The sequence below is a fragment of the Lycium ferocissimum genome, chromosome 7 (assembly GCF_029784015.1).
Source record: "Lycium ferocissimum isolate CSIRO_LF1 chromosome 7, AGI_CSIRO_Lferr_CH_V1, whole genome shotgun sequence".
In the NCBI taxonomy this organism is placed as follows: Eukaryota; Viridiplantae; Streptophyta; class Magnoliopsida; order Solanales; family Solanaceae; genus Lycium; species Lycium ferocissimum.
Window position 1 is genome coordinate 22,409,918 of NC_081348.1, and position 104,309 is coordinate 22,514,226.

General features: G+C 34.0%; 9 protein-coding genes and 2 long non-coding RNA genes across 11 annotated transcripts; 4 read left to right on the top strand and 7 right to left on the bottom strand.

Annotated features, from left to right (window-relative positions):
- Positions 1-21,926: 21,926 nt before the first annotated feature.
- Positions 21,927-26,437, top strand: LOC132063821 (GDSL esterase/lipase At4g01130). The gene is made up of 5 exons (XM_059456552.1): positions 21,927-22,568; positions 24,227-24,436; positions 24,520-24,677; positions 25,176-25,446; positions 26,068-26,437. Exons 1-5 carry the CDS (start codon positions 22,325-22,327, stop codon positions 26,334-26,336), a joined length of 1,152 nt encoding a protein of 383 aa, XP_059312535.1. The 5' UTR covers positions 21,927-22,324; the 3' UTR covers positions 26,337-26,437.
- A 1,140-nt stretch (positions 26,438-27,577) lies between these two features.
- Positions 27,578-28,946, bottom strand: LOC132063823 (uncharacterized). Its single transcript, XM_059456554.1, has one exon. The coding sequence runs from the start codon at positions 28,615-28,617 to the stop codon at positions 27,700-27,702; it is 918 nt and encodes a 305-aa protein (XP_059312537.1). The 5' UTR covers positions 28,618-28,946; the 3' UTR covers positions 27,578-27,699.
- A 3,411-nt stretch (positions 28,947-32,357) lies between these two features.
- Positions 32,358-36,257, top strand: LOC132063826 (protein CURVATURE THYLAKOID 1A, chloroplastic). The gene is made up of 5 exons (XM_059456556.1): positions 32,358-32,688; positions 34,793-34,890; positions 35,152-35,259; positions 35,457-35,528; positions 36,027-36,257. Exons 1-5 carry the CDS (start codon positions 32,520-32,522, stop codon positions 36,090-36,092), a joined length of 513 nt encoding a protein of 170 aa, XP_059312539.1. The 5' UTR covers positions 32,358-32,519; the 3' UTR covers positions 36,093-36,257.
- A 7,723-nt stretch (positions 36,258-43,980) lies between these two features.
- Positions 43,981-45,999, top strand: LOC132063827 (uncharacterized). The gene is made up of 3 exons (XM_059456557.1): positions 43,981-44,365; positions 44,497-44,551; positions 45,630-45,999. The coding sequence occupies exons 1-3, from the start codon at positions 44,074-44,076 to the stop codon at positions 45,787-45,789; spliced, it is 507 nt and encodes a 168-aa protein (XP_059312540.1). The 5' UTR covers positions 43,981-44,073; the 3' UTR covers positions 45,790-45,999.
- A 1,626-nt stretch (positions 46,000-47,625) lies between these two features.
- On the bottom strand, positions 47,626-50,890 carry LOC132063829 (uncharacterized). Its single transcript, XR_009416456.1, has 3 exons — positions 48,201-50,890; positions 47,992-48,070; positions 47,626-47,731 (listed from the first exon to the last, which is right to left on the bottom strand). It is a non-coding gene; the product is annotated as an uncharacterized LOC132063829 (long non-coding RNA).
- A 2,481-nt stretch (positions 50,891-53,371) lies between these two features.
- Positions 53,372-54,267, top strand: LOC132063824 (uncharacterized). Its single transcript, XM_059456555.1, has one exon. The coding sequence runs from the start codon at positions 53,510-53,512 to the stop codon at positions 54,224-54,226; it is 717 nt and encodes a 238-aa protein (XP_059312538.1). The 5' UTR covers positions 53,372-53,509; the 3' UTR covers positions 54,227-54,267.
- Positions 54,268-58,054: 3,787 nt separating this feature from the next.
- LOC132063828 (eukaryotic translation initiation factor 1A-like) lies at positions 58,055-60,308 on the bottom strand. Its single transcript, XM_059456558.1, has 2 exons — positions 59,978-60,308; positions 58,055-58,410 (listed from the first exon to the last, which is right to left on the bottom strand). The coding sequence occupies exons 1-2, from the start codon at positions 60,230-60,232 to the stop codon at positions 58,228-58,230; spliced, it is 438 nt and encodes a 145-aa protein (XP_059312541.1). The 5' UTR covers positions 60,233-60,308; the 3' UTR covers positions 58,055-58,227.
- Positions 60,309-62,917: 2,609 nt separating this feature from the next.
- Positions 62,918-69,768, bottom strand: LOC132063822 (BTB/POZ domain-containing protein POB1-like). The gene is made up of 7 exons (XM_059456553.1): positions 69,627-69,768; positions 69,083-69,548; positions 67,293-67,415; positions 65,228-65,352; positions 65,073-65,136; positions 64,512-64,791; positions 62,918-64,104 (listed from the first exon to the last, which is right to left on the bottom strand). Exons 2-7 carry the CDS (start codon positions 69,327-69,329, stop codon positions 63,291-63,293), a joined length of 1,653 nt encoding a protein of 550 aa, XP_059312536.1. The 5' UTR covers positions 69,330-69,548; positions 69,627-69,768; the 3' UTR covers positions 62,918-63,290.
- A 1,761-nt stretch (positions 69,769-71,529) lies between these two features.
- On the bottom strand, positions 71,530-72,471 carry LOC132062598 (uncharacterized). The gene is made up of 5 exons (XR_009416214.1): positions 72,353-72,471; positions 72,165-72,263; positions 71,938-72,036; positions 71,771-71,857; positions 71,530-71,697 (listed from the first exon to the last, which is right to left on the bottom strand). It is a non-coding gene; the product is annotated as an uncharacterized LOC132062598 (long non-coding RNA).
- An 11,805-nt stretch (positions 72,472-84,276) lies between these two features.
- Positions 84,277-88,267, bottom strand: LOC132063830 (uncharacterized protein At5g41620-like). The gene is made up of 3 exons (XM_059456559.1): positions 87,353-88,267; positions 86,662-86,790; positions 84,277-85,967 (listed from the first exon to the last, which is right to left on the bottom strand). Exons 1-3 carry the CDS (start codon positions 87,713-87,715, stop codon positions 84,510-84,512), a joined length of 1,950 nt encoding a protein of 649 aa, XP_059312542.1. The 5' UTR covers positions 87,716-88,267; the 3' UTR covers positions 84,277-84,509.
- Positions 88,268-98,104: 9,837 nt separating this feature from the next.
- LOC132062026 (uncharacterized) lies at positions 98,105-100,954 on the bottom strand. Its single transcript, XM_059454683.1, has 2 exons — positions 100,750-100,954; positions 98,105-99,048 (listed from the first exon to the last, which is right to left on the bottom strand). Exons 1-2 carry the CDS (start codon positions 100,952-100,954, stop codon positions 98,105-98,107), a joined length of 1,149 nt encoding a protein of 382 aa, XP_059310666.1.
- Positions 100,955-104,309: the final 3,355 nt, after the last annotated feature.

Genomic DNA, 104,309 nt, shown 5'->3' on the forward strand with positions numbered 1-104,309 from the left:
AAATTTGATCCCAAACTTTGACGGAGAGGGCAAATTTGATCCCAAACTTTGACGGAGGGCAAATTTAAACTATAAACCATACTTTGAGGGTAAATTTGACCCTTTTTCCCAATTTTAATCTAAAATAACTAACATGTCGATCCTTTGAGTCTCACTGGCTTTTCTACTAGTTAAAACTAGCATAAGAATCTCACATATGACTTTAAAAAATCCTAGCAAACGTGGAATATATAGTAAATGTGCTAACATGATTAAAACGTATTCCAGTCACATATATAATTATTTTTCATTTTTTTGTGCGGATTTCCCTTTAAAGGCACTAGTCTTTATTTTTTGCCCCTCAAATTGGTGGTCTTTGATTTTTGCCCTTCGCCTAATATCCCGAGATTCTGAATTGGGGCGTCGGTTAAAAAAAAAAAAAAAAAAAAAAAAAAAAGCAATTTCGCAAGGCAAAGGTTTGTAGCAAAGTTAGGCCTTAAGGCAAACTTTTACCCAAAATTAGGCCTTAATTAAAATCTCTAGCTGTCACGCCCCGAACCATGGCCTGAGCGTAACACAGCACTTGGTGCCTTGCTACATGTGACCAAGCGAACCACGTGGCTTGCTGAATCAACATGAACATGAACTAATACGGAAGACACTTTAAAACATGAATAATCTGAATAATCATGGAATCTCGTAATGGTAATGAAAATACTTGTTTAAAACATGAAGCGGAAATAGTCTGAATAAACATGATAATACTGAGCCAAAATGGCTATACGACTTTGAATATCTGACATAACATAACTAACTAGTCTGCGAAACCTCACGATGAGTTAAAAGTTATCGGGACAAGGCCCCGGCATACCTTTAAAGCACCGAAATAAGTATAAATAGAGATAACACCCGAATAGAATGGGGCTACCAAAGAGCCGATATGTCCGAGTCCTAAGTCGATATGTCGTCGTAACCGCATCGTGAAATACAGGCGCCCAGGCAAATAAAAGGGGACGTCAGTACATTCGAATTGTACTGGTATGTAAAGCAAATGAATGAAATAAGCATGGCACATAGAAATAATAGAACTGAAACTGTATCTATAAGCTGAACATGAAACATGAGTATCATCTGACACGAGTATATATCTATATATATATATATATATATAGATAGATAACATGAGTAAAGGCATTTTTAGTTGGGAGAGCATTAATATAACCGACAACATGAATCACCACGTGGGTACGTGGAGTATGGTACCTGGTCCGACCAGCAGAGCACTCTCATACCTTGCTAAGGGTATGAGATAATAACATGACATGAAAGGATTCAATCAATAAAACATGAAGGAATCGTTCTAACTGGGCTGAGCGATCCTTATCCTATGGTGGCAAGCGTAGTTTCAGTTTATCTGAGCTTTTTCGGTAATCTGTGCAACTCTAAAAAACATGAACATGAAAATAGGTGGCATCTGAGCCCATGATTTTCTTAAATACGATTTGTAGACATGAATTGTAAGTATAATATAATATGATATATAATTACATATACTTGTATGAAAACATGTAGGATTTTCATGAAAATAAGCATCGTGATTCATATCTTGGATTTAAGAACCCATGGAATTAAAGTATGAATTTTCATGGATTCATCGAAAGGGCAAATTTAAACATTAAACCATATCATCGACATGAGTGTGTATATATATATATATATATATATATATATATATAAAATCTAAAATATTTTTAGTTGGGAGAGCATTAATATGTCGATCCTTTGAGTCTCACTGGCTTTTCTTGCTAAGGGTATGAGATAATAACATGACATGAAAGGATTCAATCTCACATATGATCTTTAAAATCTTTATCCTACGGTGGCAAGCGTTTCGGTTTATATATAGTAAAACATGAACATAATATGATTAAAACGTATTTTCTTAAATACGATTTGTATGAATAAGTATAATTTTTCATGAATATATAATTTTTTGTGAAAACGGATTTCCCTTGAAAATAGGCACTAGTGATTCATATCTTTTTAAGAACCCCTCAAATGTAAAGTATGAATTTTTGCCCTTATTCTCAATAACCAAAATGGAATATTAAGAACACAATAACGAATTATTAATAAAAAATATCAACATATACTTAGGGTTAAACATGTCTAAAATCTTAATTTTTTAAAGCTTTCGTATAACCAAAGAAAAGGAGAAAGAAAGAACGTTAGGCCTATATGGAAACCCTAAATACCTTAATCGCTCCAAAACTTGAGAAGAGTCCTTAAGAAGAATTAAAATCTCTTGAACACGGAGATGGGTTGTTAAGTTACAATTTCACTTAGGATTCATGTATAATCATTAAAATTCACTAGGGAATACATGGAGGGACTTACCTTGATGTATGAGGATGAGGAGAAGAGAGAATGGTGGTTCTAGGGCTTGGGATGTGAAGAATGAAGTGAAAAACCTTTAAAACGAAGTTTGAATCTTTGTCGACTTGTTTTACGCTCACTTTGGCCCATTTTACACTCGTAAATATTTATGGACTATTAATTGAAAATACGTGATTTTTGGCCAAAAATTTACGGCCCATAAAATTATTACGAATAAACATGATAAATCGGCGAGCCGTTTTAGTAAAATAGACATAACTTTTTGTACATATGTTTGACCTCCATAATATACCGTTGGAAAATTATTTCAAATATCTACAACTTTCAAGAAGGAAGTTTTTCCAATGATGGGTCATGGGTAAGAATGCGACTGGACATGACTTGAATACATGAAACTAGACTGATACGACATGGTTTAAAACATAAACGTTGAAACATGAGACATGAATAGAGAGTACATGAACGTGAATGTGAAATGTGAGGTATGAATACATAAGGGACATAACATGAATACTGAATGTATTTACCTTGAACTTTATTGGGTTGCTCTTCAAACAAGTGAGGATATCCGGATCGTGAAATACGGGCTTCTCCTACGTAGCTCTTCGAACTCCTTTATGAGACTCCAGGCTACTTTTAGTTCTCAACTTGCGAACTTGACGATCAAGAATTGCCATAGGGATCTCCTCAGGTTAGGCCATCCTTAAGTAATAATGAATGACAATAACCATGGCACATAGATAATAAACACCGGGTGTACAAATCTTCGTGGCTACTCAAGTTCATAAGCCACTTGACCAACCCTCACGAGATCGTAAAGTCAATCGTATCCGGGACCGAGTATATATCTATATATATATATATATAGGTGAAACTTTAAGATAATCCTCAACTTGAAACTCTAAAGTCCCTTCTCCTCACATTTTTAGTTGGAGAGCTTTGAATTAACTTTACTTTTTCCAACCTTTGATAGACCAAATCGGTTCTAATCACCACTAACTTCGAACCAACCAATGGATGATCTACGTCTTTGCCCATAAAAGCTTCAAACGGTGCATATCTTGAGACTAGCGTGATAATCAAGTATTATAAGAAAATTAAATGACATGAAAGGTTATCCCAATTACTTTTAAAATCTAGGACATATGCTCTCAACATGTCCTCAAGATTCGATCCTTATCCACGGCCATCTATCTCGATGATGAAAAGTCAGATCGAGGTTCGGTTGGTTCCGCAATCCTTTTCGAAAGGATTTTCAAAAGTCTCTATGAAAACACCACATGAAAAATGGACACCGGCCCATGATTAATTCTTAATATACAACTTGGCATTTGTAGATCTATGGTCTTGTAAGTATAATATACCCAAATCGAGTATATAATTACATCCATACTTATCATCTGAAAACATGAATATCAATTTTCATGAAAATAAGCATCGTGATTCATATCAATTCGATTTAGACACAAAAATTCGCTACCATCGCTCCACTAATAAATTAAAGTATGAATTTTCATGGATTGAAACCGATTTAATGGAATACATGAAATTGTGAGCCGGCATAATCCGCTCTTAAAAATACGCGGGACAGTAATCACCTCAAATACCATTATCTCTCCTTGCTCAAATGCCGCCGTCTTATGCTCGTAAATCCCCTCTTTCAGCTGTAACAAGTAAGGATCACTAAACTGTTTCTCTTTAACTGTAACCACTAAGGAGGAATGAGCTCTGTTTTGAACAACAATGCCACGATCTTCGGAGTCCAAGAGTCGAACTCCTAGATTAGCCAAGCGGTGAACTTCCTTTGTAATAACTCTTCTATTTGCTTCAACGTGAGCTAAACTTCCCATGGAACATCGACTAAGAGTCTCGGCTACAATATTCGCCTTCCCCGGATGATAGAGAATATCTACATCATAATCCTTAAGCAATTCAAGCCATCTGCTCTGTCTAAGATTCAGCTCTCTTTGCTTTAATATATACTGCTGGCTTTTATGATCGGTGAAGATATCAACATGCACTCCATACAAATAATGACCCCATATCTTAAGTGCAAAAACCACGGCTGCAAACACTAGATTATGAGTCGGGTAATTCTTTTCATGGGTCTTAAGCTGACGAGATGCATAAGCTACAACCTTACCATGTTGCATTAAGACACATCCGAGACCAATTCCTAAAGCATCACAATAAACTATGAACCCTTCGGTTCCCTCTGACAGCGTCAAAACTATAGCAGAAGTCAACCTCTTTTTCAACTCTTCAAAGCTTTGGTCATATGCATCTGACCACTGAAACATAACCTTTTTGTGAGTCAACTTAGTCAAGGGAGCTGAAATAGAGGAGAATCCCGCCACAAAACGTCTATAATAACCCGCCGGACCCAAGAAACTTCTTATATTGGATGTTGATGTGGGTCTGAGCCAATTCTTTACGGCATCTATCTTCTGAAAATCAACCTTCACACCTTCCCTGAAATTACATGGCCTAGAAATGCCACTGACTTAAGCCAAAATTCATACTTAGAAAATTTAGCATAAAGCTCGCGATTCTCAAGTGTCTGCAACACTATTTTGATATGTCCTGCATGATCAGTCTCACTACGGGAATACACAAAAATATCATCAATAAATACAATGACGAATAAGTCAAGATACGGCTTGAAGACCAAAAAGAATGATACGTTTTTATATTTAGAAATAATTTAGCTTAAAAGTTTTCTTTTTATCCTTAATGAAATTATTTACAGCTAAACAAGTATCTATGACTTATTTTAGACATTTCCTAACTCATAAACAAAAATTTAATTATACTTTTAGTACGTCAAATACTAAAATTCAGTATATTTAAATTATAATAATGATTAAGTCATTATATTTTTAAAAGCATTAGTTCGTAAAATATAAACTTTAGAATGATAACATCGTGACTAAAAATGTCTTTTTCTAATAGGTCTTCAGAATAAGTACGAAATACCGAATGACAAAAAAGACTGTTGATTGAGCCTAGTCACCTGCATAGAACACCAAAAGATATGGGCACGAGAAAGGAAGGATACTGTAAGTGGAGTGAGCTGGCGCATTGATAATCGTGTTTCAAATAATATATTATTTCCGACGTATTGTATTGGCTAATACGTGTCGATGAAACAGAAACAGTCGATTCACGCGTCCCTGACCTGGGGTCTTATTGGCCAACTAATAACACCAGTCATGTGGCTGACGTGGTCCTTTTATCGGCAAATTAATTTAATGGTATATATTTATATAATAATGTAAAAGAAGAAAGATTAACCAGATTGGATGCCGCATTTCAAGTCCGCTATGCCTATAGGCCTAGCTAATATAATCTGGTACCAGATATTTTTTCCCCTTCACTTTTTCACTGTACCCATTTTAAAAGTGAGGGATTCATGCTGCAAAGTCAAACCTGCCTTCCTTTCTTTTTCCACCTCATATTATTAACTTTGTCGTTGGTTAAAAATCAACAATGAAATACACGTATAAATATTCTTCCAAATAACATTTTACTTTTTTTTTCATTTTTAAAAATAAAATTCTAATTAATTCCACGAAGGATGACTGAAAACACAGTTTTAAATCACTTTAGTCAAAGAAAATCAAATCCAATAACATTAAACGCAAATACCCAACTAATAATTATGATAGATGATTCTATTTTTAAAATGAATAGGACCTTCGGTGAGTTTGAATTGCGTCTAAAAAGCACGTAAATAATTTTATTATGATTTAATTCACCGTCTCATGAGTTTGAATTTGATGATCGTTGTATTTAATCAAGCCTTTCTCACACCCTTATGGAATATGTGAAAAAAGAAAGAGAAAATAATTGCGGCAAATTGCATGAGTTGGTTAGGTTATTAGCGACAAAATGTTGGGCTAAGTAAAGGAATTAGTTGGTTGAAAACATGAAATGTACGTTTGAATTTTCCCTACGACGGCCATAAAATGACAAATTACTCTTCAAACTTGATAAGATATTTTTGCCCTTCAGATTAATTGGGGTGTTGTAAGATTTAGACCAACTCATTGCAGCATAAACGAAATCGGAAACACACATTTGACATTTTGTGGAATTTTAAGTGTTCTAAGAACAAAATTTCTGGTAGAGGTATTTAAGTCAAATTGACCGGAGACTTGAGAGACTTTCCACAAAGAAATCACACCTTGCCATTGTCCTCATACAATTTTTTTGTTTTGTTTTTTTTTTTTTTTTTTTTTTTTTTTTTTTTTAAAAAGGTTTCAATTACACCTATTACACCTATTGTGAGAATATTATCATCAGTACTGTTAGATTATAAACAATGATAATACACTTTTCTATTATATATAAGTAGCGAAGGAGGACGAACCCAACATTGACAAACTGTACAAAAATTATTTGAGTTGTATACTAAATTTGAATTTATTTTAATTGTACATGATTTTTTTTTATTTTTTATTTTTTTGCAGTTGTGAGTCCACTTCATTTAACAAGTATTACTACTTGGTTTGCCACCTATTCTCTGTACACATGTATTCCACTTTTACGTTATCATATTTTTTTACTTCTACACTTCATGTTATTACTCTATTATACAAAGCACATGAAATTGTACTCTAAGCAGGGACTAACATGTGTACATTTCAGAAGTTTAACATTAATTCCATCTCTTGTGTGTTTACTTTTCAACTTCTCACGTGTCCACTGTGTCTCAATTGTCCTTTCATTTCCTTCATTTAGGATATAGTTCTTATGTCTCAATTTAAGTGTCTAAGTTTGACTAGACACGGAGTTTAAGAAATAAAGGTAGACTTTTGATCTTGTGGTTCTAAATTAAAAATGTGTATAATATAATAAAATATCATTTGAATCTTGTGATTATAAGCTTGACATGTATGATATTTGAATTGTCAACTTACTAAATATAAAAAGAGGCGGACATATCCAAAATATGATAAATTTTAACAACAATTGAGAAATTAAGGGAGAAAATAAGAGGAAAATAATCAAAATATGGAGACTCACTAAGAAGAATCACGATAGTTTGACTAGACACGGAGTTTAAGAAATAAAGGTATACTTTTGAATCTTGTGGATCTAAATTAAAAATGTGTATAACATAATAAAATATCCTTTGAATCTTGTGATTATAAGCTTGACATGTATGATATTTGAATTGTCAACTTACTAAATATAAAAAGAGGCGGACATATCCAAAATATGGCAAATTTTAACAACAATTGAGAAATTAAGAGGGGAAATAAGAGGAAAAGAATCAAAATATAGGGACTCATTAAGGAGAATCACGGTATTCTTTGCAAAATATACAAACCATAAAGACTAACTAAAGTGAGTAATGCCTTTCTTCTTCGCTATTCCGGTGGTCTCTCAGCATTTTTTCTACTTCTCCGTTCTTCACTCGCTCAATCTGATTTTTGTCTGAGCTGCTTGGTGTTTCATATCGTTGGTACTCTGAATTTGAGATTTTCTTTTAATTTTTCCTGTTTAAATTAGAGCTTTGCTATTAATTTTGGTGAGTTTATTCTACAATTTCTTTATTAATTAGATCTAACGCAGTGTCTTAATTGTCCTTTCATTTGACATATACTCCCTCTGTCTCTATTTTAGTGTCTAAGGTTGACTAAACACGAAGTTTAAGAAATAAAGATAAACTTTTGAATCTTGTGGTTTTAAATTAAACATGTGTATAATCTAATAAAATATCCTTTGAATCTTGTGATTATAAACTTGACATGTACAATATTTGAATTGTCAATTGAGTAAATATAAAAAAAAAAAAAAAAACGGATATAACCAAAATAAGACAAATTTTAAGAACAATTGAGAAATTAAGAGGAAAAGAAACAAAATATGGAGATTCAGTAAGGAGAATTGCGATATTCTTTGCAAAATATATAAATCATAAAAACTAACTAAAGTGAGTAACTAAATTAATCATATTGGACCCATGCATTTACCTCTTAAGTGAGTGATTACTGGGAAAAAAAAATACTTCAAACCGATACATATAAATAATAAAAGTTTTGATATGTACCCATTCAAACATTATAGTTAGATTCAATTAATGGAATTCACCTTTTTTTTTTTCTTGATTGTTCGAGTGTTCGACTCATTGGGTTAAATATTAACCTTTAAAAATACACATTTTAGTTAATTAAATATATTTACTATATATTACTCCTTCCATCCCAATATGTTTGACATTATCTGTTTTTCGAGAGTTAAACGAGTTTTTCTTTGATCATAATTTTTATGTCTTTTAAATATTTTAAATTATTAATTATGGTGACTTTTACTATTTTTTATATAATTTTTAAATATGTAAATTTTATTATAAAAAATTTATATTTAAATACACGGTTATAATTGAAAAATTTAACTCTCAAAATGAGAAAAATATCAAATAAATTGTTACAGAAAAAGTATAAAATAAAATCAAAATTTATTAATAATTAAGAAGTCAACAATACAATTATCCGCAAAGATATAAAGATAAAGATATCAAGATAAAGTGACAGGTTTAACAGAAAAGAAGGAAGTCAACATATGCGGCACCTGATCATAGATGACTCAGTGAGAAGTGGCGCCCCCCTCAAGTGTATGTGGTTATCATAATCAGTTAAAAAGAGGACTCATTTGTGGAATTGGTTACCAAGTAGTTATTCTCTGACTTGATACTTCCTCCTATTACACTATTGAATTTTGTAAGATATTCTTCGTATGGTGTTACACAATTAAGTAGGCGTTTTGACCATAAGAATTATTCACTTTATTCTGATTTTTTTTTTCACTTTTCAACGTTTGGTCATAAGAATTCTAAATACAACTTGAAGTTGTATTGCGGAATACCAACACTCCAAATATTTGTTTTTAAAAAAAATTCATTTTTTTCACTTTTTTATAATTACATTTCACCAAAAATTATAATTTCAAAAATTATGGCCAAACACAACTCCAACTCCAAAATTCCAAATTTTTTTTTTTTTTTTTTTTTGGTTTTTATGAACAAACAGGGCCTAAGAATATGAGACTTTATTTACATACTAAATAATTTCTCTGTCAAACTAAGTTTCACGTGACTAACCAAAGCCTATTAACTTTAATTTGTGCATGCGTGTATAAAACTACCAATAATGATAGTAAATCAAATCTACCGGGACAAAGATATTAAACCGACCTCCACATCAATATTCTTGCCATCTTTTTTATACTCATCTTGCCAAACCTGGGTCTGACAGTGGTTCTAAGATCAAGATTGTATTACTTTTCAATGATAGAAGAAGGCTATATCTAAAGCAGGTAGGGAAAATTTATATTTAAAACAAAATGTAAACGATTTTCAATCCTATAAACATATCAGTAAGAATAAAATGTAACATTTAATATTATATTATACTATTATAAATATAAAATAATATTATCATTTATAAAACAAATTACAAAAAAATAAAATCACATAAAACATCTATTTTTCTTAACAGTAAAACATATGAATATATTATTTCTATATATTGTGAGATACCCTTTTTGGTCCACGAGAGCACTTAAATGCAAAACTAATCGGAACCGTGCACTAAGGCTATGGGATTCTGAACTATGAACATATTTCCTAGTCATATCAAAAAGACGTCCCACGCGTTGGCCCAGGGCTGCTTTGAAAGCTCACCCAAAAAATCACAATGTGGGGTCCACGCTTGAGTTGAAATACTCCCTACCATTCTTTTTTTGCTCCAATTATTCTTCTCTGGGAAAATGAATGTACAACTGACGCTAAGGGTGCTTTGGTGCATGGTATTAGCTGGGATATCCGAGCATTAATTGTGGGATTAATTTTATATCATATTTGATAGAAAGTATAAATTTATTCTGGGATAAATTTATACTTTGTATCAAATAAAGTATAAAGTGCATCCCAAATTTAAAGATGGGATATCCCATCTTATCTCATTAATCGTGGGATTATTTTATCCCATTTCCTAGATAGGGTAAATTAGTCTCAAGAGATGGGATAAATTAGTTCCTGGATTATAATCCTGGGATAATTTTGTCTACGTACCAAACGACCACTGAGATTATTGTGAGGTCGATAGGTACCTTCTTAATAAGGGGTGAACTGTGGGTATTTGGTACGGTTTAAAATTCAAGTTCGGTAATTCGATAATTAATGTAATTGAAAGTAAATATTAAATACTGAATTAAAATAATTCGATTCGGTTTGATAATTCAAACTTGGGTTTGGTAAATCCTAATACTGATTCTCGCCTATAATACATAATTCAGTATTCGGGAAATACTGAATACCGCACGGTACTAATATCTCATACCGAATTCAAATCTGAATACCGTAATTTTGAAATTTTACTCCTAAATACCATACCGATTTACTAAAATTTCCGGTTCAATTTGATAGTTCGGGTTTCAGTGGTTTATGCCCAGCCTTATTCTTAATCATATTTCTTCGTTCTAGTATTGGAATTGAAATCAAATTTGATAAAAAGTACTTTACACGTAAAGTAGTATTTTTGATGCAATTTAATTAGTTAATTCAAAAAGTGGAGCATAGCATTACTTATAGAGTATAAGCGCCCCTCAATTCCATACATACTACCTAGTCAAATCCTTAACTATTTCAATATCTTAGAATAACTCTGCTCTTTGAGACGTTTTATAGTGTTCATATCTAAGAAAGAAGAAGCTAGGAGAGGATTCCAAACAATTTTATCGATCAGATATCCAATTTGAAAAAAGAAAAAGAAAAGTGTTGTGCTCCTTACACATTTTTATTTTAAGTGTGTACTATAAAATTATGAGACACTATAGTATATTTTGTAGTAGTTCTAAATTAAATGCTCCCTACGGAGCGTTCGAAAATCGGAGGTATTTTAACTTGTGTTGTGTTGTCATTGTGAATTGTTGATTGACTTTGATAGCACCTAATTAATTAAGGTTAATTACCTAACTTTTGAATCGGTTCGCTTATTAGTATTTTATTTGATAGAAAAAGCACAATTCATAAGTCAAAGAGCTCAGCAAACTGATGCTTCACCAATTCTGAGCTTGTTTTTGATGTAAATACTATCTCAATGTCAAAATACTGATATTCACTAATCACTATCATCAAATACTTATTTGGTAGTATCAAATTTGATATTTAAAAATTATTAATGAAACTTTAGCATATCAGTTTGGAGGTATAATTCAGGTGAAATGTTTTTTTTCCCTCGAAAACTTCAACTTTCATTAAAAAAAAAAAAAAAAAAAAAAACGAAGTTGGTAATTTAACACAATTTTGACTTCTGCAAAGTACTTCTTATTCCATATTTAAATTAAAATATTCTGTTTTTTTAACTCAAATATTATCGCTAAATTTCATCATTTTGTGTAAGAAGAAACAGGGGATAAATTTACGGACTGGATTGATGAGATCGGACGGCAGAGCATAAGCCACGACAGGGGATTCTGATATGTATCTCTGCCAACGAGGACTGCGAAGCATCTTAACACGTACTTGCAAAGTGGGTCCCGATTTCAAACTTTTGGTGATTGTGTCGGTCTGTATATGTTTAGGTCCACGAAATGACGTGTACCACCCACAAACTGTAGTGAATAAGTGGACCCCACCTCTTTAGGCCAGCTCACGATCACGACCTTCTAGATAGATGTTGTTGTGGCCCACGTGTCATCTCTATGGCTCCACGTATCTATGTGAACGTGGTTCTCCATTATTGGCTTAAGCCGTACGACTTTTATTTTAGCAAATATTTAATGCCTCTTGTGACAGGTGGCTTTAGTTGGATGTGACGTCACGCCTGGCGTTTTTTTTTTCTTCTCTCTTTGCACACATGTGATTGGATTTTTTTCCACTGCATAAAGAAATTGATCTTGAACTACCAATAGATGTTGTCGAATGGGACTGCTTTTTGACTCTCAGGTTCTAATTTTTGCTTTGGTAGTGAGATATATTGGTATTAATAACACATAAATTAGTTATAAGTTAATTTATGTATTATTTTATGCAAGTTATGCGGAGTTTAGTTATTTTACTTTTTGTTCTACATAAAATAATACATAGACTCACTCATAACTTATGTATATATTAGTTATGCGAGTTTCTAAATTGTAAACCAAACACTATACTAATTTTATATAAATAATTCATCTCATAACTAGCTACTAAACACTGGGGGTGTATCCAGCATTATGGATGGAAAATCAACCCCTAACTTTCGATGCGGATTGGAGCATAAATTTATGTGTAAAAAATTATTAAAATTGTAATATATAATAAATATGAACCCGTAAATTTAAAAATATAATAAGTTCAATACTAAAAGCCTTAAGATTGAATACATAAAATTAAAAATTTGAATCTACCTCTGCTTAACACAGGTACATACAGTAAACGCGGGAATGATTCATCACTTTGAAGAGAAACCTGTGCTCATTCATCGTTCCCTCCGTCTCAAACCTTTGTATAAATAACAACATTTTAAGAGTGAGCATATCACTCATGGAATTAGCATAGTTCTATGAAATTTGTTGAGGAAAGATAATATAGTGAAATATTATAAAAAGGTAAATAGTCAAGATGTTATTTTTATTAATGCTTTTTAAGTGACATGTAAATAAAAAACACGATAGTTATTTTGAGAAAAAGAATGTAATATGAATTAAATGCAATATATTACCAAGTGATTAGTTTATCTCAACGTGCCTAGTAGTATCTTCCATACTTTATGGATATAAAGATTACCACATAAATATACGTACTTTGTTAAATCTCATATATTTTCATGAATTCTAAACTTTTTTATATATATGTTCAATAAATTATTTAATTTTAATACTTATGTTGTTCTCTATGACACATTAAAATATACATTAAGATGACATGTTGAACATCAAAACATACTAAAATGTACTTATTGTATGCTTTTATATTTATATATTATATTATGTTTTATATATTACTTTAATCATTGTATTCTTATCCAATCAAATATTGCTATATTAACGAGGATAAATTGATCTGCTTGTACTGCCATAAAACATAATGGCGAGGCAAAAAAAGAAGCCTGCATCATAAGTTTATGCTGGATTTTTCTACAATAACTGTATATAAAATGACCATTATTCACAAATGATGGTGAGTAATATCTATTTTATATTTTACTTTACTTGACATTAACCGTTGTCGTAAATCCTAATCTATTTTATCCTAACATTTAGAGTTTGTGGATTTTCATAATTGCATATGTAATACATGATGTTACTATAGACGTTATATTTTACTTTACTTTGACACTGACCGTTGTCGTAAATTCTAATCTATTTTATCCTAACATAAGTGTTGGTTTGTGTTTTTGAAGTTGAATTTAAAAATCTCCATAAAAAATTCACTTTTTCCCTAAAGAAAAAAAGAAGTCAAACAAACACTTTTACAAGGATTCAAACTCAATTTCTAAAAATTCAAACAAATGGGTCCTGAGATATTCAATTTATTTTTTACGTTAACCGGTCAATATCTCCATCAGATTTTTTTTGATTCATGCTCAATATTTAAACTAAACAAATATTTAATCATACTACGTGTTATGAATTAAAGTATAAAATTATTATTAAACTGGATGCTCATAAAGAATTTCTCATTGGTTGAACAAGTTAATTCGCTGAATTAAAATCCTAGGGTTGTTTGGTTTATGAGAGAATTCGGACAAAATTTATATTTTTTTTAGTTGAAGATATTACAGCAAAATTGATATCTTCAATCAAATAAAATACAAATTTTATCCCAAATTTAATTCTGAAATATCCGATCTTATCTCATGAAATTAAGTTTATTCTATCCCATCTTCTAAACGGAATAACTTAATTAAAAAATTATAATCTCGATATAATTTAGTCCCCGCACGTAAGACGCCTTAATCCATGAGTGACAGTGACATATGATCACGGCCGAGAGAGAGAGACTTGACATAAGGAATCTGACGTGGGAGGCCTTTTGCCGTTAGCCGACATGGTGACGTGTCCAGCAGGCACATGGTTTTACCAATTTCCTAATGGGTCCAGCTGACGTGGTCCATAGCAAAATTTTGAGATCCGATCTCTGGATATATTTTGTTGACGCAGCATATATTTTAGGGAAAGGGGTCAAAAATATTCAGTTACTTTATTTTAATGGTTAAAAATATCATCCAAATTAATTTTGGGTTATTTATGCCTCTGCGATTACAAAAGTTAACAAATATATTCTTCATTTAATGAAAATTTCCAAATTGACTCAAATAACCCGATTTCATAAAAAATAAATCATTCTCCTATTTTACGCGCCTGACCCAGCTCTTAAAATTACACATTCTTCCTTCTCTCTCATATTTTCTCCTTCAGCTATCAAGCCCGTCGATGGAGACTTACTTTCTCTTTAGCCGTTGACCAATTCAAAAGTTAGTGTCATGTTTTAGGAGCTACAATTTTTATGTTTCAATTAAGTTATCTTAGGAGTCCTAATTATGTTGAAATTAGCTAGGTAATGGGGTCGACTCTTTTAGCCATTACTTCAGGTCATTGGTTAGTGATTAGTTAGTGATCTATTTATCTGCTTAGTTGATTGCTCTGCAGTACTAATTATTTAAAGGTATGTACTGGTTGTCTCCAAAATAACTGTCAATTTTTTCCTTCTTTCTTTGCGTTCCTTTTTAAGGGAAGAGCTTGAACAAAATTTCTATTCAAATAATAAATAACAGATTTATAAATTATAGATGTTTGACAAAGATGAAATTTAAAATGTTTTCTAGTTTCAAAAATCACTTCTTAATCTTTCTTCTGGTTATAATTGATGAAATCGACGGCTTGAGAGTTGTAGGAGAAAATATGAGAGAGAAGGAAGAATTAATTATTTTAGGAGGTGTGTAATAAGGCGGTGAAATAGGAGAATGGGTTATTTTTTATGAAATCGGATTATTGGAATCAATTTGGAAATTTTCGTCAAATGAAGGATATATTTGTTAACTTTCATAACGACAGGACTCAAAATTAATTCGAAGGATATTTTTAGCCATTAAAATAAAGTAAAGGGATATTTTGACCCTTTTTCTATATTTTATTCATTACTTGAAAGTTGAAACTAGAGATTTCCTCCGTTTGTTATCTGGCCCCTCAAGAATTAAAAAGCTCAAAAACTTTACGTACCAAGACAAATTTCCTCTGGACATTTTTTAATTAATATTGGATTTTATCGCTTAATTTGTTCGAGAGCAATATTAAACTTTATCTATATCAATTCTCTTCATATATTTTAGGGTCATTTGCACTTTTGTCGCTATTTTGTGCTTGTCTTTTAACTTTTGTCCCTCAAGGCAAATAATTTTTTGTTGGGTATAAATTTATATTTTTGCATCATAATATTCCATAAGTTATGCTTGTTCCCTTAAAAAACTTATGCAGCTATAAGTAAGTTTAATTTTAAAAGACAAAAATTAAAGACCAGCCCATTTAAAGGGCAAATTGCAATTTCTTCTATATTTTATATATTACTATCTAAGAAGAGGGAATAGCAGCCAGCACTCCGTCAACATGCCTGCCTGTTATTCCCAAGGCTATTTTCGTAAATTTAGACTAAATGGAATAATGTGATTGGGTCATATGGAATCGTACTGTAGCTGCCCGACAATTTTTTTATCCCTTTGACCAAATTGCCATTTTATTTGCTTCTCTTATCTTCCATTAGCCACAGCTTTTTTATGTTGTACGTGGCAAGAAGAGAGTGGATCTTCTTTTTACTTTTTATTTTTTCCTTGTCCAATTTTTACACATTCTCTCTCTTTAGCTTTACACACAGAAAACTCTTCCATCCTTCAACTTGGTGCTTTCACTTATTTATTTTTAAACATAATTTTAAGATTAACAATTTACAATTAATAATAATAATGTAACTAATTAATCAACTAACAACAAATAATCTACAAATACACAGCAGTCATCATTTGAAATTGTAAAAGACTAATACGATATATTCGATGTTAATAGCTAGAACCACTATTCTTGCAAATATAATAGTACATTATTAATGCACTAATAAAGCTTATTTTTGACAAAATCTGTGTTTATATCGACGGAGAAACACAGATGAACAGTGGAAAATGAAGATCAAACATCGAGGGAAAAGTCTAAGCTAAGAATACGAAAATGTGGGAATGAAAACTTACCTTCATTCATTGAGTTAACAAGTATATATATAAGTGAAGGAATCTAATTATCATCTAGCTAATGATAGCTAGCAACAGCTAAGCAACTAAGCTAATGACTCCACTAACTCTAACTAACCGACTCCAACATCCTAACTAACTTGTGCTGACTCAGCGTTACAATAGATATACATATACACTGTAGGTATACGGATATACAGTTTTGCAGTGTAGCATAGTAGTTGTAGTGTAGTATTTCTTAATAATTTTATATCTAAAATTCATAAAAACTTATCCACCAATTTCAATATATAAAACAATAGTTCAAAGTTACACTGTAATAAATATTTAGCATAGTACTATTGGGCCCGTGCGCACCACGGGTATCCTTACTAGTAAAGTATATCTCCTCCGTTTGATTTATATTTCGTTTTCATTTAAGTAACGACGTTTAAGAAATAGGAAGACTTTTGAAACTTGTGGTTCAAAATAAGCCTTGAAAATTTGTGTATTTGTAAATCATTCATAAAGTAAATTTGTTTCCAAATTAGGAAAGAGGTCATTCATTTTGACACGGACTAAAAAGGAAATAGGTTCAAACAAATTGAAACAGAGGGAGTATGAGCTTTGTTGTAAGAAACTGGCCTCTATTGTTGACGGAAAAGGAGTATCTATTGTTGACGGAATAGGAGTATGAGCCCATTTAGGAGCCGTTTGGATATGATTTGAAATCATAAGATTATCATGTTTGGATATGTAATTTAGATTTCTTAAGTTGTGTTTTTTTCTTATAGACATAAAAACCCTACAAGTTGTGAAAACTATCAAAACTTTCTCAATTATTATATAATCTTACCAAATGAGCAAGTCATAGTTCATAACAAAATTAATATGCTACTAGAAAGCCTTTCTAAAAAATGCAACATTAATTGATCAAACTTTAGTTCAATAAAAAGAAAAATTTAACACGAATAGTAATGTAACTAGTCTTTAATATAATCCTTTCCATGGTACGAACTTAAATAAACGGTTGGTAGAAGTTAATGAGGTTGATCAATGGTTGGTGGGAGTAATTGTTAAAAATATCTACCAACTTATGGGTCTTTTTTTGCAAAATATAAATTTATGGATCAAGTTTTACATTTAAAATTTTTGAAATCTCAAATCATGCCTTTTTGAATGATTTAAGATTTTATTTCATGAGATGAAATCGCACGTCTAAACGCCTACTAAAAGTTTGACAAACGGCTACTAAAAGTTTGACAAGTAGGTAGAACCGATCTACTAATCTAATAAGCTTAGCCCACTAAAACAGGCTTTGGGTCAGCCCATGGAGGGAAATGTGATCTGGCAATTCGCAGGAATGGGTTTATTTTGGGGTGGTCTTTAATTTTTGTCCCTTAAATTGGTGGTCTTTAATTATTGTCCTTCGTTAGAACCTCTTGGTTCCTAGTTCGAACCCCTGGATCAAAAATTTTAAAAAAATTCGTAAGGCAGAGGTCTGCATGCAAAACTCTGCATTAAGGCAGAATTTTGCATGATTTGGACAGAGTTTCAAGCTCTACTTTAAGGTAGAGTTTTAGGCAAAACTCTGCCTTAAAATTCTACCTCAATGCAGTGTTTTGAAGGCAAAATTCTTCCTTGCGAATCCAAACCTTTGCCTTGCAAAATTCCTTTTTTTTCTTTTAAACTAAATGCAGGTCCACATCTGGCTATTTATGCAAAGAAGCGCCTCAGCCTCAACACGGATGGGGTACTTGGCCATGGATAAAATAGACCTTGTGTGTCATGCTAATTAGAGGGCGGTTTACAAGAATGACCTTGGAGGTGGGTGGTCTTGGACGGTTGACCTTGCTTGTCTCATGGATGAAAACTTCAAGTTTAACAAGTTTTGATTTTTGACTTTGAAGGTTTGCCTACAGGGTGCACCGGGGTCAAAAATTCAAGGCCACTCATTTCTAAGGTCATTGACTACAATATCCTGTGAGTTGAGTGGTTAAGAAGCGGGAAAAAAAATAATGATTATGCTTTTGTCAAACCAACAAATGTATAATAAAATTTTACTAATTGGCTATCTTTAATAAACTAGACGGCCTACGCAGCACGGGCCCAACACTTTAGATTATAGTGTATATATGTGTATGTAGTTATGTTTGGATAGTGATAATATATATATATACACACACACACACACACACATATATACTATGTTAAAAAAACGATTAATATAACATTATAGTTTATGCTCCGTATCTAAAACTTTATTAGATTAGTGTTTGCTACGAAAACAAAATCGGCAAAAATTTATTAATATTTTTTAAAAGAGAAGACTTGTTTAAAAGAAAACTATTTTCCTCTCTTTGAGATAAAACAATAGCAATATTTAAGCATCAGTTGATACTTTCAATTTTAATTCGATTAATTTAAAGGTGTAAAATACTTATTATTTTTTATCAAATTTTGATTTGGATATTTCTAATTCAAATTATTAAATTAATTTTACATGTTTAAAACGAAACAAAGTAGAAATTGATTTTCTATTTAAACGAAGAAATACTATTTTTTAATTTTTGGTAAATATTCTCGGTTTAGCTCATTTTACTTATCATCTTTGTCTTTTGCATGGTTTTTTAAGAAAACGTCGATTAAATTATAATCGACTAATTTACCTTATTCATTATTTGATCTCCATTTGATATATTTTTTTTTACGACATTAATCTCTTTTCACATTTATTAGAGTAAGAATAAAAATAAAAAAAGTAATTAAATTTTATCTTATTTTAAAATATAAATATTGTAAGTATATTTATTTTAGTAAACATAACAAATAAATGACATGGCGGAATAGCAAATACAACAGTTCAATATCTAAATTAGATCTCAGACTAATATAAAATAAAAATAAAAAATTGTATGGTTTGACTACTTAACCTTTTGAAGAAAAGCAATAATATGGGGTTCATGTTTTTTGCTGTACAATAATTTCATTCTTCTCACTAATGGATTGATACGCGTGTAAATGAATCCATCATTATTGATTTAACGGGATACTTTGGAAATTACATCAATATTGTTTGACTTTTTAATATGAGGTGCACTTTTTTTTTTTTTTGGACATTATTAGTTTGCACTGTTTTTATGCATATATATATATACACTATGTTCAAAACACGATTAATATAACATTGTAGTTTGTGCTCCGTATCTAAAACTTTATTATATTAGTGTTTGCTACGAATACAAAGTCTACACCTTTTTTTTTGACATTATTTGTTTTTTTAATATGGGGTTCACTTTTTTTTTTTTTTTTTTTGATATTGCTTGATTTTGTTAATATGGGGTCAACTTTTTTTTTTTTTCGTGAGTTTGGAGATGGTGGGTTCCATTTTTTTTTCTTCTCCTTTTTTTTTTTTTTTTTTAATTACTTGGTGTTGTGTAGTATGGGGCCCACTCTTTTTTTTTTTTCACATAAAATTAAGAATTCTTGTCTTCCCTGATTTGGTGATCACATACACAATTTCACTTAGTTTCAAAATAACTCCCCAGTCTCTATGCGAAAGAGTAAAAGATCATAAAGGGTGGTTCTGAACTTATGGCCTCGCTTTTAATCAGCAATTATTATGAAAAATTAAACAAGTGAATGGAACCACAGTGGGAGGAACAGACTGTGAGAATCAACAAAATTATCTAAGTTTTAATCCTCCTTTTCCACTCCACCACTACTGTGATTTCCAGCCTATTGGTTGACGTTGTTTCTCGTGCGGTAGCAATAATAAACCATCATTGAGTCATAACTAGCAAAAGAATAAAAATTAAAATTTCTTGATGCTTAGATTATTTAATATTTATGTATTTATCAACTAATATGTATCATAGCTATTTCACCGATATTTGCCTCCAACAAGTACAAATATTGAGTAATCTGCCCATTAAATATCATTCTGATGAGAAGAAATACCTTTGCGCCAACTAATATGTATCATAGCTATTTCACAGATACTTGCTACCTCCAACAAGTACAAATATTGAGTAATTTTCTCATCAAATATCAGTCAGATGAGAAGAAATTACCTAAATTTTCTCGTCTCTGCTCATAAGAATTTTTTTGATATCTAATTATTATCGTCAAGTTCATCGATTCAGAACTACAAATCTATTTTGTTTTTTTTAGTGATTTATCATATAATATAGTATAACAGAAGGCTTATACTTAAATGTTTGTATGTGATAGTAAATGGAAAGTTTAAAGAGTTATTTTGATAATTGAAAGATTATTGAAGTGCATCCCATAACAACGAACTTCCATCTATGAGTTGGGATCCACATCCGAATGTGATTTCCTTTTACTTGTTTTTTTGAGTAAAAGTTGATTCTACCTAGTGTAGATATGAATAGAACTCTCATTGAATGGAAAGGCACCTTATTGATAGTTTGTGGGCTTAAGCCCAAAGGCCGTTTATCATCAAGCCCAAAGCCCAGGGTTATTTCGTATCTAGGAAGAATATTCACCATTTTCATCTTTAATTAAGTCATTTGGTTTGGTTTGGTTTGGTTTGGTTTTAAATTTGAAAAACCGATAATATTTGGTTTGGTCATTATAGTAGTAAAAAAACAAACAATTATATACATAAAATTTATAATTATTTCTATTAACTTTTCATAAATAATTAAAGATATTTTATACCTTTTAATTATTAATTTAATTTTTGGTCTACTTATTTTTATTTTTTTAAGTCACGTATACGATATACCCAAGTGTGCATAAGGGTAAAAAGTAAAAACCCTACTATCTCTTTTGCATTTAGAGAGAGATATTTGAATTATGTACGGCTAGTCGCACCCGACAATAACCAAACCGGTGGTTATTAAAGTATAAACCCAAGCTGATCTAGGGAAAACGTTTTAACTATGTAGAAAATGTATTTATGTTAGTTATTTTAGATTAAAATTGGGAAAAAGGGTCAAACCTCAAATATGGTTTATAGTTTCCAAATTAATTTTATATGGATGGAACTAATATTCACCATTTTCGTCTTTAATTAAGTCATGGTTTTTATTACTGTAGTAGAAAAACAAACAATCGTTAATAGTTTGTCTCTTTTCTACACTAAATCCAACGTATACGATATTGTGCATTGCATTTCATTCGCACCCTAAAGTATAAACCCAAGCTGATCTAGGGAAAACGGTGATGTATTTAATTTCCCACCTCAAATGATCTCCAATTAATTTTTTATATTGCGTCAATCAAAAAATGATGATATCTTTCACTTTAGAGTTGCTAATCTTTGGAACTACGAAAAACAAGTCTCTATACAAACAATAACTACTAATATTTTGGGGAGTCAAATAATTACTCCTACATGATTATAAGAGTTTCAATATTGTGTAATAATACCCTTTTTTCATTTCATTATGCTAATATTTTGAGGATTTTATAGAGTTTCTTGATTAAGAAAAGTACATTCCGAAATTTCTAAGTCCCATTTGATAGAATAGTTCAGAAAAAGAAAATAAATGAAGGGGAAAAAAATCCGAGGTTAGTGAATGGAAAGCATTACTAACAACGTTTGTTTTGACACGCACTTGATTGCATCACCAATTGATGTCTACATGCACAGCTTCTCTTCTCTGTCTACAAATAAGGAAAAGCGTTTTCACTCAATACCACTACTGCTCCAATAATATCATATTCTATCCAAAAACCAATTCTTGTTTGACAGAAAAACACACAGAAACATGAAGCCAAATAGATTATGGTCTTACTCAATGGTTCTTTTGGGAGCAACGTTGTTGTTAATGCTGGCTACAACAGAGTCCAAAAAATGTGCATTTAAGGCAATATTTAACTTTGGAGATTCAAATACTGATACTGGTGGATTTTGGGCTGTTTTCCCAGCTCAGAGCCCTCCCCATGGAATGACTTATTTCAAGAAACCTGTTGGAAGGGCAACTGATGGCAGAGTTATCGTTGATTTTCTAGGTGAAATATATGATTCATCACTCTTCATTTTCTTAGATCCATTCTTTAAGTTTTAATTTATCTACAGTAACAGTGTACATAAAAAGACTTTACATTATCAATGCAGTTTAATCGGGTATAATATATCAGACTTGAGCATTTTTAAAATTTAAACTCTATGAATTCAAACTTAAGGTTCTTAGCATTTAACCTATTATATATATAAATTTATACTAAATTCAGATGAATCGAGTACTATAAGACTGCATCCACCTCTGGCTATGAGGAGTAGTTAGTTCTTATTAGTTGTAGGTCAACTTAGTCTGACAGTGCACATAACGTTAGCTCTTTTTTAGTTCATGCTATAAAATGATATGGCTGTTGCTGCTGCAGATTCTTTCATCTTGGAGAACAAGATGCCTTAAATTCTGTTATTTTGTTTGTTCCATGATAGGGCATTAAACACTGTCAAGTTCTTAAATTATCAACAACTTCCCTGCATTAATTGGTTCTTGCTAGTTAGCTAGTTTCTAGCTAAAAGCCATAAAAAATGGTTTGTCTTATATGTTAAATGTACGTTACAGAAAGGGAGTAATGGTCTGTCTTATCAGTTAAATGTTATACGTTACAGTCTTACTGAAATGGGGTTATCTGAATTCTGAAAAAGGCATGTGTATGCAGAGGCGTATCGGATTTAAGTTTCTTAGCATTGAACCTATAGTATTTTAAAGTTATGGGTTTATACCTATTGTTTGTTGCAATTTCAATGAAGTTTATATATATATATAAATATATGCTCCGCGTAAAAAATAATGGGTTCATCTACCGATATGTTGCCTCCGCCTTTGTGTGTATGCGTCAAGAAGAATAATTAGCTATAAAACTGACCTTAAGAAGTTAGAAAGAAGATATCTAAGCGAAAAGTGTGACCATTTCTTTGTTAGGGTCTTGTCTTTAATTAAGGTCCTGTAAACTTTTGGACTGAGGATAGGAGATGGGATTACAGGACTTTGCAAATACAAGAAAACCAAATTGCCTAAGCTGGAAAAAAGAAAAGCAAAGTTGAAATGGTCCATGTATGTTCTTATTATCATTGGAAGGTTTTGTTTGTCCATATAGGTTCTGTCCTAGATCCTTATCCTAACTATTGCATCCTTGACCTCTTCATGTAGCTTAATTTCATTTACATTATTAGCCCCTTTGAGTCTTATGGTTCCTAATTCTTGGCATCATATCATAGCACTGATGAATCACAAAATCTTGAATTAACTAAGTCTCCTTTTTTCAAGAAGTAGAAGATGTAAGTAAATAAGAGCGTACCATCTCTAACAATAATCTTTTAGATGAGGTGGTCATAGAGTTAAGCATTATATATGACGGCAAGTAGATGTCATTTTCAAGTCGCACCGTCACTCATTATAAAATAAATAATTTTCACGTGTTTGACTCGTAAAAATGAATCAGACTCGCTATAGTCTCTCCTACAACTTAAACTTTCAGATTGAGATGGACACACAGTTAAACAAGAAACATATACAAGAATGATTTTTTGGCTAATAATCTGGATACTTCACACAATTATAGATGTACTTAGGAAAATATTAGTCCTTCTTCATCCTGCCTCTCCTCAAATGTAGTTTAACAGTTTTTTCTAAGTTCCGTTGTTCCCTCATGTGCAGCTCAAGCAATTGGCTTGCCATTTTTGAGTCCATATCTGCAATCAATTGGATCTGATTACAGACATGGTGCTAATTTCGCAACATTAGCATCCACAGTTCGCTTGCCACAAACTTCCTTATTTGTAACTGGGGTTAGCCCTTTTTCTCTTGATATTCAGCTTCGACAGATGAAAGAATTTAAAGCTAAAGTCGATGAACTTCCCCATAAAGGTAATAGTACCATTTAATGTTTCATTCCACAATGAATAATACATTGTATTGTAAGCCATAACTGAATATGTCTGAATCTTCAGGGAAAACTAGTCTGCCTTCCCCAGATATATTTGGAAAGTCACTCTATACATTCTACATAGGCCAAAATGACTTTACTGGAAATTTGGCAAGATTAGGAATAAGTGGAGTAAAAGAATTTCTACCTCAAGTGGTTTCCCAAATTGCTAGCACAATCAAGGTAACATCTTTCGCTTTCGATGTCCTAGTTCTCGATGAAAAATTAGTTGCTCATGGACGTTTTTATTTCTTAATTATATTTTCGACATATTTTTTTACGTGTGGCCTAGTTCTTTTTTCTTTAGTCAGATACGTGGTAATTCATAAATGAGTGAATGTGGGATTTGAACTTAGGATTTTTGTCCGTTTTAATATTATGTTGAAGCGTGTGACCATTTAATTAAAAATTTTCAGTTAGCTTTTAGATAAAGCATATATGTATCTACTTAAATATGTCTATTCGTCATGACTTTAGAATATCTTAAAACTATAAATAACTTCTGTTTTCAATTTTAAGAAAGACTTTTAACTCATTTAGAGCATTGAACGGCGAGACAGGGCTATCAAGAAAGATAGTTGTTCAGGAAGCATCTGACTATGAGTCCGTTCTCAAACTAACTGACCGGCTAACAGCTATTTGATGCTAGTTTTTTTTTTTTTCTTTTTCTTTTGTTTGCAGGAGATATATGCATTGGGTGGGAGAACATTTTGGGTGCTAAATTTAGCACCAATTGGATGTTACCCTGCATTTCTGGTGGAACTGCCTCATAACACTTCTGATATAGACCAGTTTGGTTGTTTAATATCATACAATGATGCAGTGGTGGATTATAACAATATGCTAAAAACAACATTGGCAAAAACCAGAAAGGAACTTGCTGATGCAAATGTGGTATATGTGGACACTCATGCTGTGCTCTTGGAGCTATTTCAACACCCCACTTCTCATGGTACTGTTTGTTTTCTTTTCCTTTTAAGATACTGAACAGTCCAAATTTTTTGTTTGAACGTCGCAAAATCTGACATACATCACTTTAACCGCTTTTTTACGGCTAAAAAAGATACTGGTTTTCTGCTCATATTGTTAGGCAAAGCTCCAAGCTTTTTAGGCCCCATTTGGTCATGAATAACAGTATCTTTAACTTTCATTCAAGCAAAATTCATATCCAAACACAATTCAAATGCTCTTTTTCAACTTCAGCTTCAGTTATCATTTTCTCAACTGAAGTTGTGAGATTTTCTAGATCTACTGTCCTGAAAATGCCAAAATACTTCTTGAATTGCACAACAACTGGACCTATGTCACTTTTATAACACATAGCAGCCAACAAAGTAGCTATTTCTTTTCTGCCAAACTAATTATCCAGTGGGAAACAATGTCAAAATGGTTGCTATCTGTCCCATTTTCAAGAGTAAAATGAAAAGTTACCTTTAACTAAAAGATCTAGAGTTACCTTTCACAGTGCTCTGCCACTGTAAACCTCTACAAATTTCCAAAATGTTGAGTTAAATTTAACGCTTTCGATGATGGAAGGAGTATATATTCTATCGTAATCGTTTGTTTTTTGCAGGGCTAAGATATGGAACCAAAGCATGTTGTGGATATGGAGGTGGTGCATACAATTTTAATCATCAATTGTACTGTGGAAATAGCAAACACGTAAATGGAAAAACAGTAACAGCCAAAGCCTGTAAGGATCCACAAAATTATGTAAGCTGGGATGGAATACATGTTACTGATGCAGCAAACAAACTCACTACATATGCCATTCTTAATGGTTCTTATTTTGATCCTCCTTATCCACTTCATCACTATTGTAATATCCAGCCTATAGGTTGAATACTGTTTTGTTTCTGTGTTTAGCAATAATAATAAACCACAACTTATGTCTCATTACTAGACAAAGGAATGAAAAGTTTCTGGAATATATGCTTTCATTATTATTGTCAAGTTCATCACACTTATCTGCACTCGGTGTTTACATCAGAATATGTAATGTTGCCATAAGCAAACACATGACATTCATTTATTAGTTTTGTGTAAACACGAGGTGTTTTTCTGTAAGTGATATGGCTTATCTTTAAAATATGACAGATAATGGAAACTTTGAACAAGGACATGATAATTGAAAGATAATTGATCATCCCGTAACAACAAAACATCATGTATGAGTTGTTATCCATATCCTAATCTAATTTTCTTTAAAAAATGAAATTCATCAATATCCATATGAGCTAATTTAATCATTAGGTATGGATTTAATTTGTGAATAGAAGTCCTTCTCCTTCTTAAACTGCGATTAAACTAATGCATCACCAGCAAAAGAGAAAAACAAAAGATACTCCTGATTACATCAGAAACACCATTTTTCAAATGGCTTGAAGCATTTATAGCCGTAAGGATTCTGTTGACTTCTCTTAAGGGTTTTAATCAAATGTTATGAGTATAAAAGAAAATTCTTAGCTTACAGATCAATCTTTAGCACAAATGCAGACAGCTCAACAGAAGATTATTCTAAAATTTCAGGTTGGCCCATACATTTTAATTGAGGGGAAAAGGTCATATGTGCTGATCTTTATGTTTTATAAAATTTTGCTTTTACAAATTAAAGTTTTAGGTAATAGCCTTTTTCCTGTCAAGATAAAGTTAATAATAGAAGAAAAAAAAAACAAAAAAGAGCCTGAAACTGCAGCTAAAACATAGTGAGGTGACTTCACTAGTTATTGTAAACTTCGGATGTTTCTTTCACTTTAGAACAGTCAACTTAATATTTAAATGGCATAGTAAATATTATAACATTATCAACTAATGAGCTTACTTTAGAAGATTCTAATCATTTTGGAGTTTCTTCATTGGACTAAATAATTATCTTCAACCAACCATAAAGTTTATTTGATGACAGTTTGTACACTGAAAAGGAATCTCACCTTTTATGCATAGTTTTCTTTAGAGAGAGCCTATTGCCTTTTATATTTTATTCATTTATTTGGAGGGTGTTTTGGGCTTGAATTATGACCTTGCCACCTATAAAATATTAAAATCCTATCTGAAAAAAATTTCAAGAAACTATCCATGAGATTCTGTTTATGATTCATACTACATTGATTTCCTAAAAAATGAATTTGGTGACACATGAATGTATATACACCTTAAAATGGAAAGAACACAAAAAATGTGAAAACAACAAAGTGAAAAATAAAAATCAAGGAACATAACTATTTTCAAGAACTGGTTGAGTTCTAATACCTGAAGCAGAAGGCATTCTGCTATTCCCAACCCAAACAGTATCCAAAGCCTCACTTTTTTCAGATTGTCTCTCCATATTTCCTCTCTTTTTTAGCCTAATACATTTGCATATCAAAGTTCCAATCACAATCAACAATATTAATCCAACAATTCCTACTCCAAATCCTATTACCCACCATTTCCATTTCCCCCCTTTCTTCTCATCTGGCTTCAATGAAGGAATCACTATGGCGAAATGGCCTTGTCCCTGCGAAATACACATGTTGTTCATCGTTACGTTGCTGAATTCGATGGTGCCATTTGTGACAAATCTAACACATGTCATTGTCTCATTCTTCTTGTTGTTTTTGTCTTGTGGCAAAGATATTTGTGGAAAGTGAACCAAAATGTGATTTGCCATGATGTGGAGCTCAATCATTCCATAATTTTTTCTGCTTCTTGTTGCATCATATGCTAAAAAGCCTATGACAGGAGTAACAAATGTGTAATTTGGGACATCATAGTATTTGGACGACAAATTCCCAAGATTTTCATAGATGATGTCAAATCTCTTAACAAAAGGCCATGGTAATACCCTTGATGGGATTTTGAAGAAGCTAAAATTGGCACCTCTTCTCCAAAAACTTCCACTTCTAAGGCGAACAATTGAACTTTCCATGCCTGAAAAATTTGAAGGAAGGGGAACATCATACAATTTACCCGTGTATCGTTTCGTCATATTCTTGATTGCATAATCATGAATGAATGAATCCAATGAGTCTCGATCTAACGTATGACTTGATCCTCGTACAACATTTAATGGGAGTAACAACAATAACAATAACAACCAAGACATCAGTGGGATGACGTGACATATGTTGTTATTTGACCCCATCAAAAATCCCGAAATGACCTCTTCATCCTCATTTCTTCATAAACATTAAAATCTTGATCTTCATAAGCCTATGTGACAAGGAAGATAAGCATGGAGGATCACAACTAGATAAAAAAAATGAACCTGTCACAAATAAAAGGCAAGGGTTTTGGGGATATTAATCAAGAATTGACATTGCTAATCTCCTTGGCAATGCCCAAAATTTTGAGAGTATGAGTTGTATGAGAGGGGCTGGACTCTTAAAGGTGGTGATTGATAAATGACACAAACAAAAGATTATTTAGGTGATGATTGATAAATGACACAAACAAAAGATTATTTAGGTATAATTAAAAAATGGGCTTTTAAAAATGTGGTACTAATATTCTTGTGGGTTGGCTAGAAGGAAGATTAGGGGCCTAACGTTAATCTGGCGCCTTAAAAAGAAATGTACTATACTAAAAAAGGGTCCCTTAGGAATTGTTCTATGTTGTTACTCAATTTGTTTAATCAAGTTTGTGTCAATTGGGTTAGTTGGAAATAGGGTATGTAATTATTTTTATTCTTCTAATCCATTGCTTTATAAATTGTGCCAACTGGGCTTTTGTTAGGATCAATCTTCCAAGAAGGACAAAGCTATGTATATGCAAGATTTGTCCAAAATGCTTATTTTAAGGAGGTGGGTTGAATGGTCCATTTTGTTGGTAAAATCTATCTGTATTCGAAGTTACTTTTTTTGCATATTAGAAGAAAATCAATGTATAGAAGAAACCTTGGTGAAGAAAATAAAGCCGACGTCCATTACCCTACATGTTCAGTTTTTTTCTTCTTCTTCTTCTTTGTAGTTTGGTTGAAACATAGTTTTGAGGAAAAAGGGAAGAGAAATTATTTTTGCAAAAAGTCTTTACAAAAAATGAACTTTTTTTGATATAATTATCTAATATTCAGAATCCACAAACTCAATTAATTCAAATTTGTGCCGCATAGAGCACATTAAAGTAGAAGTACGCACTTATCAAAAGTTTATCCATCTCGATGTTCCATCCAACCTCACCCCTTACTTCATTTTTCGAAGTAAACGACGCCTAGGAGGCAAATATGACTCTTTTAGTCGACAAAATTTATTTAAGTTTGGTTTCCAAATGGAATAGGTTAGTATGTGTCTCTGATAATGTAGGCATATTGTTCTTGAGAAAATGTGCACATATGGTATGGGGATTTTTTTAACTCAAACTAGGAATTTATGTCATGATTGTTTTACGTACACTTTTATCACTTAATTTATGATTGATTTATTACATACACATTTATCACTTAATTTATGTTATATTTTAACCTTGATTTATGTAGTTTGTTTTACATACACTTTTATCACTTAATTTATGTTATATTTTAACACTTAATTTATGTTATATTTTAACACTTTTACATACACGTTTATCACTTAATTTATGTTATATTTTAACCTTGATTTATACTTAACTAAGCAAAATTTATGTGATCTAGGGTAAATATTAATTAATATATCTTTTTGGTAGGAGGATACTAACTTTGGCCGGCCAGGTGACACGTGGATGTTTATGCTGAGTCAACTTGGTGCATAGGTGGCTTTAGTGCGGCCAACACAAGATACCATACGAGCCGAAAGCCATCCACAAGCCAGGTACTATGCAATAAGAATAGGTCTTAGTGCTAAGACTGCAAAAGTACAAATGTAAAATTCATCCTTTTTATTCTAAAAAACTATTGTTACAAAAAAGAGGAATTCACCAATTAATTTTGTGTGCATTTCTTTAATCATTACCATATATGTTTGGTATATTATTGGCTACTATAGTAAAACAAATTGGTCAGAACTTGGAAATCCTTTATTCCTCATCTTCGAAATCTCCAACATGGTAACAGGATTCTAATATGAACTTGTCATCTTGTTGTTATGTTGTACATGTGAATACTACTGTTACATTCGTTTTGTTGAAGAATAAGAGAATTTGGAGTATCAATTTCGGTCTTAGCACAGACATTGATTTTTCAATTTTTTTTTAGAAATCAAACTAGCACAATTCGTAACTAAAAAAAAGTTGGAATTCTGTTAATCATTTTTTTTAATAATTGAGAATTGTTTTTAAATAACAACCAAAATGAACAAATAATATGGAATGGAGGTAGCACTTCCTTTTTTCCTTTTCTTTTTCGGAAAAAGCTCAAATATGCCATCCAACTATCGTAACCATTTACGCCACTCATCAATAGTTTGGTACCATTTATACCATCGAACATATGAAATGACTCAGTTTACGCCATCGAACTATCATTTATGTCACTTATTAATAGTTTGACTCATTTACGCCATCGCTCGTTATCAAAATGACTCATCCATGTCATATTTCATTAAAGTTGGTTTTACAATACCATATATGACGCGTGGTACCAACAGATTATGTTGTGGGTGATAATGTATGGATCGGATTTTTTATTAATTTGGTATTTAAAAGGTTGGTTTAATCAAACAACGTAGACCTCTAATTGGAGTCACATATCATATGGTATCATAAAACATTAATATTAAAAATTGTTAAGTGGGTAAGATGGTCAAACTCGGATGAGTCATATTTCCTATTTGGATTAGCATAAATGAGTCATTTATAGTTCGATGACATAAAATAAGCCAAACTATCGACGAGTGGCATTTAGCCATTTCCGATAGCTGGATGGCATATTTGAGCTTTTTCACTTTTTAAAAAAAAAAATTAGGGGTTATTTAAATATTAGGGATTCTTTAAATTCACGCTTATATATGCACCATACAAATTTCTAAATACGACTGAAAAGAGTGTTACAAACAACCGATCTGATAAAATGTAATAATAACAATTATTGTAAATTTTAATTTTAATTAAAAAATTTACCACTAAAGATCATTTTTTTGCGCGGATTGTTGGATGGTCTTTAAAAATGAGGCCTTAAATTATGCCCTCGATAGTTGCAATGACGAGCGTTCGCGTAAATCATGATCGAGTTCGAACCCCGCTCAAGCATAAATTAAAAAAAAAAAAGTTTGGGTTGGACTGGGACCGTAGCCTTTTTTTTTTTTTTAAATAAAAAATTAGGGGTTATTTAAATATTAGGGCATTCTTTTAATGGGCAAACTTTTATATATGCACCATACAAATTTCTAAATACGACTGAAAAAGAGTCTTTCAAACAAACAACCGATCTGATAAAATTTTTGATTTTTTTTTTTTAAATAACAATTATTGTAAATTTTAATTTTAATTAAAAAATTTTACCACTAAAGATACGCGAATTGCCCACTAAAGATTGCAGTGAGATGAGTAGGATCCCTACCCTCAACCAAAAATTTCGGGTTCGGATCCGGGAAATGTAAAAAATCTTGATAGATTACATTATTTCTCCTTATAATAAGTTTTACATGATGCAAATTCAAATTAGTTAGTCCAGCAAATTCTGAATACCGAATGATTATACCAAAAAGAAGTTAATCCATGTATCACCAACATAATCATTTGTTTTTATTTTCTTTTGTCCTAAGCTAACTCAGCATTGATTGAGAGAAAATTTTACCAACAAATGAAAAAGTGCTCCAATTTAGAGAAAGCTAAGAGATTGAAGACTACGTATAACAAAAAGAAACTAGATTTTGAAGATAGGGAACGGACGAATGAGAAAGGAGAGAGGTTCCACGTATGACAGACCACAATCAAATTCTATTGCCAGAAAGAAAAGAGAAAATATGAATGGATAAACAGAAGTAGGAGAAGCACACAAAATTCCCTCAAGAAAAATAGTACTCCTTGGGGATTTATCAAGAAACCAAAAAGAGATTTTTAGAGATAGACAAGAAATAGAGGCCAAGAATCCAAACATACACAGCCACCCCCAAGATTCCAAGAATTGGCCAAATGGCAGCAGCAGCAGCAGCTTCTACTTCAATGGCGGCTACTGCCGTATTTGCCTCTCGTTTCCCTGTTTGCTCCACCACTAAAGCCACCCCAGTTCGCTGCTCAGCCACCCCTTACCTTCCACCCCGCCTTTCTGCTACTTCCTTCTCATCTTCCATCAAGTTTGCTGGTATTATATACCCCTCTTTGCCTTCTTCTTATTATTATCTTTTGTGTTTCCTTGTCATAATGTTTCTTATTAGTACTTTTTTTTTACTTCCATGACTTGCCTAGACTTAGAGCATCATTGTAATTGGTGGGGATTACCCATTGAGGTCACACTTATAGGCATGAAACTAGTATTACTCATTTGGAAGGCAGTTCTGTATACTCCATATCTAGAGTAAATTCAATGAGATGTATGCCATGTAATGTGAAAACGAAAGAACGCAATTCAATAAAACTAGACATGCGGTGCTTTGTGTTAGTAGTATTTTGCTAAAAAGATCCTTTCTTTGGTCTTTGTTCTATATAGTCTTGAAAGTTTACATTCATTGTGTTAATCTTCCAGTTGACAGTTAAGATGTCGATTCTCTTGTTTAAAAAGGTCTTACCTTGTTAACCGATTTCGTTCTTGCGTATGTTTGTCTAGCAATTTGAAGTGAGGTCACACTTGGAGGCATGATACTGAATCACTGAATTTGAAGGCAGTTCTTTAACTCTATTTCCCAGAGACCCAACCCTATTCAATGACATCAATAGATTGGATTTTGGACATAGAGTGCTTTGTTTTATTAGTTTCCTCAGAAGATCTGTTTCTTTCCCGTCTTTCTTACTATGATTGAACATTTGTGCTGTAGTCCTTCCAGCTGCTATACTTAGAAATTTGTGCAGATAAACTTAAAAAGGTCTTAACTTGTCTCTGATTTCAATCTTGTATGTTTTAGAAACAATGTGAAGTGATTGTTGCTAGAATGTGCGGGGATGGTTTCCATACTGGTGATGAATTTTGAGTAGAAGCTTACTTTATTTGTTCTTTAGAAGCCATGTTTGGCGAAGATAGTTTGCCTTTTCCTAGGATGTTAACTTGATGCTCTTTCCATTTGCAATGACCTCATCACACAATTATGATAAACGAGTATCCTCATCTACCCTGTGTTACTCGAGTTAGGTCCTAACTCCTTTGGTTTACTCAATTTTTAAAATCTGATCTGCGTCCGATCTCAACATGTTATAGTGTTGATTACTTGATTATTCCGTCAGCAAATGCATTTTGCGCCACTTATTAAGGGTCCTTATAATAAGGCAAAATAATATCGTCCCCAAGGAATGGTGAAGTGTTTGAGGTATAGGAGTAACAACAGGAGATCCAAGGTTTGGATAACAGCTACAACACTCGGTGTGGGTCCATCTACTCAAATATTTGTGGGCAAGTTGATCAGACACTTGTGCTTGTGATATGTATCAAGATGTATTTTGGATTAATTGTGGTGCGACAAGCTGACCCGGACGCAACAATCTTTATAAAGAAAAGGGAAAATGATATGTTCAATTGTCAATCAACTTGAACTAGCCATTTCTTTTAGACTTTGGTTCCACATTCAGTAGAATTATTAATGTTACAGGTTTTGATAGCTTCAGTGGAACCTATATCGACTATCTTTTACATTTTTTTGGATTTTTTTTTATGATGTAGACTGACATTTAACCTGCTTTTACATCAATTATGTGTAGATTTCATATGTTACTTTCCAATGGATTCAGAGATTCAAAGTTTTGTCATGCTCCTTATAAAGTTGGGGGTATCTATATGATTTATCTACAAGATGTCACACTTGGTTTGTAAGTGAACCTTGGGATGCTGTGTTGAACAGCCTCTCAACTGGATGTCTTAAGATAGAGAGTAAAATGTCATAAAAGTCATCTTTACTTTAACAGAATATTCTCTTAGAGGTCTAATGAGTGGTGATAAAGGGAATACAATGTTATCTCCGATAACACAGCAAGTCCCTGCCCAAAAGCTGGGGCTACAACAACAACAACAACAACATACCCAGTGAAATCCCACAAAGTGGGATCTGGGGAGGGTAGAGTGTTCAGACCTTACCTCTACCTTGAGAGGTAGAGAGGCTGTTTCCGGTAGACCCTCAGCACAAGAACAAGCAATTCAAACACAAAAGCTGGGCTCTAAACTAATAAGCATAGCCTTTTAAGTGTGCTGTTTGCTATAATACTGAAGTTCAATACTTATTCATGTTGCTGTGCTCATCATCTTATGTTAATATTCTTACCAGAGCCCAAGAGGTCTTCGCTACTCCAGGTCAAAGCCTCTTCATCAGAAGAATCTGGTGCTGTTGATACTAGTGAATTGCTGTCTGATCTAAAAGAAAAGGTAAAGTAGAGTCTTTCCATCTGAGATCTTTTCTATTGCACTCACTTTATTTAATTTACCCTGTCTCTCGGAAGCATTATTAGCTTAAAGGTTATTCAGAATACATATCATTCTTCTGTACATAGTCCAATCACTGGGAGTGGAAATTGCTTCTTCCTGTAAAATATTGGTATATTTGCTTTCTATTTGTTGTTGTTGCTGTGTTATCAATGATTTACTTAGGTGCTAACACTATGAGTTTTTTTGTTTAATGGCTTACAGTGGGATGCTGTTGACAACAAGTCTACAGTTATTATTTATGGAGGTGGGGCAATTGTTGCAGTTTGGCTGTCTTCAATTGTTGTTGGTGCCATCAACTCAGTTCCTTTGGTAGGTTGATCAATGTATACGATAATCATCCTGCTTTATGTACTGCTTTATGCTTTGTTATCTGTCTTCTCCCTACTACAGTCTGTTTAATTTCTGTAAAGTGAAGTGGGATTGTGTGTTTCGTTTTTTTATGGATTTTCTTATGTGGTTTCCGTTCACATATCCAAGTTACCTAATCTTTCGTCCTCTTTCTGCAGCTCCCAAAAATCATGGAGTTGGTAGGCCTTGGATATACTGGGTGGTTTGTCTACCGCTACCTTCTCTTCAAGGTAAGATTTTAGGACTGTGTAGCTACTCGCATCATCTTTTATATACAGAACTCAAGCACCAAACAAGCAGTACAGAGCCTGCTCTCTTTAAGCATGCCATTATTTTACTTTCCTCCTAGGGGGTGGGTTTTGTTAAACATCCATCGTGGACCTTGGAGATTGGCTGTTATTAGCTACTACAGATTAATAGCCTGAATTTGCTAGGAGGTGTGCTACCTTGTTTTCTTTTGAGAGATCTGCCTTTAGCATCAAAGTTGGTAACAACAATTATAGAGTTTACCTTTTGGTCCGCAATGCATCTTTTACCATAAGACGAAGCATGTGTAGCAGGTCTTGTTGCAACTGGGTCAAGCTTTTGGATAACTCCATGAGAAAATATACTCAGGCTGAGAAAATCTAATTGCCTTTCTATGTAAAGGCTTGCATTTAAAGGGCACTATTTTTGGTTCTGAAGATGGTTACTAACTAGTGGTTTGAATTTTTTTGTCGTGCTGACAGTCGAGTAGAAAAGAATTGGCAGAAGACATTGAGCAGTTGAAGAAGAAGATTGCAGGAACTGAATAGATGCCAGCATCAATTCTGTACAATGAGGCATATGCTCGTGTGAAGTAGAGTAGATTTTGATGTAATTTTATTTTATCCGAGCAACATCTTCAAATAAGATTCTGTATTTACCTTACACTTCATTCTGCTTATAAATCATATAGCATTTCCCTCTGTTTCTATGAATCTTTGATGCATGTTTGCTGCAACTAATTGTTTTGTTTGTAAAGTTATAATAATGCATGAAGATTGATAAACACAAGAATTAGGCTCCGCAATGCTGAAGACCTCCCTTTTCCATTTCTTTTAAGACGGGGTTCGACTAGTTTGCGCACACCTCAACTGTTCCACCTTGACTATGTCTTTTTCGACTCTTACTAGTACCAACAAGGGCAATGCTAACTTGGATAAAAAGAATTCATTTATTTTGTAGGATTAAAAAATTAAACATCAAACTATATCATCTCCAACAAATCCTCTTTTTATCCCAACAATCTAATATTGAGCCCTTTCTTTGAATCTCTGTTGTCTAAACATAGTTTAAAAGTTAAAGATATCTCAAAAAGTGAACTAATATAACCTAAGTGTTATGAAATAATATTAAAAGTACATGACACAAGAGATATAGCCAAAGAAGTTGGAAGAGAGAGAGAGAGAGAGATTTTTGTGTCTCTATAATTTCTACAAGTAAATTCCTATTTATAGGAGGAAATAAGGCAACCACTTGGTGGCCACACATACTTGGTGGGCAAGTATCCTTGGTGCCCAAGTAGTCTTGGTGCCCAAGTTCATTGATGGGCATCCACTTTATATTTTCCCCCTCAAAATGATGTTTTAATTATGTGCTTCCGTTAAAACCTTATTTAGTAAAAAACATTATGGGAAAAAGTCCTACATATAAAAACAAATATATATTCTCAAATACGCTTTGCTTCTTTCATATCATTAAAAACGTTCCCAATTTTTCACATTAAAAACGTTGTTCCAAATGGGATAAAACCTTGGTTAAGGAAAAAAGAGTACAACGCGTATTTAACTCCCCCAATAATTACACATAATTTTAAAGATGATGTTTAGATTTGTATATTTGAAAAAAATCATATTTGAGGTTATTAAGAAACGTGTTTGTGATAAGATTTGAAAACTACGTATGATAAAATTAATCAACAAATCTTCATTCCTTAGATTTGAGTTGCATCATCACCATATAATATTGTTAAAATTAAATTACATTCAATGCTTATCATAATCTATGAAATTTATCATTCTAAATTCATTGTATAATAACATGGCAACAAAGTAATCCTTCATGGAAAGAGAAAACATATTTGGATCGAACTCTTATGTCGACCAGATGAATGCCCCGTATATCCAAAACACTTGACAATATTTGTTCGGATAAACACATTTATGCCATACTTTCATTAGCAGTATGCAATTGATCTTATTTCAATATCTCCATATAAGAGTAAATTATATCATGCTCGTAGTTATAGCAAGATATATAAGTGCATCAATTGCATAAGATATAGTACTTCAGGACCAATTCAATTTTCTTATTTCAACTTCTAAAGATAATGTTATTGCTTTTGTAAACCCTTCAAGAGCTCCAATAATATTCATATGAAAGGTTCTGACTATCATAAAGAGACAAGGGTAAACATAGTATATTTGTACCATTCGTCAGTGAATATACATTAAGGCTCTTTCAGTACATCAACCTTGATTCATTTAATCCATTTAAGGATTATAAACCAGTTTTCCAAGAATTTGTATATGCTTCAAACATTTTGGATCCTTCAGAAATTTTCGTATAAATTTTGTCAAGTAAGCCATATAGGCTGTGACAACTTCCATCATTATAAATTGTGACATCTTCTAATGTACGGACTACAGTCTCATGCCGATGAGGCAATCGCTTACCAAGATGCATCATATCACTTGGTAATTATTTCTACGTCAACATGCTTTAAGAGACGTAGAACTCATATCCTCACAACCTAATACAATATTGCGCGCCATACCGTATCAAAGATATCGTCGACGAGATACCATCTTGTATCGGTTCGCAATTTGACATAAGCGAGATCTCATCACTTCATTATTTTCGGTACCTAAATCCAAAGGTTTCATGAAGTGTTATGTTGTATGCTTTTCAAAGCAAATTGCCTCTCATTATTGATCATTTGCTCCTCCCTTTTTCAAGGATTATTATATTTGGAACCGATTAGTCTACCATTTTCCATTTTTTGTAGACTCCGTCTTTCGGGACATTAAGAGCATTTTGTAGATGAAATAAAAGTTAAATTTATAAAATGCGTCCAGATTTGACTTGAATTTTGAGGATCATACCGAATAATAATTCACAACATATTTCTTAGCCAGCTTCTCTCAAACCTTATTTTAGTGACATATGTCCCTATTTTTTTTTTATTTTTTTTTGGGAAAATCCATCTGTGTGCATCATGGTATATCCATTAATCATATACCGCACATCAAACGCTATAAGATGGAAATATCTAGTTCCTGACCTTACGAACCAAATATGAGGGGAGAATTTATCAAAATTTATTGATCGAAGCATACAAGTGTTGTTCTATGTCAATATATCATATCTCGGACCAACATCCGAAGCTTTGCGTTTCATAAGCAATGGTTTGTTTGTATTATGGAGGCATCTAATGCCAAAAACCATTAGATATAAACTAGCATTATCAAGATGATGTCTTGATTACATATTCGAAAATTGTGCTTCCAACTCAATTATTTTATAGCAAGCAACTTCGTAAATGTCAAATGATTTAAATCTGACGATAAACATACATGTGACCGTCTCATAGATGCATCTATTTAAGACATCATATTGTAGGTGAAGGGGCCCACATTCACCTTTTATATTTTTGCAATTTCGGGATTGATCCCAACATTACAAAATGGTGTAATCGACTTATCATTAGAACAAGCAACACAAACAAATTCTTCAAGATCTACTTGTTCTTCATTATGTTTTTAATACTCAATTAGCACATCGATTTAAATCGGACGATCAAAAAATAAAATTATAAGATGCATCTACGTAAACTTCAAGTTTACCATGGACGAGTGCTATTTATTTTAATAAACTTCGGTTTACTATGCATGAAATTGTATATCAATAAACTTCTGGTTTATCATGGTATGTGATCTCATCATGCTCGGGTAACATTTCACGTAACAAAGTAGTTATTTCTTACCCGTAGTAACTTCAAGATATTTAATATTCCGATCATTTGTAGTCTCAATATGATAACCATTTTTATTGTTAGTAAACTTTAGGTCTACTACGGTGTTCCGAACAACCAATTACGATCTCGATGAATGGTATTATCATATATAGCATCTTCAAGAGACTTCAATTTATTTATCATAATCAAGATATTATTTGGACACCGCTAGTGTCATGATACTTGTAAATAAATAATTAGCTCTTACGGAGCCTTTGATCATTAATTTCTATTACCAAATATTTCTTAAATACTTCGGTACCATGAAATCAAATTTCGACACTATTCGGTGTCACAAAATAAACATTGAATTCTAAGCTTCAATATTTCAAACATCTCCTCAAGAGGAGATTCATCATTAATGATACACGAATATTTTGTATCTAGTGCGTCATTGACCACATAATAATCACATTTTAATAAAGACAAAGATACATTAATTGTTATTTCCTTCAAGGAAATCAATCACAACTAACCATAATGTATCAATGTGATTATAGTAGAAACATTCTATTTAGCTTTCTTTTTTCTTAAAAAGATACTTTGATAAAATTATTTAACATGTTTCTGCGTACGATAGGTACGTGTTGCTATGTCTTAATTTCATACCACATAAATAACATGTATATTCCTTGTATTTTATCTATCCAGGAAACAGGTTGTGGTATTTCTTCATTCACTTCAGGAAATGAAACTTGATTATTCAAATGTGCTTGCAATACAACGTTCATCAATAGCTCATTATTTTGCTCAAGCACAAGAAGACATAGCTTAGAATATTTCTCAGATATTTTACTCGTTCTTTCTACTTCGGGAGTGAAGATTAAAATTTTACTACTTCGGGAGTAAAGTTTAAAGGTTTACTACTTCGAGAGTAAATTTCAAGGTCTTACTACTTCAGGAGTAAATTTCAAAGTTTTACTACTTCAGGAGTAAAATTTCAGAATTCTACTATTTCGGGAGTAGATTTCAGAGTCGTACTACTTCATGAGAGTAGAATTCAAAGCCTTACTACTTCAGAGTAAAATTCATAGTCTTACTACTTCGCCACGCATCAATTGCAACTCGCAATCACAGCAGATAATTATGAGTAGAATTAGAGTCTTAATATTTTGTGAGTAGAGCTCAAAGTTATACTACTTCGGGAGTAGAGTTCAAAATTTGCTACTCGAGGGGCAAATTTATAAGTTTAGTACTTCAGGAGTAAAGCATATAATATTCAGAATATTTCGTCTCAATTATTCTACCTATACATCGAGATGAATCATGGTATTTTCACAATCAAATGCACATTCATATTTATCACAACGAACGCATACTATTACATTCACTTCGGAGAATGGATTTGTATTTGCAACATTTATCAAAAGTTTTCATTCTTCGGGAATAAAACATAATTATACGAAAGTGCCTTATGCATATCAAATTTTGATTGCTTATAAACTCTATAAGATATTGCTACTTCAGAAGCAAATTGAGGCAGGCATATAATGTAGAGAATTTTTCTCTAAACACATCTTTAATTGTAATTACAGTAAGCCTATAAAAATATTACCAGAAACATAAATAAATTTCATCGTTGGGAAACTAAAAGAGTCACTTCTGATTTCAACCCAAGAAGAACAGAAGGACCACTGAATCACAAAATTAATTTCCAATAAATTAGGAAATAGAGATGAAAATTCCAATAACAAGATTTTCAAGAAATGAAGATAGGGAGAGGTGTAACATCCATACATGGATAACCACAGCCAGATAACGTTTATCATGGATAGTCAGTAAACATATATGTGCTATTTATACATAAATAAACACAATTGATATATAAAATATGACCCTATACTTTATGTCGTACGTAGTATATATCATGCTAAAGCAACATGGCTTCAACCTTTTATATGAAGTTATATATATCGTAAATAGCATGAACAAGAACAGATAAAAGAAAATTTTCTCTTAGTACCTTATCAACAAACTGTAGGAATAAAAGCATGATAGTTACCTGGAAATTGCATCAATCTTTTCAATATATTTACCCAATAACATTATGGATATTAAAATAACGTGTTATGAAATAATATTAAAAGTATACGACACAAGAGATATATCCAAAGAAGTTAGGAGACAGAGAGAGAGAGAGATTTTTTTGTCTCTATAATTTCTACAAGTAAACTCCTATTTATTGGAGGAAATAAGGCAACAACTTGGTGGGCAAGTATCCTTGGTGCCCAAATTCATGTGATCGGCATCCACTTTACAACACGAAGCTAATTCCCACCTATTTATTTCGGGTACGAACCCAATAATACCAAAACTAACTAGGAATCTTTACTCATTGTAGCTTCTTTTAAGACCTAATTACTAATATTAACTATCCTTTTATTTAACTATATTTAGTAGCTAATTAACTTTTCTAAATTACAAATGGTAGCTATATCAAAAAATACATACCCAAACACATATATCTTTCTTTTTTCTCAATCACTACCCACAGAAAAAAAGAAAAAAAAATTTTCATTTCTCAAAACCCTAAAAAATCTCTCTCCTCTTCTCTCAACCACCGCCCGAAACAACAAAATGCCGCACCGCCCTCTCTCTCTCTCTCCCTCTCCCTCTCCCTTGGGACATAACTTATTCTCCCTCTCTCTCTCATTTATGCGCCGCCCCTCTCTCTCTTCTCCCTCTCCCTCTGTGCTCACCCCTCTCTCTCTCTCTCTCTTATATAACATTTTAAAATCGGCGTGTGCGTTGTTGGTGGCGGCGATGATGGACGATTTTGAGATGGCGGCGGAGAATATGACGTAAGTGGAGAGATTAGGGTTTTGTTTGATGGAAAGATTAAATTTTTTGGTGGTAGTGGTGTCTCATTTGGGTTTTTAGTGGTGGTGGTGTCTCAAATTAGGATTTTGGTGGTGTTGGAGAGATTTTCTCTTTTTTGGTGGTGGTAGTGTCTCGGTCGGCCATGTGTATTTGTTAAAAGCCAAATACAAATACATTCAAAAATCTACATCTCACAAATAATTTGTTTTTGAATGTATTTATCTTTGTATTTTTTAGTGCATTTTTTAGTGTATTTTGTTAATAGCCAAACACATTATTTTTTGAATGTATTTGAATTTTTTGGTCTTGTATCTGAATGTGTATGTTGAAATCCATTCAAATACACGAAAATTTGAATATAGTTGGCTTCATAGTAGTTGGAATGTACACAATGTATTGGAAATACATCAAAAAAAAGAATTTTTTATGAACGAAATACATCAAAAAAAAAAAAATCAGTAAAATACATAAAAAAAAGGTGGTTAATATATATATACATAAGAATAGGGTATATTTACAAAATATGACGATCTTATAACATTTACAAAACATAACAATAGATTTCTTACAAAATATATACGAAAAGTTTCATAGTGCTTAAAAATTTAACTAAGAAAATTTTTTTTCCTTTCTGTGTATATCTCGCTCAAGGCTTAAAAAATTCGCTCTCAAAATTTTATGTATGAAATACCGCATAATAGAAGAAATGTGTTTATCCAAAACACATAAGCTTAGCATTTCTCACATTTTACGTGTAAAACAAAGACACACGTATAAAAACATTATGAAATATGTATTTAACTATATAAAATTTGTATAAAATTTAGGATAAGTTTTTGGAAATTTAATACAACAAACAACATGGTATACAACTTTCATACAAATTAGAATCTCACTTTGAAATTCGAATGAAATTAATACAATTGAAACATGGGCCATCATAAAAACCTAGGTGAAAACAAAGTAACTTGTAGAAAAAAGATGGTGTTAACGTGTTTTTCGGAAAAACACCGTGAATAGAATGGAGATCTACGGTGGTGTTAACGAAGACGGTGGTGTTGTTGTGGTTCGGGTGAGCTACAAAATGAAGGCACAAAGAAAACACATTGCTCTCTGTTGCAAAACTTCAAAGATTCAACGAAGAGAAAAAAAAAAAAAATCTCCCCTATTTTTCTAGACATTACGTGAATACGAGGGGAAAGAAGGGTTGGGCTATGAAATTTTTCCAGATCTGGTATATTTTTTAATTAAGTTGTTATGTTTTGTAAATAAGGAAAAATATCCTTATGTTTTGTAATATAGTGTCTTAAGTAGTATTATTAGGTCATTTTCCCAAAAAAAAAACCACTGAAATACATTAAAAAAAAAAAAGACACAGGAAATACATTATGGCAAAAAAAAAAAATTCACTGAAATACATAAAAAAAAATCACTAAACTACATCAAAAAAAATATTAATATCTAATTTAATAGCTCCACCATTAAAGGCTAAAATCAAGCATCATGTTTTTTTTTTTACCTTGTTCTCATGTATTTGTTGGCAACAAATACACGCGCAAACATACACTATTTTGCCAAAAAATGTAGCTACAAATGGTAATATTTAAAAGGATAGCTACTAAGCTAGAAATTCCTGATAAGATATTTCGGTAAGTTTTGCCAACTAACTAATCTTGTAAAAACTAGAAAGGGCTACCCAGAGGCCCAATATTTAAGCCTACATCTTAAGCCCAATTATTTATCAAGTAAATCTCAACCACCTGTCTTTCTTTACTCTCACCGCCTCTCTTCTTTCTTCCACACAAACGGGAATTACATATATATATATATATAACACAACACAACACAACACACACACGCATCATCATTATATCTCTCTTTAATTCCCAAATCCAAGCAATTAGGTGAAAATCACAAAAATGTTGAAGCACATAGGAAATCGAATTTTAGGGCTAGGTCAACAATCAAGGGTGAGCCGAGGGATGTTACCTCGGCTATATCATGAAAGAGTAGTGGACCATTACAATAACCCACGAAATGTTGGTTCTTTTGATAAGAACGACCCGACAATTGGTACGGGTCTTGTCGGGGCTCCGGCTTGTGGGGATGTGATGAAACTTCAAATCAAGGTTGATGATAACACTGGCAAAATTACAGATGCTTGTTTTAAGACCTTTGGTTGTGGTTCTGCTATTGCTTCTTCATCTGTTGGTACGTTTCTTCATATTTCAACGAATTTGGTGGAAAAAAATAAATGAAAAAGGATGACATAGCATCTGATGTTATTTAAGATGGGTTGTGGTGATTCTGATTTTTTTTTTTTTTTTTTGGGCAATTTTCAGCAACTGAATGGGTGAAAGGAAGACAAATGGAGGAAGTACTGAGCATAAAGAATACGTAAGTCCTTTGAACTTTCTTTTTAATTTTTTATTCTTTTTTGTGTGTTTTTAGGGTATATAGCGTGGTTTCAGATTGCCCCTTTTAGTTTTTCCTGCTTTCTTGCTTATAAGTAATTGAATAGTTGATTCTCGTAGTTATACGTATTGAATTTTGAGTTGAATAGTTTAAAGCTTTTCCTGCTTATAAGTAATCTTTGTGATTGTGGAGCTGGAGGTATTTTCTAGAATTGGTTCCTGGTATTTTTTTTGTCGTATTTTCTAAAGCAATAGTAAGGTACTCCTTTGCCTGGTTTTTTGGTAGTATATTTTTTTCTCCATTCCTGTTTGGAATTTCATGATATTTGTGCTATTTTGATACTCCTGTAGATGTTGACTTAAAACTGTATGCCCGGGGACTTCTTTTGACATCACTGGTATTTACAAACTCCACTTATGAACCAATCTTGAAAGTCATGGGCCTAATTAAGGTAGGATTTGATGAGAAAGTAAATTCTTCAAGGAAAAGTTGTGATATCTGAAAAAGTAAATATAGTGGCAAATCTCCCTCATGGACCCATAACCAAACAATCAACTGTCTGTTTTCATGTGCTTTTAAATTAAACAAACAAGTTGATGGGAAGAGTATATATCCATACAAAGCTTCAAATAAAAATTGACGAAGGGTACGTATGCATTTACCTTGCCCCATAACATTCCGTCATCCACTATAATAAGGACCTGCTACCACGTCTATTGATACATTTTGACATAACTCCACTCCAGCATTTGCAACATTATTATAGCGCTCCCAAGCAGCAGATATGCCAGTAGTCTCGGCCCCTTACTGTCATCTTGGTACATCGGCCCCTTACTGTCATCACGGTTTCAACTTAATTTTTTCTGTATCATCTGTGGATGATTATATAGGTTATGGGAACTAATCTATTCTTTATCTTTATGTAGAAATAGATGTAAAGTGTCGCGGCCTTTCTTTTGTGGTGTTGATGTCTGTTCAACCTGCTGGAAAATTAATTGGCAGTCTTGACTTTTTCTAGACCTTGAGATGTATTCTGAGACACATTTGATTTTTACTGCAGGGAGATAGCAAAACATCTCTCCCTTCCACCTGTTAAACTGCACTGTAGCATGCTCGCTGAGGATGCAATTAAGGCTGCTGTGAAGGATTATGAGGCGAAGAAGGCAAAATTCAGTGGTGGTGTAGGAAGTGCATCAACAGAGAAAGCTGCTGACGCTTGATATGCTAGTTGAAGAAATAAAAGGCTTCCAGGCAATGAAGTTAAGAATGAATATCAGGGATGTACGTGTACGTAGTGTGTCTTGGATTTTCATAGATGTAAATTAGCTCTATGGCTTTTCGGTTTGTAATAAAATAATGTTTACTTGGATGAAGAGGTGAACTTGCTCTGTGCAGGGTTCTGTTACCCACGTTGTTGAAACGTTTACTGAGATGCTGAATCTTGCTCCTATTTTTGTAAATAATTACGGTGGGTTCATTATAGCCCGTGACCAAGATGTAGTGAGTGCATCACCAGTGTCGTCGTAGTTGTAACATTGAAGTGAAGATATGAGGCGAACACAAGAGTTCGGTTTATTTTTGAAAATTTGAAGCTTTGTCTTGTAACAACATGAAAAATCTCATTAATATTACACAACTGGGCTCTACTTTATTGCTAGTTGTTTTAACTTCATCAAAAAAGTATGGCAAGACCGGAGGTAAATATAATTAGTAGTGGACTCTATAAGAGCCGGTCAAAGCACGCTATATTTCTAATAAAAAGTTGAATCTCTTTTTTTTAAAATAAAACAAGATACTTATAATAGATAAATATTACTTGATAATATAAATAAAGTTATCCTTATTGCTATGGAAAAACCTGCTTGTCAAAAGATCAGAGTGTCACGAATTTAAATGTTTGTGCATACTATTCTCTTCTGATCCAATTGGGTATGCAATCATTCTTACTACTAACTATGTATATATCTCTCTATTACTAGATAGCCCGTGCCCACAAAAGAGGTCCGCCACTGGGAAAGGCAATCTCATACTTAGTTTAATTGTTTTGTAGGAATACCCGAAACAAAGGAAGCAATACCATCAATAACTATTAATATAATAGATTCATACTATTTTCATGCATTTGAAGAATAAAATTGTATAATTACACTCTTGAGCTTGCTAATGAGAAGGTAAAAAGAAAGGGTTAGATTGTTCATGTTCACTTCGATAAGCTGATTCCCTGACAATTGCAGCTTAGCATTTGTTACAAAAGAAACTTCACTTGTGCTAACACAAATTCAATATTAGGATTGTCTTCTTGATTTGTGTACAGCTTCTCAACCTGACCACCTAAATACAACATGTCAGTATTGATTTGGTGATTCAATCTTTATATCAGGGAAAAAACAGAGGCCTAAATAACCGATCACTTGTTCAACCCAATTCAAGGAAAATACGAATAACCTAGAAACATGATTGTTACTAATCGGACATCCTAAAGAAACAACCCTACGTCAGAAATTGCATTAAAGATACATGTTAATATATGGAGGCAAGAAACAGAGAATCGGAGAATTTTGCGCATTTAGCACGCTGAGTCTGTTTACACTAAAAATCCACTAAAAGCTAATTTATAAGAAAATAGTTACCAGTTTCAAACAAAAAAAAATTATTTATAAGAAAAAAGTATGTGCAAGTTCATTCAATAGGTAGAAAACTAACCACAAGATAGGTGGTCTTAGTTAGTTGAGATCTGAAGATGGGCACCTCACTACTCGCATAAAACAAACTCCAGAAAAGAAAATATCAGTTAGAACTATTCTCACAGTCACCTACTTCCACCTTTCCACTAAGTTTCCATCTGAGCGCACTCTTCTAGGTGTTCTTTGTCCGGTAATTTGTAATATCCCCTTAAAGTGACAGTGATGGCCAAACTGTCATTCCTTGCATGCTACTACTCCATCTTAGCCCACTTCTGCATGAAAATCTGCCAACATCAATAGCTGAATCAAACAATCATCATGCATAAGAAGGATAGTAGGTAAAGACTATCAAGATTCAAGGGAGAGCCATACATAAGTGAAGAGTTGAGCAGAAGCAGAAACATAAGATTATCTTGCTAGCTTCATCGAAATAGAAATCTATCTCAGCTTCACACCACCCACGGAATGAAAGAGAATCCTGAAATATAGGAAATATACGGAAAAAAAAATCTCAGCAAATAAGAAAGAGCCCTCCCCAATTAAAAATGAATAAAACTACAATCAGGGACACCCCGTTTTAGCGTTTAGATTGTAATGGTATGTCATTGTAGTACTTTGCAAAAAAAGGGTATGTCATCAGTTACATACAAACAAAGAAACGTTTTTCAGAACAAAAGTTTTTTTTTAGCAAGATAAAAAAAAATGCAGCAAAATACACGTTAACATAAGTGTATATACCTTCGATTCATAACTTCAACGTCACATAGATGGGTTTCCCATATAATATACTGTCCAGACTCGTGATTTAGATCTACCCCTAAAAAAGTTTGTAGCCATATGAATCATTATCTACAGAAGCAGATAATTAAGCTTAAACAAATTCTTCGGCAAGCTACAAGAGTAAAGTGAGCTATCACCTCAATGGTCAATATAGGTATACAACTTACCAACTTTGCATTTCCAAGTTCCAGAAAGCAACGTAGTCACTTCCGTTGCCATGATTCTGTAATGTTGAAAATTAAACAATGGCCTATTTTCATCATAAATATTCACCTTAAAGTTGTTCGGAAGCTTTCTTTTATCAAGGGATAGATGTTCTATGGCAGGTTCGAAAATTGCAAGTAATTCAATAGGCGTTCCTCATACCTACAAAAGTAGCACTATTCAAAAGTTGTTCTCTATATCAATGTGATTATTGAGTTGTTCATTACACACAGCTACTACAACTTCACGAGCTTTGAAGCTACTCTGCAACAATTAAACAGCCACAGCTAGTGTCTTTGTCAAATTCAGAATAAACATCAGTATTGAATCATGAGTTGAGCTCAACAATAAACCTTTCCCTGAATAATTTAGTACTTCATGACATAGATACCTCTCGAATCACTGAAGGACTTTATGCTGATAAGGTAATTGATCTCAAACCTGTCTCAGAATCACCCACAAGCTGTCACAAAAGATGAAATAGTGGCATTAAGTTCAAAATCACTAAACAACAATATTAATCTCCTAAAATTTCATCTCAATTGATTATAAAGTTAAAATGGTCATTCAGTACCAGGTACTTCTTAAAGAAATAAATATCTTTTTGAGAAAGAAATAGATATTAAGACATGAAGAAGGAATTTATACCATTCTTATCTTTTTTGACAACAACAAAGCATGCAACAGATTGATATAATGAAGAAGAATCTATATTAAAGCTACTGGTGTGATTTTAACGGTTAGTCCGATTATTAGTAACCATAAAATAAATAGGTCTAATTTCATTTTTCTAATGTTTGTGCTTTCAGTCCTTAAAACCATATATCAAGCAGTGCTAATTTAATATATGACAAGCAGCTACATTCAATTTATTAACAGAATGCTATGTATGAAATGGTCATTCCACTGAGTTAGCTAATTGAATCGCTAATGCAAGGAGATAAGTTGAATCACTTACAGTAACCAAGTGCAATGGGTGTCAAGTAACCAAAAAGTGTATTCCTCCAATAGTGTCGTGCATCAGTGCGCACAATGATCCAATAGAGTAGTTATTATATGACGTACATATTTCGCAAAGTACTCACAGAAAGAAATTAAAAAGGAGAGGAGAAGATTCTCACCATTAAAAATCCACCTTGCTAGGAAGGAAAGACAAAAATTAAAAGCAAGCAAGAAGAACACATGTTCACCATTTGAAAATACTTATCAAACTCAAAAGTTTACACACAGAACTAAATTTATCAAACAAAACGACCTCTTTTAAGTGGATAATAACCTCGTGGAAATTATTTTTATAGTTATTTCATATAACATTGTTTTTCTGGAACCTAAGCACCTAATATGTCGTCTACTGTGGAGATTTTTTCCCATTAGCTCAACCTTTTGTTTGCAAGACCAAGATATTAAACATTGCAACTTGATATTCAGTCACAAAAGGACAACTTGACAGGCCAACAGAGTGAAAAATGGCAAAACATCACGAAAATTCGAGGTATAATCCGTCGCGATTTTATTAATTGAAGAGGAAAAAGGGATTAAGTTTGATTACCCAAAGAAAAAAAATAGCAGCTTCATATTCGTTAAATATCCAATATCATGATTCTAGTTATCTATTTTCAAATATGCAAGCAAAATTTGATATACTAACAAGAAATTATCAGAAATTAACAAACCTACAGATACCACCTCTTATTATCAATAACTGGGGGTGCAATAAACGAAGAAAGATGGAGAAAAACTTACACCAAAATTTAAAAATACAGCACATATCATTGACTAATTGGAACCAAGATAGAGAAAAACAGCTTTGTCACATGGAAATTTCGAATATGAATAAACCTAATTTTCAATGTTGAAAACATCTTGTGGAGTAAAGATCCAACAGTCCATGATCTCTATCTCCGATAACTTTAGATGAGAAGAAATCCTCGACACATACACCACATGTTTTTATTTTTGAAGCTGCAGCGACAGGAATGAAACTATTTCTTTTCTTGTCAAAGTCGATAAGTGTACTCAGAGACACATAGAAAGTACTTTCGAGACAACTCAAAATTCCCAAAATGGCGGCAAGAACCACCATTTCTGGTCACTAAATGTGCACTACATTATTGATTAATGTAGTCTCCTTATATATCAAATTATGTGTTTATCCACATAATGAGTAATCTCATCAACACTTAAATGTCACAGTAGAAATGAAGATATGAATACAAAATCGTTTCAAAAAAAAAAAAAAAAAAAAATTCTATTCCAAGTCATAATACACTACTGTATGGAAGTCCAAATAAAATCTCTTGAACCGAAGGAAACTGAAAGTTGTTGCACACTATAGTAATTATATTTTTCATTAATGCCAAAAGGAAGTGTTGATTTGACTTCTTTTCTACTACTCTCTCACGGAAAATTAGCTAACAACTATAGAAGAGCTCGAGTTGAAACACACAACATGGAAAATCATCCATACTTTAATAATGTGAAAACAAAGTGCCAATGTAATAGGCTGAATTTTTTTTCTAAACTAACTCTTGAATCTTCAATTGACCATATTTTGATAGTAAGGGTATATTTTACTTCGCACTTCCTGAACGTGAATTTGATGATATTTGGAACTTGTTGAAGTGTTATGGTGTAGTTATGTAAACTACTCCTACTATTATTATCTTAGTAAATTGAGAAATGAAATAGATATTTAATATTTTGGGTAGCCACCCTTTCATATTTATCCAAACATAAAAGTTGGGCAACCACCTTTTCTTTCAATCCTTATCCAAGTTTGAGAATTTAAATATTTCACGTTTGACGTAAGAACTCTACAATTGTAGGCTGTTTCGTAAATTCTAGTCTTTTAGTGATAATATAACGCTTCAACTAACGAAAAATTTTGTCCAAACTTTCAGCAAAAGGAAATTCAATAGCTTTCCCTTGAAGGCTGTTTAAGTGCTTAACATTTGACTCTTATATCTCCAAGTAGCAGTAGGTTGAGGCTCTTCATTGACACTTTTGTTCTCACATAATATATTTCTTACAAAATATTATTACACGCTATTTGAGTATGATCAAGTTATAGAGAGGTAATTTTACAAAGAGTGTACCGCTATAACGGATGTCATTGCTATTATAGGCAGAATTCTGTTATAGAGAAGTAAAATATAACATGAAAAATCGGTTCCAGAGAAAATCAGGCCGTTATAGTGAAATGTTGTTATAACGAATGACAATTATAGAGAGGTTTGACCGTATATACAATTTATATCATCACAACCATCTTAACATTGCAAATTACACGAACCAAATTCACAACCAATGTACAAAACAATTAGTATATTCCCTAAGGTAAACCCAATAAGACCTATCTCTCCACATAACAAAAGATAGAAAAAGAATCAACAGAAACAATTCTATAAATTTCCTGCATAACAATTAACTAAACTTTAACAAATGATACAATCCAAAACTCATATTTTTCTCTCTTCAGCAATTTCATCCATATCTCATAAAGATCCTGTTGGGCTAAACGGTCCAAAGATACTCTTAACATGATGTGATATTGTCCGCTTTGGGCTAAGCCCGCACGGTTTTCGCCAAAAGGCCTCACATCATTAAAAGTATCCAACACCTTATAAGTAGCTCTTTTTTCTTTTCAGCTACCAATGTGGTACTTGTTCGCGCGCCAATGATCTCCCGCTTGACCTAAGTTCCACATGGCTCGTTACCGCAACTCACGGGTCGGAGATTCGAGCGTGTCGATGTGCCGCTTGCGTCGTTAAAGTATTTACGGTCACCGAAGCCGAAAGGTTTGTGTATGCGTTTTTTAAGCTACGGGTAAATGTCATCGCCGGCCCGTAGACGGACAAATGCACTAAGCGGGCCCAGCGCCACACTCACCGTCTTGATAGTCGTCCATGAACCATTGGATTACGATACAGTTGTTGGGCTTAATGGTCCAAGATACTCTTAACATGATGTGATATTACTCGCTTTGGGCCAAGCCGCATAGTTTCCCAAAAGGCCTCGCGTCATTAAGAGTATTCAATATATAAGTAGCTCTTTTTCTTTTCGGCCTACCGGTGTGAGAACAAAGTGCCACGTTGATAAGCCGAAAAGAAAATGAAAATTTATTTATAAGGAGTTGGATCTTTCTTAATGATGTGAGGTGGCCTTTTGGGAAAAAAACCGTGCGTGCTCGTCTTCAAAGTGACAATATCACATCATGTTAAGAGTATCTTCGGACATTAAGCCCAACAACCCAACCGGTATAACCAATGGTTCGCGGACGACTATCAAGATGGCGGAGTGTGGCGTGGGGCCCGGCTTAGTGCATTTGTCCGTCTATGGGCCGGTTTATGACATTTACCCGTAGCTTAAAAAGACGCATACACTTTCGGGTTTTCGGCAGACCGTAAATACTTTAACGACGCGGGGCGGCACATTGACACGTCGTCAATCTTCCGACCCGTAACGAGTCATGCGGGGAACTTAGTTCGGCGGGGAGATTGTTTGGGGCGTGCGAACAAAGTACCAGGTACATCGATACCGAAAAGAAAAGAGAGCTATTTATAAAGAAAGCTAGATACCTAATTATTTATACCTTTTAAAACGCGTGTGCTCGGCCCAAAACAGGACAATATCACATTATGTTAAGAGTATCTTTGGACCGTTAAGCCCAACAGATCCTAGCTTTAACGACAAATTATTTTTCTTATCATCACACCCCCCTCCCCCCAAGAATAAATACTGACAAATTAAATTTTATTGCCAGTGACAAGAATCAAGCAGTGGAGTTAGGCACTAAAAATTAACATACTGTCCTAATTAGCAGAGGGAGGGGGAGTGAAGGTGGAGATGGTGGTGTGGTGGTGCTAGTGGTGGCAGTGGTTGTGAAGGGAGAGAAGATGGTAGTGGTGGGAGAAGGGGAAGATAGGGTAAATGGGTTGGTTGGTGAGGGGACATGTCACGTGGCGTTCACCTCAATGCCACATCTGATATCCACCTTGAACAATTTTAAAGGAGGAGGGTTATATTAAGACCCAAAGTATAACAAAGGGTATATTTGGCCTTTTGCCGTAAAAATGAAAGAGAGAGAGTATTAAGTGATAATTCCAAGAAGCCCTTGTAGTTTCTTAATTTCTATACTTGGCCCAATCGAATAAGGGTTTTCGAGGGGGGTTTCCAATTACATCGTCACTTCCATCAGTGTTGCTTACACATTAGGTTTTTCCTTGCATTCCCAGATTCCATTCATCCTAAATTACTCAGTTCATCAATTAAGATGATGCGATTAACAGAAATGGCAAAATCCAAACCCTTAAGCTCAACCCTAGCTCACCAATTCACACAAAAATGCTTCGTTAGTCGAACAGCAAAAGGAAAAGGCAAAGCAGGACAGATACTAAAAAGATCAAAAGTAACAACCAAGAAAGGAGCAGAAGTTGCTAAAAAAGAACCAATAAGAAGAAAATCCGAATTCGATGAAATGGTTGAAGATTGTTTATCTTCAACTTCACCAGTTAGATCATTAAAGCCCAAAGAAAAAGCCCGTGAAGAAGAAAGAGAGAAAATGGGTTTAATTAGCAAAGCAAAAGATGAAGAGAAGAAAAAAATGAACAAAATGAAGAAAGAATTTGCTAAACCATGGCCAATTGGACCACCTGGTTTGGATTTAATTTCACTTGGGCTTGTTGATATCGAAAAGGTTCCGAAATATGAGTTGACTGTTGAAGATGGAAGGAAGCTTGCGAAAGAGTATAGTAGAGTTTTAATGAGGAAGCATAGGCAAAGACAGGCTGCTGAGACTACATTGTTGAGCTTAAAGAAAGAGGCGATTGAGGCGTTGCCGGATAATTTGAAAGAAGCTGCATTGGTGCCTGATTTGACACCGTTTCCTGTGAATCGATTTATGGCTACTTTGACACCGCCGATTGAAGGTTATCTTGAGAAAGTTATGGAGGCAGCTAAGAAGAGTTCTGCAAAGGAGAAGCTTAGATGATTTTGAGGGGTAAGGTGATATTGTAATGTTATCTTGTTTTTGCTTCTTGAGAACCCCTGATTTGCGATAAAAAGATAATTTTTTTATGAGCATTGGAGTGAAATAGGCCCGACTAGAAGAAATAGGATCTAATAGATAAGAATGGATATAGAGGATTTCGTATAGCTAATCTGAACTTATTTGATATTGAGTTGTAGTTGATTGAGTTTGATCAATCAGCTAACAATAGTTCTGCAAAGGAGAAGCTTAGATGATTGGAGGGTAAGGTGATATTGTAATGCACTACCTTATTTTTGCTTATTGAGAACCCTTAATTTGCGATAAAAAGATAAATATTTTTTATGAGCATTGCAGTGGAGTAGGCCCGAGTAGAAGAAATAGGACCGGATGGATCAGAGTAGACTTAGAGGATTTCGTATAGCTAATCTGAACTTACTTGATATTGAGTTGTAGTTGATTGATTTTGATCAATAAGCTAAGAAGACTTCTGCAAAGGAGAAATTTAGATACCCGCAAGGGTGGCTCAGTTGGTTGAGCATGGGGCTTTCATAATGGAGGTCTCGCAGTTCGAAACCCCCTGCCTATGACAATAGGGGATTTGCCTTCTGAGTCGAGCTCGTCGCACGGGGCTTGCCTAGTGCGGGTTACCTCTCCTGTGTGGTTTGCGAGCTATTGCACAGGAGCTGGGTTTACCCTGTGTGCACCCGAAGGGTAGCGGCTGTGGGTTCCCCTGTCATCAGAAAAAAGGAAGGAGAAACTTAGATGAGTGGAGGGTATAGTGATATTGTAATGCTAACTTATTTTTGCTTCTTTATAACCCCTAATTTGCGGTAAAAAGACAATTTTTTTACGAGCATTGCAGTGAAATAGGAACAAATAGATCAGAGTGGACTTAGAGGATTTTATATAGCTGATCCAAACAGGTTTGATAGTTGATTGATTATGATCTTGTTTTGTCTCTTGTTGAGTTTGTACCTTTGGTGATTGATTTATTTGTGTGATAGTATGGTCCAAAGGTGTTTTAAAAGGAAACTGCTAACTTTATTAGTAAGAAATATGTACTGTTTGATCTTTTTTTACCTTAAGAAATTATTAGGACATTGGTCACTTTCTCTTGGATCATCTAGGCTCTAGTTCTTAAAAGCAAAGGTATTATATATCCGATAATGTCATTTGAGAGACTGTTTACTGTATTACAGAGTATTTATAAACATGCACACTATCAGCTCAAGGATGCAACACCCTCAAGGACTATCCTTTCCTCTTCATTTCTTTCAGTTATCCTCTTTTATTTTTTTTGGCTTTGGGTGATGGTTGTTGGTTGTGGTTGGGGGGGGGGGTTCTTGGGATCTAATGGGCCAAAAATGTCAGCTTTCTCAATGTGCATCTCTCAAAATGGTTTTCTTAGAAAAACTGTTGCTTTAATTATTTCAGTGTTTTTACCTGTTCAACAAAAAAAAAAAAAAATTATTTCAGTGTTTGGTTTATTATAGATATACACTGCATATGACAGTAGTGGAAGATAAGATTGGGTTTGGGGAAAGCATTTTGGTGATATTTTTGGAAGCAAAAATTGACAATGATTTTTAAATGTACCGAAAGCAAGTCATATGGGAGGAGCTGAGATACTTGTAAAAGAGAATGACTATGCCCTTGAGCAATGCAAGTTGTGTTCCCACCTTTATGGTATATCCAGTTTGTTGAGGCCAATCAGGAAAATGATTCCAGCAAGAAAAAATATTTAATTACTTTTATGGCATCCTACACGCGTCTGTAACCAACATGATTACTGGTTTAATGTGTGACTCTGGCAGTATACTGGACTGACAAAATTCTATTTCTTGATCTTTAAGGTGTTAATCGTATTAATAATCTTCAAATATTGAATTTAGTGCTGGTCTCTTCAAATATTGAATTTGGTGCTGGTCTCTTCAAATATTGAATTTGGTGCTGGTCTCTACACAAACTAGTATTGACTTAATATTGTAGTGACAGCGAACTTTCTACTAGTATTTGACCTTTATCTCACTAGATTCCTGTACTGACTTTAATATTCTCTGATAAGCATGATGACTACTGTATATGATTATTGGTCCAAGGATAAAAATTCTTCTTTTGTTGAACAACTTTTTTGTGTAGAACTCATAAGCTCTTTCTTACGTTGTCACAGAATAGACTACGCTTCATGCTATTTCCATGTCTTGTGGTAACTGCTTATGTCTTAGATGTTAAGACTTTTCTATCACTGAGGTTATGCATTGATGAGCTTAACAGCTTCTCCACCTCCTTTTAACGTTCTTTCACCTTAGTGCAATCATTTTCCTAATCATAATAGGAAACTAGTGACTGTTATATGCATTGACTTGGTAATTTGATTCCAAATGCAGCTGGAAGCATTTTTTTTACGGAGATTGCAAGGTTTGCTGGTGGTTTGTGGCATTATGATCCCATTATTTAACAGCAAGAGAGCACTGGAAAACAAGAAGTTGAATAAGCCTTGTAAACGCATAGACAAAAGCCTTGCAACAATTCACTTTTTTTTTTTTTTGGTTAAACTGGCGTTTTTCGCTTTTGTGGTCTGCCATTTGTCTTGCTATGCCACAATATGCTTGGTGTCCCTTGCACTAGGTTTGTTTTAGTTGGTATATTTCTTGATCAGGTTGCTCTACTTGTGAAGAGCAAGAGTCATAGCTTCTTCGCTTTCAATCTGGTCAGGCTGCCACCAATTTATACGTCCTTATGAACTAATTGTTCTACACTTAGCTAAGAAGCTCGTTTTCTTTTCTGAAGATTTTAGTTTTCGTACTTAAATAGTAATGAATTAGTTCTATTATTAAGATTCTGAATGTTTTTCGTTTCTGAATATTAAGTTCTGGTACTATAATATTATGGCAGAAATTCTATTATTAAGATTCTGAATGTTATGCATAATGTTGAGCTGAAGAATAAAATGTTAATGGTTGTTCGCTTTTTGAAGTAGTACAGGAGAATCTTTTGTATTTTTACGTAGTCATGAAGAGCTTCTCAAAAAGCAGGAAGTATTTGAAGGTTGATAACTTATATCAGACGCTTCCTAGTGTTGGGACAAACGACTATACACCTTTACGCCAATCATGACAGTGGAATCAGGTTGCTGTCAAAGGGCAGGAGAATAAAGGAATTTGTGTGGAATCTGTAAGCTAAACAAGAGAAGTTGTAAACAAAATTAATGTCGTTAGGTTCCTAATTAAAACTTTTCAAACCTCAATTTTGCAAGGTTGTGGGACCAAAATCATAGTTCAACCTTCGAATATATGCAAAATACACCGATTACTATTATATCTCAGCATACCAATAATGTCCTGGATATTTTCTCATCCGAATGATTCCTCTAATGCTTGAATTAGCATTCTGGAAAGAGCCCCAAAATGCAACACTGGGAAATGACCAACCAATTTCAAATGAGTGGCACTGATTTCCAGCTCGGAAATTACAACCACGAACAAGAAAACTAGGAAAGCATAGGAACATTTAAGCCTCTTTTTCACATTCATCATCGATAAATCAAAGGCAGCAAGAGACATCCAGCATCACTCTTAGTCATAGCCACTAAGCATGCATCCAAAAACCACAAATCTGGAACACCAATGAACCATAAACTGCACTTGTCGGAAGGGGTTCAATGTTTACCGGTGTGCTAGTAAATCTAGAAGTCCCATTTTCAGTTTTTTCCCACCCTCCTTCCTTCGTTATTCCTCTCATTTTGAGTGTCAACAAACATAGGCTATTATTGCATCTAATAAATCAAGAGTAGCATGAGTAAAATAGAGAACAGGATTATTGCATCTGTTTCATCAAAGCATAAATCTTCATACAGAAATACTAGTGCACAAAGTTCAATCATATTACTTCAGAAGGTACATATAAGTTCTCTCTCTCTCTTTGTATTAAACTCAAACTTCAGAGAAATATTTGTGAGCAACAGAAACCCCAGCAACAGCACTATTTATATCACAGGAGTTTTAGATCTTGTCAATGTCCTCGTCTTCAAACTCAATGTAATCATCAGCAGCATTCTCATCTTCTTCATCCAATCCATTAGCAATACCCTCATTGAGCCTAGTGTTCTCTGGCAACTCTCCATATGCCTTCAACAACCTTGCCTCATCTGGCATATACTTCAGAATTACATCAGCCTTGTCATCCTGGCAAAACCCAAATATGAAAGTTTTAAAACACTATTAGAGAGACTACCAAATCCACATTCTATAAGAACCGAGACAGCATAAACAAGCAACCCAACACTATTAGAAAGACTACCAAATCCACATTCTATAAGAACCAGGACAGCATAAACAAGCAACCCCATGATGTGATTAATCGCCCAAGTACCATTACAGATAAATTCTCACATAAAAAAGAGGTACATCTAAGACTTAGAGGGCGCACTCTTAATAACTTCTTTTTTTTTTTTTTTTTTTTTTGGGGTAATCAGCGTAATAAAAGATTGGGCAGATTCTCTATTGTATCTAGAATTGCATCTACATCATTTAGAATAACCAGAACTCACCATTGAGCCTAAAAAGTAGTTATCAAGACTTCACATCTACAATCTATCACACTCAAATAACCAAATATTAAACAAATACATATATAGATTTTACATTTATACTCTTATGACACTCAATAATCAAATAAAAGTACCATCTTTGTCGTTTCATTATGGAACTGAACCAGTTTGGCCAAATACACAAATTGCAGTAGTGCACATCATCCGCTATCAATAAGGTTATCCAAAATTATACAACCAGTGGTGCACGAACAAGAAAGTTGAATCATCTACTCATTCTATTTCTTCCTCATTTTTTATTTTTATTTTTATTTTTTTTGGGAAAAAAAGCCACAACTAACAGAAAGGAAAATTTCCGTAAACGAATACATAAAACACAGCCGAAAAGACGGGAACGGAAAAGCTTAATATGAGCCACTAGAAACTATGTATCTACTGCACGTACTTATGCATATCTACTTATGTTTATAACACAAGTACATATAGATATTTTATCCACATAGTGAATAATTCTGGGATAAAATAAAAAGGCTCTTTTAACTCAGTCACCGGTTCAAATCCGATAAGGGGCTTCGTAAAACTCCGATCTTGTATTCGAATCACAGTTTTTAATCAATTAATGAATAATTTCATCTCAATCCTGAACTAGTTAATCCCCTATGTTCTTTTCACTCCATTCTGGTCCATCAAAATCTCAATCTTTAATAAGGAAAAGGCATGTGACAAAATAAAGGGTGAAAATCTCAGTACTTTTAACAGGGTCCAATGAAGCTAAAATTAAAGACCAAGGGGATGATTTAACAGGGTAGATAAAGCTTAACTTACGACCAAGGTTCAAATCCCAACCAATTGATTTCTTTTTATATGAGGAAAACCATAACCTTTATAAAAGAAAAATTCTTAAACAGTTAGATAAAACACAGCTGAAAAGATAAAAAGGGAAAATCAAAATCACAGTTTTCAATCAATCAATCAATCAATGACTTTATCCCAATCCTGAACTAGTTGATCCTCTATATTATTTTCACTCCATTCTGGTCCATCAAAATCTCAATCTTTAATAGGAAAAGGGATATAAGATCTAAAGGGGAAAACACAGTTAATTAATATGGTCAATGAAGCTAGAATTAAGACCAAGGGGATAAAACTTAACTTAAGCTATATAAAAAAGATTAAAGCGAAAAAAAAGAAGGGATCTTTACCTGATAATCACGGAGACCGACAAGAACGATATCACCAGCAGCGATCCAAACTTTCTTATGCATCTTACCACGTATGTGACAAAGACGTTTAGTACCATCAATACACGTAGCTTCACAACGTCCATTACCAAGCATACGCATAACCTGTGCATATTCTTGCCCATCTTCCTTGAAAACAAGCTCTCTCTTTTCATCATCTGCTTCATTCTTTCCTCTCTTCCTGTTCTTTCCTCCCTTTCCCTTATTCTTCGGCATGATTGCGCTTTTGCTTTGATGAATGAAACCCTAGAAACGAGTTCCAACTTTTTTTCCTATCTGAAAGAAATATTGATTGTGGTTTTCCTTTTTCCTCTTTTTTATACTATATATTCTTTGGCTTTTCTTCCACCGAGCTAGCGTTGAAGCTACGAGACTCGGCATTTTAGACTAGTTTACCCTTTGGCGGTTCACTAATGGGCGTTAATGTGTGGGGACAAAACTGTAATATTAGAGCTGCCGGCTATTTTCCTTTCTTTTTTAATTTTTTTTTAAATTTTAGTTATTGTTGATTTTCTTTTTAATGACTAAAGGTACATCAATAAGGTGTGTCTTAAGTTTTGCATAAGCAAGAGATAAAATCAAAAATTGAAAATTGAAAAATCGCATCAGACCGAATTAATTAATTTTTTTTCGCCTGTTCGGTTTAGCTTGTCAATGGTTTTTCTGCATCGAAGAATTACTACATAATACAATTTTTTTAAAACACTCAGAATCTCAGGCCCTATGTTGTGATGATTTCATGATTTTCTAGATAATGATTGAATTCTTTTTAACTGCTCTTCCTTGTTCACGTTCTTAAGTATATATCATACGCTGTGATGAATTCATGATTTTCTTGATAAGACGTAAGTCCATCGTGTGCATCCGATAAGCATTTTAACGAGCCTTTAGTGATATAATCATTTGTGCCACATATTTATATTGAGCCGAAATAGTCTGTGGAGTCGAAAGAGATAGGTGCAGGGGTGTACTGTGTAGCACTGCTAGGTTTAATGAAGGCGGCAACTAAAATGATATGTTCTATTTAGGTCTCCGATGAATTGAAATAGCCCATTTTGAATTAAGAAAACATAAAATAGCTCAGTTTTTATTAAAACGAAAGAACATTTTATAAGCTGAAAATAAATATTTCAGAATTCAGGCCCATGCCAAAAGAACCAAATTAGAAAAACTGAAATCGAACCGAACTTCAAAAAATCGAATCGAACCGAATTAGTTTGGTTCGGTGTACGGTGTCCACTTTCAAGAAATCAAAACCGAAAAAACCGAACCGAAATTTGAAAAATCGAATCAAAAAATCGAACGCCCACCCCTAGTTTTGCACACCCTTGTTAAAGTTGCTTATATTCGTTTGTCTGGATATCTATCGGTTATGATAGACAATATATAATATTATAATAAATTAAAGTACAAAAAGTGTGATAGTCATAATAAAATGTTATTATTAAGATAATGGTTATAGAGAAGTCTCACGTCATCTTTTGTCTTCCTTAAATATCTTTATTATCATTCACTATTTTAAGTAATAAGGATAAATTAAATTATATTTTAGATGTTAAATACGTTCATAAGAAATTAATTTTTCAAAACACTATTTGTTATTTAGAATTGAAATGAAGTATTAAACATGTAGGAGTCAACTCAAATAATTGTAGTATTAGATTGCGTACACTCAATTGTTCTTTATTCTATTGTGAGTGGGAAGACTTCCCCATAATAAGGACCAATACATCTGCGATACAAAATTAAACAGAAATTCTTTTCTTTCCCTGTTATTTTCTGCTATCAGGATGACTTCAGAGAAAGGATATTCGCTGAAGTGTGATTCGTAATGTTCCACCATTGTTACAAAAGGATATACTTACTTCAAAAGATTTTCTAATATTCAATTATCAATTATGATTATATCTTAAATTATTTGTCACTTCTTACTTATCAATTTTTAGGGTTAAATTGAACTTGAAAAAAAAAATATAAACACAAGTAATATCATAAGATAGTATAATTTTTTATTTAGCAAAAAGATACACTTCAAAGCTCATGTAATTTGAATCTAGAAAACAAAAAATGTCAAACATGCTGACTAAATAAAGTATGAGATTCACATAATAGGGGAGGAATTTCGTTCGTCCATGAAGTTGTCATCATGGTGCTATGATTTTCACCTCAGTGGACATTCTTGCTGTAGAAAAGTCTGGTTGAAAGATGGGACAAAAAGATTATGTTTAGCGGAGTCTTGTGGAAAGTTTAGAGATCACGCCCAAAGATTTAAAAAAGTAATACTCCCTCCTTTCAAAATAAAACATATACCTCTAAAATTTTTCACACCTGTTAAGAAAATACTAACTCTTATAAGAAAATACCAACTCCAAGAAACAAAATAAATATTTTGATTAAACTACCCTTAATAAATCTCTTGCCTATTTATTGCCTCGAGTAAATAGGGATAAATCTGAAAAAATAGAGTTTCTTGATCATGTAAGTGGACACATATTTTGAACCAAAGTAAAAAGACTAAAGTGGACACTTATTTTGAGCCGGCGCTTCGACAAACACTCAACTAATTTTCTTAAAAGATTCCTCTGGTAGCTCAACTACACCAATAAGGCAATTCGGGGGGCAAATAACAAATTCACAATCACAATATTTAGGACAAACGCTTCTGCTCAATGCTATGAAAGCCCAACGGCCAGAGCTCACTTCCAAATTTCAATAAGCATATACTCACCATACCATACAATTTCAATAAGTTTATTTGCCACCTTCCATTTGGTATCCATATGGCTTAGCAGGAATGCTGTTTATCAGAAGAAAGTTTACTAGCATGTTGATACAGACTCAACTACACATTGTTGTACAATGTCATCGCAGCATGACGTTTCAAATAACATGTACACCATATCAGGAGAACCTGTGTACTATTTGAACATATCAGAATAACCAAAGTTTCACTCATGAATTCCATTTACATCCTTTCCAATCTCTGCAGAGCATGGCCAAAGTGATTTAATACAAAATATCTAAATACCTAGAGTTTAGTGCCTTCGCCTAACCTTGCCTTCCATGCCTTTATCAAACCAAGATACATTGGGGGTTGAACTCACCCAACAACAACATACCCAGTAAAATCCCACAAAGTGGGGTCTGGGGAGGGTAGAAGTGTACGCAAACCTTACCCCTACCTTGGGAGGTAGAGAGGTTGTTTCCGGTGGGGTTGAACTCACCCAAGAAGCAAAAAACAACAGTAGCAATTGACATTGTGGGAAAAAGGGAATCAATTCCTGATAGTAAGTTCAGCCCTTAGATGAAGCGTACCATTAGTAAAATAAGGACTGTCCTCAGCGATGAAAGAAGGCCATGGTATGGCAAATAGATTGCGGTAACCAACTGCCTTGCCCCCCGTAAAAGTGTAGTTACCTTTGTACTTGCTGACATACTCCTCCCCTGGTTTTGTTCTTGCTGCAAATTCATAATCAACAGCGAAAGTCACCGAACCCTTTTCCTGCATCCCCAGAAAGAGACCAAAACAATGGAAAGAACTTTGCTGATCCATGTTGCAATGTGCAGACAGGAAAAACCCTTGTCCCCCTAAATGAAATGCTTGAGAATACACTCTTCCTGAAGGAAAGAGGTTAGCACATTCCTCCCGCTTAAGATCCAGGTAGACTACACATTGTTGCCGTGGAAGTTCAAAATCAACCACCTTGACAGGTCGATACTTGTAAGCACGCTCCACGAAACGACGACAAGTGGAGGACGATTCTTCTGCAGCTTGGTTTCGCTGACGATGAGGAGCCTCAGCTTTATAAAAGAGAGCCTCAAGAACGAGCTTGGATGCAAATTCATGATCAAAGTCATTACATGCCAGAACCTTCCGAAGCTTTCTACAGCTCATGAAAGGAAAACGGATGCAACGACCAAGTCGTGAACCAAGGATTTCTCGCCGTTCCTCTAATTGTGGATAATGAGTCCTTGTCCACTTCAACACAAAGTCGTATACAGCATCCTCTGATGCTACCTGGAGGTCATCACTGGACAAAATAGCCTCTACTCCCGCAAGAGGCAACTTCATCACCTCTTCCTGAAACCTGTCCAAAGACAAAGAGCTCAATATCAAGTACAGACAAGAGTGACAGCTAATCAAAACTCACCAAAACCACCAGTAGATGGAGATCAATTTTTCACTTGTTCCCTATCCAGATTAAAAGCAAGTACTTAGGGGCTACAGAAAAGAAACTTCTTCATTCTCTAACAAGTTCATAATAAAGAAAATGCAATTTTGAGTGACATAATGTAGGGCATAATTCCTAGAAAAATTACCGGTACTGGATAAGAAAGGTCTCCTAGCAAATATATAAATCTATCACCACTGTAATGACCAAAGTATGCTGCGGAGACTGAAATGTCATTATATGGCAAACATACAGCTGCATTACAGCACAAAATTAAGAGAACTGAGAAAAAATAGAGAGAGATTGGTCAGTATGGAACAAACTTGGTAATATCTTTGTATCTTGCAGCTAGGAATTGTTCTGCGGCATCAGTCAATGGCTGAACTGCTTCAGCCATCAGGACGCTAGAAGGAAGCTCCAAATACAGCAAAGCGGACTCTGGAGTCATAGGTAAATTACGCAGTTGCCGGCTACAATACCGCATGCACGAAGCTACTTCAAACTTGTCAGCAGCCATGAGTACGTCCAATAAAGCAGGTGCTGTATTAGTGGTCAATGTATTGCTATACATAAAATTCAGGAGCTCCATCAGTGCAGCTTCCTCTGCTCCATGAGAATGAAAAAAGACTATTATTTCTCATGAAATGGATAGGAATTCCTACAGCTTCTCTAAGGTGACAATATTTGACCCACAATTGTCAAATCAATAGCACTAGATGCTGACATAACAATGAACATAAAATGAAAGAAAATTCCGTGTGCTTTGCAAGTTTCTCATAAAAAAAGGCAAGCGAAAAACTATGCTCACACAGAAAAGCCCTTTTCAAAGTAACTATCAACAAGAGTTAATTGAATGGTATAATGTGTCTTAAATCTCTGCGTACCTGAAGCATTAATTCTTAGAGTTACTTGTCTTTGCTCAGACTCCCTCATCCCATTGGAGAAGAGCTACATAAATTACAAGAGAGCACTGTTGATTCTTCATGTATAAACTCAAAAACAGTGCATAAGCAGCTTGCATATGAAAACGAATGTTTACCTTGTAAAAGAATGGGCTCTTTGCTGCTAAAATGGGGGAGCTGATATGTAAGGTTTTAACTTTAACAATTATTGGAGAATCAAAGTTCCAAGATGAATCATTATCAGCATTAGTGGCTTCATCTCCTGCAGACAAAACACTGCTGGCTTGATTATCTTTTTTCATGGTACTTTGGAGTAGGTGTGAGAATCAAACAAAATACAAGTCATGAGCACCATGAACAACTAGAGGAACATGTCATACGATACTGCAATAACATAAACATCAAAACTAGAAAGCGGAAAGAAAGTGGAGAATATGTTACAAATAAACAGACAAGAATTGCTACTGCCCCATTCAGCAACATATAGCAGAAGCAGAAGGTCAGTAAAGACGTAATTCTCTTTAGGTATGGTCTTCTTTCCTTTTTACTATGTACCCATCCCTCGCAAGGGAAAGTGTTTCCTTGTGTAACAAAAACACTTCGTTAGAGTTTGTTTACAGTATGCTTGGAGATCACCATACTTGGAAACAAGATATCCACATAATTTTTTTTTTTTTTTTTGAACAGGTAACAACTTTGTATTATAGACCAGTACTTAGGTAGTACTGAAAACCCCTTTAAAAAAGAAAAAAGAAAGCTAAGAAGCTAAAAAAGTAAAATACTAACATGAGTCAAGAACTTCTAGGATTGATTCTGCATCTACAGAGGGATTCTTTGTACACCAAAAACAAAATAGCAACATACAGTCTTGCTTGATCTTCTGTAGAGTGCTACTTCTATCCTCAAAACATCTGGAGTTCCTTTCTTTCCAGATTGTCCTCCATATGCAAGCTGGAATGATCCTCCAGTAGCTTCTATTCCTTGCCCCATCCCAGCCTCCTCCCAGCTAGAAAGAGTGTCAACAATCTTTCTAGGAATTGTCCAAGATATGCCTTTGAGATTGATAAAAATCTTCCACAGCTGATCAGTAATTTTGCAATGTAAAAACAGATGCCCTACTGTCTCTCGGCTGCTTCCCCACATAAGCAACAATTTGAAACTAAGATAATCCTTCTCTTTCTCAGGTTTTCATGTGTCAAAACAGCTTCTTTGGCTAGCAACCATGTAAAGCATGCAACCTTAAGAGGTATCTTAACTTTCCAGATTTGTCTCCATGGCCAGTTAGAGTTTTGTGGCTCAGTCATGTTCATGATCTTATAGCCTGAACTCACTTTGTAGTGCCCCTTGTTATGCCCAGTCCACCACAAACAGTCCACCCCATCCTTCAGCCCTTGAAAAGACTCCAAATGTTTATAAAGCTCAACTAGTCTAGGTATTTCCCAGTCATTCAACATTCTTCTTAAGATCAACTCCCAGCCTTGAGGTGACCACATTTCAGCCACTGTTTTGTTCTGATGTTGTGCCAGAGCAAATATATCAGGAAATAGCTCCTCCAAACTTCTGTTTCCCAACCACTTATCCTTCCAGAAAATTGTTTTGTTGCCATTATATACTCTGATAACAGAGTGGCTCTTTAAAAAAGGCCACCATGCTCTGACCGATCTCCAGACAGTTACACGATATGGTTTATTTACCTCCTTAGTAGCCCAAAAATCCAGCTCCCCATACTTCAATTTGATCACTTTTCCCCATAAAGATTGTGAGTCTTGAGCATACCTCCACAGCCACTTCAATTTTAAAGCCTTACTTCGATTCTTCAAATTTTTGATACCAAGACCACCTTGTTTTTTTTACTACTGATCACTGATCAGAACTTTCCACTTAACCAAATGATATCTAGATAATTTCTTTTTTAAAAGTATCAAAATTCAAGTTTTTATATAAAGAACAAATAAAGCGGCCCAACTAAGGGTCACGGTTCCAAAAAGATCAGCTTTGGCTCATTGCCAAGCCCTTCATATCTTTGACTTAAATATGTTCCTGTTATATTTCATTCTTTCATATTTATAATTTAATTCGCCAGAGTAGCATTGAAGTAGCAAGTATTTCGACAAAATACACGGAAACTTAAGAAACCTCATTGTTTAGCGAAGAATAGTAGCCGACAGAAAAGAAATGCAGGTGTGGATTTGATTAAAATACCTGAATGTGGTTCTTCGATCATTGCAACAACTGATTCATCTTGATTTTCGTTCTCAACATCTTCAGTATCAATTTGGTTACAACTTATAACCTGCTCTTCTGGACAAGTAGTGATATCCAGAGCTGCAAAAGAGTGGCACAAGTCTGGTTATCATCAGAGAACAAGAAAAGCCCATGCCAGCATGATAAAGAGCAGAAGTCTAACCAATATGTACAACATTCAGTTCAAGGGAAGCAAAGGTGTATTTCATAACCACCACCACCCCACCCCCCCATGAAATCGAAAAGAAAACAGGTAATAAACCTTTAACGGCACTTTTTTTTTTTTTTTGAAAACTAGTAAATTTCTCTAACAGCACTTTTTTTGAATGGAAAAATAGAGAATTTGTTAAAACATCATCCATATCACGTTTTATAATAACAAGAATCATATGTCAACTAGACCATTTGGATGTAAGAACTAGCGCAGTGGTCACCATATGATGTTGTCTAGTGGAATCAAAGTTCATTTAAAAAGGAAAAAAGTATGGCTCAATCCCAAATTAGTAAGGGTCACATATGAATCATCTATCCAATCCGTTCTACATAGGTCCTTACATTCGTTCAGATGATTTGTTACTGGTAGACAATTATTGCACTGTCAACCTATTGCAACCTTACTCCTTCAACCTAGGACCAGTTACACATGCAGAGCTAACATGGGAAGAGTTCAACAATCATTTAATTCAGTTAGATCGTACTAGTGAACATGGATGGTGAAAGCAAGCAAAACCCCTTTCTTATTCTTTCAATCATTTTTTGTCATTTCTCTTTCAAGCGAAACCACAATCCCAAAACAATAAGTGGTGGCATTTGTTTTGTGGATTTCACTTGCAAGTGAATGTGAACAAAATTTGAACTTGAACATGAAGTTATGGTTTGAAAATTTATTTGAAGTGAAGTCTTTCAAATCTTCAACTTCCACTTACTCATTTTCTACGCCACGAGAAATATTTCAAGAAAATACGAAGGCGTTTGGAGAATATTTGGTTGAAGTAGAAAAAAAGAGTATACGAAGTTGAAGTTGAAAGGGAGTAGTTGGAAGTTAAATTGGAACTTGAACATGCATTTCACTTGAACTTCAGGATTTGCAAATATTGATCGACAAGCCAGTAGATACAGAAATACATTTCAGTAATTGCAAATGTTGAATTACTTATTGTGATTCAAACACAACTTCAACTTTCACAAACTTTTTCTGTAACTTCAATTTTAATTAGTAACTCTTCAACTTCAACTTCAAAGATATGTCCAAATTGGCCCAAATTAGCACAATAATTTCAAGTTCCCAAATATAGGAGTCCTAGATGACTAAAGCAAGCAAAAAAAAAAAAAAAAAATTATTTTCTTTCCTTCACTTCTTATTGTGTATCTCTCAAGTGAAAACCAGAATCCCAAAACGATAATTATGACTTAAACCCACTGTTTCAAATCTCCATACACAAAACTTCCCTTTCACTTTGGAACATCATCCTTAGCCAAAAACAAGGTCCCCCATTTTCCAACCTCAAAATCCTCAACAACATAAATACCCAGCTAATAAACTACTCAGAAATGAATAAAAACTGAAGTTTAAAGAGACACCCATTTCATAAAATAGCTAGAAACTCAAGCAACTGAGCTTAAATGCCCGATAATAGAGCAAACAAGTAGAGAAAAAGGAGCAAAGAGATACCCAGTTCATAAAAATTAGTTAGAAACAAGCAAAAACTGAGCTTGAAAGCCCAATTAAGGAGCAAAAAGGTACAAACCCATATCCTTGTTGATATCTTCTCTACGTCGTTTACGATTGCGGGCCCAATCAGCTAAACTCTGAGAGTGAAAGCTATCCGAATCGGGTTGCGGGTCGCCCATAATCTCGATCTGGAGGACCCGGTCAGAGAAGTTGCTATCATTGAAGGCAAACCCGAAATCCGGGTCACGGGTTCGGGTAGGTGAGTATTCCGGGTCCATAACAGCAGTCCTCGGGTCGAATAGATCCAAATTCTGATCCTTCATTACTCTAAACTCAACTATAAAATAAACACTCTAAAACCCGGTATTTTTTTTTTTGCTTTGTTGAAGAAATGTTGGTGTGTGTGTTTTGGGGAAGGAAGACGAGAAGCGGACTTGTTCAGCTTTGGTCAGCCATGAACGTTGAATTATATATAGACACGTGGCTTTATTTCATTGAATTATCAAATTTGAAGTTGGTGTCAAAAAACTATACAAAATATACTACTCTTTTTTTTGTGTCTTTTTTTATTTTATTTATTAGATTGGGTTTAAGGAAAGGGAAAATAGAGGAGGCATTACAAGTTTACAACGTGAGGATTCGAAGGTTCACTAACAAGATAAAAATTTAGGTAGTCAACTCACTGAGTTATTGCACCCCTACTAGAAAATATACTACTCAGAGAGAACCACATGACAATACCAAATTATGGAGTAATTAATAAATTAGCATATATATATAAAATACTCCAGTTAATTATTAATAAACATTGTATGAAATACACACGTTATGTGACCTATTAACTTGGTGCAAATATCTAATGTCCTTTGCTAATAGGAGTATATGACAGCTTAAAAATAGATCATGCAGGAAAATATCTACTCGTTTTTTAAGTTGTGCGCACTAGAGCCTAATTCATGACAGCTAGCTCCTCGTTTTGAAGTTTACCCTTTTCAACATAAACGTGTTAAATCAGTTTGGTTTTCCTCAAGCAAGAAAAAACTGAAGTTGATAATGTGAAACATCTTTGTTTGGCAATTGAGTTGTTAATTCATTTACTACGAGGATTATCTTATACTATAAAAAGAAAATGCCCAGTTCTCCACGACTCCTCCATCCCAAAACGATTTAAACGCAATCACTATAAAATCATTAATCTAAAAGAAATTCACTATTTTATCAGTCATGGATTATGGATAAATTATTTAAAATTTGCAGGATTAATAAAAAGAGAAGAACATAAAATACACCAAAGGACTGAAGGAGTCAACGGTCAAATAAGCTGAACTTGCCCGCCTATTTCCTCTTGGTTCAGAGCTAGCTTTGGACCATAAGAAAAGAAAAGTAGAAAAGTATGAAAGCAATGAGTATGTTTTTCTATTGAACTTTATCAAAAAGCCGCGGTTAGTAGGTCCTCCATTGGACGGAAGTTGTCCAATAGCAGTAAATTGATGTTAAAGTTTGGTATGACCAAAAATATTGCAAGTGTTTAATTGGAACTTTCTTCGTTAACATGTTTAAGTCAAGTTGACTGAAATTATACTGGCCTGAGAGATTTTTGGTTGTTTATCTCAGAGAAGTTATTCCATAAAAATCTGGCAAGCGATCTATCAAACTTACAATACAGATCAGATGCCTGAATTTCTGTTAGAATTACGATAAGTATATCTCAAAAGCAAGTGATCGTGGATTACGAAGCTTTCTTTTGAGTCCGGAACCAAAATGACTCCAAAAAAACATTTTGAACCAAAATACCAAAAAAAAAAAAAAAAAAAGTTACATAAGTACCTTTAGCGATATTTTTCAGCGCTTAAAAGACTTTTAACCATGAACCAGTTGAAAAGTGCTTTAGCGCAGTAAAATACTACGCTAAACCAAATTCTCTTTCCCCTATAGTGCAGTAAAATAATGCGCTATAAGAGTCCACCATTTTTCCAAAATAGCCTCTTATTACATTTTCACTCTTTTTTACATAGTTTAGCCGTATATTAATTATGCTTTGAGATTCCGGAACTTCAATATTTTATATAGAACCCTACTTATATTTGTACAATTAATAAGGTAGGCTCAATACATCAAGGATATGCAAAAGTTTGGATTATCGTTTTAGTGGTAGAAAAGTCTTTCGAAGTCCTTTTTGTTTGAAGACTTGTAGTCATTAGCTTTTACGTTATTTATCTTTTAGGGTTTCGTGTTATTTTTAAATTAATGCTTAACTTTATTTCGAATGTGTCACGTTTTTTTTTATTATCAATTTAGGATGTGAAACTATAAACAATAATAAAGACTAAGTTAATATTTATAAATACAAATAGATAAGCAAAAAATATATAATATTTACGATAAACTGTACAAACTAATGTGTATACACTTTCGTGGATGGGTCCCACATGTGGTATGCCTGAGACTATCCTTAGGCCTAAGGCTCATACCATCCCCACCACCCTCTCCATCGCCCTTTTTCCTTTTAATAACCGAGCGCTCCAAGTCATGATCATCTCCTCTTCCCCTGGTCCGTGCGCCCTTGACTAGAATGTGCTTCTTCTTGGGATCTGGTCCCGCTAGCACGGGCAAAACCTTATGCTGACCTGGGTTTGGAAACTCGACCTCTTCCTTGTCGGGAGTCGCCACCGCAGGCGCCGAAGGATGAACCTGAAAAGTATATAATAATTAGTACCATTTCTTATTTATATTGAATACATTAACGTTTGTTGAATAATCAAACCTGTGTATCAACGGGCGCCTGAGATGGGTCTGTAGGCTTCTGAGATGGGTCTGGTGCAGAATATGAGGTAGTCTCCTGGACGAGATGCTGTTCGAAGTCCAAATAAAGGTTATAAAAATTAAATAAATATTTATCTTATATTGAATAAAATTAAATAAAAATCTTACCTGCGCCTCGATAGTCTCATGAGAAGACACCTCTGCCTCAACAGGCTGATGAGAAGGCTCCTGAATGAGTCGCTCCTGTGGACCTACTGGCGCCGAATCCTAAAATATGAAAAAAAAATGAAATAATAAGTAACATGCATATTTAAAATAAGTACTTTAAATAATCAAATATGTATATAAAATATTGACCTTATATTGAATAAAATTAATTTTAATAAAAAGCTTACATGTGGCTCGACAGTCACATGGGAAGACACCGCTGGCTCGGTAGGCCCATGAGAAAACTCCTGAGTGGGTGACTCTAGTAGACCCGCTGGCGCCGAATCCTAAAATATAAAATATTACTAAATAATGAGTAACATATATATTTAAAAGAAGTAATTTAAATGAACAAATAAATATTTTAAATACTAACCGGAATCAAAAACTCATCGAAGTCAAGAATCCTGGCTCCCTCTAAATTCCTCACAGGCCGCTCATCAGCTAATGAAGTGCATAACGCCGCCCAATCAACGTTATCTCGCTCCTCCATGTGGCGTGCGCTCCGGGGCGTGATGAAGACCCAGGTATCTGAGCAAGTAGGAGCGCCGGTGCAAACGTAGGTGAGTCCCCAGGTGAGTTGTCACCGGCTTGGAACGGCTGCGGATGGACTAGAACGGGAATGTCCTCTGGAATGGGATCGGCCTCATCTACCAGATGGTGTCCTCCACCACCAGGTCCTCGCGAAAGCACCGCGTCCCCTCACGCGTACGAGCGTCCTCGCGGCAAAGACGGCCTCTCCTCCTCGGGGAGCACCGGTCCCTCCTCACGGCGCCGGGCCGATACTTAGCCTCTGGAACAGGCTCCCGCATGCGCCTAATCTCTCCTGCCTACCGGATACCATCCTCGGATATCCGTACCATCTCCGACGCAAGCCCCGCAAGTCCGGGGTAAGGCATATGCTCTAACCCCAACATGCGTAATCGTTGTACGGCCACCAGCTGCATTTGTGTTCAATAGGAAAAAAAAGTTATTTTTTAAAACATAACAATTAATGCAATTAAATAAATCTAAATACGATAAACTTACCAATGCCTCGTAATGCCTCGCGAGTGCTGAGTATCCTACATCTCTTGCAGGACGCAAAGCTGGGTTGCCGATCAATCGGCGTGTGATCTGATAATACCAGCGCATGTAATCCTCAATGGGAGTCAAGTGGCCGACCACCGCTAAAATGCCCAACCTGTTCTCCCAACGGTGGAGTTGGACAGCCATGAAAGCTAGAAAATCATCATCAACGGCAACTTGATCATCTCGCCGGTAGTGTCGGAGCTCATGACGGACGTCAGGGGGTATACTCTGTGTATGCCCAAACTGTTGTAAGACACGTTCGGGCATGTGGTCCTCTACGATGTCCAGGTGTATCAATGGACACCACGACCTCCAAACCCCCCGACCTCGCCCCGCAAAAGGCCGACAAACCATCTAATATAGCAACGTACGGCGTCCATATAAATAGTTGCATAACGTATAAATAAAAATCATTAATCACCAAGTAGAAAAGACGTTTAATTAAATTAATAATGTAAAGTTAAATAGCTTTACCGCATCGTCTGTCATGTGATCGTTTCTTGTCCCGGAATGGAAGAATACTGTGGTGCGTATCCACATCCCGATCAAAACCCGCTGTCCACCTCCTCGCATAAAGCATGTCAATCTCGAGGTGATGCCTAGGCACGGCCGAAAGGCAACATCCTCTCCCACGCCCATAATCGTAAGCGTTATTAGAAAATACGATTTTTTAGTCGTTGTTTCAAGAGGTTTGTTTACATTAAAGGAACGCACACTTAAAATATTACCCGGAGAAGAGCAAAAATCCACACACATCGCCGACCCCCCCTCAATAGACGCTCGGCATAGGCATCCGTAAAGATACGCCAAAACAAAGACCGCCCTCAAACCGTAGTCTCCAAACGGTCCGTATGCTCCAAGAAAACCAAATATCATAAACCGACAAAGGCACCACGAGTTCGGGAACAAGATGCCCCCGAATATAATAAGCGGTATAAACGGCATGACGATCAACATCGGGTGCCCTCAACATCGGGTGCCATCCTCGACAGAGGCTCATCCTTCAAATAAGTGCGAGTGCACATACCGAACCCGACTCGTCCCGACATCCGGCCTTCGCAAATGTGCACAAAGTGGGTGAACCTATTTAACTCCGTCGCCCATGTACTATCAGGAGGAGGCTCGTACCGAGTGTATAATGGCTCTCCATCTACCCACAATCCAAAGAGGACCTCCACATCCTGAAGTGTAATCGTGGCCTCACCGGTGCGAAGATGGAAGGTATGTGTCTCCGGCCTCCACCGCTCAACCATAACCGTAATGAGCTCCCAATCATGTTGTATCCGACCAATGGACACGCAGCGATAGATGCCGCCCCGAAACAATATCTCTAAGACGCGAGGGTGTGGGAGGCGCTCGCTTAAAAGAGTCCACGCTCTCTGCAGCCTACGGGGACAGAGCCTAGTCGATATCCCTATAGTACTAGCCCATAATAACTCTGACCTATGATTGCCTTGCAAAGACAATACTGATCTATCATCGGGCCCCGGTGGGCCGGGCCTCGGGTGATAGGCCCCGGTGATCATCGTTCATGGAACATTCAGATCCATGAAAAAGTCTAGTCTGTACAAACTAAATTAGTCATTACTCTTGAAATGAAAGAGAAATTATATTAACTAATTAATAATTTTTAGATAATCTTTTTTTTTATTTAACATATATATTCATGCTTTTAATATAATATAGATTTAACAATTCATAATCATTTACAACTTGTTTGGATGGTTGTTACCTATTGTATTATATTGTGTTGTTAGTTTAAATACAATGTTTATTTTGATTGTTACTTTAATTTTATTGTATCGTATCGTTAAATCCATCGTTACGTAACGAGGAAAGGTCCTATTTTATGTAACGACTGATTTGGTCCTATACATTTTATCGTTAACGTATGTATTTATGAAATTCATAATAATTTTTATTTCCGTGAACATAAATATTAAAAGAAGAACTTTAACTATTCTTTTTTAGATAATATTTTTTTATTTAACATATATATTCATGCTTTTAAAATAATATAGATTTAACAATTCATAATCATTTACAACTTGTTTGGATGGTTGTTACCTATTGTATTATATTATATTGTTAGTTTAACTACAATGTTTGCTTTGATTGTTACTTTTATTTTATTGTATCGTATCGTTAAATCCATCGTTACGTAACGAGGAAAGGTCCTATTTTATGTAACGACCGATTTGGTCCTATACGACAACACAATACGATACATTATGAAACAATACATAACAATCATCCAAACAAAGTGTTAACAAAATAATAATTCATTAACAATCAACTTCTTTCAATTCATAATCAATATTTAACAACTAATTAATTCATAACCAATATTTAACAAATAATCAATTAACAAAATAATAATTCATTAACAATTAACAATTCATAAATAACTACCAATTCATAAACAATTAACAAATTAACAACTCATAAACATATAACAACGTAACAATTCATAAACATTTAACAAACTAACAATTCATACGCATTTAACAATTAATGAAAAAAAAAAAGTGGGCAATAGCCACGCCCTGGCAGTGTAAAAAAAAAAAAAAAAAAAAACTAAATTTGATTTTTTTTTTTTTTGGAAATTAATAGCGATTAAATGTAAAACATGCGTATAATATAATGTATATAACAAATTAATAACAAAAGTTCATAGTAGAAAACCTTAATCGAAGATTTTTGTAGAGTTGTGCCTTTTTTAATTCGAGCTTAGAATCTTGCTCCTCGACTTAAATATCCAAGAATCTAAATTTTCCGATGAAATTTAATAGAAAAACGACGTATTTTTATGTGGGGAATCTGAAATCGCCTCCAATGGCGTTTTTGAAAATACCGGAGGACCAAGTGAGCCGATCGGTTTTATTAATCTAAACTTTTCCGCGCTTACAGCGGTAGAGAAAGTTTGAAAATTATCGCTCGTCGCGATTTTAGCTAAAGGTACTTATGTCACCTTTTATTGGGCATTTTTCAAAATGTGGGGACTTTACACGAATTGCCTTTTTAGTGGACAAATTGCCTCTTCTTTTTGGGGTGGTCTTTAAATTTTGCCTCATAACGGTCTTTAAATTTTGCCCTTCGGCTAACACCATAGGTTCCGGGTTCGAACCTACGCGCGATCAAAATTTTAAAAAAAATTGCAAGGCGAGTTTAAATTTCGCTATCTTGGGACCCGACATACTTTTGTTAAGGAATTACCAAAGTTATGCGGGACCTTATGCCCTCAGTGGGCGGACTTGGCATAAGTATGTCGGGTCCGGTGTCCTTCACAAAGTTATGTCGGTCCCATAAAAGTTCACAAGACTTAGTAGGAAATATGTTCCTCCGATTCAATGCAAATTTGGCGCATTACAAAACAAATCTGTGGTAGTATACGAATCATTTCCATTTTATATAAGTGTTCAAGCACTGGCCCGGGGGAAAAGAGTAAACTTATGCCACAAGAGTAGAAATAAACAAAATTTAGATGCATATGTTACGTGTTTGAGGCCAAAAGCTCACCATTACGCAATATTTATCTTTCGGTTTTACAGAAAAATAGAAGAAGGAAAATATGTTCGATAAATATGAAACAACAATAGGAAAACGATAACAATATAAAAGTATGCCCCCGCGCGCATAACTTTGATAATTCCTTAAGTTATGCGGGTCAGTCCGCATAAAAGTTTGCCCATTAAAAGTATGCCTCCACCTAAGCATAACTTTTGAAGGAATTATCAAAGTTATGCGGACCCGCATACTTACGCAAGTCCGCCTTATAAAGAGCGTGAGCATTTAGGGTCCCATAAAATTTGTAATTCTTAACAAAAGTATGCGGGTCCGGCAAGATACACGCGACCCAAATCTTGTCTTGCGATTTTTTTTTTAATTTATGCTTGAGCGGGGTTCGAACTCGAAGATTTCGGCGGGAAAAGCTCAAAGTTGCAATACAAAGGGCAAAAATTAAAGACCAAGAATATGAGGGGCATAATTTAAAGGCACTACGAATAGCGAATATTAAATGTTAAAGCATCACCCTCAAAAGCAGGCACTCCGCGCAAAAAAATGCTTATAAAGAGCTAGAAAAAGAGAGTGGGCTTGTGCACGTTAGATATGTTGGGTTTTGTGTTGTGTGAATGGGAAATTAGTGATTTTTCCGAAAAGGCACCAGTAGTAAAGGGTGTGACTTTTCTGTAAAGTCACCACACCTTTTCATAACACCCATTAGATGGCTATATAAGTTGAAGTTTTGCTTTAGATTTTTTAATTCACTGAAGCATAAAAACACCGAAAATCAGAATTCCCCTCAAAACCTGTTCTCTGCATTTGTTTTCAAAACAAAAATATTATAGAGTCGTGTGATTTACAGCCGCCATTTGAGTTCGCTGAAGTTCTGCAATTTGCATTGCCTTAAGGACACACAAGAAACTTGTGGGCTCGAAAATTTTCTGTTTCATCTAATTTCTGTCTTTAACGTTTTTGGTTTTCGTAAATTACTGCTTTGAACACTTAGAGATAACAAGCTTAAGAAATCTACTTTTTCTTGTATTAGTTTTCTGGGTTCTGCTTTGTTGGAGACAAAACAAGAAACAGAAATATTTATCGGCACAGTCGTGGAACATGGCGTGGAAAAATGAAAGACAATTCTGGATTAGAAAGTTTTAACATCTGTTTGGTGGAGATCAGACGAGAAAGAGAGATTAAAATATTTGGAATTGTGCAATGTTACTGCAGTTATTGGTATGGATGAGACCATAGTAGATTTTGCAGGATACATTCCATCAGTTGCGGTATGAACACGGAAACGGAAAAAAAAATCCTTCACATCTTCTCATATGATGTGAAAGGGTACAATGTAAAGATGTCTTATCAGAAAACCATAAAGTGTTTTATTTACAAGGAAACAATTTTGATTTTGGTGTGGAAACGGTGATCAAATCAAAGAAATCAACAAGGAAGTGGCGAAAATTCGGTTATACTTTCTCTACTTTAATTTTCTTTTAATTTTCTACTCTTTATGATTTATGAAATTCGGTTTTATAAATGTTAGGGTAGATGTTCATTATGTTATGATCTCAAAGTATATCCTATTTGCTTGCCATAAAATTGTTTATACTGTTATGGTGGTGAATAGAGGAAAAACAGTGTTAGAAGCTCTCGGTTGTTCTATTGGATGCTAAACTGGTTTTAGCGCAAGCCAAGTTTCACGCTGCAAATTCAGTTATACGCTAAGAGAATTTGAAAGCTGCAATTATGGGTGTCATCACCGAGTAAGTAATTATGTCCTTGGGGCGTTGAACAATATGCAGTAGGCATTAGCCAAGCACTTTATTGCTTAAAATTTATTTTCACCAATTTATGAGTCTATTTGCAGTAAGAAAAGCAATTGTAATAATTGCTACTCAATATAGATGTGATACGTTTCAAAATTGACATTTTCCCGTGAATGCTTCATGTCTTTCAACTTGTTGCCTTCTTTGATATAACAATTAAGGCACATTTAATCTTGAGTTTGCAATTGTGCCATTGATCCAAGTTAGATAAAGGATATTCTAATTGGTTCCAATTGGAGGCAACGACTTTGATTTTGATCATCAAAGCAATGGATCACGAAAGGAAGATAACTTTCTTAAAATTTAATTGAAATTATTTTCGGACAACTGTTTGAGAAAATTGTGAAAAAACAGGTTGTTGGATGAAAATATTAGTACTTTGTAATCCTGTGACAGTGGGTTAGTCCAGGCGAATCAATCTTGCTTGAATCGCCATGGAGATGGTTTTGGGAAATTCAATCGTTTCCACATGAATCCTTTTAAAAGAGAAAACAAAAATGATCATGATTACATTTTCATCTATAGTATCCTGTAAAAGATCATTGATGAATTTTGATTTGAACATGATGACATGTATTTAAATGATGCTTTGGGGCAAAAAAATTGGACTGGTAAAGAATGATTGATTAGCATGAAGTTTGGCTAATAAGATTCTAACGTTCAAGTGCGTGAGGATTTTTTGTTTTTAAGTACATGTTGACTTGGGATCGTTAATGTGCATTTTGATTTGATGTTATGAAGAGAAGTTTTTCATCTGCACTTTAATTTTGAGTTGCCCATGAATATGCATGGTACTTGAATATTTAAAATGTGAGGGTTTTTGGCTTATGATAAAGTCAATGTTAGACGTGGTGTCTAATTTAATTTGGAAAAATAAGAGATATGAAAATTAGAGAAGAAAATTACTCTTTTCAGAAAGAAGAAAATTACTCTTTTCAGAGAGAAGAAAGTTACTTTTTCGAGAGAGAAGAGACAACTCTTTTCAGAGATTAAAAAAACAAAAATTACTCTTTTCAGAAATAAAAAGTACTCTTTTTGGAGACTAAAACCTTTGTGGTTTTCTACTCCGTTGTTTGGAGATTAAAATCTACGTGATTTTCTACTCCAAGTTACTACTCGATTTAAAGAATATAAAAACTTTATCGATTTAGTAACGTTCACTGGTTTGAAGATATAAAACCTTCGCTGGTTGTTTATTCGGTTTGAAGCGATGAAAACTTCACAAATTCATTAAATCTATTTTTGTCAGAACTTATTCGGTTTGAAGATATAAAAATTTCGTTTTATTCTCTGGTTAAGAGAAAAGAAAGATTATGACCGTAAGGATGTTCATTGCATTCTATGGTACGAATGGCTTATAGAGATGAAAATTAAAGGAACATTCTAATTGGAGTTTTTAAAGTGTGAACGGACACATTTTTTCTATAACTCCCTGTGATTCTCCTTCTAATTACAAAATTAAGCGGCTAAGAATTTATATGAGAAGAATCATACTGACTGCTTGACATTAAATCTGTCTGTGTTATCTATGTTCACGGCAAAGCCTTCTCCATCTGTTCCGCTCCTTATTTTTCTAACAGTCTCAAAGAGTTTCAGGACAACAATCTTTATTGATAAATTAAGTGTTGACAAAGTGGTAATGATGCAAGGAGCAGTAGTAAATGATATACATATATTTTTGTATATGTTATACGGAAATTATAGTGACAATTGACACTTATGTTAATGATTTCTTGTAAAACTTTATTGCGGACTGGTTCTTTAGTTCTCCGTTCACTAATGGGTGAGTAGTACGTACTAGTAACAGTTCACGGGAACTAAGTGCATACGTGTTTATGATGATGTTGCATTGTGAAGGAACGATTTAACATAGATGGTGAATGTCGTGTTAATAAGTTCTGGTTTATTCCAGAAATGTGGGGGAACGCTATCCTTACGATTAGCCGAATACTCAATTGAGTACCCATAGTAAAAACACAATCTATTACATATGAGAAATAGAAAGGAAGAAAGTCCAACTTGAATTACTTCAAAGTGTGGGGGTGTATGACTAAAGTGCAAATTCCTAAACTCAAAAAGGTTAAAATAGGACCGAATAATGTTGATTGTGGTTTTATAGAATATGCCACTAATAGTAAAGGATATCGACTTGATACTGTGATAGAATCAGAAAACGTTGATTTATTGACATTATTGTATTATGTCAAACCCACGATATATGTCCTTGGTGGATATTGATATGGCAGTTAGTGAAATTTTCACATAACTTATTCTGTCTTGGTGAGGACTAGGTGATCGAACTACTTATTTGATAGTTGATCAGATGTCTTCTCATTAAAGGTTGTGTTCTTTAATTTCGTGAAGGGATGTCACTTGAAATATAATGTTATGTTTTTTCATGAACGGATGTCACTTGAAAGGTTGTGACTTTTCGTGATAAAATGTGTTTGTTGAAAGATAACTCTTTGAAAAGACGAGATGGTTCATTGAACGTACAAGTTCATTGGTTTATAAATCAAAGAACCAATTGACGATAATGATAAAAATCGACAATAGCTTGGATTTTCACATCGGTGAATGTGCTATTATTTGGATATTTAAAGAAGTAGGACTTACAAGAAGTGGAATGGTTGAGAAATATATATATTGTTAAAAGGTTGTGGCCACAACTGATGCCAACCATCCACATATATTTTGATCTACGATATATCCTATTTTCTAAGCTGTTCTTTGCTTTATAATAAATATCCCACGATTCAAGGGGTATGTTAATGCAAATTGAATCACCGGTCAAATGAAATTAAATCCACAAATGGATACGTTTTTACCATTGATGGAAGGAGCACTGTCTTGGAAATCGTCCAAACAGACATGTATCGCCTGCTCCACAATGGAGTCTAAGTTCATAGCTTTAGACAAGATCGGTGAACAAGTTGAATGGCTCCGAAATTTCTTGGAAGATGTTCCATTATGGCCGAAACCGTTGGCTTTTATATGCATAAATTGCAATATCCTAGTGGCGATAGGAAGGGCTGGGAGCTTGTTATGTATAACGGAAAATATCATAACATATGACGAAGACGTAATGCCATTAGACAACTACTCTCTAGTGGAATTATCATAATTGACTATGTAAGGTTAAAGGATAATGTGTCGGATCCACTTGCAAAAGGCCTAACTAGAGAGGCGGTTGAGAAATCCTCTAAGGGAATGGGACTATGGCCGAGGACAAGTCAACATGGCGGTAACTCTACCTAGAAGACTAGAGATCCCAAGATCTAGGTTCAAGGAGATCAAATAAAGTTATGATTGACGGTTCAACATTGTCAAACAAATTTTTTGGTCCATTCTCGTGATGAAGACAATGTTCAGTAAGGATAAAGCATTAAGGCTTTTTAATGGTTTCTAAGTTTGATACGGGGTATATCAAGTAGTGTATATCTACAGGATGACACATTTAGGAATCGCCTATGTAAGTGTGAAGTGTAAGCCGCTTCAAGGAGAATTTTATAGGCCAATTCTCTACGCACTTATGAGACCAGGCAGTGTTCATGGCTGAAACTAACCAAACAATGAGAATCAAAGATGGTTAAAGGGTTAATTGTGTGACATATGGTTGTCTAGGTATACACCAAAGCTCGACGGTTCAAAGGTATCAAATCTACCGATTGACCGAGTATATCCGACATATGTTCACTACTGAGAGTTCAAAGGGAAACCTACTTATCCAGATGCGATTAATTTTTGCTTGCAAATCGCACAGTTTTTCCATGCATGTTTTCATCATATAGTCATTCCCATTCATGTGGGGGATTGTTGGGTTTTGTGTGGTGCGAATGGGAAATTAGTGATTTTCCCGAAAAGGCACCAGTAGCAATGGGCGTGACTTTTCTGTAAAGTCACCACACCTTTTCATAACACCCATTAGATGGCTATATAAGTTGAAGTTTTGCTTCAGATTTTTTAATTCACTGAAGCATAAAAACACCGAAAATCAGAAGTTCTCACCGCTCAAAACCTGTTCTCTACATTTGTTTTCAAAACAAAAATGTTATAGAGTCGTGTGATTTGCTGCCGCCATTTGAGTTCGCTGAAGTTCTGCAATTTGCATTGCAGCTATCGCAGAATAGTTTTCCGTTCAATCCTGGGAAGAATTAATCCATTAACCTTGACAATTGTGAGAGGATTGGATTTCTTAAGGACACACAAGAAACTTGTGGGCTCGGAAATTTTATGTTTCATTTAATTTCTGTCTTTAACGTTTTTGGTTTCTTTTTACAAAACAGAAACTGGTTTTAGGAAATTACTGTGAAGTTACTGATTTTTGTTAATTTACTGGTTTTAGTAAATTACTGGTTTCAGTAGTAAATTACTGCTTTGAACACTTATAGATAACAAGAATATAGCCCGAAGGCAAAAGAGGTGAGATTGTCTCCCCCGTGCGATATACACGTGAGGCATAATCCAATTCTGGTCGTGTCTTGACTCCATATATAATTGCCACATTTCAGAATCACTATCGTTGTATTGTAATGTTCTAAATATCTCACCTATATATACAGAGAAAAAGCCATAAATAGTCCCTTATCTATGGGAGTAGGTCTAAAATGGTCCCTTAACTATATACTTACCGGTTTTAGTCCTTTAACTATCCAAAAACTAATCAAATTTGGTCTCCATCTATTTTTTTATACAAACAGCGTACAAGCTCATAAACCTTCGTGAGATTAATCGTTAAACCATTCCTCAGACTTATATTCTCTCTCTCTCGCTTCTTTTTCCTCAAGTTCATTCTTTAACCTCAACTTTTTTTCCTCAAGTTCTCTCTCGCGTTTTGGAATCGACGGACCGTGTGTCTATTAAACCGACCCGGCCCATCGGTTTTGTTAAAAAAAAAATTAAAAAAAAAGCGACGGCCTCGACGTCGTTTTTTTTTTTGAAAATTAAAGAATGAAATGTAGGAACTTGGAGTCAAACCCGGGTATGTTCCTTGGCATTAAGGGGCTTTACCACTAGACCACTGATATTTTTTGTTCATATACTTATATTGATTTAATTTATACTGTCTTTTCGCTTTAAAAACCGACGGACTCCGTCTCCGTCGGTTTTTTTATAAAAAAATAAAAAACCGACGGACTCCATCGGTTTATTTTAGAAAATAATATAACAAATAATTATATTTTTTCACGCATTTTTGTGCAAAAAATAATCGACGCAGTCCGTCGGTTTTCTTAACCAAAAAAAAAAAAAGATTTAAAAAAATTATTGAAAAAACCGACGAGAATTTGTCGGTCTTTAAATCGGCTTTTTCCATCGGTTTTACTAGTTTTTTAGTAGTGTTTGAGAAGAATGGTTACGTAAATTTTGTGCCCGAGTTTGTCTTTTCGAATTTTAGAGACTCGAGAGCGACACTGCGTCAGAATGCTTTTTTTTTTTTTTAACAAGAGGAACTTGAGGAAAAAGAAGCAGGGAGAGAGAAATATAGGTCTGAGGAATGGTTTAATGATTAATCTCACGAAGGTTTATGAGTTTGTACGCTGTTTGTATAAAAAAATAGATGGAGACCAAATTTGATAAGTTTTTGGATAGTTAAAGGACTAAAATCGGTAAGTGTATAGTTAAGGGACCATTTTAGACCTACTCCCATATATAAGAGACTATTTATGGCCTTTTCTCTATATATACACATACTCGTTCTTATGAGAAGAACACCAATCCAGAAATTATTCTCCTTCTGGGATTCTGCTACTAAATTTCTCTTTGTTGTTTTGCTCCAAGTTGATACTAGAAGAGCTTGTCGAATCCTAGGGAATACACCTACACGGGGTTAAATATATCCTTAAGGACAACGGCATTCACAACAAGCCTCAAGCTAGAATGAAATTACTTTGATCAAAACTCAACAGAAATGAGAATCTATGTTACTAATAACCAGTCCACATCTAATTTACAGATAAAAGACTGAAACTACAAAAAAAAAAGGCATTTCTCATTTCTAGTGTACCAAAATTTTCGAGTCACAAAACCAGCATTAGCAACTCACAAAGTATCAACACTTTTTAACATTTTCACCTAAAGGGTTCACACTGGCCATTTTACAGTTCAAGAAAACTCAGATAAACCTTTTATAGCTCATGGCTGCAACTGCTGGCTTTCAAGCCTGGCTTCTAGCAGCTTTGCCTTCAGTGTATTCTCTTTTACACCTAGTGGTAATTTTGAAGAAGATTCAATCACCTCACGATCCGGGGCTGTTACTTTTGATGTCCACTTCTGCACTGGACTGGCAGGGCCAGTAAATGTCGTTGGATCGAAAGACTGTTCCATATGCTTATCATCATTTTGAAGTGTCTTAGCTTCTGAAGGCAATGAATGATCTTTAAGTAAGTTATTCAGCAAAGAACTTCCCGTTTTCATCAAGTTATTCTTTCTCTTCTGAGATTTTCCTTGCTTTGTGACACGTTTCTTAAGCACACCTATCTCATTACCTTCAACAGGAGTCTCTTTAACCACCATTGCCTCGAAAATTTTCTCTTCAGGTTGGATTCTTGAGCTAGTCACGTCAGGGTCCTTTGAAACTTGAGCTTCAATCTTCGTCTGTGGTGTATTAGATTCAGTTATTTTTCCGACATGGATGTTCGAAGTAAATTCCTCCTGTTGATTGATGCAGCTGATTTCGTCATGCTTTCCTCTATTTGATTCAGAAGCCCGTATAACGTTGTCAAATGAATCGTCATCTTCCTTCTCTATTCTGGGTGCACTTGCAGGATTGTTCAAGTGAAAGGATTCCAATGAATGCCTGTGTAAGCAGTTCTCCTTTGCTCCTTTCAGGTTTAAGACATTATTCCTGTAATCACTAGATTGTCTAGCTTTAAGAAAGGTCTGTATTTCGGACCACAACTTGTCTACAATTGTTTTCTTTTCTGCGGGATCATGACGTCTTTGGGCTTGCTTCATTTGCATTCTCTCATCTAACCAGGCTTCAGAAATATGGATGATCAACCCATCCTTCTCTTCAGTCAACACGTGATCCTTTTTCAGTTTGCTTTTCAAGAATCGAACATCTTCTTCATACTCCTTAATTCCATAGGCAAACTCATCACATAATTCTTCTAGCATAATCCGTGCCTCCCGTTCTCTTTCAAGTTCTTTTAAAGTAGTAGAGAAAGAAGATTTCACTTCAGCAAGCTCTCGAGCAAGCTTACGGTGAAGATTTTCTGAGTCTTTCCTCAACCTTCGTTCTTCTCGTAGCTCATCCATCAATGTCTTGACTGCCTCTTCAGTTCTGTTATGCTTGTTGTTCTTTCTTCCAATTCTGTAGTCAGCAATTAGTGTCATCAAGTCATCTATTTCTTCTCTGTCTCGTTTCTTTTCTTCTTGTAGTTCCTTAACACGTCTTTGGGAGTGATCAAGTTCTTTTCTCAATGCTTTCACCAACGACATGTTTGATGATTGTTGTTCTTCAAGGCTCCAAATCCTATTAAGTATGTTAAGTAATTCCGTTGATGTTTTCAGGCTGTAGCTGGACTTTCCACTTCTACCTTTAAGGTCCTTTGAGGTGGTGGGAGTCTCAACAGGTTTATAAGGAGCCATCTGTCAGGGAACAGAAGGAAATTAGACATTATTACACTACTGAAATAGGTTATCACGAAATTTGCTGAAGTAATCAATTATAGCACGTGCAAGACGGACTTGAATGCGCTTAAACAAGTTGACGTGCAGGCAATTATCTTCTCATTCAAGACAGGAAACTTCTCACGTGCTAAAGTCAGTTCATAATAAACTCAATCAAGTGACATTCAGGGAACACTATCTGAACTATATCCAGACTATATTCACCAGAAAATTTGTCGAAAACAGTTGATAGAAGCACATCTATCTTCTGAATTCACTGATATTTAGCCACTTCTAAAATCAAAAGCCAAATATTTCATTATCCCCGAGTCACATGGAAACTATCATGGTTACTAAAGGTACCATAAGTTCATTGGCTTAAATATTCATACATCCATAAAGCTTTCAGGTAGTCACCAACTTTGACATAAATCCTGTGGAATCCGAGAAAAAGGGAGGGGGAGGCAGTAATAGAAAATAAATTGAACCATGAAAAATGCATGTCTAGCTACGAAGGAAACTAATGATTGGTATTTATGAAGTACTGATTCATTCCTGAACTAGGTTCTCAAGCTAAAAATACCCATTAAGTCATAAAAGTACCCATTATGTATGCCATCAACATGCTGTAGCCGGGGAAGGGGTTAAAAAAAAAGGTGTAAGGAAAAGTTACCTCCATTGAGCTACAGTAACTTGCAGGAGATTCAAGCGATTGAGCGCCTCCATTCTTCGCAAGTAGATGATGATGATGCTGTCTAAGTGATGCAGCAATGTCCCTCCCTAAACTACTGGTGCTTGTTGGCTGCAACAACGTAAAAGAATCACAACAAATCAGGTTATCGCCTCTTGATGCAAGTTAGAGAAAAAAAATTAAGACACTTCATAGTTTAGCAGAAATGAACCAAAGAGACATCCTTTTAACTCTTCAATCAAATTAACCGACTGGGAAACTTTGTTGAGATGATTTTCCTTCGTGTTGAAAGTTTTCAACTGGAATTAGGCGTTCTCAATATTAACACAACAACCTACACAATTGACTTGGGGAAACAAGACTTCTATAAAGCAATTCTATGTGGCAGTGCAGTGGCAACAAACAATTATATTAAAGAGATACATATATATTTGTTTTGTCTTTCTAACCTATGTGGCATGGTATGAACTTGAGGCACCAAAAAAAAGCTTAAGCATTGAACAATTTCATAAGGCGAATCCAGGATCTAGAGTACACTCGGAGTTTACTTAGTTGGAGCAGAAAGCAATGAATTCAGCTGACCCGCAAAACTGTCTTTTTTTTTAAATAGTAATACAATATGCAGTTTGGAGTAAAAAAAATACCACTACTAAATAAGTTTCTTGTACTTGACCTGCTGTGGTGGGCTATCTGGTGGGTCAGCTGGTTGGCTGGGAAGCTTAGAACGTTTTTTATCTTTGTGATTTTGAGGAAGAGGGCCAATCTTGCTCATCTTGTTCACTTGCGGTTGAAATTCCCAGAGATTGGCACCAAGTTTTCTGACAGAGAGTGAAGCAGAATTGGATGGAAAAGGCAAATCTTGGAGCAGAGAACCATCAGATTGAGCCAACCCAATTTTCCATGTAGGTGAAGGAGTACTACAACTACCCCCTCTTTTCCCCACCAAAACACCTCCTTTCAACTTTACTACCAATAATTCTTCTTCTTGCTGCTTTTTCTTTTCCTCTCTCTCCATCTTTTTCTCACTCTTGTACATACCCAAATTTCAAATTTCTTGGTGCTAATTGTCTTACTCTAAAGTCCTCTTTTTGTATAAAATTTTCAAACACTTTAATTTGATGTTGTCCCCCTTGTCATGTCTCTTACTTTAGACTACTATTTTTTTACCACCCCTCTGTCTCTCTCACACACGCGGACAAAGGTAAATTCTTGCAAGTTCTTGTGAGCTCCTCTTAATCACCTATTTCTGTTTCTTTCACAGTATGTCCCAATTAAAAATCTTTTGTCTGTTTTATGTCACTCTTGTCTCTCTCCATATCTATCACCAGTCTCTGCAGTTCTGATCTTTTCTCAATTCTCCTTGTCGGCAACTTTAATGTTATGCAATCAATTTAATGCACTCTCTTACAATAAAGAGATCTCTGTATATTTGGGAAATGTTAAAAGGGCAATGTTTAGCTTAGGCTTTTAATCATGCGGATTATTGGTGAGTGTGACACGTACAAGTTACAATACTCATCACTAAAACGACCAAGAATGAGACAGACACACATGCAAAGCGGCAGCTATACTGTGCTAGGGAAGTAGTCAAGAATTTTCAGTCCAATGAGAATTTAACCAAACTGGCAATAAAAAGAAAGAAAAGCCAAAAGTTTTGGTAGAAAGAGTCCAAATTTAAGGACTAAAAGGAAAAGGGTTGATGTGGTCCATAGGCTATGTATGTCTTTGTAGCTCTGGTGTGAAAACATCATTCTTCCCCCACTTGGATTCACTATAAAAATTTGCAAGCACTTAATATTTATAACAATTCAATTAATTAACACATATTTTTACTTTAATTTATCACTCCGCTTACTTATAATAAATTAGTGTTTAATAAATACTCCCTCTGTTTCAATTTATGTGAATCTTTTCGAAGTACGAGGGTCAAACTTTATAACTTTGACCATAAATTTTGACATAGATCTTTCAAGTTTATAAAAATAAAATTTATAGATTTAGAAACTACATAAGAAGCACTATAAGACATGATAATTTATAATTCAAATAATTTCGGTCAAAGAATCATCTCGTAGACTCTCAAAATAGTAATAGGTTCACATAAATTGAAATAGAGAGATATGATTTAAACATTGCCCCTATGGAACCTCTCCTCTCTTCCTTCGTAGTATACTATTTACTACTAGTAGACAGAAGGAATCATTAGGCTAAAATCATGCCTAAAGGATCCTAAGATTGCAAGAATATACCCTTCTCTATTCATCACTACTGTTTCTGTGTTTAAAGAGTAAGATATTTTGTGGTCTTCGTGACCACAATGAGACATTATATTATTTACTCCACTTGATACCAATTACCATGATCTTCAAATAAATTACCATACTAAGTATTCTTATATATTATATACTCCATCTATTATGTAGGATATTACACAATGAATTGCAGTAACTCTTTAACTTAAAGAAGTCCAAGGCACAAATGTTTGTTTATGGATTTCTTAGCGAAGGAAGACGAATAGCCAAATGTCTCATTGATGAGATAACGACACTTGACGTTATAAATATGAAAGGCTATTGGTCTCTCTCTCCACTCATATACACACAAAATGAAAATCTAATTTATAAGTCTCCATCACATATTGCAACCATAAGTATTGAGCGGGTAGATGGAAAATTAAAGGTGCTAATTTTTATTTTGTTTCTACACTTCAGGGCTTAAGGTAATTGTTTTTTATTGTATTACCTATTAAATATAAGAGTATCTTGTACACAAACTAAGGTGCAAGTGTTAGCTCTTTATAAATTTTATTTCTGCATATATATATACATTTGTAATTTTTCTCTTCTTGTGGCTTTTAATATAGCCAAAATCCTCCATATTAATATCTAACATAAAACAGTTAATATTCGATAAACAAATATTTGTTCTTTAAAAAATAAGTATTTAACACTTTCTTTGTCAAGTGATGATTGATACATGCGCATGTTGCTTAATTTGAATATAGAGTAATTAAATTTTAGATCATTTTACAGAAGATTAAATTTTATAAATGATCAATGACAAATATCACTATCTCTTGTTCAATCAAGTGGAATTCTTGGCAAGACTTTTGGACTTTTGGCTTTGGTACTTACATATACTTCAAAAGCCTGGTCAAAATGTGAACATGTGATATCGTCAAATAAATTGTACCTCTAATACTAGAATGTGCTTCGTCGTGCACGACCTATACATAATAACTAGATGGTGTATGCCCGTGCGCAATACTTTGGATTATAGTGTATTTATGTGTATGTAATTGCGGATAGTGTTGGTATATATATTTTATATTGGGTAATAAACGTACAAACATATATATATAATATCTGTTTGTTTATTATATTGATGATTGCACTGTCTATATATATGTTTGTCTATTACATTGATGATTGTATATATATATATATATATATATATATATATATATATATAAGGTTTGATTATGGTAAAGTTAAAAAGTAAAGTAGTTGGGTATTTTGTTAATAGCAATCATGCATGTTGTAGCTGTGTGACGCCATCGTTCACAAAGTACCTGTAGAAATTTGTTGTTAAAATTAGTGGAAATGTTCAAGTGGTAGATGCAGAGAGTGTAGTAGTAGTTTAGTTGAGTTAGTTGAGTCAGGTACCTTTTCAAAGCATGGGGCGTCACATATGCTTGTAATCCAGCTTTTCAAAAAGACCGTGTTGTGGCAAAAAGATAGTAGCTTGACAGTGCTATAGCAAAAAGATAGCTGTTTGTGGCTTTGTGCTTTACGCTTTACTGTGCTTCAAAAACTTGTTGCCAAAATCAAACACCAAAAGTGACCTGATAACAAAATGATGCTACCATTGTTTAGCAATGTAGATGTTCATCAAATGATTAAACATAGCAGCTAAACATATATTCCTGCAAGTTAAATTAACATTGATATTTGTAAGAATAAATTAAAGCACGTGAGATTATAAAACCAAATTTAAGGCAGAAGCAAAGTCACTCACCAGAAATAGAAAAATAGCTTTTTTGTAGAAAGAAGGTGAAGAAGAAGCACAAAGTGAGAGTAAAAAAGATACAAAGTTCCTTCAAAACATCTTCTAAAACAATTCATGTAATAATTTAGCCAGTCCAACACATTTTGAGTTAGTCCGATAAAGCATTCTCTCAATCAGTGAGACTTGTAGTTCAAGAACTTTTTAATCATCCTCACAATTTATTCCATGAATCATTTAGAAACTCATAGTCCTTTCATTTATCTCCTTCAGTAAACCAATTCTATTTGGCAAGATAAACAAAATCTCATTCAATACCACATTTTTCACTCGGCTGGGAGAAAAGAGATTCAATATAACTTTAGAATAATAAGATAGATTCATAAAGCTCAAATCTTTTTTACTTTAAGCTTCAGCAGATAACTAAACCGAACACTTTCTTGCTTCAGCCATATACTGGCACTACACTTGTGCTTCAAAACCAACATAGCACATTACCATATATAAACAAAAGCAGCAAAAGTCATAGGTTTTATAAAATCAAATAATTGAAACATATGGTGTACATTTTGTATTTGATTTTTAAACATCCAAGCTTCAGAATGTCATATAAATTCAAAAGATGAAATTTTCTTTCACATAACAGAATCTATTGTCAGTTTTTAGGTTCAAGTCTATATATTGCTACTAACAAAGACCTAACTACTGTACATGTTATTTCAATGTCTAATTAATCACAAATCATATCTTAAATTCAAGTGATAGGAATAAACTGTACCAGTAGCATACTGCATATTATTACAGTGCCGCATCTTCACTTTGATGGCCTCAGCAAAAGGATCTATTGCACAGTTAATAGAAAGTCCAAGGATTGGGAACACAGTATTAGGAAGGCACTGGAGAGATCTTAGAAAGTCATGTCAAATAAGGAAATAATAAGCTTCTCGAAAGAAATTTTATATTATCACGGAACAACAGGAAATTGAGGGAAATCCTTTTCCCCTTACTTCATCAGTACTTAACACCACAGCTAAATAAGTGAAGATATATAGTGTCAGTTAGCTAGGTTATGCTATTATGTTGAAATTTGCAAGTGGAATGTCAAGATTAAGCACAAATAACATGACATGGCAAATCACAAGGACTATACTTTTATTTAATACCCGCGCTGTTTGGGCAGCTTAGATGCATTCACAATAGAAAGACCATATATTGTTGTTAACAAAGAGCTGAAGAATAAATCTTTAACACATAAACATCAACACCAGTAAATTAAATCAAAAGGGGTGGACTGGCCCGTGGTGTTCGGGCTAGTTTAGGCGCACCTCGATTAATTTCACAACATCAATGAATAAAGGCATAGCAGTTTTATCAAAAGTTTCAACTCATATAACTTGAGGAAAAAAAACAGTAAGAAGAAAATAAGGTAAAACCTGAAAAGGATAAAGTTTTAATGGATCGGTTTTCTTTCACATAACAGAATCTATTGTCACTTTTGAGGTTCAAGTCTATATATTGCTACTAACAACGACCCAACTACTGTACATGTTATTTCAATGTCTAATTAATCACAACATTCATTGATAATCATATCTCAAATTCAAGTGATACGAATATACTGTTTTGACAGAGCACTTAAACCCTTCAAACAGCTTGAACGACACAGAACCTTGAGATTTTTGACTGGTCATTAAGTGATGATGAGCGCAGGAAGATTAGTGAAATCCCACAAAGTAGAGCTTGTCTTGGTAAAGATTACACATCTCCTTATGGACCTTACAAGACAACCTTTAATTATTATTTTTTTACCAGTAGCATACTGCATATGAATTGAGCTACATGTACACACAACAACCACATCTACTCAACTTGGTCCAAATAAGATAAGGATACCCAAGGATCTACAAAATTCTCAGAACAATTAAAGAAATCTACATTAGAGCCAAATAAGGCAAAACCATAAGAGTTAGCCATACCATTGGCACAACATAATCCCCATAAGCAGAGATATTATTGGCTAGAAAAACTAAAGTCAACTTATCATCAATTTTTATTAGTTCCTATTCCGATGTAATTAATACAAACAGTGGGTTTTATAAATCTTATACTCTGTAAAATTCTTAGAGATGTCAGAAAGTCATGTCAAATAAGGAAATAATAAGCTGCTCGAAAGAAATTTTATATTATCACCATCATAATGTGAATCAAAGATTAATTAAAAGAATTATCATGGAACAACAGGAAGTTGAGGGAAATCCGTTTCCCCTTACTTCATCTGTACTTAACACCACACCACAGGTAATAGTGTCAGTTAGCTAGGTCATGCAATTATGTTGAAATTGGAAAGTGGAATGTCAAGATTAAGCACAAATAACATGACATGGCAAATCATAAGGACTATACTTTTATTTAATACCGTGCTGTTTGGGCCAGCTTAGACGCATTCACAATAGAAAGACCATACATTGTTGCTAACAAAGACCTGAAGAATAGATCTTTAACACGTAAATATCAACACCAGTAAATTAAATCAAAAGGGGTGGACTGGCCTATGGTGTTCGGGCCAGTTTAGGCGCACCTCGACTAATTTCGCAACATTAATGAATAAAGCCATAGCACTTTTATCAAAAGTTTCAACTCATATAACTTGAGAAAAGAAACAGCGAGAAGAAAATAAGGTAAAACCTGAAAAGTATAAAGTTTTAATGGATCGGTTGTATGGCATTTGGGGGATCATGGAGTGACTGAAGCTTGTATTAGATGTTGAAGAAGTGAAAGGACATTTAAAATAAGTGAAAATGTTTCTGTAAAACTTGTGCAGAATATAAAGTTAATGTTTGTTTTTCTCGATTAAATTGGAGTATTGTTAATCAGTTGGTTCTAAGTATTTTGCTATGGCACACAATAGAAGATTCAATTATGTGTGAAATTGTGAGACTTACATTTTGAGTAGCGTTTACTCCTTCTTGATAGGAGCCTTGATTTCTGTTTTTTGTCTGGTGCTGGAAGGTCTGTCTTTGGTGGGCAAGTTTTGCTGGATCCTTGGTTCTGAGCCAATCTCCATAGCCTTGCCCTTGCTTGGTTCAGTAGCGCCCATCATTGGTGTAGTTGGTAATGGTTGGTTGGTAGGCTCTTTTTCCTCATAATTCAGAACAACTAGTTTATCCTGATTTTTAGAAAATAATATTTTCATTTGGATTCTGAAAGTCTTTATTGCTAATTGTCTACGTGCATTGTCAAGAAGTAGCGCTTTTCTCTACAGTGAGAAAGTTAATTAGGCATGATGATTGTCATAAGTTTATAAATTCAATCATATGAAATACCTTTGCACTGCAGATGTCATAAATCTCTTGTACTGTGAGGTTCAACATCTTTGTTGCTGATTGATCTGAGATGGACGCTGTTGTGCTACCAGTATGATCGGTGACCATAACTTCAAATTGGATTCTATTTTAGTATAGTAATGTCATAGCAGTTTCAGTGGGGTTGAATTGAACAATTTAATTGCACAAATGTGTAGTTAAGGCTAATGTAAGTGTACTTTTTATAAATGAAGCAAAACAATCTAAACATCTTTCAGTAGTTGTAATACCTGGGAATAAGTTTGGTGGATCGTTCGCAGTGCATGCAGTAGATTGGCCTTGATGAAGTAGTTCTTGAAAATGGGGCCTTACAATCTAAGCATGCCATCGAGCATAAATGTTGGTCTTCATTTATCAATGAAAGTTCCGCATCGATGTAGAATATTTGTCCCTGTAAATTCAGAAATTGATTTAGTTTTTGTTGAGTGCAAAAATAGTAGCAAAGAAATGGAAGGTTAAATGTCACTCTTTGTTCTTGTTCCTGCGGCTGCATTTGGATATCAGATATGAATATTGATTCTTCTTCAAAGGGTACAAAAAGAAGAGTGCCGTCTGGGGATATGCTTTTAGCTGTGTATTCAATGAGTTGTTGTTGAATTGTTTTGGACCTGCAAAACAAGTGGTTTCAGAAATGTTGTCACATTTGTGTTGGATCCTTGAAAATTACACTACTTTTGGGGGATGTAACTGCTATTGGAAGCAAAGGTTATAAAAGTTGTAATGGCATTACCATGTAGCTAATGTGGTGGCTCCTGGATATGTAGGATGTAGGAGTATTGTTGTGTTGTATCTACTCTATATTCCTGCATGGATGTGGATATTTATTTTTGGTTAGTCGTTAGCTGTTTAAGGGGAAAAAAATGTAATTCTTTATGTGTTTTACCTGATGATGATTTTACCACTCTTCTAGCCAAGAAGACAGGATAGTCTTTAACCTTCTCTTAAAGCTCATTTCCATAATATTAGACGGAGTCCTCCCAAAGTGTTAGCTTCTTAGGCTTTTTCCTGTGGATGATACAAAGCTAATGTTTTCATCAAAACAAATTGACAACAAACCAAGACATCTCTTCACAACAACAGTATTGAGTTTCACTGGGCATGGAGCAGTCCACGTAGCATTTTCTCAACCAACAGTTAATAAAGTTCGACTTTTCAGGTTTTGAGAGGTGCTTTGGTTTCTTCTATTACAAACATGTTGTACATACCAAAATTCTAAAACATGGTAAATTGTCCAATTTGGTAAGTGTGTCAATCTCTTCTCTCTTTCTTTACATATATCCAAAAAAAAAAAAAAGTAACAACTATCTGAAATTTTTTGGTGACAAAAATATCCGATTTATACAAATCAAAATGTAATATCCGACAATACAAAATGTTGAGCCTCTGGGAATATAGACTTACTGAGTATCCATAATGATGAATTCTTGGATTTTCTTCCCATTTAATGCATTACTTGGAAGGCCAGCATTAATAAGTAGTCCAAGGACATCTTTACATAAAGAAACAATAAATTAATAAGTAAAAAATAGAGTGTGAATTTATAAATGACATATTGAAGGTTTTTTACTTACTAAATTCAAAATCTTTCAATTGATACTCAATAGCCTCAAAGGGGGTGACAGCCAGTCGTGTTGGTGGTGGTAATGGATCCTCTGGAGGAATGACATTCTCAATTGGTTCAACGATAGTATTTTTGTCAATTGTCCAAGTGTATTTGTTGAATGGATTAGCATATGCGGGATTTGGTTCTTTCACTTGTGCAACTGACACCAGGTATATTTGGAATGGTTTGAAATACTTGTCAAATTGCATTATATCAACATTCCAAATGATGGTTTGAATTTGATTTTCCTGCAATCAAATAGCACATAAGATTGTTATTCAATCATGGAAACATGTGTAGTTCGTAGAGTATAAAAGAGGTAAAGGCACCTCTTCATCTTGCAAAACCATCAATTGGTATTGTCCACTTTTGTCTTTCTTGTCTCTGGGAGGATATTTATCTACTACTTGAATTTTGCATATCCAATCCTCAGTTTTTGGAGTGACTGACTTGATAGTAAATTTAACTGCCATGTCGATCTAATCTGCAATTACGTAACAAATAGATATCGGTACAATATATATATAAACAATGATAGCATTGACAATGTTCTATACAATAAGAAAAAGTAGATAGCAACGCAATTGTTTATGTGATGTACCAAATAATAGCGTTAATCCACGGAAAAAGCTTTTTGAATGACTTCATCATAAAATACATTATAGGTAGAGTGATCGTTGTTGTCCTCAGCTATAGATGGTCTAACTAATACCTTCACGCAGTTAGAACTTTTGGCTCGTGATAAAGCAACATACAATTGACCATGAGAAAATGTTGGCTCACGTAGGTAAATAGCAACAAAGTCTAACGTTTGACCTTATGCTTTATTTATAGTCATGGCATAACATAATCGTATTGGAAATTGTGTTCTTTTAAACTGAAGAGGTAATTTTTCATCCTGCGATGTTAGAAGAGGGATTCGTGGAATGAATACATGTTTGTTTTTAAAATCCCCTCTTGATATTGTTGCACTGATGATATGACTTTTGAAATCATTCCATATTAATCTAGTTCCATTACAGAGACCGCCACAAGGATTTAAATTACGTAATAACATAATCGGACAATTTTTCTGTAACGTTAACTTGTATGGAGGTAAACTTGCAGGATTTAAACTGTGCATGTAATCTTCGTATTCGCTTTGATCTTTTGGATCAATTGTTTCATCAATAGCTAGGTAAATTTTCGGAGGGATTGGGTATTGTGTTATTAGCATATTATTAATTTCATCAACAAAATCATTTTTTGTTGTTAAAATATCGCGAGAAGTAATAAATGAAGCATCTGAATGATGTACATGTAAATTGGGGTAAGTAACTCTAAATAGAAGCTGTAGGGATTCTTGTTCGGAAGTAAATGGAATAATTAAAGAATGAGGAATTGTAATTTTTCCTTGGTTATTTTTCTTTTCGTTTCCATTACCAATTCGCATTAAGTATTCGCAGAAAGCAGGATCTGTTTTTGCACACATATCTTCTGTCAATTGTAATATTTCAAGTTGATTCCAAATATCAGACCACAATAAACTTTCACGAATAAAATCTTCTTTTTTTCCACTACGTACAACGGGAAGGGTCTGTCTAAAATCACCGCTGAAAACAATTACTTTTCCACCAAATAGTATATTGGTGTCCATTAAATCTTTTAAAAGTAAATCTAAAGCCTCAACCATTTTTTTTTTTTTTTTGCCATTGGGATTTCATCCCATACAATTAACTTAGCATCTCGAATCAAAGAAGCTAACGAACTTTGTTTGCTTATATTACAACTAAAATTTTCTTCAATGTCAATAGGTATTTTAAAGCGTGAGTGAGTAGTTCGACCTCCGGGAAGGAGTGAACCTGCAACACCTGAGCTTGTTGTAGCTAAAGCTATGAACTCGCTATGTCTAACAGTAGCTAATAAGGCATGGTATAAGAAGCTTTTGCCAGTTTCACCGGGGCCGTCAATAAAGAAAGCGCCTAATCTGTTTGAAAATATTCGTTCAATTATGATATGGTAAGCCCTTTTTTGTTCGATATTTAATTTTTTTTTCTAATAATAAATCTTGTTCACTAACTGTAATATTTCTTTCAAAATGAACCTCTTTAGCTTCTTTTTCTGTTTCAGAGTGTTTTATCATTTCTGGTATAAGCTGGAATTCGTTGATATCACGACCCATTGAATGTAAAATATCATTAATATGATTTAACACTCTATAACGTATATCTTGTGTACCTAGGTTGGTATATTTCTTAAAATCCTCATACAATGGTTTCTCAAATTTTTTCCACAATTCCTTTGGATTAGTAGGATTGCAATAAATTAATAACGTAGCAAATAAATGCCTCATACTGTATGGCATTTGGTAACTTATAGCTTCAGACATACATTCTATCAAATTGTTATCAGAAAGTAACAATCCTCTTTTTTCAGCTGATTCTCTAAATGTATTGTATGGTATTTTGTTTACAATTCACAGATCTTGATAAGATTTTGGTCCTCTTACATTCATTAGAAGAAGTCTAAGACAATATCTTTCTCCTTCTGTTGGATGGCCTCTCACAACACGACCAATAACTTTTCCTTGTTTGCAACGGGACCATGTTTTATCCGTTGACCGCACAAAGTATTCTGGAATTTCTCGATATAGTAAATTAAGGTTTTTAGCATCTTCATCTTCAGCATTCATCAAAAAGAATTCTGTCAACATTGTTTTTCCAATTGTAGGATTATTTAGAATTTTAGTAATGGTATCAGTACTTTTGAAGGAAACAAATTGCTGTCCTTCTAGATGTAGTTGAAGGTGATATACACTTGGAATCATTTCACTGATATGAAAAGCAAATATACGCCATGTAGCTTCTGGTGGTGATACCCATCTAGCAGATTGATATTCTTTTATTTCATCTATTTCTATATTTGTATCATTTGAATATACATGAAATGCAATTTTATCATGTCCTTTGCAAATATACTTATAAATGTATTTAATAACTTTTATATCTGAACAAATCTCTACATTTATATGACAGCTAAATTTACAAAGTAAAGATGGATTATAAGGAACAACCCATGAATTATCAATTAGATGTTCTCTAATTTTTACAGTTTTTCCAGTGTTTCGTCTTCTATGAATTGGATATGAAAATTTTCCTTTGCTTGTTTGTTCAGCAAACTCTTTTGGATACTTGAATTTACAGTAACCTTTCTTTCTAGTACACATACTTGCTGGATTTAATGCACCACAAGGACCGTGAATCATATGTTTTGTAACAAGTGCATATAATTCAGGGTTGGTATCAGAATCTGGTAATTCAGCACAAACATATTTGTCATATGCTTCAGGAGTCAATAACCTGTATTTCTTCTCTAATATAATGAGAAAATGAGCATGTGGGAGTCCCTTTTTTTGGAATTCTACAGTATATGTAAATGCCGCAACTTTAACAAATATATTTCTCTTTAAGATGTCTTTTTTAACTTTTCTAATTTTGCATGAAATATTCAGCTAATTAAATCCGGCCTATTTTGTACTTCATCTGTTTGTAGGATATTGGCTTTTATTTCAGGCCATGTAGGATTACATGTCATAGTAAAAAATATATCAGGTTTTCCAAAACGTTGAACCAATGCAATAGCATCCATATATCGGTGGCGCATGTCTCGTGGCCCTCCTGTAAAGCTATGAGGAAGATATCTATTTCTACCTATTCGCGAAGCTTTTCTTTCTCCATGACGTAACATATCTAAGAGTCCTCCTAACATATCTATTCTAGATAAATCTTGATTAAGCGATGCAAAATCTAATCGTTGGCTTTCAATTTTGATCCATTCATCCACTGTATACTGTTGAAATAATCTTCCAGAATGCAAAATCATATTTTCATCATCTCTTATTTGTAGTTTGTAACAATAATACTCAAGGCAAGAAATAGTATTTCTTTTTCGTTTTCGTTTTTGCATGTTTTCAACTTCCATATCAAGAAAACCATCTATTGAACATATATTTCTTACACTAGGCAATTCTTCGCGTTCACAATACATTAGGTTGTTGGATCTAACAATTGAAGGTTTTATTTTTTTAATACCACAGTGCCATCCATTTTGACCATAAGGCAATAATAGTGGATATTGTAATGAATCATAACAACCGTAATAGTAATTTACTATTTGACTTCTATTACTTTCTGTATATATGCGAATTGCGGCGCAGACACACAATTATTATTATCCACTTCTACCCATATCCCAGCAACTTCTGAAACTGTTGGTAAGTTGTAGATTTGTTGATCTAGATCAGCATCACATCTAAGGGCAATATAGAAATCAGATAACTGGGAAATATTTATTAAAGATTTCAGAAACTTAGAGTAGGGATTGTAAGATTTTAAGATGTCCATCAAAGATTTCACAATTTTTGCATTAAGTTTGTTTGAGCATGCCATTCAATTTTGCAATTCGTTTTCACTGTCAAAGAAATACAATTGTAAGTTCTTAGCTTTTTGATTAGCTGGAACCAAATCATTTATAAAATGGTACATTTGTCCTTGGACTTTAAAGGTATAAACTCCATTACTTCGTTTTGCTATGTGTTTATCATAAGTTACTCCAAGTGATGTGAAGGCAAATGTGTTATTATATGTTCTAATGTAAGTTCAAAATTCCTTTGATTCCTCAGTGTTATCCAAATACAAATTTCTTAACTCTTGTGGCATTTGATGTGAAATTAAGTGAATCGAACCATTACTACAACAAAATGCAGGTGGCTCATATTCAAACTTTTTGGCTCCACAAAATTCACAATTCGGAACATCTTTCAAGTTAATATAGCTCGTTGTTGCTTTTGCACTGCTTAAGGTATCAAGTTGTATGAAATCTCTTCCTACATATTAAACTTTAACGTAAGCATGAAGGAATAAGCAATCTAGGAAATGCATGGTGAATATTATATTTTTATAGAAACGGTTGGAAACAACCTTGATTTGTAGTCATCACTGACTTTTTACTATGATGTGTACACTTTATGCCTGACGATGATCATGTTTATTGAATAAACAAAACTTTTTAGCTTAAATAATTTTTTAGGTAAGGTTGTAAGTTGTAGGAAAACTGCGTAACCTGTTTCACCAAGAAGCAGTGACCGTCTTACAACGGAGGAAGCCTGCTTTGCGAAAGAAGTGCTAACTTCAAAGGATGATGGATTAACTGAAGTAGCTTTGGTTGCTCGTTGTTGAGCTAAACATGCCTCCTTTTTTTCTGCTGCCTTTAGCTTATATAACTCCAGTCGTCGAGCTAAACATGCCTCCTTTTTTCCAAGTGCCATTAGTTTATATAACTCCCGTCGTCGAGCTAAACATGCTTCCTTTTTTTCAGGTGCCATAACCTTATATAACTCTCGTTGCCTATCATTTTTTTTTAGCATTTATGGTTTTAAAGGTTTGATCTTTTCTACATTTATCGTCTGACATTGCTGCAATTTTAGTAATATTTTTTAGTAAAGAGACTTTAATGAATGATAATTTTAACAAAACAACTCAAACAAATGTACAATACATATTTTCTATACTCAAAGTAAATAAACGACAAATAAAGAGACAGACAAATGCCATAATTACAACAACAAAATAAATTGAAGAAGCAATGAGACGATAATCTAACAATGCAATAGAGTGACACTTACTTAAATCAAACAAACTGTGACACTTACTTAAATCAAACAAACTGAACATGCATATGTACACAATTACTGCAACACAGAGTCAAACCTGCAACAAATAAGATCAAAAGTGAAACTTATTGACATAAGCATTTGTGACTGAAAGTTTCAAATTTATAGTAATGGCAAAAATCAGACAACATTAACACTATTATGTACTTCACACAACATAAACACTATTGAAATTATCTAGTTTTCTATTTTTGGTCTGCAGTTTAATCTGCTATTGAATTATCTTGTGAAGTAAAATAGTCCAACAACTTAAGTTACCAGTACAACTGTACTGTTAATATTTATGGAAATATAAATGGAGAACTCAATTTTATATCTTGTGAAACGTATTACAGCATCCTTTGTCTTAAAAATTTGTTACTGTATTCTGCCACATTATATGACTGCTTTGCGAATTACAGAGGTTGAACTTTTCTTGTAAGAATAAGAAAAGAAAAGTTTTCAACAGCGAAAATATATATGCATACTTGTTTCAAACATTTAATCGGGTCACTGGGGGAAAAAAATGCTATCGGGTCACAAAATCTTCTTTCCACTGTTTTCCCCGAATTTTTCTGTATCTTTTATCTCAGCTTCCAAAGGCAATACTATTCCTACACCTTCAAATACATAAAATGCTACATCAAGACCGTAAAAGAACACACTAAATCCACCAAAAGCTTCAACAACATGGCTACTTTTTACATAAATCATTACATCTTCAACCATTACAACCCCCATAGCACCTAATTCAACAACATCAGCAAAAATACTCAAAGAGAAAATCTACCCCGTATCCTTCCCAAAAAACCAAATATAGATTTTTCAATTTACTACTCGTTATCTCTATGCCTATCAATTAAAATTGAACATAATAATAAACCCAAGAATCACCAAGCAAACAGGAGGAATTAAAAAGTGATCGAAAATTTCTACTTTATACACAGATACAGAAGGTATTATTGCCAAAAACCCATAGGCTAAACAGCCAAAAAAAAAAAGCCAAAAATGTGTAGCAGAAAGATACAAAATCTATTACCCTAAATACAATAGAAAAAACAACAAAAACAGATGAATTTGAAGAAAATAGGAAACCCCTAATTTGCAAATAGAAAAAGGGTAATAACCTTGGACAGAGAAAGAGGAAGATCGAAAAAAGAGAGCTACTTTTTTTGATATTTCTGCTTTCTAAGAACAGGCTAAGAAGCCGAAGTGAGGAGTTTCTAGATTTGCTTGCTAATAAAGGTGGTGATTAGGTAATAATAATTTAAAGAAGAGTGTATAAGAAGATGGAAGGAGAAGTTTCTGGATTTGCTTGGTAATGTAGGAGGTGATTAGATATTATAAGTAATAAATAAGATATAGGAAATGTCATAATTGCCCTTATAGGACTGACGACGATGGTGCCTTAAACCCACGCTTAATGTTATAATATATAATATAATATAATTGCCCTTATAGGACTGACGACGATGGTGCCTTAAACCCACGCTTCTTAAAAGTAGAAAAGAAATATGTTGTTTGTCAAAAAAATTATTACTAGAAGGAATTCGTCAAATTGTTGCATCATTGAATTACGGAGTATAATTTTTCGCACCATTATACACAATTTTTCTTTTTCTAAATCATAAGTCTAATGTCCCTCAAAAGAATGAAATTTAAAATAGACGATCACAAATTCAAGTCCTAATGATTAACAACATAATTAAATAATTATATACTCTCTCAACTTTTAATCTTTAAGACTTTAACGGGATGGGTGGGGTAGACATTATAATTACTTTTTGAGGTCCTTACACAACTCATGAGGGACAAATATATTTTTCTAACGTACTTCCACTCGTGTAACTTGTTCTCAACTGAATATAATTTTTTTTAATCCTTTTTAGAGGATTGAAGAGTGAGATCATGCTCAACAAGTTGACGAATGTGCCTAGCTCGATGGGTTTGGATGAGAGAAGCCTAGAGCGATAGAACATGACTGAAAATAAATGACTGTGCAAACAGGCTTACAAAATTTTTAGCTCTGATACCATATGAAAAATTTGACCATTTAACTTCAAAAGTTTAAGGTAATGGATGGAGTAGCCTGGAACATTATAAATTGTTGAATGCTATGATATATTAATATTAAAATAACATTACTAAATTATAATAAGTGGTTATAACTCCTACTAAATCATCACTCATAAATAATCTTCGCATGATCTAGAAAGTGGTCATTATTCTTTGTAACCACTGTCTCATGTTCTACCATTACTTAGAGACTAAATTATCACTAACTCATGTTCTGATAACTTATTACTCCACTATCATCCAATTTATTCTAAGGAAGAATTGTAACACTTATGAATAGTACTCATTTTTATCTAGTGATGGTGTGTGAAAAATACAGTCATATCTCTCTATAATTGTCATTCGTTATAAAAATATTTCACTATAACGGTCTGATTTTCTCCAGAACTATTTTTTCATGTTATATTGTAATTTTCTATAACAACATTCTACCTGACATTCATTATAGCGGTACACTCTTTGCAAATTTACCTCTCTATAACAGTCATACTCAAATATTGTGTAATAATATTTTCTAAGAAATATACTACGTAGAAAAATAAAATATTAAAATATTTATGGTAATCATCATTAATGTCATGCGCATAGTAACTTTCAAGTAATAATATCTAAAAGGAAAAAAAAAAATTCTCATCGTAATTTGATTTAGTCTTACAAATTTCAAAATCATTTATTTCCTATCTACTGATTTTGTATAAAGTTGATACTTATTTTCCTGATTTTGGTAACTGTAATTAGTCTATTTTAAGTTTGAAAATTTGTGCTCTCTTCCCTTTATAAATTTGATACTTATCTTCCTTTTGTAATTTGAATTTTGTAACTATAATACTGTTATATTTCTAGTAAAAAATAACTTTTTTCATCAAATATTCTTTACTCACGCATTATGGGGTCA

Coding starts and splice junctions, on each gene's coding strand:
- LOC132063821 (XM_059456552.1), top strand. CDS start 22,325: ATGAAGCCAAATAGATTATGGTCTTACTCAATGGTTCTTTTGGGAGCA. Junction 24,437..24,519: donor CGATGAACTTCCCCATAAAG/GTAATAGTACCA, acceptor CTGAATCTTCAG/GGAAAACTAGTCTGCCTTCC. Junction 25,447..26,067: donor TCAACACCCCACTTCTCATG/GTACTGTTTGTT, acceptor TGTTTTTTGCAG/GGCTAAGATATGGAACCAAA.
- LOC132063823 (XM_059456554.1), bottom strand. CDS start 28,617: ATGGGGTCAAATAACAACATATGTCACGTCATCCCACTGATGTCTTGG.
- LOC132063826 (XM_059456556.1), top strand. CDS start 32,520: ATGGCAGCAGCAGCAGCAGCTTCTACTTCAATGGCGGCTACTGCCGTA. Junction 35,260..35,456: donor CCATCAACTCAGTTCCTTTG/GTAGGTTGATCA, acceptor CTCTTTCTGCAG/CTCCCAAAAATCATGGAGTT. Junction 35,529..36,026: donor ACCGCTACCTTCTCTTCAAG/GTAAGATTTTAG, acceptor TCGTGCTGACAG/TCGAGTAGAAAAGAATTGGC.
- LOC132063827 (XM_059456557.1), top strand. CDS start 44,074: ATGTTGAAGCACATAGGAAATCGAATTTTAGGGCTAGGTCAACAATCA. Junction 44,366..44,496: donor TATTGCTTCTTCATCTGTTG/GTACGTTTCTTC, acceptor GGCAATTTTCAG/CAACTGAATGGGTGAAAGGA. Junction 44,552..45,629: donor GTACTGAGCATAAAGAATAC/GTAAGTCCTTTG, acceptor TTTTTACTGCAG/GGAGATAGCAAAACATCTCT.
- LOC132063824 (XM_059456555.1), top strand. CDS start 53,510: ATGATGCGATTAACAGAAATGGCAAAATCCAAACCCTTAAGCTCAACC.
- LOC132063828 (XM_059456558.1), bottom strand. CDS start 60,232: ATGCCGAAGAATAAGGGAAAGGGAGGAAAGAACAGGAAGAGAGGAAAG. Junction 58,411..59,977: donor TCGGTCTCCGTGATTATCAG/GTAAAGATCCCT, acceptor GGGTTTTGCCAG/GATGACAAGGCTGATGTAAT.
- LOC132063822 (XM_059456553.1), bottom strand. CDS start 69,329: ATGAAGGATCAGAATTTGGATCTATTCGACCCGAGGACTGCTGTTATG. Junction 65,353..67,292: donor GATCGAAGAACCACATTCAG/GTATTTTAATCA, acceptor TTTTGTCTGCAG/GAGATGAAGCCACTAATGCT. Junction 64,792..65,072: donor TCTAAGAATTAATGCTTCAG/GTACGCAGAGAT, acceptor CTCATGGAGCAG/AGGAAGCTGCACTGATGGAG.
- LOC132063830 (XM_059456559.1), bottom strand. CDS start 87,715: ATGTACAAGAGTGAGAAAAAGATGGAGAGAGAGGAAAAGAAAAAGCAG. Junction 86,791..87,352: donor CAGATAGCCCACCACAGCAG/GTCAAGTACAAG, acceptor ACGTTGTTGCAG/CCAACAAGCACCAGTAGTTT. Junction 85,968..86,661: donor GTTACTGTAGCTCAATGGAG/GTAACTTTTCCT, acceptor GTTCCCTGACAG/ATGGCTCCTTATAAACCTGT.
- LOC132062026 (XM_059454683.1), bottom strand. CDS start 100,954: ATGGCACTTGGAAAAAAGGAGGCATGTTTAGCTCGACGACTGGAGTTA. Junction 99,049..100,749: donor ACTGCTTCTTGGTGAAACAG/GTTACGCAGTTT, acceptor CATATACTGTAG/AATTCCAAAAAAAGGGACTC.